The 140,162-nt window shown below is 39.6% G+C and overlaps 3 protein-coding genes across 4 annotated transcripts; 2 read left to right on the top strand and 1 right to left on the bottom strand.

Annotated features, from left to right (window-relative positions):
- Positions 1–21,745: 21,745 nt before the first annotated feature.
- Positions 21,746–46,747, top strand: CREBRF (CREB3 regulatory factor). The gene is made up of 8 exons (XM_044664448.1): positions 21,746–21,818; positions 31,791–31,916; positions 33,387–34,473; positions 40,324–40,518; positions 41,234–41,423; positions 42,099–42,172; positions 44,257–44,379; positions 46,632–46,747. The coding sequence occupies exons 1-8, from the start codon at positions 21,810–21,812 to the stop codon at positions 46,745–46,747; spliced, it is 1,920 nt and encodes a 639-aa protein (XP_044520383.1). The 5' UTR covers positions 21,746–21,809.
- An 18,455-nt stretch (positions 46,748–65,202) lies between these two features.
- Positions 65,203–79,279, top strand: BNIP1 (BCL2 interacting protein 1). Of its 2 annotated transcripts, XM_044661678.1 has the most exons (6): positions 65,203–65,286; positions 72,517–72,609; positions 74,548–74,639; positions 76,147–76,245; positions 76,689–76,807; positions 79,002–79,279. In XM_044661678.1, the coding sequence occupies exons 1-6, from the start codon at positions 65,203–65,205 to the stop codon at positions 79,196–79,198; spliced, it is 684 nt and encodes a 227-aa protein (XP_044517613.1). In that variant the 3' UTR covers positions 79,199–79,279. The 2 variants fall into 2 exon arrangements, with proteins under 2 accessions (XP_044517613.1, XP_044517614.1); XM_044661679.1 differs by lacking the exon at positions 76,147–76,245.
- Positions 79,280–132,229: 52,950 nt separating this feature from the next.
- NKX2-5 (NK2 homeobox 5) lies at positions 132,230–136,077 on the bottom strand. The gene is made up of 2 exons (XM_044661677.1): positions 135,726–136,077; positions 132,230–132,837 (listed from the first exon to the last, which is right to left on the bottom strand). The coding sequence occupies exons 1-2, from the start codon at positions 136,075–136,077 to the stop codon at positions 132,230–132,232; spliced, it is 960 nt and encodes a 319-aa protein (XP_044517612.1).
- Between the last annotated feature and the right edge of the window lie 4,085 nt (positions 136,078–140,162).

Here is a 140,162-nt window from a genome sequence, read left to right as displayed (position 1 = left end):
GGGGCGGGGCGTGGGGGGGCCGGGGCCAGGAGGCTACCCCGGAAGGGGGGGCGTAAAGGGGCGGGCCAGGCCGGGCGGGGGAAGCCTGCAGGCACCGACTCTCCTTATGGGGTAGGGAGGAAGTTTAAGTCGAGTTTCTTAGGGGTTGATGGACTCTCCACTGGAAAGGAGTAAGGGAGAGGCGGTGGCCTGGAGGGCCTTTCTCCGGGGATTTGTTTATGTGTCGCCTCAAGGCAGCTTGAAATGCCCCTGAGGCGGGGTCCGGGTACCTTAGTGGCAGGGACACTTGTCCAATCACTGTCCAGGACTGGGGTTGGACGGAGTGAGTTCGACCAATAAGCGTAGAGGAGGCGGTGCCGGCTCCAGTTGATTAGGCTGTACCGAGGGTGGGTTGGGAGGGGCAGCCATGTTGGATTGGAGGGGAGATATGTTAGTGGGTCATTGGGAGGAGGGGTGCATTGGCCGGGAACGATTGGGGAGAAGACCAGAGTTAGGGAGCTGTGCTAGAGTTAGGGTTTCAGAAGCAACTTAAACTCGGCTCGGAAAATAGCCTGCGTGCTACTAACCCATTCCTCCATGACGGAGTTAGCACTGAAGGTGTTCAAGGTTTTGGGGGGGATAGTTCCCCTAGTAAGAGAGATACCAGATTCTTGACCCTCTATCCCTCATTGGCTCTGCCTTTCCTTTTCTTATGTCCTTGATTGCTAGACTCTGGAACACTTTGCTTCAATTGAAGAAATCAAACCTTTCAGGGAATCTCTAAGAATAATATTGGGCATTAAAAGAACACCATTTCGAAGAGACATTAATAAAAAGTGGGCTCTCTTCTCTGTTAGGCCTCAGGGCTAGGCAGAGAGAAAAGTGGGGAGCATTCTGCTTTTCAGAATAATGAAAGAAACAGACCGGGAAACATTGGAAAATTAAGGCCTTGTTAATCAGACTCCTCTTTCCTTTCTGAGTTGTCCCAGAATATTTTCTCCTTAACACTAAAGTGTTAAAACTAAGAAAGAAGAAAGAGTTTTAAGCTTTTAGAATAGCATTTTTCCTTGTAAACTTTGTATGAGAGTGAGGAAATCTTTTTCCTTTTTTGCTTAAATTTTTTTTTTTTTTTGCTTTTTGCTTTGAAAAGGACAGAAAATAAGATCATTATATGTATTTTGTGGTGGTAGTCTGGTTATAATGGTAATCAGCATTACAGATTTATTTTTGTTTAATATCTTAATCTGAATTTAGTATTTTTTTCCTAAAAACCAAAAACCCCAAAAGTGTACTTAGTTCTTGAGTTTTCTGGGCCAGTGAAGGGAAACAGAAACATGGCAGAACTTCAAATTAGTTACTTTGCAATTTGTTACTTTTGTGTTTTGGCAGATATACTTTGCTGGAATATTTTACTAAAATTAGGTTGCTTTCTTTGAGTGTACAGTTAAGAATATTATTGCATAGGGCTGGTGTTTCTTGGGGTGGTTGAGCTAGAGAAGAAGAAACTAGTCCAGAATAAGAATTATCCCATTGGTTTGTAAAAAAGAGATATTTTGTATGTGAGGTAATTCTTTTCTTACATTATATTTACCTCCTTCAACCAATTGTAGAAAATTTTATATTGATAAATTTTTTTTTGATTTTGTTAAAATTTTTGAATCTGGTAAATTATACATTTAATAGGAATAAATGTATAAAATGCTCTGTCATGAATAATTCGTAATTCTATAGGTTTAAATGTAACTTTTTAATAGACAGGTCAGAAACACTTATAATTGGTTAATATTTTTATCCAAAAGATAGCCCTTTATAAATGTCAGTTATATACAAATGGAAAATGTAGGACCTTTGATGTTATCCTTAAATTTGGAATAAACTGATGTCTTACTTAGTATACTTTTATTATAGTCTGAGTTTCAATGCCAATCAATGAAGTCAGGATTCATTTACCACTTTAATGTATACAGATAGAAGAATGAACATTACCAGTCAATGAGGTCAATTATAATTTCTCACTGTAAGTTACAAAAATAGAAGAATGAAACATTCAGATGATGGCATGGGACAAACCAGATATGTCAAGGAAGGGAATGGGTGGGCATTTGGCACCTGCTAAATGCTTTACAAATATCATTCATGTGATTTTCATAACAACCCTGTGTAGTAGGTGTTGATATTATCCCCATTTTATAGTTGAAGAAACTGAAGCAGGCAGAGATTAAATGACATGTCCAAGTTCACTCAGCTATATTTGAACTCTGGCCTTCCTGACTCCAGGCTTAGTGGTCTGCTTGCTGTGCAACCTACTTTTTTGATTTTCTAAGTAGTATGGAGGAGGTTTGGAAACACTCAGAGAAAGATTTTTGCCATTTTAGCTCTCATGTGTTATACACAGTACTTTTGTATAACTAAGTGGCATTATTGTTCAAGTTAATACTGAGAAATGATAACTAACTTCATCAATCAGTGCTGAACCTACAGCCTGTGTAACAAGTATACTAATGTAGAACACTAGCTTATTATTTTAAATGTAAATGTAATTTCAAAACCACTGTGCTGTATGTGAGTATTGAATAGTGTGGTATGTGGATCTTAGATGAATGTGATGAGGCATAAGGGAATAACTATACATACATAGTCTTGTGTACCTTTTGGGGGTTAAATAATTCATAACAAAATATAGCATATTTACTCATGTATTAAGTATTTAAACAATAGGTCTTAACAGGACAAGAAAATGGAATATACTGCATCTGTTTTTTAGCACTTAGTCCAAGAGAGGGTCTAGGTTATTTGGGAGTGTTGATTGTTAGCACTTGAAGGAAATTCAGTTTCTTCAGTCTTGCACAATACCTGACATGTCTAAGGAAGAAGATAATCTAAAGAACTCATCCATAGCTTTCAGGCTGGATATAATATTTTTTTGTTGCTGCACTGCTATTTCATAACTATTCTAAGTCATAAGGAACCAATTTATTCTATTTAATTGGTTATCTTTTAATATGTAGATTTCCATTTTAGACCAGAAATAAACAGCTCTTTCCTTGTGGGTATTTGAATACTGACAGAATATATGTGACAGTTTCTGTTCATAGATCGTCTCCATTAGTATTTCAGAAAGTTGGTGTCAAAGGAAAAAACCTTCGTCTAAAGACATAATAGACTTAAAGATCCCAACATTCATTTCAAGGAGCATTGTGTCATTTAATTCTCCCAAATACTGAAGGAAAAATGAGTAAAATGGACTTCATTCTACATGATCTTTCTACTCCTTTTAAAAATCCATGTATTTAAATACTCTGAATAGTTAATGATTTGTTCACTTACTAAAGAACTTGAAGTTTAAGCCCTCTCACGTTGGTATGTGATTGCTTCCGGTATTTAGCAAAAATAAATCTCCACACCTCACAGACTATAAGTAATCCTTGATTTATAATTTTAAAAAAATCAAAGCTTTTGAGAGACATTGGGGTGTAATGGAAAGTATTGGAGTTTAAGTACTCTGCTTCGGTTTTATTCCTAGCTGACAGTATCTGAATGAGTAAGTCAATTAACAGGTCTTTCAACCTGTTTCCAAAATGAGGGATGATACTTAAGTATACTTAACTACATATCTCATTGTTCTGAGAAGTGTTTTGTCACAGTAAAGTGATATACAGATTTGAACTGCCATCATAATAAAGATTTGTTCTTTAATTGTAGTAACCTTCCCATCAGTTTATTTAACAAAATAATTGAGAATAAAGAAATTTCAGCTACATGACACCTCATTTAGAAAGTTATGACATGCAACTCCAGGAGAGGGGAGGGAGACAACATGAATCATGTAACCATGGAACGTTTTTAAAAATAAAATAAAAAAAAGAAAGTTATGACATGAATACAGCTAAGTGGCTCAGTGGATTGAGAGCCAGGCTTAGAGATGGGAAGTCCTAGGTTAAAATCTGACCTCAGACACTTCCTAGCTACATGACCCTGGGCAAGTCACTTAACCCCCATTGCCTTGCCCATACTACTCTTCTGCCTTGGAACCAATACACAGTATCGATTCAAAAACGGAAATTAAGGGTTTTTTAAAAAGAGGTTATGTGACCTGTTGATTGAACTATAGGAGTCTTCTATTCCATCGCAGACTAGTGAGAGGCAAAGCGCTGCAATGGAATGATTTGGAGTGAGAGGACCTGGATTCTAATCCTAACATTGCTACTTGCTACCTCAGTGATCCCAGACGAGTTACTTTGATGTTCTAGGATTTCAGTTCCTCGTGTGTGAAATGAAGAGCTTTGATGAAATGGACTCTAGGATCTTTTCTGTTACTAAATATATGACCAGTTGCTCTTTTTCAGTACCTTCCCCACCCCCTATTTAAGAGCAAAGTTTCTAGCACATAGGAAGTGCTTAATAAATGCTTGTTGACTGATACTAAGATGCAAAACCATCTTAAATGAACATTAAACATGTTTCATAGTGGGGAGCAGGGTGGCTCAGTGGATTGAGAGCCAGGCTCAGAGATGGGAGGTCCTGAGTTCAAATTTGGCCTCAGACACTTCCCAGCTATGTGACCCTGAAGAAATCACTTAACCCCAAATGCCTACCCTTACTACTCTTCTGCCTTGGAACCAATACCCAGAACTGATTCTAAGACAGAAGGTAAGGATTTTAATAAAAAACAAACAAACAAAATTGTTCCATAAAGCAACATATTTTAATAGGCTTTTATTTTCCATTTTGCTAATTTGGAGGATATAGATACATAAATGAGAAACTCCAGTTTGGGAAGGAGAACATATTAACCTGATTACACTGAGAAGCAGTAAAGGACTAGGAGTTCTTGTTTCTAGTTTTAAATATGCTACTAAGTTGCTCTGTAACCTTGGGCAAATCAATTAAATGTCTTTGGTTTATCCATTTGCAGAGGAGGAGTAATGGTGCCTTTCCTACCTATCCCAAACAGACCATATTAGTTTATTTGTTATGGAGAGTAAAGACTACCTAAAGTCAAAGAGGATATTAGTATTAGAGGTAATGAACTCTTCCAGGAAGGAAAGTAGATTTTTTTTTGAGTGAGGGAGTTAATCATCACCTTTTCATAGGTCTAGAACTTTCACTTGACACCTTTAATTCTGTCAGTTATTCCATCCCTAGCTTCCATTTTTAGAGAAGGTTGTTGAAATTTTGATCTTATCTGAATTCCCATTAATTCTTCCACTAATTTATTTTTGGAGTAACTGAAGTAGTTATAGTTGCTGATGACTTCTTCTGAGGCCTGTATATACAACAACAAAAAAAGTTTTTTCCTTTGTCCTTTTGAATTTTCCATTAGCATTTGGGATATTTGATAACTAAATGATTGGCAAGAATAAATGGAGTTGTGTTACAGGGAAGGCATTCTTATATCTCAGGGTAGACCAAATTAAGCTGGGGGGAAATGCTCATCCACACAGAGAACTTTTTCCAGTGGATATTTGTTATGTTATTACTTAAGTAATTCAGGATATAAGATTGTCTGGACAGCCACTAATTTAGGGTTTGGGGACTACATCATTATCATTACGACTAATTCCATTCCCCTTTGGGTAACTTTGGGTACTGATGCAAGTCTCTTTCCTTTTAAAAACTCTGTTCAATTCACCACTCTTAACAAAATTTTTCCTAATTAATTAACCCCAGGTACATCATATTGCTCCTCTGCTCTGTGTCCTTTCATATATTTTTCATTGTCTCAGACATCATTTTTCATTTTTTTTTTTGCAGACCTTTTACAGAGCCTTTGAATGCTCTCATGAGGAGAGTTCTCAATCCTTTTTTGATCCTGTTTGCTTTTACTTTTAGTAAACCTTCTTCTACCTCCATTTTCTATGAAAGGAAACAATTCTAGAATTTATATATGTATATAAGAAACAAAAGATCAATTTTTCATAAAGAAAACTTTGGTAAATGACCTTTTTCAGTATAAAGCTGTTAGATGTTTATAAGAAAACAAATCAATGAAACCTTTAATTCTGTTTCTTATTAATCAATAATTTTATTCTGGTTTTAGTTTTTTCTATCATGTTCTGTCTCCAGTTTGTTTCTTGCTTTGGATTTAATTAATAACAGGACTGAGAATCCCAATTCACAGAGATGAATTATTTTCAAAAAGGAATTAAAGCCTTGTAAGCACATTTAATAAGAATGAGATATGCTTCTTCTGGGGTATACCAACAATTTTATAATTTCCTTAATTAGAAATTAGTTCAGTATTTCTAATTGAGTATTAGTTCATCTTTCACTTTCTAGCTCCATCAGAAAAGTGTTTTCTTATAACCAAATGTCATTCATTTTGTTTTGGTCAATGGGAATTATTCTTTCAATTGTCCTTTTAACTTAAGCCTTTCTTCCCCTCCCCCCACTTTTAAACCCTTACCTTCTTAGTATCAATTCTGAGACAGAAGAGTGACAACGACTAGGCAACTGAGGTTAAATGATTTGGGTAGGGTCACATAGATAGGAAATGTCTGGGGTCATATTTGAATTCAGGTCCTGGTGCTCTATCAACTGTGCTACATAGCTGCCCCAACATAACCTGACACACATCCCTCCCCATCTTTAAAAAAAAACAATCCATACCTTTGTCTTAGAATCAACACTAAGTATAGGTTCCAAGGCAGAAGAATGGTAAGGGTTGCGCAATGGGGGTTAAATGACTTGGCTCAGGGTTACCCAGCTATGAAGTATCTGAGATTAGATTTGAACCCAGGACCTCCTGTTTCTAGGCCTGACTCTCGATACTCTGAGCTACCCTACCTGGCCCTTTAACTCCCTTTTAATATATGACTTAGTTCCCTCACCTACCTTTTCACTCTTCTTTCTACAATCCTTCAATTTTTTCACTAATAATATTGAATATTGTAATAAGATGGTATAGTTATTCTATCTATCCCTTTGACAAACCTCTCAGTACGTTCCACACTTCAGATTGGGATCCTCTGCATTATAAGAATTCTTTATGTTTAGTCCTTTCCCTTCAATCTTAGCCTTTAACAGACTCTCACTGGTAAAAGGCTCCTTTTCCCTTTTGTTCTATTTCCTTGTTTATCAGGTTTCTTCTTTTACCAATTTATTTCTTTAGATATTTTAGTCTTTTTTGCTTTTAATTGATGTACTTTGTTTCAATATAGTAATCAATTACTAATTAAGAAAACTACCCTTTTCCACTAATAAGTAAAAAAAAAGTTAAACAAAACCCTATAACATCAATAGAGTATACAAAATCTTCATAGTACTTTACTCCCCAAATAATGGATGATCTGTTCTGTACCTTCTTGCAAGTTGTATATGTTCTTTCATTGTTCAGTCATTTTCATCCATCTCTTTGTGACCTGATTTGGGGTTCTCTTAGCAGAGATCCTGGAGCGATTTGCTATTTCTTTCTCCAGTTTATTTTACATATGAATAAATTGAGGCAAGTGGGGTTGACTTGCTCAGGGTCACATAGCTAAGAAGTGTCTGTGGCCTGATATGAACTCATAAAGATGAGTCTTCCTGACCCCAGACTTCAGATTCTAACCATTGGGCCACGTAGCTGCCCCATGATTCTTTACTAACAAATTTTAATTTAATTATTAAAACAGTTATTTAAAACAAATTATTTCTGTCAAATAGACTTATAGAGATAGCATGGATTAGTGGTTCTAGAACCTACCTCAGAGGCAGGAAGAGTTTGAGTAAAGTCCAGCTTCTTCCTAAGGTGGTGACAGCTTGACTTTGGGCTAGATGCAACTTCACAAAGCCCTAGGACCAGCAGTTCTCTTCTAAAACTACAACTCAAGGGGAGTGCCCCATGAGAATAAAATTGCAGGTCCTGACCAAAAAAAGCAGGAGGAAAGACTCTTCCCTCAGTATAAAAAAGGTCAGCTTTCAAGAAATTGAGAAATGTAAGCTAGCAAATTTAGGTATTCTTTTAAGATCAATGATAATTTTTGACTTGCTTACTCCATCTGCCCCAATTATTTTTATATAGATTTCTTTTTTTAATATATATTTTTATTTGTATTCCCAGATGCCAGTGTTGATGGTATGACAATTTGGTATGTTAAAAATAAGTTTAAAATCAAAACATTTAAAACTGTTTTTACTGATGTTTTCTGCTTTTTTACATAGTATTTCTTTTCCCCCAAAGAAATGGAAAAATCAGTAAAACTGATTGATAGATTGGAAAAAGTCTAAAAACAAACAGTATTCAACACCTGTGGACCTCCCCTCCCTAGGGGATGAGTTGGAGGTATCATTTCATATTTCTTCTTTCTAGTCATGCTCAATCTATATAATTTTGTTATATACACTTTTGATTCTTGTGTTTTTTTCTTCTTCTATTTACATTGTTTGTAGTCATTGCGTATAGTTCTTGCTGTGTTTATTTCACTTTGAATCTTGTTCATATAGATCATTCCATGCATCTATGTATTCATCACATACATTATTTCTTACTGAGTCATTATATTCATGTATCACAGTTTGCTTAGACATTCCTTAATTGATTGACACCCCACTTTGTAATTCTTTGCTATCATAAGAAATACTGGAATAAATAGTTTGGTGTATATGGGGATTTTCTTCTTCCCTTTGTGGCATAACCTCAGAAAGGAGAGTCCATTTCAAAGAGTATGGACATTTTAGTCACTTTATTTACATAATTGCAAATTGCTTTCCAAATGGTTAGATAAAACCATTTCATAGCTCTACCCACAATGTATGAGTATGTTTGTCATTCTACAATTCCTTCAGACACATTGACTTGCCATTTTTTGCCATCTTTTTCAGTTTGCAGGATGTGAGATGAAACCTCTGGTGGTTTTGATTTGCATTTCTTTAATTACTAATGATTTAGAGAATTCTTTCATGTGGTTGTGAATAACTTTGCAGTTCTTTTTTTTTTTTTTTTTTTTTTTTTTGAGAACTCTTCAAATCCTTTGACCACTTAATGGAATTTTTGGACAATGGCTGATAGTAATTTACATATGTATATGTGTGTGTATAAAATTTTAAAATATCTTGGATTCCAAACATCTCAGAGAAATGATACAAGATTTTTTTTTCCCATTTGTCTGCTTCCCTTCTTCTCTTAGGTACATTAATTTTGTCTGTGCAGAAGTTTTTCAGTTCTTTATATAATCAAAGTTTTATCTTTTGCAATTGCTTCTATCTTTTGTTTGAGAATGTATCTCATACCTAAGAGGCTTTATCATCTGGTTCTCTTATAAATTTTTTATAGTGTGATCTTTCATATTCATTTAGAATGTGTTATAGAATATGTTATAAAGTATTGGGTAAGCCTAATTTCTGTCCGAATCTACAGTTTTCCTAACCGGTTTTTACCAAATAAGGAATTTTTTCCCAAGTAATTTGTTTTCTTCTTTATCAAACACTGGAGTTATTAAATTCTGTTCTCCCTTATCTCATCTGCTCCATTGATTTTTCTCTCCATTTTTACACAGTGTCAGATGGTTTTGATGATTCCTCATTTATATTAGAATTTGAGGTTTGGAAGTCCTATTCCTCCTTCATCTCGACCTCTTTTTGTCATTTCCCCGATATTCTAGATCTTTTTTTTCCAAATGAATTTTAAAATCATTTTATCAAGTATCCATACTATCTCCATGGTAATTTAATTGATATAGCATTAGAATAATGAATTAATCTTGGTAGAAGTGCTATTTTTATTATATTAATTCATCCCATATATGAACAATGACTATTTTTCTATTTAAAATGTTCTTTATTTCTTTAAGAAGTACTTTATAACTGAATCTGTTCAAGTCTTTTGTGTGCATGAGTAGGTTGATCCCTAGATATATATATATTTTTTTAAACCCTTAACCTCTGTGTATTGGATTTATAGGTGGAAGAGTGGTAAGGGTGGGCAATGGGGGTCAAGTGACTTGGCTCAGGGTCACACAGCTAGGAAGTTGTCTGAGGCCGGATTTGAACCTAGGACCTCCTGTCTCTAGGCCTGACTCTCAATCCACTGAGCTACCCAGCTGCCCCCTGATCCCTAGATATTTTATGCATTTTATAGTTATTTAGAATGGGACTGAGATTTCCCTTTCTATTATTGCTTCTTGGATTTTATTATTATTATATAGAAAGAAGTTGACTTTCAAAGATTTATTTTATAGACTGCAACTTTGCTGAAGGTATTAGTTGTCACAATTTTTATCTTTGTTGATTCCCTAGGATTTTCCAGGTATACCATTAGAGAATAGACTATCAGCGACTTTTTTTAAAAAATAGGAACATATCTTAAAGATACTTTAGTGTGTTAAGATGTGATACTTTAAAATGTATCATCCCTAAAACTTTTTCTATAGTTTTTGTTTGCAGTATGTAGAACCTAATGTACATATTAATTCTAAATCTATGTATTCTGTTCTTACTTATCCATTGAGTGGAATAGGAATCCAACCATGTAGTATGATTTGGGTAATTCCAGGCATGTAGGTGGTACAGTGGATAAAGAGTGGAGGGGAGTCAGGAAGTCTCATGTCAGGAGTCTCACTTCCTGGAATCAGGAAGGCTTATCTTTGTGAGTTCAAATTTGGTCTCAGATACAGCCAAGCTGTATGACTGGGCAAGTCACTTAACCTGTTTGCTTTAGTTTGCTCATCTGCAAAATGAACTGGAGAGGGAAATGGCAAACCATTTGCCAAAAAAAACCCCCAAGAATCAGACACAACTGGCAGGAAGAAACAGTTTATTTTTCCCTAGCCTTCCTTTGCCTCTGCCCTACCATGATTTCTTGAAATTCTAACAGTATTGGTTTGTTTCTTAATCATTCTTTTTGACTCTTTAGAAATGCAAATAATTCCAGTGAATTTATTAGATTCTCTTCCACCTTTCTCCCTCTATCTAAAGTCTGAAGATACTTGGTAGCTTTGAGAGAGTTCTAGATGCCTGAATTGGGGGTCTTGAAACATTATTCATCCCTGCCTCCACTCTCCCTCTCCTTCTCTAAACCCTTAACTTGTGTCCTAATAACAACTCTAAAACAGAAGGGCGAGGGCTAGGCAAATAGGGATAAGTGACTTGCCCAGGATCACACAACTAGGAAGTGTCTGAGGCCATATTTGAACCCATGTCCTTCCCACTCCAGGCCTTACCCTTCATCCCTTGTGCCACCTAGCTGTCTCCCAACCTTATTTATTCTCAATGAAATATTTTTCTCTAATTGAGCCACTGCACTCCTCATAGCTCCCCATCCTGCTAAAGTTATGCCACAGTTTTATATCCTTTTTTTTTCTCCCTTTATATTTGTAACAGTACTTGGCAGTTCCGTTCATAATCTTTAAGCAATGGGGGTGGCCATATCTTTGCTTTTTAAACTCATTTGCAGCTCTTTCAGTTTTGACTTCAGTCATTTTAGTTAACCCTTTAGCTGGTATGACAAACAAAATGGGCTGAAATTATAGTTTCCATTAATGCAAAAGTGGTAGGAGCCTTCTGCATAACTAACATACCAGGGAGATAGAGTAAGTGATTCATCCTTCTTCTTATGTTGGCCTTGAAACAGTTCATCCCATTTCCAAACAGCTAGCTCTCCATAGCACTTAAATGTGTTTTCTAGACAAACCAGGATTCCTGATTGGGGTATGCATCTTCAAGATGGCAGTACCTAAGAAGTAGCAAGTAATAGTCCTATCAAAAAGGAAATAATGGGATGTTACTTACTTAGCATATAGAAACACTTGGTTTTTCAAAACCAGGATGACTGCTAAACCTAGAGAATAGTCTATCTTTTCTAATGTAAGACTGAGAGTTGTTAATTAGGGCATCATAGTGTTTTGGGAAGTCTGCTAGAAGAATCAAATCACTCTTAGCGCAGTTCCCTCACCTGTAAAATAAGGGATTTGGAGAAAATGAACTTTAAGGTACCTTCCAAATCTAAGTAAATGAACCTATAATTTTCAGTGTGGATCTTCAAGAACTATATAGTCAGTGTCAAATATTTGTTGAAGAGTATTATTAAAGGAATATTCTCATATATGTTCAGGGTGATTGCTGAGAAAGTGACAGCCCTGTGGAAAGGATATGGATTGGGAAAACATGACCAAAAAACCCAAATTATCCAGTGGCCCTTAAAAAACATTTCTGTAGTATTGTCACTTGACATCCAGTGTGTGTCTAACAATACAATAAGGTTTCATTGTGCCTTGTGCCATGGTAAACAGTACTCAAAGGTGAAGGCGCGCTTCCTCTCTTCCAAAATGACAGTTTTCTTGGAAAAAAATTTTTTTTTCTACATCTAATGCTTTTGTCTTTTGGAGCAAAGCATGTTTCTCTTAATTGCTTTTTAAAGGTTGATATCCTATTATGGCTGAATTTCAGTGATGTGTTTCTTTGATTTTTTTTTTTTTTTTTTTTTTTTTTTTTGCTACAAAGTGGTACTGGTTATGGTTCTGGCTAAAGCCTGAGTTTGATCAATATTGCTATGACCTTGTGTTCTTACAAAATAATATGCCTTTAAATTTATCAAACCTTCTATAGATAAGTCTGTTCAAAGAATATGTTTTCTTACTACTTTTATTTATGAAGCAATTGCCATCCAATTATGTTTTTTGTAGATTTAGTAAGGAGACCCAGAAAATCAGACCCTTAGATGGAATTTTGATCTAATTATGAGTGTTCCTTCTAGTAGAGCAGTTGATATGATAGCCCCTCTCTATACCTTATAATCTTATGTGAAGTTACACATCCTTCTCATCAGTCAGCAAGCATTTATTAAGTGTCCTACAAAACCTAGTGCCATCCTGCCATTCCAGATTGCTGTCTTCCTCATTCTTTTCCTGTTGAATTCCTATCACATCTCCTCCATTTGTCATCATTTATGATCAAAAGTATGCATTTGTAAGATTGTTGCCTGAGCTTGGAAATGCAGTTACAGGATCTTGAGAATTTTTTTCTTTGTAAAGCTATAATGGGCACCATTCACACATTCTTTGACCAAGTTAGTTCACTTACAAGAGCTACATGAGAGCTGAATCTAATTTTTACTTTATTTTGACAACAGCTGTGGAAGGTAGATGCCATTATCTCCATTTTACAGATGAGGAAACTTGAGGCTTTCGGGAGATGTGGTGGCAAAAAGAAAAAAACTGTTAATTGGATTGCCCCTTTTTACAAAGGTTTTGTCAACTGAGGCAGTATTTGAACTGGGATTTACCAATTCCAAATTCTGTATTCTTTTCACTATATTATGTTGCTTCAGAAGTAGAAAAAAAAGTGCTGCATGAGATCCGAGGAAAAAGGTGGGATTTAGGAAGACTATGGGGAGGAGGTTTTGTTTGAAGTGGACTTTTAAGGATGATGAAAATTCAACAAGATAAGGTCATTCTAGGTATAGGGTATGGTGTGAAGAAAAACAGAGACAGGAGTGTGTAAGGGAAAAAATGAGAGGACAGGACTGAAGTATGATATTAGTGGAGAGCAATAATCTAGAAAGCCATGATGGCATTAGATTTTGGAAGATACTGGGCTAGGCAAGAGAACTTGAACTTGACTTGGTAGGCCCTATAAAGTCATTGGAGACTTTTGAGTAAGGGGAGCAATATGACCAGAGCTCTGCAACACAAAGAGTAGATTTTGATCTGGATTTCTTGGGAGACAAACTGAGAGAAGACTCTTCACTAGGACTCTAATATGAATATAGTTACTTTGACTTTTTATCTTTCTCAGGAACTGGTTTGCTAAATCAGATATCTTTGGCAACTCCTTATTTTACTGATGAGGAAACAAGGTCTAGGGCCCTAAACTGATTTGCCCAAGGTCAAACAGATAGTGACAATGGCATCTTCCTTAGATTGTATATGAAATAATGAAATCATATATGCAATAATACAAATAGAACAGTAAAACAAATGAAAACTATAGTAATAATAAAGCTTAATCTGTAGAAGAATTGAGAAACTGCACCTCTTTCATTGAAGAAGAGGAATGTGAATGTAGGCTCTCACACCTACTCTCAAACATATTCAATGTGCTGACTGGTTTTGAAGAAGGGGTAGCCGGGCAGTTAGGTGCCTCTGTGGATAGAGAGCCAGACCTGGAGATAGGAAGCCCTGGATTCAAATATGGCTCCAGGTACTTATTAGCATGTGATTTGGGCAAGTTTCTTAACTATAATTGTCTAGCCCTAGCCCATACTGCTCTTTTGCTTTGGAACTGATACTTTGTATCTGTTCTAAGGGAGAAAGTAAGGGTTTAAAAAAAACTGGTTTTTTTGGGGGAAAAAAGGATATTTGTTTCAAAAACTGAAGGATCATTGGGGAGGGGAGAGGAATATATTTGGAAATGAATAAATGGAAAAGCAAAGGGCATCCCCCAAATAAGAAAATATAGATCTTTCCTAGCTACTTAGTTCTGTAATAAATTCCTTACTATTTTGAGTATTTTCGTTTTTTAAAATGTTGTAGAGTTTGCTTCAATTTTTCTTACTCTGCTATTTTCCAAAATCTAAATTGGATCTAGAATGTTTGAGTAGAAAAAAAGTTAGCATTTATTATGTAGCATTTTAAGGTTTGCAAAATGCTTTAAAAATATCTCTTTTGATCCTCACAACAACCTTAAACAGGGAAATACTGTTATTCATATTTTACTGAGGCACACACAGAGTTTTCATAACTTGCCCAGAGTCATAAAGCTAGAAACATCTGAGACTGGATTTGAATTTAGGTCTGATAGAGTCCTGATCTAATTATGTATCTGCTGCACCAATTAGCTACTACCTAGGTGTGAAAAAGATATACTGTAATTCAACATAGGAAAGTCCAGAATAAAAGGGAAGTTAACCCAAGAGAACTCAATTTACTTGTTTATCTACAAATAATTGGAGTTCATCTTTCTAATTCATACCTATTCCCCAAAACAACTTTTAAAACCCACAATTGAGTAAAGATGAATTTTGGTTTTGGTTTTTATTTGAAGCAAGAAACTGAATAAAATATTTGAATTATATTTTTTATAGTATTTTGGCCCTTCTACAGTCAGGAACCAGGACCTGGTTTTTTTCCCTGAATCTAGCATATCTCCCATTCTCCTCAGTCCATTTTCTTTAAGAGGGAGATTCTGCTTTCATATCCGTTGTCTACTCCTTCACAAAAATACTGTCTTAGTCAATAAAAGGGGCTCTTATTATACAACTTGCAGTCTCACCTTTGTGTTTCCCCTCTTCCAAAATTTCCCCATTCCTCAGTACTACTAGCAATATTATTTCAATAAGATTGAAAATTAGAGTTCTTTCCCCATTTTCTGATGTGTTATATTATCAGAATCACTTTTTATATAGATATTCCATTAGACCTTTGGTTTTTTTTTTTTAAGTTGATTTCTGGTCTTCAGAGAATTCTTATTTTATAGTTTCAGAACTGACTTACTTGTAATTCTACATATAATATTTAGATTCAATTAAAAAGTGAACGTCAAGTTCTCATGATCATATGTATATTTCATAGTCAACTCTCTCTGCCTTTTCCTTTGAGGCATTTGGTTCTCTTAGCCTCCTTATAAATCTGGATTTTCATGGAGAAGTAGAGAACTGAATTAAAGAGCCTATACACGTAGTGCTTCTAGAAATCTCAGAAGGATGGGAATAAAGATGAATGGATGTGGGTAAAAAAGTGTAGAGGGGAGGGTCTTTACAAAATTTACTTAGAATACTTTCACAGAATGAATCTAGGGAATGAACTCAGAGAGGAATATCTCAATGTACATATTTTTTGAATAGCCTCTTTACACCCTTAAGAGAAGCTTCTTGGTGCAGTTTCAGTGGCAAAATGTTCCTACATCATTAGTAAGTTCCAGGAAGGAGATAGCATCTGTTTAAATAATATGATAGGACAGTTTTCACCCCCTTGAAGCTCTAGATTTATTCCTATTCTAAAGGAAATGTAAAAAAAAATAAAGGAAATGGGGGAAAATAACAGAAAATTAGCCTGAATTTATAAGAGTTAAACAAAGCTGAGAGTATTTATCCCTCCTCCATTTTAAAAAAAAATAAAGGTAGTATCTATCCAGTTGAAAGTGGGGTCACTCAAATACTGTTCCAGCTTTGCTGGGGGAAAGTAGATGTAGTAATAGGTGAACAATTTTTCTTTTCTTCTTTTTAAAAAGTTTATTTTTATTTTTTTAAACTTTCCCTTTTGTCTGGTTCCAAGGCAGAAGATTCCAAGGAAGAAGAGCAATAAGGACTAGGAAATGGGGGTCAAGTGACTTGCCCAGTGTCACATAGCTAGGAAGTGTCTGAGGCCAGATTTGAACCTAGGACTTCCTATCTCCAGGCCTAGCTCTCAATCCACTGAACCATCCAGCTGACCCCTTTCTCCTTTTTTTTTTTTAAACCCTTATCTTCTGCCTTAGAATCAATACTAAGCATTGGTTCCAAGGTAGAATCGTGGGAAGGACTAGGCAGTTGGAGTTAGAGTGGCTTGTCCAGTGTTCCACAACTAGGAAGTTCCTGAGGCCAAATTTGAACCCAAGACCTCCTGTCTCCAGGCCTGATTATCCATGGAGCCATCTAGATTCCTCAAACAGTTTTTCAATGTAGAAAAAGTGGATTTGCTCTGACATTGACATCTAATTGTGTGACTTTGGACAAGAAAATTTAGTCACTCAGCTTCTATTTCACCATCTGTTAAATGGGAATGATAATCAATATTTATTAAGCACTTTCTATAGAGCAGGAACTGTGCAAAGTGCCAGAAATAAAAAGAAAAGCAAAGACATTCCCTGCCTTTAAGGAACTTACATATCTTATACTATTGACTCCACAAACTTGTTGTGATAAAAGATCTACATGTGAGGTATAGTGAGAGTTGTTATTTTAACCAAGGTAATTGAATGGTGCATTGGATAGACCCTAGGTCTGGAATCAAAAAGTTGTTTAGTCATATCTGACTTTTTGTGACCCCATCTGGGATTTTCTTGGCAAAGATACGGAAGTAATCTGCCATTTCCTTCTCTAGCTCATTTTACAGATGAAGAAACTGATTAAACAGGGCCTAAGTGACTTGTCTGAGGTTGGATTTGAATTCAGGCCTTCCTGACTCCAGGCCTAACATTTTATCTACTGTGCCACCTCACTTTTTTGGAGTCTGAAAGAGCTGAATTTAAAAATCCAACCTCAGCCACTAGCTCTGAATCCTGGGCATACCAATTAGCCACTGTCTGCTTCATTTACACAACTGTAAAATCAGAATAATATCATATATTTGACAGGGTGGTTGTGAGGATTAAATATTTGTAAAGCACTTAGCACAGTGTCTGGTACAAAGTAGGAGCTACTAAATGTTAGTAATTACTATTATCAGTCTTTCTGGGTCTCAATTTCCACATCTATGAAATGTGAGGATTAGGTCTCAGAGGTCACTTCAAACTCTAGTCTAAAACTATGAACCTCTATCCTATTTTTAATAAGCATTTCAATATATTTATACTTTGCATATTATCAGTGTCCTAAATCAATATTTAATAAAAAAATGACCTTTAAAGTTCCCGAATGATACCTTGGGAATCAGTTCCCATTAGTATTTTAGAGGATTATTTGTCTTAAAAAAAAATCCTTAGGGGCAGCTGGGTAGCTCAGTGGAGTGAGAGTCAGGCCTAGAGACAGGAGGTCCTAGGTTCAAACCCGGCCTCAACCACTTCCCAGCTGTGTGACCCTGGGCAAGTCACTTGAGCCCCATTGCCCACCCTTACCACTCTTCCACCTATGAGTCAATATACTGAAGTACAAGGGTTTAAAAAAAAATCCTTTATCCATGACCCATGAAGATAAATATGAATGGCTTTCTTCTCTACCTTCAAAGGGCTGGCAGAAATTCCCTGATTCATTGGGAACATGCCTAGTGACCAAGCTGTTGAAAGGACCTTGGGATTTATGAGCATTGAAGGGGTAGGTGTATATTGTACAGATTCAGAAGAGTTGTACATTTGATGCTAGTTCCATATTGACAATTTGGTTCATTTTCTTAAAGTTGGTGCTCTCCTCACAAACTAGAATTGAGATACAGCACAATGTAATGAATGTACAGTAGAAAATCTAGGTTTGAGTTTTGGTTCAGCCACTTACTGCTCATTTCTGTGGTCTTGGGTAAGTCACTTTAATTTCTCTGGGTCTTAGTTTCCTTATCAATAAAATGAGAAGGTTGGACTAAATGATCTCAAAACTCTTTCTAGTAATTTTCCCCGGTCAACTATTTTTACCTTTCCACTGCTTGGAACACCTATTTATCTATCTGAAGGCTATCCTCTTGTGGTTAGGATATGTCAGTGCAACCTCTGCTTTACCAGCCAAAACAAAGGACAGGTAGAAAGAACAAATTACATCTGAAGCGATATCTGGAGGAACTGCAAAGAACTGGAAAGAATCAGTGATAAAAATTAGTATATTGGGCTATTATTGTTGGATTTCTTTCCTAATTAGTTATAATATGCTTTCATGTTAAAGTACTCATTATATGTGGTAGCATTTTCAAAGAGCAGCTTGTTTTAACTCCCTTCTCATTGTGGACTTGAGTATCAGTAAAGAAAGCTTTTCTACACATGTTCTTCATTTAAAAATATTAGTATGGGGGTGGCTGGGTAACTCAGTGAATTGAGAGTCAGGCCTAGAGATGGGAGGTCCTAGGTTCAAATCTGGCCTCAGACACTTCCCAGCTTTGTGACCCTGGGCAAGTCACTTGACCCCCATTGCCCACCCTTACCACTCTTCTGCCTTAGAGCCAATACACGATATTGACTCCAAGACGGAAGATAAGGGTTTAAAAAAATTAAAAAAAAATGTAAAAATATTAGTATATATTGGCTCTGTGTATAGCTTTTCCTCTTCATTCAGTTCAACAAATGTGTTAAGCACCCATGCAAGGTACCATGCTAGGTCCTGGGGATATACTAAGCCAAAAGTGGAGCAGTCCTGCCCTCAGAAAACTTAAGATCCTGCATTTGTTGAGTTGTCATATTAAAAGTTATGTATCTTTCAGAAGGTACCCAATTTTATAGCTAAAGCATAAAGATTTTTATCAAGCCTCTCTGAAAAAAATAAATGTAAATGTAAGGAATGCAATATAGGTTGTGGGGGACTTGGCATTTGGGGAAACGGGAAATAAACAACATTCTGCTGGAGTCCATTGTGCCCTGCACAGGAGGCACCCACTGTATTATATATAGAACTATTCTTATTCCCATTCTGTCTCATCAAAAGAAGCAGGGTACCTAGGAAGCCAAGAGGAACAACTTGATTCCTCAGCGCTTGGGAGAGGAGAGTCACAGCAACAAAATGTTATGGAAATTTTGAAAAGATCTTTAAATTTGGAGGCTTTATTGGAAGGTAGGAAATTTAAAGGGCACTGACAGCACTTCTGATTTTTTTGAAACCCTTACTTTCTGGCTTAGTAACAACTCTGAGAAAGAATACTAGACAGTTGGGGTTAAGTGACTTGCCCAGGGTCACATAGGCAGGAAATATCTGAGGTCACATTTGAACCCATGTCCTTCTGACTCCAGGCTTAGCATTCTGACTACTAAGCTACCTTAGAACCCCTACTTTGTGATTAAAAAGGATGAAGAAGAGCTAGGATGGGATAGGGACTAGGGTTCAGGAGTAGCTCCTTTGCGGGGAGCATACATGGAGTGCTTTGGTTCCAGCTGTTTCATGGGGTTCTTCACGTAATGGGTCATTTAGGGTCAAGGCCATGGCTAAAGGGACCTGAGCTCCCAACTAGCTGACTAGCAAGTGAAGAGACACAACAGCAACAACCTAGGTTCCTAAAGAGGAACTAGTAACACTAGGGGTGCCTGGGTTACAGCAATCAATCACTACTCCTACCCTGTGGTATGTTGAGGCAGCCCTAGGCCTCTAGTCCTACCAAAAGAGGCTTCTGGGCTGTCTTCTCTGGAGTAAGTGAGCTTGGGGACCAGAGTGTACTTAAGAGGGATCTTAGGCTCTCCTTTCTCTTTCTTCTGCTTTTCCTTGCTCTTAAAACAGATTGCTGCTCTGGAAGAGTTCTTTGAACTTTGGCCATATTTCAGATGACCAAATTCAACAACCTGGATGAAAGGGCTCTGGATTCAGAATCCTAAAACTTGGGAAATTGCCACTCTTACATTAAATCAGGGCCTCTGTTTCCTGCAGTAGAAAGTGAGGAGGAGGTTGAACGGGGGTGGTCTCCAAGGTCCCTTTCTAGGTGTAACAGCCCCTAAGTCTTTGAGATTTGGGCACAATTTGTCTCTACCTTAGCACAGCCTCAATTTAAACAGGAGCTGAATAAGTCTTTGTGACTTCTGGCAAATAATTTCCTTTCCTTTGGGGCCTTAGTTTCTTCCTCTGTAAAATGAAAGTGTGATAGTAGAATTTTGGGGACAGAGGGGGGAGGTCTTGGAAGGTGAAGATGTTCTCTAGCAGCACGAACAGTAGCAGCAGCCTTATGGTGTTTTGGCGTCTACTTGTACCCTCTGGGGCTTTGGTTATGATAGTTACTCAATTTAGTGGTTTATATTATTTAGTTATATAGTCTTTTGTGTTCTGCTTACTTTATTCTGTATTACTTCATACAAATCTACCTGTGTTCCTCTAAGTTCTTCATGCTTGTCATTTTTACTGTACAAAAATATCCCATTACTCTGATGTACCGCAATTTGTTCCTTTAATTGATGAGTACTTATTTAGTTTGAAATTTTTTGTTAACCACAATAACAAAATACTATTTTGAATATTTTGCCATTATAGTATCTTTCTGCCTTTGCCTTCATTATAAGAATATGCCCAATAGTTTTATTGAAGTGTCAAAGCGGGGTGGTGGTGGTGTATAAATTGTGACTGTAGTCACTTGTGTATAATTCTAGATTATTTTCCAGAAAAATTGAACTCCTCCAAAAGGATGTTAGTTTATCTTCCTATAGTCCTTCTGATACTCATTATTTTTTCATCTTTGCTAATTTGATAGGTGTGAGACAAAATTTCATTGTTTTGATTTTGATCTCTGATTACTTGTGAGGTGAAACAGTTTTTTCATATGTTCATTTATAATTTTCAATTCTTTTGAAAACTGTTCATACCCTTTTACCATTTTTTGGAAGGGGGGAATGTTGGTCTTATTTGTGACATTCTCCTATATATTGTGGGTATTAGACTTTTAGTTGTAATATTTGATACAGAGATTTTTTTCCCACTTAGTGTTCTCTTTTCTTATGCCATACAAATTTTTTTCCTACAAAGTTTTAAAATTTTTATGTAATTGTATTTTGATTTTATCTTTTATAATCATCTCTGTCCCTCGTTTGGTTAAAAATTCTCCTTCAACCATTAATGTAAAAGGTGTTTCCTTTTGATATCCTATTTTTTAAATGAAGTTACTTATTATTCTTAATATATCCATTTAGAACTTATTGTAATACATGGTATATGATACTGTTCTAAATCAAATTTCTGTTAAATTGTTTTCCCAGCAGTTCTTTTCAGACAGGAAGCCCTTACTTTAGTAAGGGTTTTATCAAATACTGTGATACTGTTTTAATTTGTTTCTGCTTTTTTGCTCCTACTCTGTTCTGTTAATGTGATTTTGATTATTTTTGAAAGGTTAACTTTTTTTAGAGTTCAGTAAAGTTACTTTTTTTTTAATTATTAGTTTCATGCAGAACTACTTAATGAAAACAGAGGTCCAAGCGATTGAACTGAAGGTATTCCGGTGAAAACCTGCCACTTATTATATAAATTATTTTTTATCGTGAATTTAAAGCTGGAAAGGAATCTACAAGCAAGAAAAAAAAGTTTGGAATTAGACTCTCAGGATCTGGGCTTGGAAATGCCTCAGGTAAATTTTACTGAGTGTGAGTAGTCTTTTTTTAATATTTTAGTTAAGCAGAGTTCAGTGCCATTGGTGCTATAAGTTCATACATCCCTGGTAAATCTTACTGTGAGTAGTTTTTATATTTGAGCTCAGCAGAAGTTAGTAAAAATTAGTTCCTGTAACCTGTAGCAGAAGGCTTCCCTATGTTTTTAGGCCTCACACAGACCAGGTCTAAGGGGTTAACCTAAAAGGATAATTTTCTCTTTTTTGGCATGTTGTCCCACTTGGAGTTTGCACTGGGAAAATCTCCCAATATAACTTGGTCTCTTTCCACAAATGTGAGTTTACAGGACCCCTTAGCTCCCATACATCAAGGTAAAATGCATATGAATGGAGAGTAGTTTGGAGGATGCTAAGGGCTTACAAAACCCACAAAGAGACAGACAATTCCTAAGGTACTTGTAGTATCCTTTTTGAAATGAACTAAATTTGACATTGCCAGTAAGACAATCATTTATTATAATTAAATTCTCTTTCCTAGAGTCTTATTCTGTACCCCTTTGAAATTCAGATTTCCTTCAGAAAGCAAACATACTTTGGGAATGCTAGATGAACAAACACTTTTCTGTAAGACCTACAATGTCTGAAGAACACATGGAATAATTGGAGTACCAAAGGCCAAATCTCTTATCCCTATAGCATGTTTTTTAATCTGTAGTAACAGAAGTTTTGCCAGTGCCTTCATTCTCCCAGAAGCACCTGCTCAGCAATACTAATTCATTCTAGAAGAGTAGGTCTCTGAACTCTCAAACTTGATATTACACACAAGGCAACCTCCAAGACTAGCACTGCTTAGTATATCTCCTTTTTCTGACTAGAAGCCTAGATTACAGGATTATATTACCTAGCAAATCAAAATTCTCTCTTTTCTACCCAGGAGGTTGATAGGATCAGGAGCATTATTGATGAACTTCCCTCCTAAGCTCAGGGGGCAAGCACATGTCAGCTTCTGCCATGTATTTCTGCAAGAACTCTATAATTTCCTTAGCTTCTCTCATCTTTTGGTCTGGGGAAGTCCATTATCAGATCTTTGTCTCTGACTTGTGCCCAGGAGGTGCTATGGTTTCCATGCCATTTTCAATTTCTGGTGGAGGGGAGTCTACACAGGCCTTCTTTTATTCCCTATGCCCAAACATTGGTTTACTGTATTGCATTCTGGTCTGTCTTCTAAACAGGGAAGAGTGCTGGCTATTGGATCATTTTTATAGGCCTTTGAAAAGGGTAGCTTCTATGACAAGGTACATTCCTCTTGAGCCCTAATCAGGCAGTCATCTTTGGGTTTCAGGGATTGGGATTGTCCAAATCAGGGACCATCCCATATCCTTTTTAACAGGGCAATAATGAACATACCTCATTACTGGTATTAGATTCAAAAAGAGATGGTTCCCTGCAGGCAGCTAATTGATTTAGAAAACCACTAATTAACATTATCTATGTTGTATTTTTATTCTTATTTATTTTTAAACCCTTGCCTTCCATCTTAGAATCAATTCTGTGTATTAGTTCCAAGACAGAAGAGCAGAAAGGGCTAGGCAATGGGGCTTAAGTGACTTGCCCAGTCACTTAGCTAGGAAGTGTATGAGGCCATATTTGAACCTAGGACCTCCCGTCTCTAGGCCTGGCTCTTAATCCACTGAGCCACCCAGTTGCCCCCTGTATTTTTATTTTTAAAAAACTTTTTCCAGTTACATTTTAATCTGGTTTGAGTTTGATACCTCTGACCTACACTGTAGAGTAGGAGTAGTATTTACATATCAAATTAATCAGATTAATTAAATTGATTAAACTCTTTCCTCTTACATTCCTTTTTTGTTTTTAAACCCTTTACCTTCCGTCTTAGAATCAATACTATGTATAGGTTCCAAGTGTAAAGTTGCCCTGAGCCAACATGGAAATGTTTAAAGTCCTATATTACACAAGGAAGAAGAGTGGTAAGGGCTAGGCAATGGGGGTTAAGTGACTTGTCCAGGATCTCACAGCCAGGAAATAAATGCCTGTGGTCAGATTTGAACCTAGGACCTCCTGTCTCTAGGCCTGACTCTCAATCCACTGAGCTACCCATCTGCCCCCTCCTCTTATATTCCTAATTCCCTGTACTAAATTCTCAATTTCTTTTTAACATCCATTCATTTCTGATCATTCCCTTCATTCTGCTATCAACTGATCCCAGTCCAGCCTTTGAGTCTGTATCTTAACTGACATTTGCTCCTTGTTTCCTCTTGGCAGTAGCTCAAGAACTCAACACTAAGCAACAAATAATATGTTCAAGTTGAAGACTGAGATGGTAATGAGAGTTGCTGGCTTTGCACTGGTAGTGGGGCTGCTATAGGTCTAGTACAGAATGAGTACTTCCTTATACCTGCTTTCAGTCTTCAAACTGCTACAACAGTCTCATCTCTACCCCAATATCCCACTTCCTCTATATTCTCCTTCACTTATGCCACTTAAATCGTGGAGTGGTTGCAAGGAGATGGTGATGAGAGACCAAAAGAAAAGCATTCTTTTCTTTTTGACCTTTCTACCCTTTCCTTACTTAGTCCATCATCTTGATATATTTCATATCCTAACAAGGAGAAAACATTCTCTTGTCAATTAATTTTCCCCTTACTTCTTAACTTTTAAAACAACCCCCAAACTACTTCCTTTTTCAGGTCCTCTTTGTACTTTCCCACTCTGTGCGCCATCCCCACCAGAGCTTTTTTTTTTTTTTCTTTTAACTCTAACCCACTGCTTTTTCTTCCCTCCTTGTTTGTTCCTTTTTCCATGCCATTTATCCACACCTCCTATCTGGCTTCTTCTTTCTAACCATTTTTCATTTCATCTCATCCTTACCAAATTACCTCCATATCTATTTCCCAGAAGGATTTAAAATACAGATATATCATTTCATGTAGAAGCCTTGAATTTGTAGTCAGCATTTTGACTATTCAGAATCATCATAGATTCAGAAGTTTGGAGCCTGAAAAAAGTGGAACATGGCCCTTTGAGTAGAATCTTTTTTTCTCTTTATAATCTCTCTCCCCATACTAGTCCAATGGTTGGGTAGAGATTACCTTTAGCTAAGCTAGCATATAGTAACATTGATGATTTGGGGATATAGGACTGGGTTGTACAAACAAAAGTATTTTCTTGTTGATAGGAGAGATTCCAAAGTTAGGGCTTCTATCCCTTTGCTTGGCCAATCTCTTTGGATTCTAGAAGATATTATCAAAGAATGAACATGAGTAGATTTTTGTTCACCTGAAAAAGAATTTTCCAGATTGGCTACAGTTCCCTCTGGCAGCTTCCAAACATATTTGACTTCCCTAATTAGTTCAATTTGTTTCTGAAAATTACTCCTTTTTGTAAATAGTAATATTACCTAGAGCTGGTAATTCACTTAGGTGGACATGATACTTCTAAAAGAAATTTAAAGAGTTTTGTTAAGGATTTATGAAGTCTTAAAGAAACTGAGAACCTCAGAGGCACAAGTACTATTTTTTTCACTAGTGCTAATCAAGGGCAAAGTCTTCATAAGAGGGGTAGATCTGAGAAGTGAATAGGTAGCTAAAAAAGATGATATTGTGAGAATAGGTCTGGATTTCTGGATCATAGCTTAAAATACAGGAATGATGGGCTCCTGGTAAGACATGGAGTGTACTTAATAAAAGTTGGTAAAAATTTTATCTGAATTCTTTTTTGCTTATCTAAAAATGTCTACCTACAATGGCCAAGGTAAATACCATATAGAGAAGAAGACTTAGCAGCAGAAATGCCCAGAAATTCATAGGATACCAAATCCAAGAAATGAAAGCCAGTTGCCTCAGATACCTATATATAAATGCAGGAAATATGTATAATCAAGGTGAACTAGAGATCTCATTCAAGAGAACCAATTTGACCCCATAAATGTCCCTGAGACTTAGTGAAATATGACTTCAGTCTCAAATATGGCCCTGGAAGGATATCCCTTATTCAGAAGGAGCAGGATAGGTAAAAAGTGGGTTGGGGTAGCCTCATAGATTAAGAAGATATGTTATCCATGTTTGAAAATTCAAAGTGTAGAAGAGGGGAAGCACAGTGGAAATCATTTGAGTGAAGATCTATGCAAACATAAACATAATAAATACTTTTATCTGATTTGACAGCAGACAATAACAGGAATGGGACAGCAACAGGAAGCAAATAGGGTTTGAGGAAACAAATTAAAACCCTGGAATAGAGTTATGTTATACTAGCGACAGAAGACTTAAATTATACAAGTATCTGCTGAATCATTGCCTGATTAGGCCAAAATCCGAGTAATCCATAATTTTTTTGACATGCCTTAAAGATAATCTCATCCTTCAAAAATTGAGGAACCAATTAAGTAAACTTTTCCTCTGACCTGATTCTGGGGTGCAAATTATGGGAAACTTGTAGAGAAAGTGACTTTTATTTGAGAATTTGTTATAGAGAAGAAGAAGAAAACTGGGCATGGTCTGACATACACTTTAGATTTGGGAACTATAATTTTGGACAGTTCACAGAAAGAATTGGTAAGATTCTGCAAGGGAAGTCAACATAAGAAAAGTAGAAAGCTATCAAGAATGAAATTTGAGGACACCAAGTTTTCTGATGAGGAGGAAAGGGGATTTATCTATAGACTGAGTAGATGCACAGGAAACTCACTGACCAACTTAGATTTTTTAAAGGTTTGTATAGAATCAAGGGATGAATATGAGAGCATAGCATGGTATTGTAAGAATAGTGTCAGGTAACTCTAAATGCAACTTTTTGCTTTCAAGTCAATACTATCTGCCTATACTGTTAGAGAGTTTCTGGTTGAGGAAATCACACATTCCTGTAAAGAAAGGTATTATGGTGGTTAAGATGGGTAAGGAGGAAAAGGTTAGGAAGTGAATATGGCAGAATAAACATTTTTAATGTGCCTGTAAATAAAATATCAAGTCAGGTGTTCTAAAACTGAGAATTATATGGGACTGGTAAAGAATCTTAAGAACATCAAAAAGAGGATGTTAACTGCAGTAGGGAAAAAGAGGAGGATCTAGAAGGTAGAGTTGTTCAGCTTTTAAATTACTTCTGTTCTTTCTGTCATTAAAGGAAGGATGGGGTTTAAAAACCCAAGGTATGTAGTAAAACAGCAAGAGAGCAGGTTAATCAGGTCCAAAGGAGCTACATCCCCTAGAACTAGAATAACTGAGAAATGAGTTTGCTAAACCATTGTTAATGAACTTTAAAGACTGTGGAAAACAGGGTAGGTGCTGACCTGAAGAAGGGCAAACATGGTCTCAGTTTTCAAAAAGTAGAGAAGACTGGGTTTTGTCAATGACAGGCTAATGAGTTTAATTCATTATTAAGGGATGGTCCTGGCAAAGGAATGATCACATAAAACCAACATGGTTTCATGTGAACAGGCTGTCAGAAAATCCAGGCAGCTGGATTAGATCATATATATACAGGAGATTAACATAACTGTGAGGGTGAAAAAGGAAAAGATATTCAAAGTATAAGGAAAAAACCTCAGACTTATTAATACAGAAAAAAGATGATTGAGAGAACATCAACAACCACTGACAGATATGCCTACTTTACCATCTGTATAAAAATTTTATGAGAACAAGCTACATTTACTTTGGAGACTCCTTGATGAAGTATTCATATGGAACAGGCAGAATTTCAAAAGTGATATTCCTCAGAAATCTGTTTTTACTATCACAAACTGACTGAAAGATACAGAGAATACAAGATTCCATATTCTTGTGGTTTGTTGATTATATGTATTTGACTTGGTAGAGCAAAATGCCACCTTAAAAGCTCTCTCCCAACAAGATGTATGCCAACCATACATCAGCATTATTCAAGATAACATTGTTCAGAAACCCTCCAATTAATAGCAGGCAGAGCTCAAAAGAGGGACACATCAAAGACGATTATCAGTTTCATAGAGGAGAGATCATTGCAGAGTCCCAAGTTGAAGAGTCATTCCTTATGCATGGTGAGATCCTCTAGATGCACATTTATGGATGTTATTGTGCCAGTTGTAGCAAGCCTTGGAGTATAGCTGAGCATTCTAGAAAAAGAGGCTTAAGGGGCGGCTGGGTAGCTCAGTGGATTGAGAATCAGGCCTAGAGACATGAGGTCCTAGGTTCAAAGTCAGCCTCAGACACTTCCTAGCTCTATGACCCTGGGCAAGTCACTTGACCCCCATTCCCTACCCTTACCACTCTTCTGCCTTGGAGCCAATACACAGAAGTTAAGGGTTTAAAAAAAAAGAAAAGAAAAGAAAAAGGCATAAGTGATCTAACCATCTATATCAGTGGTTCCCAAACTTTTTTGGCCTACCACCCCCTTTCCAGAAAAAATAATACTTATCCCCCTGGAAATTAAATTTTTAAAAATTTTAATAGCAATTAATAGGAAAGATAAATGCACCTGTGGCCATCACCGCTTCCCTGGATCGCTGCTGCACCCCCAGGGGGTGGTAGTGCCCACTTTGGGAATCACTGGTCTATATAGATAAACCAAATGAATGAAGAATGCCTGTTGTCCAGTCATAACAGATAATTCAATTGACCTATAGAGCTCATCCACCAGTATATCTTGGTCAAAGAGTGCAAATGGACAAGTTCTCTTGGACAGGATTGTGCAGGAAAAGAAATCAGAATTGCCTTCAGGAAGTTAAAATTTTTTTCTAATTATCACAAATCCTTCCAAAAATAAAGACCTATCTTTTAATTCCAATGTTTTACCTCTTATATGGGTACATATTGGGGAACATTACAGTCTCCAAAGCATTAAAACTAAGTATCACTTGAAAGGCAATTGGGAGAAGGCTTCAGTGAGTAACAAGGAAGTATAAGAAAGAACTACTAGAATAAATGATGTCATAAATGCATGACAAAATGGAAATGGGCTGTTTATGTGGCAAGAGAAAGAGATAACTAGTATACTGCTAATATTCTCCATTGGTATCTTTACAGTGTTAGAAAACATCAAAGATGATTTGCTCATTGGCATGAATCCCGTGGCAAACTTGTATTAAGACAAGGACAAGAGTTGCATAGGATGAGCAGACAAGGATGATTTGCACTTTGCATTATTGGAAGGAATATTCATATCAATGAGATTGCAAATTCATTTGAGCACATCAGACCAACTTTATTTCCTTTTTTGACTTAGCTATTAGACTGGTGTAGATATAATTTACCTACATTTTAGAAAAGCAGTTGACAAAATCTCTAATGTTCTTATATACAAAATTATCTCCACTTCCCCTGAGGGAGGTGGGGATGATATAATCTAGATGCCTAGGGTAAGTAGATTTTTGACTATGAATGGGCTAGAGTTAATTTCATTTACACAGTTTTAAGGTATATGCAGAACTGATTCAATGGCTGTATTCAGAATTGCCATTAAATGCCAGTTTAGGAGATTCCTAGTGGAGAGGCCTTATACTGTTTGATGTTTTTATCAGTAAATTAAATAACATGTTTATAATTGCAGGTCACACAACTAGGAGGAGAGATCAAATATGTTGAGAGTTAGGATCCTCAAAAGATCTCTGTAGCTTGAAATGAGGAGAAAAGTCTAAATAAATGGGAATTTAATAGAATGAAAAGCCTTACATTTAGGTTTTCAGAAAGCATTGTTCTGAGTCCAAGATGAGGGAAGAATACCTAGATAGTAGTTTGTCTGAAAAAAGATCTGAGAGTTTCAGTGGGCTTCAAATTTAACGAGTCAACAATTTGAAAGAATAGCTCAAAAAAAGCTAATGTTGATTTTAAACTACATTTAAGAGAGTCTAGGACTAAAAAGTTGATAATATTCTGCCCTAATCACACCACATCCAAAATATTACGTTCTAATCTGGGCACTATTTAAAAAGAATGTTGATAAACCTGGGAGAGTCCAGAGGAGAACAACTACAATGATAATGGATCTTTAAATTGTGCCAGATGAGGTTCAGCTGAAGGAATTGGGGATGTGTAGCCTGGAGAAGAGACTTGTGGAGGAGGTTTTATAGCTTTTTTGAAATGTTTAAAGTCCCACCTTGTGGAAGACATATTATACTTGTATTGGTTGTTCCCAGACAGAACTAAGTAACCATTGGTGGAAGATTCAGAGGTAAATTTAGGCTTGATGTAAGAAAAAATATTCATAACAATTAAGATTTTTACAAAGTGGAATGGATTGCATTGGTAGGTCATGGGACATTCCCTCAGATGATTTTTTTAAACCCTTATCTCTTGTCTTAGAATCATTACTAAGTATTGGGTCCAAGACAGAAGAGTGGTAAAGGCTAGACAATTTGGGTTAAATGACTTTCCCAGAATCACACATCAAAGAAATGTCTGAGGTCAGATTTGAATCCAGGATTTCCCCATCTCCAGGCCTGATCCTCATATTCACTGAGCCACCTAGCTGCTCTCTCAGTATAAGTTTTAAAACCAAGATTGAATGGCCACTTTGGGGAGTTTTAGAGGGGATTCTTGTTCAGGTTTAGATTGTACTAGCTACCCTGTGAAGTTCCTTTCCAGTGTTAAGATCATCACCTCAGAGTTAGCGCCTTTGATTCATTTCTCTTCACTAACTTTACTTACGTGCCGTGTGTATCCACATCTGCACATTCAGATAACCATCAACATAACATTGCATCATCTTTCAAAATAAAGGACAAATAAGAGAGGCTAGAGCTAACCTCAGTTAGTAGTAGATTATTTTACAGAGCACTAAGTTTAATACCTTCTGGTTCCTGGGGGGACCAAGGACAATGTTTTTCTCTTGCATTTGAAACAACTGGGAACCATCTTCCTTACTACTAGGTATATCATTTCAGTTCCCAAGAGACTATCTCAGAAAAGGGGTAATGAAAAGCAAAGGTTATAGATGATTTAAATAATTGGATTGGAATATCTTTTCAAGTTGTTGTCTGAAAAACATCACTTGGCTTTCTATTTTCTATGTAAAGCTATTTTTATGCATTTATTTTGCATACATTAAAAAAAAGACATAAAACATAGATAAAAGTGATTCTGCTTATCTGAGAAAAATGATAGGGATTGCCTTTGAACCAGTCAGTTTTGTTTTGGAGGGAACCATTGAACCAACTAATGGTACCCTGTGATGAAACCTCTTATTCCTATTCTGATAATTTAAATTACTAATGTGCTCCCTTTCTAATATTTTGCTTCTCTATTCACTTCTGGCATCAAACTCACTACACTATTCTTTTCTCTTAACCAGGAGAGACAGGCGACATAGGTATAATAACAGGATAGAAACCATAAGATGCTTTTTATGTAGAATCAGGGGAGGCACATTCCAAAGAATGATGAATTAATCCAGCTCTTATGCTTTTCTGGGACTCTGGGCAGTGACTCCAGTGATTTATTAGGTAGTACTAATATTGTGTGACACTAAAAAAGACCCAAGGTTCACTCCAAATATAAACTGTTAACAAATCTTCCTCCACCCAAATCACCATTTCCAAGACAAAGCCTTCTTGCTGTATTCACTTATGGAAACCTTGACTTTTGCTCCTCTATAGGGGCAAAATGAAAATTACTGCTACTAGAGATTTATAAATCTATTCATCCCCTCAGAAATGATAAGGAAATCCTCCCAAGGAAATCAGAACAGAAGAGGTCTCTTAGTAAAGTTTACAATGTTTTCATTGTACATAGTTGTATACTGAAATACCTGCTAAGTACTATACTTTGTGGTCCTCTTTGGTGGATAGTCTTCAGATGGTACAAGTTTAATGCATTGCAATTTCTGATACAATTCCTTGGTTTAATTATTCACCTGGTGTAAATTGAGTTAGTTGTTAGAAAGCACTTCAAAAAGGATGGATAAACTGCCTTGAACTGTAGATTTTCTTTAGAGGAGGATAATAAAAATAGGAATTCTTTAAGACTTCAGATTTTTAAATTAAATGAAATAATTTCATTGCAGCCTAGTGTAAGCGGAATGGACCCGCCTTTTGGGGATGCCTTTCGAAGCCACACGTTTTCAGAACAGACTCTGATGAGCACAGATCTCTTAGCAAACAGTTCAGATCCAGACTTCATGTATGAACTGGTAAGTGATACTTTCTTGGGCTCTATTTTAATTTAACATTTATGTATAGTTTGTTTGCTTTGTTTTAATTGAGAAGCTAGTAGGTGGAGAGCAAGAATGAATGTAAGCTCAATTTTGATTCTAAGAAACCTGATTGTAGTACTTTTTAGAACTATGTATATACCTTCTGCATTTAGAAAGGGAAGATATTTGTTGAAAAAAATCACATAAGGCTATTTTGCCATTAAGATCCAGCTAACAAATAAGGAAACAAAAGCGATAAAGCTAGAGTGTGGCATTTAAAAAATATTCAGGGGTATGAAGTTGAGTGTTAAAGAAAATAGCAGTTACAAGTAGTCTGAATAGGTTTGTCAATTTAAGTGAGCAAACTAGACACTTACATAAGAATAGTATTGTTATTAATATGTTTGAATCGTATAAGAATGTTCTATCTACATTTGTGCATGAGAATCAAGATTATGTCCTGGACCTCATTCCTGACTAGGTTTCAGCTATCTTTGATCCTATTTTTGCTGCTGTTAAAGTTCTCTCTTAACAGTACAACTTAGTTTTCCACAATATAACTGTGGTTGCTGCTGAAAAGATATCAAAATTTTCCAAACATAAAGGAGCAAGAAAAAACAACCTTTCAGTGGTGGTATTTATAGTATATCCACTGAAGTCTTTCAGTGGCTTATCGTGGCACAAAAGTAACCTTGATTATCAAAGGCTATGTCAGTATTATGTTGCATCTCTCAGGTCTTATCACACTGGAGAGGCTTTGAGTACAGTCCAACTGACAACCTGTGTGCTCATTGTCTGAGGACCAGCCTAGTCACGTGTAGAGAGGCTTGTCATCAAAAGGTTGGTCTCAGGTGATAAATATTTCTAGCCACAGAAATTCATGAAGACTGTCTGTGAAAGTATGGAAGGGCTATTTTTATGTACTCCAGTGGCAAAAATAGGTATATTTGTAGCATCACAGATCCCTCACATGAAGCGTTTATAGTTGAAAACAAAGGGCCCTTAATATTTGGGCCATACCCCAGACTTGAAGGAAGAACATTTTAAAAAATCTAATATCAAGAACCACTTAAATGACATGTTCCCTCATTTTTTTTTAAACCCTTGTACTTTTCGGTGTATTGTAACATAGGTGGAAGAGTAGTAAGGGTGGGCAATGGGGGTCAAGTGACTTGCCCAGGGTCACACAGCTGGGAAGTGGCTGAGGCCGGGTTTGAACCTAGGACCTCCTGTCTCTAGGCTTGACTCTCACTCCACTGAGCTACCCAGCTGCCCCCATGTTCCCTCATTTTTAAAAAATTCATGGAAGTAAAGAAATTATATATAACAAATAAGTGGCTTTGCTTTAAAGTAAAACAATGAAGTTAATATAGCAATTAAGTAAATAAGAGAAAGGAGAATGGGAAATTGTGAATATTTTTTTGTCCCTAAAATGTGTGCTATTTTTTGTCCCATTTTACTACTTAGGATAGAGAAATGAACTACCAACAGAATCCCAGAGACAACTTTCTTTCTTTGGAGGAGTGCAAAGACGTTGAAAATCTGGAGACTTTCACAGATGTCTTGGATAATGAGGCTGCTTTAACCTCAAACTGGGAACAGTGGGATACATACTGTGAAGACTTAACAAAGTATACTAAACTGACTAGCTGTGATATCTGGGGAACAAAAGAAGTGGATTACCTGGGTCTTGATGATTTTTCTAGTCCCTATCAAGATGAAGAGGTCATAAGTAAAACTCCAACTTTGGCCCAACTTAATAGTGAGGATTCTCAGCCAGTATCTGATTCCCTTTATTATCCTGACTTGCTTTTTAGTGTCAAACAGAACCCCTTGTCCTCTTCATTACCTGGGAAAAAGATAGCAAGCCGAGCAGCTGCCCCAGTGTGCTCATCTAAGACTGTTCAGGCTGAGGTTCCTTTGTCAGACTGTGTCCAAAAGGCAAGCAAACCCACATCAAGCACACAAATCATGGTGAAGACCAATTTGTATCATAATGAAAAGGTGAATTTTCATGTTGAATGTAAAGACTATGTTAAAAAGGCAAAGGTAAAGATCAATCCAGTTCAGCAGACTCGGCCCTTGTTGAGCCAGGTTCATGCTGATGCAGCAAAGGAAAATACCTGTTACTGTGGAGCTGTAGCAAAGAGACAAGAAAAAAAAGGAATGGATACACTTCAGAGTCATATAGCTCCTACTTTGCCTTTTAAAGAGACCCAGGAACTACTTCTCAGTCCTCCTTCCCAGGAGGTTACAGGGTTAATTGTGTCAGGAGAGAGCAGCAGCCTTTCTGCCAGCACATCAGTCTCAGATCCATCCCAGAAGAAAGAAGAGCACAATTATTCTCTTTTTGTTTCTGATAACCTGGGTGAGCAACAAGCCAAATGCAACCCTGAAGAGGATGAAGAAGATGAAGATGATGTTGATGATGAGGACCATGATGAAGGGTTTGGTAGTGAACATGAGCTATCTGAAAATGAGGAGGAAGAAGAGGAGGAAGAAGATTATGAAGATGACAAGGATGATGATATTAGTGACACTTTCTCTGAACCAGGTATTGAAAAATAGTAGACTAGCAGAGCTTTTTAAAAGTTACTTGAAAGAGGAAGCTTTTGGGGGGTGATTTCTTTACCTTTTGGTTTGGGGACTAGAAGGATTCAGTGGCATAGCATTTTTTTGTTAACCCTTTAACTTCTGTGTATTGGCTCCTAGGTGGAAGAGTAGTAAGGGTGGGCAATGGAGGTCAAGTGACTTGCCCAGGGTCACACAGCTGGGAAGTGTCTGAGGCCGGCTTTGAACCTAGGACCTCCTGTCTCTAGGCCTGACTCTCAATCCACTGAGCTACCCAGCTGCCCCCATAGCATTTTGATTATAAGTAGCTTCAGAGTAGTTATCAGCTTGTGTAGCATAGCTATTGCTTTGAGAGCAGTTTTTAGTTTATCTTGCATCAAGTGTTCTAGTATGTCCCCTTGTTCATTACCTCTGCTGAGAGGTCAAGAATCCATTGGCATGAAAGTAATTTCATTTCTGGATGTGTCCCTCCATTATAGATGAGATATAAATTAAGAGTCCCTAAATTGATTTGGTGTCAGTTTCAACTACTCATCCCTCTGTGGCTCTCATTTATGAAAAAAAATAAATAAATAAAGAGAATTTTCCTTTGCAGGCTGGGGTGGTGCATTTCTGCTACAGTCTGCATTTGCAGAATATTTTTCTTGAATGAGAATACACAAATAGAGGGGAAGGGTTAAGGTAATGAATAACCTCCTTTTAGGGGCAGGTTAAAAAAAAAACAACTTATTTATATGCATTACCTGGGCATGAAAGGGGAAAAAGAAGAAAAGTTAGCCAAGAAAAGTTCTGTGCTATGTGTATGAAAATGTGCATGAAAATAACACAGCTGAAAGGCATAATTAAAAATTGCAGAAAGGAATGAGAATCTTCCAGATGCCTCATTTTTTATTTTTGCCATAAATATATATAATTTGCCATATATATATATAATATAATAAATAAATATAATTGTTTCATATAAATTTAAAATAGTAGTTCTGCATAAGACATAACAATCAATTCTAAGGAAAACAAAGGATACTATTATATTTACAGTCTTAATTTTTGGAACAAAAATTTCTGGAATTTTAGTTAGTATAAACAGTGGTATTCAGTATTTTGGGTGTATGGTGTTTTTTTTCTTTTGATTACTTGGTTAGAAGCGGTTTCTTTTACCCACGTTTTACCTTGTATCAGATAGAGCCAACCAAATTGTTTTGCCTAGGAACTTCAAATTTAGATATGAAAGAATAAGGATTATGGCCACCTTTTTTTTTTTTTAAAACCCTTACCTTCCATGTTGGAATCAATACTGTGTATTGGTTCCAAGGCAGAAGAGCACAGGGTTAGGCAATGGGGGTTAAGTGACTTGCCCAAGGTCACACAGCTGGGAAGTGTCTGAGGCCAGATTTGAACTCAGGACCTCTTATCTCTAGGCCTGGCTCTCAGTCCACTGAGCTACCTAGCTGCCCCGAAGGCTACCTTCTTTATTGATTTTCAGACCCTTGTGTTTTAGGGATGGAAAATAGTGGTTCTTTTTTTAATTGTCAGTGTGAAAAATTTGCAAGGTTCTCCCTAATAATTTTGATTTTTGTCATGATTCATGAGAATTCCTAGTTTGGAAACTAATTTTGAGTGCCAGTGAGGACTGGCCAGATGGAGCTCTAGCTGAGAATGATGGCTCTAAACCCTGTGTGTTGGGGAACATTAATATTCCCATTTTACTGATGATGAAAATGAGGCTTAGAAAGGTTAAATGAATTGCCCTTGGTTACTCAGCTATGTCAGATAGAGTTGAGATTTAAATCCTGGTCTTCCTGACTCTAATTCCAGCATCTTATCCCTTATGCAGTATTGCCCCTCTTAAAAAGAGTAAAAAAAAGACAAAACAACCCTATTGCTCATTTACTTATTAAATTCCATGTAATTTCCAAGTAATAAATCCCAAGTAAATTCCATGATCTTCAGAACAAATCCAGTAGGACTTCCCTTCTTTGCTTCAGTATATACTTTTCACTGAGGCTGTGTTTTCTTTCTTTTTTCAACACTGTCCTTAGTGTTCTTTATTTCCCTTGTTAAAAGACATTTGGGAAAGAGGAAGAAGGGATTTTTGCTTTGCCCTTGAGCCTTTTCACGCATCTCAGGGATGGCTATGGGTCCTAAATAAGGACAGCCATGCTACTTAGGTTCCTTCAAAAGAGTATGTATTTTTAACTGTCTGACCAGAGGTGGTCTCCATCCAACCCCCTCTTCACTGAACCCTTCAGTAACCAGCAACATTTTGTTTGTGGAGTAATTGGTTAAGTTTAGACAAGCGGGCTATGAATATGGAACAGAATAGAGGTTAAATGGCATACGTGGGGATCAAATTTTCATCTTGTCCTTGTTAACACAATGCTAAATGTTAAAGGGGCATTTAATTCTCGTATTTCCAGTTGACTTGGTTTGTATTATGTATACATTTCTCACCCTTGCTAATGTACAATTTACTTGGGCAGTAAAAAGACAAAATTGTGGTAATATTTGGGCTTTTGAAAATATGAGTAATGAAAATTTAAAAATACCTTCTACTTATACAGAAGAACTAAACAAGTAACTTCAGGAACCCCAAAGTAAAATACTGGAGAAGAGACAGAAGGAAATACTTTGAAACAGAAGTGTGCCAATTTGGGTGGGTTGATTGGTTTAATTTGTGGTGTTCTTGACCAATTTACAAAGGCTCTTTTGTGACCAGGTCACTTGATGCTGTTTCTTGGCTGATGGCAACACTAGCTCATGAGCCTAAAATCTTAAGGGGTGGAGGGGGGCATGGGGCTTAGAATAGAGTTTCAGTCCCTGTTCTGGACCTGCTCCCAAGATTACATAGAGCTCATTCAGTAGCCAGCCCACAACTGGAATCATGAGTCCAAGCATGTTGCCTTGGGTTGGGTACCAAATGAAACTTTGCTTTGTAATCATTATTTACTGGCTTCTTAAGGCATTTCATATTTCCCCTTTGCCCTCAAATATTACTCCTTGTAAATTATTCCTATAAAAAACAACTTAAGGATCTGTTTTTGGAATTATGTTGAAAAACTTAGTATACCAATTGGTCTTCTGATTTGCTTTTACTGACCATGTCAGATAAACATGTGTTCCCCATATATTATTTTCTATGATTCTAGCGGTGTGATATTTTTTAACTTGATAGATGCAAGATACCAGAATAATATTTTGCCAGAAAGCAAGGTCAAATGAAGAGTGTTAAAGTTAGTGGCTAACATAAAGTGGAGTGGCCCAGTAATAAGTAAAGTGTGATCATAGATTGACTTGTGTGGAGAGAATAGTTCTTCTGAGGTACTCTTTGGCCTTGGTTTGGGCCAAGGCAAATCTGACTGTGAAACATTAGATTTTCAAGCTGTCCCAAGTTTCTAGGATGTTGGCTAAGTAGTTCCTCCCAATCTTCCCACATGGTCCCCAACCCAGTTTTGATTCCTTACATCTTAGTGCAGCATCATGAGCCTTTCTGTTCTTCCATAAGCCTAGCAGTAGTTGGTAAGGGGAGGAAGTGACATCTACATTTGGCTTTTAAAAATAAAAGTGAAGAAGGGAAGAGGAAAGGCATTTTAGGCCTGGGGACAGTGTGAGCCAAAGCACAGGTGTGTTGAGACCCTGTGACACAGACTTGGGCTATTTAGTTTGTCTGTAGCATAAAGTATATAAGGGGCAGTTAAGTGAAGTAAAGCTGAAAAAATATAAAGGTTCTTATATGCCAGCAATAGGAATTTGAACTTCATTTACTCATTTGGGCAGTTAGGAAGAAACTGACTATTTGAGTATTTTTGTTTTCTTTTAAAACTTGTTTTATTAATGCTCTTTAAAAAATAAAGCATCATTGTTATTTCCCTATGAATCCCTCTTCCCCAACAGAATCTACTTTCCCTTGTAACAAATAAGTTAAGCCAAACAAATTAGCACTTTGGGCTATTATATTTCTTATTCTTCACCTGCTACCTGCCACTTCTGAGCTCCTAATCAGAGGATATGTTTCACCATCAAGACCTATAAAGTCAATAGTATGGATCAAAATTTGGAAGTCTTTCAGTGTCGTTTTCTTTTACATTATTGTGGTCATCATGCAATTTTTTCTTCTAGTTCTACTTACTTCACTATACATCAGTTTATACAAGTCATACCAAGTTTTTCTAAATTCTTCATATTAATAATTTCTTATGGCACAGTAATATTTGATATACCACATATGTTCAGCCATTCCCCAGTTCCAACTCTTTGCTTTTAGAAAAAATGTTCCTTGTCTGTGGAACTTTTTAGGTCTTGAATGTCCTTGGGGACATATATGTAGTAGTGGTATTGTTGGGTGAAAAGCTATATATCAATTGAATGATTTTTCTATTGATGAATCTGAGCAAGACTGTGATAAAACCAGATATACTAGTAGTAGTCTTGTTGGGTAAAAGGGTGTGTATGTGCATATGTGTATATGCACACACATGTATACACCCAATTGAATTACTTTTTTCCAAAGAAAATTTTGAGGAAGTATGATACAATTAGCTCTTTGGAAGATTACTTTAGGAGTGTATTAAGAATGTATAATATAGGGGGCAGCTGGGTAGCTCAGTGGATTGAGAGCCAGGCCTAGAGACAGAAGGTCGTAGGGTTCAAATCTGGCCTCAGACACTTCCCAGCTGTGTGACCCTGGGCAAGTCACTCCACCCCCATTGCCTACCCTTGCCACTCTTCTGCCTTGGAGCCAATACATAGTATTGATTCCAAAATGGAATGTAAGGGTTTTATTTTTTTTTTAAAGAAATGTATAATATAGAAAGAATGTATAATATAGAAAGCAGAATGGAAAAAGCTACAAGGAGGCTCTTGTTAACAGTCCATATATGGGCACTATAATAGGAGATTACAACTAGAATAATAACAGCAGGAACAGAGAAAGAAGGGCTGGATATGTAGAGGTAGAATAGGTAAAAAAAAAAAAAGTCTGATCAGCCCAGAAGTTTTGGGAATGGTATCAGTGCTCTAATTTTGTTTTGTTTTGTTTGTGAAATACCTAGATTGAACAATAAAGAAGAAATCCCTTTTTGGAGTTGATTTACTAGAGAAGGTTGCATTCAGTTAAAACAAGCAAGTAGGGTGGGCAATTTAACTTTTATCTGGTTGCCTATGATGTCATAGATACTTTCTGAACTTTTCTAGAAGGAGGTGAGGAGAGAACAATAGTGTTACCCACTGAAACTCTTCATAGCAATCTGTCATCAAGGAAATTTACCCAATCCTGCTATCAGTGAACTTCAGCAAACTTTTTATTATGTTTCAAGTCAGGAAAATAGTGGAATTCACCATAGATTGTTCTTTTTGAGAAATTCTAATTATTTTGACATTCTTGACACTGGCTTACCTTTAGTCTCTTGCTTCAAGTGTATATGTTTAATTGGAGTTTGGAAGAGTAATTCTTTTAAAAAAATACCTTAGAGAAGCCCAGATATCTCAGAACAGTATGATTATTTTGTTTTTTATTAATTACCGCAGTTTTAGAAAGCTGTAGTTTTCCAGATTAAATTTTACCATACATGCTTAACATCTTTAGCTTAGATATCTAGTAGGATATAAGTTCTTTGAGAGCAGTGAATGTTTCAGTTTTTTGTATACCTTCTATGGAGTTAGCACAATGCCTCTTTTCAAACTAAAGAGAACTCAATAGCAAGTTACAAATACAATAATAGTTTATATTACATTAAAGAAACAAACTTCCTGACTAATAGTTTCCCAAAATTTTGTGGGTTTTTCCCAAAGTTAATTAGTGCTATTCATATTTTGAGATTTTGGTTTTTCCCCAAAGGTTATGAAAATGACTCAGTCGAAGACTTAAAGGAGATGACTTCAGTATCTTCGAGGAAGAGAGGCAAGAGAAGGTACTTCTGGGAGTATAGTGAACAACTAACACCATCACAACAAGAGAGGATGCTAAGGCCATCTGAATGGAACAGAGACACTTTGCCAAGTAATATGTATCAAAAAAATGGCTTGCATCATGGTAAGAGGGGATTGTTGTCAAATAATTAGTACTGCTAGTTCTGGAGCATTGTCTTGAGTATAGGTGTTAAATTGTAATGCTCCTTTGGCAAATCCAGAGTTTTGAACAAGAGAGATAAGGGGGAATAGAGCAGATGTGGCAGCAAAACTAGTCTGCTCACAAGTGGAAGCCCTGAGGCTTTACTGTCTCCCTTCCCCTCCCCCTTTTCTTCATCTCCATTCTGACCTTGGAACCTAAGGATGGTGAAATGATAACAAGACATTGCAACAGATCATCAGAGGTTAGGGGTGGGTAAAGAGATATGAGCTGTAGATGTACATCTCACTTATGGAGGAGAGGAGGAGAAAAAGAGTTGAATTGGAAGTGTTTGAGTTCATCATCCTAATGTAGCCACGTGTAGTTAAATAGCCCTTACAGATGTGGATGGAAGTAAAGAAGATAGCAGTAGGTTGGGATTGCTAAGGGGAGAGCTATGATGTAGTTCTTCCATTCATTGCATGATGGGTGTGTGTATGGGGGGGGAGATGCCTGCCATTTACTAGCACTTCAGGGATGAGTAGGTGTCCTTTGTTTGAATGACTAACCCTTATTTACACACCATACTTTTTAATCCTTAGTAAAAATGGGCTTCAGAATAGCGGCTTTGTGAAAATGTATTTTCTTCTGCTGAAGAGACTTGTTTAAGGACAGTAGAGTGGCTTTTTTTTCTTAATAGGAAAATATGCAGTAAAGAAGTCACGGAGAACTGATGTTGAAGACCTGACTCCAAATCCCAAAAAACTGCTTCAGATTGGCAATGAACTAAGGAAATTGAATAAGGTGATTAGTGATCTGACACCAGTCAGTGAACTTCCCTTAACTGCCAGACCCAGGTCAAGGAAAGAAAAGAACAAGCTAGCTTCCAGGTAAGTTTTGATGATTTCTGCCTCTGTAGATGAATTATTTGAATTAGGATTATTCTTTTAGTGAGCTGTACAGAAGAGACATCTTCAAACTATGTAGAAAAATGCTATGCTTTGTACCCTTTGGAAACATTTTAAGGTCAGTGTGGAATTTTTCTTTTTACTAGGAAAAGATGGTTACATATTAGGTTATTCAGTTTTTACAAGATATCAGAACATTAGATTGTAGTTTTTAGTCTGGTATATTTGAAGAATCGGAATCTCTTTGAATTATAAACAAGTTTGTGTACATCAAAACCATAACTAGTAAATTTTGCATGGGGGCAAGTGGCAGTGGGGACAACAAGCTTAGCGTGTGGGAAGTGCCGCCGGGCTGTAGCCAAAGGTGAGGCAGGCAAGGGAGGAAACACTCTGGGACCATGCTGTCAGAGATGCCTGCCCTGCCATTAAGCACCGATCACTTTGCTTTAGTTACAGCTCTGATGGAGTTATGCTTTTTGGCAGTAACAGTTTTCCTGGATATTAGCCTTTGGATCTCATAAACAATAGAAGGCATTATTTTTTATTCTCTTTAGAAAGCTTCTGATAGTTGGGAGAGTTTAAAGAAGCATTCTGAATATATTCTGAAAACTGATTAAAAAGCAAACAAAAGTTAACTAATTACTTTTTCCTTTGTAGGGCTTGCAGACTAAAGAAAAAAGCTCAGTATGAAGCTAATAAAGTGAAATTATGGGGTCTTAATACAGAATATGGTAATGTTTTAAGAAATTTACTAGCATTCTACAGAATTACTTTTATTTAATCCCTTTCCCACTTACCCACTCTTATCATCCTCTTTCTTGCCCAGCCTCCACCTTGTGCCACCTGCCTGTTTTTCCACCAACTCACCAAGCTGTTGTACTTTCTTCCCTTTCTGCCCACTGCCTCTTTGGAATGTATAAATATACTTGTATGTGTATCTGGTGTAGTTGGTCCTACACCAAATGTTACCTGTATTATTTTATTCATCTTGTGAAAATTCATGTTTAAAATTTTCATTCATAATCTATCTTTACAAATTTGATGCATGATTTGCATGTGTAATTCATTCCTGAAAATCACTCACATAATTTTTGTTGAGTGAACCATTGATATAAAATTTCACTTTCCTTTAATTTAAGAACAAACATTGGGGGTAGCTAGGTGGCTCAGTGGATTGAGATCTAGACCTAGAGATGCGAGATCATGGGTTCAAATTTGGCCTCAGACACTTCCTAGCTGTGTGATCTTGGGCAAGTTGCTTAACCCACCTTGCCTAGCCTTTACTACTCTTCTGCCTTGGAGTTAATACACAATATTGATTCTAAGACAAAAGATAAGGGCTTAAAATATATACATTTAGATGAAAAACATATTGGAATCTTGGCACAACATGGGCTACTTTGGTTAGACTAGCCAGTGGTATGGTGTTTTAGCTGCTGATTGAAGAGTTGGCCTTTGTACATAGCTAAAACTCCTATAGCCTGTCTAGTGTACCAGCCACAGGTGCATGTCATGCTTATCTGCTTCTAAATGTAGTCCCCTCCATGTGTAGTTACATATCTCATGGACAGGTTGTTTTATCTGTTACTTCTATGAAAATTCCTTGTATTATTGTTCTTGGGAAGAAAAAGAAGCCAAATTCACAAACTGTTCAGTTCTAAAAATTATGTTTTCTTTTAAAACTGCCAAAACTGAAGTCAGTTTCCTATAGTGATATAGGCCTATATGTATGTGGGGAGATATTTTTAACTAGGTAATAGTTGGAAAAAATCTGAGCCCCAGTTTTACTGTATTGCAAACATAATATATATAGGTCACCAGTTTGATGTGGCAGTGAAAGCAAACTTAATTTTGGACTTATATACAAAAAAGAATCCTGGTACTTAGAAAAATGTTATTTCCCACTGAAATCTGATCTCATCTGCACAGATCTAGAGTAATAGGCTTGGTTTGAACTGCCACATTTTCAAAAGAATATTCACAAACTAAAACATCCACGGGAAAGCATCTATGGTGGTAATGCACCTAGAGACCATAGCATACAAAGATCAGTTGGAGGAAATAGGCTGTTGAACCTAGAAAAAAAGAAAACTTAAGGGAAACATGGAGAGCTGTCTTTAACTATTAGCAGAGGGATCAGACTTGCTCTATTTAGCTCTATAAAACAGAAGTGAGTGGAAACCTTAGTAAGGTAGTTTGATGTGAGGAAAAACTTTATGCCTGAGTTGTCTAAAGGTAAAATCGGCTATTTTGGGAGATGGTGGCTAGATGACTACTTATCTGGAATGTTTTAGTAGAGATCTTTCATCAGGTACAGCTTGAACTGAATGTGAGGACCCTTTCAACTCTGATTCTATAATATGACTTGTCAAAAATAGATGAATGACTAGCTTTTCAAATATATAATGACTGATGAATCTGCCATTTATTTTTCCCTGCTGGTGAAGCCTTTTGGTCTTTATTTCTGATATATCTTTACAAGGCTTTTGCCAGATAACCATGGTCCAGAGGGACCTAGGATATTCTCAGTACACAACCAAGACAGTAGCAAAACCCATCCAGAAATTTAAGCCTATCCCTTTACCACCCAAGATTATTCAGTACTGACTGAAGAGACCTAAAGTGGTTTCAGAGCTTCCATAGTTACACCAGGAGACAGTGGTACCAGACCACTGACACATTTTGAAATTAGCTTATTTGGGAGGAAAAAAGCTTCTTTTAAATAGTGTTTTTCATATCTCTTACTTATTATAAACTCAATTCCAAATAGTTTTTTAATAGGTAATGTGTTCTATATATGCTTTCTGTTTTGCAGATAACTTGCTATTTGTAATCAACTCTATCAAGCAAGAGATTGTAAACCGAGTGCAGAATCCAAGAGAGGATAGAGGACCTAACATGGGACAGAAGCTTGACATACTTATTAAAGATACTCTTGGTAAGGATAATTCATGACTTACCTTCAAATAACAGGACACAACATGTGGAATGGAACTTAAAGAGGAAAAAAGCTCTTGTTTTCGTACAGATATTGTGTATAATACAAATGCTAATTAAATTTACTAAAGGCAAAGCTGTCTTATCATATTTGTTTTTTTTTAATATGATTTTTATTATATTGTTAGAATTTCCCTATAACTTTTCTCATCTAGAGATGATGCTTGGGTAATCTCAGTCATCTGGAACATAGCTGGGAACACAGAAACATAAAATTCTTCAACTTTTAGAAGTAAAAGAGACATGAGTAGCTGAAATAATTGCTTCAAAATCCGTAACTGTTGAGAAATTTCCATAGAAGAAATCTTCCTTCAGGGCCTATTATCTTAAGATTAGTATCCTCCTTTTGTACAGTTTTAACAGTATTCGTCATCTGGGTTCTTAGGTCAAAATAGAGTAGAAATAACAAAATAAATAGGGCAGGATAGGGTTCTGAAAGAAGCAGGTGCACCATTCAGAGAACTATGAGAAGGAACGGCTCATAACTATTACAGAAAGGGAAAAGACATAGAACCATTAAAAGCAATTAGTGGCCATCAATCATTAATGTTTGGACAAACAACTCCACACTTCTTAGTCCCTAAATTCAGAGCAACTACTTGATATGAGCAACTACTTTTGGGATGGGGGGAAAAAAACTGGTTCCATCCCTGAAGAAATTTCCAAACTAATAGAGGGAATGAAAGAAGTACAGAAATCATGATAAAAGATAGTTCTAAATTCATCAGAAAGGTCATAATGACCTGAATGATTCAAGGTGGAGAAAGCAGGTCTAATTGGAACCTTTAAGGAAGACTTCTTAGAGTGTGTGTCATTGAAACTAAACTAACTTTGATATGGAAGAATAGCAATAGGTAATTGCTATTATCCATTAATAGTAATAAGGGGAGATTTCTTCCAGGCATAGGGAGTCATCATCTACTAAAGATCATAGGATTAGAGATTTAGAGTTGGAAGGGGCCTTAGAGCTCTTTTAGTATATTTTTACTTACTGTACTTAATGAAGGAAAGCAATTTGTCCAAGGTTATGTGAATAAATAGGCTCAGAGGAAGGACAGGACTGGGGAACTGTGAATAAGTCAGTTTGACTAGAGTAGAGGGCTTAAAGAGGAATAGTGTGACTTGAGACTGAAAAAGTAATGAAGCTCTGATATCATTATGGTAGGATATGTAATAATTGCCTCTGAGTCATCAGGAAATGGTTACTATATCCTATTATATTTACTAGATTCTATTAAGAAAGTAGAGAAGGGTATAGTATATCTTAGAAAATGAAACAGTTAAAATAAAAAAACTAGAAAACATAAGATTGAGAATTCATAAATAACTTTAAAGCCTGATGTGAAAAAAGAAAAAAACTATAACTATTTTGTTAATCTTTTAAATTAAAATATTACTAATATAATCACCTAGCTAAGGTGATCCACTAAAAGTAATGGAACAAAGCCTGTTGAAAATACTGGAATCCCCCGTGAGTAGTGAGAAACTATGGGTTAAGAAATGCTAAGAAACAGAAATATGTAAGGGGGGGGGAGTAGAGTCTCACTTTTTTCCCTTGTATACGACACAGTGCCAGCTGGGACTGAGTATTCATACATGTTCATGCTAGGATTAGACTAGGTTGTTAAGGGCAAAAGTTTTTCCATGAAGTACCATTGACCCTTAGAAAAAAGTCACTGAAAGGTTACATTCAAAAAGTTACTTGATGTTTTCTTTCTTTTTTTTTTTTTAAGAGGCATAGAGACCATTAAACCCAGCTGCTTTTTAAAAGAAGAGTAAAACATTCAATAACCATAATTTTTCTTATGAGTTCTGACCTGTGAAATAATGAATAACCATTTTCCTCAGCTTTTACTGGTTCTTTTTCATATGACATCAGAGAGGCTATTCTAAATGAAATAAGTTAGATAATCACCTGGGACTGAGAGCAGTTATTCTCTGGCCTGAAGAAGTGATCAAACAATATTCTCATGGGGCAAAATCAAAGCAAAGGGTCACGTCTGATAGTTCCTAGCACTGGATTAAACAGTGAATTCCTTACTTTCACCATCCCAGTATTTAGAATCACTGCTATAGACTTTGAAGGGACCCCCTTGTTTTAAAGGTGAGGAACCTGAAGCCCAGGGAGACACTTGCTTGAAGGACACACAGGGAGTGTGAGCATCTGAATGTAGCTGTTCTTTCTTTCTTCAGGTCTACCAGTTGCTGGACAAACCTCAGAATTTGTGAACCAAGTGTTAGAGAAGACTGCAGAAGGCAACCCCACTGGGGGCCTAGTAGGACTAAGAATACCAACATCCAAAGTGTAATTGGCCTCATTTGACCACTACTCTCTGGTCAGAATTATGTCTGTGTTCAGTCAGGTTCTTCATTGTAAAATTTCATTCTGTTCTGCATGTCAGTTTAGCATTATGTAAACATTTACAATTAGGTTACATTGTTTTAATAACTAAGTAGTATAAGTGAAGCATGATCCAAAATACTTGATTATAGCATTTTTTCAGAGCATAAACCATAGTTAAAATTGCTTCTGGCATCAGTATGGAAACTTATATGTTTATAAGTGGCTGTTTAGGACCAGGATGCAAAATCTATAGAAGTCAAACTTGTTTCCGCAAGTGAAAATGTTAGCAAATGCCAAATGTTCTGGCAGGTTTATGCTCTGAATGCAACACAAAATTAAGAGGAAGCATTTTTTTAAACTGTCAGTTTAGATTGTTTTTAGAATTATTGCTTTGTGTTCTAATTTTTTTCCCACACCCATTAATCTCACTTGTATATAGCACATGTAGCATTCATGCTACGTGTGCCATATTAGATTTTAATTTTCAGAGCTCAATATGATATATATATATATGTCCGTGCAAGAAAAAAAAAGCATATTCTTTGTGCCTTGTATTTGGGGGAAAACTGTAGCTATAAACTGGTAATGTTTTGTATGATAACCCTAATGAGGAAAAACAAGATGTATAGATGGTAAAATTATGGGGTTTAAATGTTTTTGTTCCAACTCTTAAAATTTTTTTGAATGTATATAGGACTATGTTGAAATGTAGATATATGCCACAGAGTCTGTGTATTGTAAAAAAAAAAAAAAGATGGCTCTAGAAAACTCAATTTCGGTACTTGGCCGGAAGAAGACAAATACTTGCACATTAATGCGATTGTTTTATTTTTTGTACCAAAGACAAATGCAACTGATATGGCGAACTGCCAGTCTAAGTAAAGTTTTGCACAGCTTACATGATACTGTACTGAATGTATGAAAAAAAAAAGGAAAAAAAAGAAAAAATCTAAAGGTCAGGGTTAGGGATCTTACTGAACTGTGAATTTTATTTCTGTTTGGGTCCAATTATCTACAGAAGGAGCATTCATACATACAAATATTATTTTGCTGTTCCTCTAGTTCGCTTCCATAGTAGATAAGTTGGTGGCCATTTAGGAGTTTGTAAATCTTTTTTTCTGCACTTATTGTAGGAAATTTTAATATATTTGCATTTTAGTAAGCTATTGGTAAAATAGTTTTCGATTTTGAGGATTTAAAAAGTTTATTTAGCTTGTTGTAGTATACTTCCACCAAACAACCAAAATACAGATTATTTTTATTGTACTGTGTATATATATATGTAAAGAAAGAAAAAGCTACAAATATCTAATTCTTTAGTTGCCACTTTTCCAATTGATGTATTATTGTGCATGTAATATTTCCAAGGATCAACACAAGCTTAAAACAAAAAAAATTTATAGATTTTTATATTTTTGTACAGGTATTTCCAAACTAGCTTCTTCAAACTTACATGTGACTTATTCTTGTTAATTCTAGTTTCTATGATTGAGAGATATTAACACATTTAGTTTTTAGGTGCTCTTTTGCTCATATAAAAGTCAGCTTCATTAGTCAGTGTTTAAACTGTGTTAAAGCTTTACCTAAGAGGTATGAGAAATTCCTTATGTCAAGGCAGCATCATTCTCTGGGTTTGTGGACCTTCCCCCTGGGCTATACCTAGTCTTTCCTTCCTCTTATTATTCACTCTCAAATTTTGTTTGAGCTATTATAGGTGGTAGTGATGGTGACAAAAAAAAAAAATTAAAAAACCCACAACCACGTTAAATAGCTTGCTCAACCAGAATAAAAGTACCAAAAGTTTCAAACTTAGGTTCTGGGACTGTACATTTTAAAGTCATATAGGCCTCCCATTTCCCCCTTGGAGAATTTATTCTTTAGTACAATTTATTTTGTATAGTGTGTTTTCTTTTCTTCATTCAATCAGATGGTTTTTTTCGAATTTGAATTTTTTTTTTCGCTTTAGAGTATGAAGGTTTAAGTCTGAAACACCTAGTAATGTGTGAACATATTGTGTCTTGTTCCCAGAGTGCATGCACAGTATCATGAAACTATAGAAACTCCAAGGGGGGAAGTCATCCACACTTGCTTGCACTAAAACTGTGATGCACATGTTTTTCCTATACATTTGAGAGAAACATCCCTTATGAGTTCAAGCTCATTCTAGAGTAAATAGATATCAAAACAAACAAAAAATGGTTTTGAAATTTTTGTTAGTTCTTTTTTGGTGGGGGAAGGAAGACAAAATACAAGTTTGTAACTTGGGAAGATACAGAGAATGTGTCTGGTAAATTTAAAAGTATTGTCAACACCACAGTTTTATAATCAGGTGAAGATCACTTCCATGATAGAGATTCAACTGATAAGATTTAGAAAATGACCCCATTTTAGTGGCTCTATTTTGATCACTTTTTTTTTCTGTCTACAAACCAGAATATGATTTTGGTCTCACATTTCAAAAGAAAAAAAGGAAAAAAAAGAAAAAAAATTATAAATCCATCTAGCGGATTACCCTACTCTCTCATTTCAGTGTTTTATATGTACAACTTAAGTTAAATAGTTCAAAGCTTTTAAATAGTTGAGCTTTTTAATGTTGACACTTTATTTTGTACCTATTTATATATGTATGTATATCTTAGAAAAGCACTTTGTTAAAAAAAAAAGATTGCGTTTTATATGATTCCTGCCATTTGCTGCTAAATCTGGGCTGGTCAGAATGCTGCAGCGATACTTGATCTAAATAAAACCTGGCAGTAAAATGTAGAGTAAAGTTAAACCACCTTTCGGTTGTTTTAACTTTACTGTAAAGATGACATAGGCAAGCTGTGCAGCTTTACATTTTAACCAGGGGACTCTGTGGCATTTAAAACCGTCTAGAAATGGTTGTACTTTAATGCCAGTAATAATCTGCTTCCTCTATTGTCATTAAAATATATACATTTAGTGTATACTTATCACACAAACAAATCTTATAAGGGTTAACAAAAACCCCCAACAACTGTACATGTTCTGTTTTTGGAAATTGTGGCATGTATTTTTGGATGAAGATCATTAGAGAAGAGTTCTCTAAAGGTTTTCAGTGTTCATACATGGTATGCAGATCATAATGAAGTCCTGGATTTTATTTTAAGTGGAGGCATTGTGAATATTCACTTCAAATAATCCCATCATTCAAAAGCAATTTATACACTTCAATTCTAGTACTACTATGATTTAAAATACAAAAACAAAAAAAAAACAAAAACAAAAAAACCTTCTTTGTTTCAGATACACTGGATTCTTTATAGAGTTTGTTTCCATATTACAGCATGCTGTCCAACTGCTCTTGTTAAGACCTTGTCAAAGTTTTGAATTGGGTGCCACACTTTTTCAATCGATATGATTGCTTGTTCTACCGTACCATGTATGATTCTTGTCCTTTCCTATATCCTTCATGACAGATTATGATGTGGCTTTATATTGTGCCTTACTTGTACCTTTAGAACTAAATGTCTTCATCCCCTTCCACTCCCTAAGTCTTTTAACTCTTTGACCTTTTTGGAAAGAGAATCAGAACTATAATAAAAAGCATCATGAAGGATTTCAGATGGGTCTGGTTTCAAATTCCCCTCTCTCTTTGTAGTTATTTTATATTTGTATGGAAGACCAATTTTGAATGGTCTTTTGAGTATGAGGGGAGAGGGTTAACAATAATTCCACTACGTCCTTTTTCTCTGACTTTCATGAATTTATCATACAACTTCTTTCTGATGCTTGACTTTTTTTGCTTATTAGCAAATAGTCTGCATTTAAAGAAAGGTATGTTCAACTCATCAGCCTGAAATTTACTTTCATTTTTCCACAAATTTTTTTAGGAGAAGAGTACCAGTTTCTGTTTGTTTCTAAACAGATGACAAGTCTCTTTTAAAGAAACAGAAGTATAGTACTTTTGAAATACAATGCTGTCAGTTTGGATTTCTTTTTTATATATATATATATATATAATATTCATACAATTATCTGATGTTTGCCTTCATTAATAAAGCTGTTAGTTTATTCACCAAAATGGCAAGACGGATGTGCTTTTCTTTATTCCATAAATCTTTTTAACATGAAGATTTTAGCTGCTTTGAGTTAACTTTCTGAAATGAATTCAAGTGGCCTTCAGCAGGAACTAACAAAGTAATATTATGTTCCCATTCTTGTTAATAGTCTTCCTCAAGTTCTGTTGAAGCATTGCCTAATTATGTAACACAAATGTTAGTATCACTTCTAGTCTTGAAACTTGAATTTTGAGAATTAATTGAATTATGCCTTCAGTGTTAAAGGAAATGGTTTCAGTTATCCCCTTAATAGAATTTTTGTCAAAAAAAATACTGTTTAATGGGGAACTGAGGTCATTTTCATAACTTTGCACAGAAATGCAGTTTGCTACTTTTGTTCTTCCCGAGGATCATGACAAATAGTTTCAAACACAGTGCCACAACAATTGTGGATTCTTTGTAATCTTACTAAGGGCATTATGATTTTGAGAAGACTCCATCCTTTTTTAATATCTTAAATATGTAATGATATGTAACTATGAATGTCAACTACAGGAATGTCAATTCATTTGAAAGGAAAAAAAGTGTGGGATAAAGACGGCGAAAATGTACTACTGAATGTCACAGTTTTCCAAGGAGCAAATGGTGATTGTGTTGAAACAGTCTCCCACTGCTCAAACTGACTAGAATTACAGAAAGACTTATGAATTATAAATTGAATTATCATGCCAAATTTCCACTTTTATTGAGAGGACAGGTAGCTCTTTAAAACTACTTCTAATTGGTATTGTAGGGTCAGAGTATTGATAACTAATTGAGAACGTTCAAGTTGAGTATCTTGATGTGCCAAGTTTGGGTAAACCGAGTTTGCCTCTTCCATAACAGTGTAACAGTGTGAAACACACAGGAGGAATGACTTCTGGGTTGGGTGGCAGTGTGACTGATGATCTCATCTGGTCCCTCCTTCTCTAACCACTGTTTTTTGAAGAACCAAAAAGCATAGATGTGTATATATGTGTGTACTGTATCTGCTTTTGGAAAACATTCTTATGGCACTGTATTCCACTGCCTGCTTTCTGATTCTTCTTCCCTAGGATGGTGGCTCCCACTATAACAGAGTTGTCCTGTAGGTTAGGATTTGTGGTCAACAGTGAACTCTAATTCTGACAGAACCTAACAGCCAAGTGGGGGGAGGGAGAAGGAAAAGAATTCCGAGCATTTGTTCATACACTGTGGCCATCTATTTTGCATAGTTGCTTGGAGTCCTGTTTGTAATGTTGTCAAATATTCTGTAGTTTTTTTCCAACTGGAGCTAAGAAACTTTTTATTGGAATCAGTCTTGTCTCTCTTGTTTAGAAAGAATTTTACCTTGTTAACGCATGAGCTGTTTTAAAAGTTACTCTATTTAAATGTTGGTTAATAGTTGTGTAGTTTTTTCTCTTAAGAAAAAAACACAACTCAAATTTTGACTTTGTTTACTGTCACTTTCCAGCCCCTCTGCACTTCTAGTCAGATACAGACTCGTCAGTGTATGCAACGTCCTTTGTAATTTAAAATAAAAAAGATGGAAAGAAAAGGTTTTGAACTGAGTTTGCCTCATGTGTGTTTCCTTCCCTTTCCACCTCTCTCCCTTCCCTTCCATGCCACTTTTCTTCTGTTTTTACTGACACATCTCTAAGACAATATGGATACAATTATTTTTTGTATTTATGTACGGAGTAAAGTTACCAGGGCCTAAAAACTCACCATTTGGGTCAGCCCAAGAATCAGATTCTCCAAACTTGACTGGACTGGTGTTCAGGCAGCAAATATAGTCTACTTCTGGTTCCATACTTGAAACTTTTATAGATTGGTAGACTCTACCCCAGAGTTTACAGTCTGTTGCCATAGCCATAAGACCCAAGCTCGCCTTCATGCTACAGTAAATCACTGAAAGAGGACTTTGGTGCAAGAACCCAAGTACTGATCACTGTGCCCCTCTCGTGACAATGTCTGATTTCTTCAGCCTTCAGTTAGAAAACGAGGGTAAGGAGAGAGAATATAGAATCCACATATGCACACTAATATATGTATACACAGTTTTTAAAATGGAAAACAATTTTATCCTAGTTTATAATACTATATAATATATATATATATATATAATATATAACACTGTACTTAATTTTTCTTCCATGAATCTTTATGCTAGCTTTTTAGGACTCATAGAATTTTAGCATTGAGGAGGGACTTTGGTAGTCATCTAGTGTCAGCTTTATCTTGAGTAGGAATACCCTTTACAATAGAATTGACATATCATTATTCAGCCTCTGAAGAAATCCCGTGGTAGAGACCTTTCTGCTTTCTACCCAGAGCCCATTTTATTTTTATTCAGCTCTGATTATTGATACATTTTTTCCATCTCTCCAGATGAAATCTTTCTCTAAGTTGCCTGGTTCTTCTCTATGGGAACAGGCAAAACCAGTGTAATCCCTCTTTAGTTGACAACCTTCCTTCAGACAGTTGGAGATGACCCTTTCCCTTTCCATCCTACCCCTCCAGTCTTCTCTTCTGTAGGTCAAGCATCCCCAGTTCCTTCAACTGATCCTTGTATAACATGGTTTCTAATCCTGGCACCATCCTGATTGCCCTTGTGATTTAAGTGTTGTTCTGTTTTTTTGGTTGCTGTTGTTTATTTTTTCCCTAAGTTGTCAGTCTGGTTTTTGAGTACAGGCATAAATGTTCCTTTTTTCATATCATGGCACTTGAAAGGCACTGCAGTCATAGAGTATATATTATTGTATATTTGAGAATTGAGGAGCATCACATCTGACCACTGTAAATCCCTGAGATATTTGTGAAGAAGGGTTTGATTTTGGTCTGGGCACCACCAGGAAGTTCAGAAAGCAAAGTGGCTGTAGTCTGGAGCCATTCCAGGACTGAACTTAATAGGAATACTACAAATAGAAGGGTACCTAATAGCTCCAACCTTCTAGGGGTTTTAACAGAATTCATCAATGAGCATTTATTAAGCATTTCCTATGTGCCAAATATGCCATTTTAGGAATCTGGGACACCAGAGCTGTATATTCTTTGAAATATATATACTCCATGCAACACCCTGTTAGCTGAGCTATTGTGGCTATCCATTTGCTTTGAATATATACTGCAGATTTTAACTGTACTTTTTCCCCCCCTTTAAACCCATATCTTCCATCTTAGAATCAATACTATATATTGGTTCCAAGGAAAAAGAATAGTAACTGCTAGGCAATGGGGGTTAAGTGACTTGCCCAGGGTCACAAAGCTAGGAAGTATCTGAGGCCAGATTTGAATCCAGGACCTCCCATCTCTAGGCCTGGCTCCCAATCCACTGAGCTATCCAGCTGCCCCCTAACTGTAATTTTCATTTGTAATTCACAGTATAACAATCAAAGAGATTAGGGTTAAAAAAAAAAGACAAACTGAGTTTGGAGAATACCATATTTTTTTAAGCCTTCCATTTTAGAATAAATACTATGTATTGGTTCTAAGGCAGAAGAGCAGTAAGGGCTAGACAATTGGGGTTAAGTGACTTGCTCCAGGGTCACGCAACTAGAAGTGTCTGAGGCCAGATTTGAGCCTAGGACCTCCCGTCTCTAGACTTGGCATAATACCATATTCTTCAGAGCCATGAGATAAGACAGTACCTTGTTGATTTTACACAGAAAATAGGTAAAAACAAAAGTTATATATAAAAGGCATTTGTTTTCAGGAAGAAAGCTCTAGTAATGACCAAACCAGGGAACAGTTTCTGGTAAAGAACAAAGTCTAAGAATCTGGGTATTGGAGCAATGTGTGACTTTACTATGTATGATGTAAGACTTAATGAATGACAAAAATAAATGACTTTAGTTTTACTAGGTAAATCTAGGTGAGGGGCAGATCACAAGTTTATAAGGTAAGATCTAATCTAGAAGGAACTGTCATTTGGGCCAAGGTTTATTAAGTTTTAAAAAAATTATATGAATTCTCATTGGCAGTTTCATGAAGCCTCTAGACCCCTTTTTTAGAATAATTTTTATGTGTAAATTAAGATATATTAGTTTTCAAAGGAAACCAATTCTATTGAAACAGTTTTAAAAATATTTTTTTAAAAAGTGCAAGACCATTCTGAAGTGCTTTTATGGTGAAAAATGCTATTTTTCCACTTACCAGTTTTCAGTTCTATCTTATGGGTTGTTTCTCCCCGTTAGCATGTAAGCTCCTTGAGGGCAGGGGCTGTCTTTCTGTTGGCTTATATTTTTATTCCCAGTGCTTAGTATAGTGCCTGACACATAAGAAGTGCTTCATAAATGGTTTAGTTATATTTTTTTTCACTTTTTACAAATATTTTGTTTATTTTAATAGAGATGGTACAGATAATGTCCATTTGAAACCCAGATCCCAGGCCAAAAAGTACATTAAAGTTAAAAGATAGCAGTTATCTGCTACATACATTTCTGCATCAAAACCTTTATTAATTGCTTTATTGCTTGCAACTCCCCAACTCTTCAGATCCTTTTTTCTTTCTTTCTTTTTAAAATTTATTTTGAAGCTCTTCTTCCACTTTTAAAAGGAACAGTTCATTATTCCTGAAATCAGGAGAATAGGCATCCTTTGAGCCCCTTCATCTTTTCTCATAGGTGGGAGCCTAGACTACACTTTGTGTTTGGATAACAGTTACTTGTCTCAGACAGAACGACAAACATTCTATTTTATTTATTTAGTCTATTCTATCAGATCTATATTGCTGCAAAACTCTCTATTGTCCCTGCCCTCTGGAAGCAAGATCCTAAGTCTTTTTCTTTATAGTGGTTCTTGTGGCAAACTTACCTGATAAATTCAACCTTCTCATTTTTTCAGATGAAAAAAACTGAGGCCCAGGAAGTTGAAAGGACTTACCCATGATCCAGATGTAGTAGCACAACCTGTAGTCAAGTCTAGGGCTTCTAACTCTAAGTCCAGAACTTTTTTCCTAATTAAACCAAGGGGGCCACTTTTAGACCATTCTCTTGGAACAGTTGGAACAGTTGGAATAATAGTTAGTAGGAGGGGCCTTTAAAACAGATAGATTCCCCATCTAAAGTCAGCCAATAAACATTTATTAAGCACCTATTATGTGCTAGGAATTTTGTCAAGTGCTAAAAATGAGATCTCTTTGGCAATTTTTATTGGGACCTGTGACAATGAAGATCAGTGCTACTGCAATTTTAGTCTTAAGAGAATTCTCAGAGGTACTGAAAAGTTAAGTGGCTTAACCACAGGCACAAAGACACAGGCAGGACCTGAATTCAAGTCTTTATGATCTCATGCCAGCTCCTTATTCATTATCCCATGCTGTATCTTGTCTTAACAAATATATTGCATTAATTAGAGTGTATCCTCATTTTGTGGTTTCTCCTTGAGGATCAAAGCTACTACTCTTTTTTGTTTTAGAAACTCTAGGGTTTCTCAAAAAATAGACATCAGAAAGTCATGTGGGTATAAACCATGGTATATAAATTCTGCAAAAAAGTTCTATATATTCTGGATCATATCACAGATCCCATTCCTTTGGCTTTCAGCAAGTTACTGAACTTCAATCATTGTTGAAGGAAGGACAATGTTTGTAACCCTGGAATGGAAATTTTATTAACTGATATTAATTGTTCAATTAGATTAAATTTAATTTAGTAATTTATTAAATATCCATCAGGTGCAAAGTCCTGTGCTAAATATGTTGATGATGGACAAAAACAAAGCCAACCCGGCTCTCAAGGAGCTTACAATCTAATGGGAGAATGCATTATGTACACAGTAAAATATAGACAATGTAATTTTAAGAGGAGAAAAAAGCACTTGCCTTAGTGATGGGAAGAATACTACTGATATGTTACTGTTGCGATAATCTCAGCTTCATGAAACACCTCTAAAAGGAAAAAAAAAGGCATTTTGTTATTTAACCCAGATTCCTATCCTCTAGGTGCAGGACGAGTTATTTTGGATGATCTTGGTTATACCAATATATAGCTCAATTCTCTCAATTATCAATAGATCAGGAGCTTTAAATCAAATAGCAGAGCTTTTAATGAAGACATATAATAGCAAAGTAAATAAAGGAAAGTTTCTGCGGCTTTCCTTCCCCTAAAAGGAACAGTATCCCACGAGCTGCTATGCTATTGGTGGAAAAGAGAATGCTAGAAGGAAAATTCATAGTCCTAGGGCTGAATCCTACTGCAGCAACCTGTTCCTAGTTTCTTGAGTTTCTTTCTCAAAAGGGGTATTTATTACTCTTTTGTAGCACTGACCACACCTATGGCTACTTCAACTCTTGTTAGGCTTACAGTAACACTCAGCAGCCCAGAAAAGAGCCACTTGGGTCACAATTCTTTCTCAACCTCCTTATACCCTTTCAGCAGAAATTCCCACTGACCTATTTTAGGTTAGAGGTGTCTAAATTTCTTTCAATTCTCTTCATATACTTAGTAACTATACCAGGGCTACACAAACTACCTTGAAATTTCCAACACTCTAACTGGCAACCTTTGTCCTGTAATCCTATAAACTACACCTGGATTATTGTTCCCCTTACATTTACTTTGAAGAAGATTACAACTCAATATCTAAAATGCTATTCTAAACCTTAAAACATTTTCTTCACAACACTTTTGAAGTATGCCTTGTAAATATTATTGCCCCCATTTTGTAGATGAGAAAACCATGATTCAGAGAAATTAAATGAGTAGGCTGCCTGGTATACTGGATTTAGAGGTAGAGACTCTGATTTCAAATTTCATCTATTATTTATTATCCAGGTGACTTGGGGGAAGAAATTCCCAAGGCTTGGACTCAGTTTACCCATCTATTAAATGAAGGCTAAACTTGATTATCTGTACAATCCCTCCCGGCTCTAATTCTATAACTTTCCTGATATTTCACAGCTAATAAAAGTCTTCAGGGTTCTTGACTCTAAGGAATTGATTCCAAGAAACGGAGGAAAGAATGTTAGAGGTAATTACATTTGACTCCTATTTGGCCAAGGTCACAGTGCCCAAACTAGGATTTAAACCTAGGACCTCCTGACTCCAAGCCTGAACTAAGCCCTGCCCTCTACAGTATGTGTACCCAAATATTCCTGTGCCTGTTTTCAAACTTTTCACATTGATTAATGTTTAAAACATTCTTTATATCCCATTATTTGTCAGCTCTCTGAAGAACCCAATAGTACATGTTTCAAATTCTGTTTTGGACATCTATTTGCTATGTGACTTTAGGGAATTTCTGAGACTTTTTTTCTCTGTAAAATGCAGATTCCTGTAGCAAGTAACTCTAAAGTTTGTGAGGATCAAATGAGATATATCAGACATTTTCCAAACCTTCAGAAACTGTAAAAATGAACATCATTATTAGCTCCATGCTCCTTACTTCATGCCAACGTAATTGAAAAGAGCCCAGGTTTCCATCATTATAAGCTTATATCTCCCATATCATTTAAAAAACATTTGACTTGACCCTGCCAGCCTGTCAAGCTATTGTCTAGCAATTCTTCCTAGAAGAAGGTTATTTGCACTCTTTCCCTTAATATCCTCACCTCCCACCAATTTCTTAATCCTTTAATCCTTAGCTCCTAACCCCACCATTAAACTCAAAATGCCACCTCCATGGTAACCAATGACTCAAATGCTAATTCCAGTGGCCTTTTCCCAGTCTTTCTTCTATTTGTTTACTGCTGCTTTTGACACTATGTCTTCTTGCATTTTCTTCACTAGGCTTCCATGACACTGCTCCAACTCAGTTTTCTTCCTGTCTGAATATTTCTTCTTAAGTCTCCTTTGCTGGATCATCATTGTCTTCTGTTCCACCAATCATAGGCATCCCCATTCTGAGGTTCTGTCCTGGCCCTCTTCCCTCGAAAAATTGCCTCTTTTGGTTCAGGACTCATGGGTTCATAATCTTTGTATAGATTACTCTCAAATCTCATGTCTAGTCCTCATTTCTTACCTAAAATCCAGTCCGTATTATCAACTGCTTGCTGGACATCTTAAAGCCTGGATGTCCCATATATGTCTCATTCAAACTATCCAAAATGGGATTAATTTTTCCACAGAACCCATTCTAACTCAAAATTTTATTTCTTTTGAAAGTACCACCATCCTCCCAATCACTCAAGTTCACAATCTTGAAGCCAACTTTAGCTCTTCACTCTCCCTCAATTTTCTATACATCCAATCAGTTGTTATTCTTGCTACATCTCTCCTATCCATTCCAGTCCTTGCTCTCTGCTCACATAGCCTCTACCCTAGTTTAGATGTGGCAATTAGTAGCTCATTGGATAGATCACTGGGCCTGGAGTGAGAAAGACTTGAGTTAAAAATTCAGTTTCAGATAAGTGTGACCCTAGACAAATCACTTGTTTGCCTCTGTTTCCTAAACTGTAAAATGGGGATGGCACCGCATACCCTCAGGGATGTTGTGAGAATCAAATCTGTAAAGCACTTGGCACACTGTAGTTGATACATAAATGCTTATTCCTTGGGCTCAACTAGTTTAGGCCCTAGGCTTCTTCCTTGTACTTTGGCAGTAGCCTCCTAACTACTCTCCCTGCCTCTGGTCTCTTCCTTCTTTAAGCCATTCTTCGAATAACTGATAAAAATTATATTCCTTAATGTTGGTAAGACCATGACGCCTCTGTACTCAGAAATCTTCAGTTGTTCCCCCATTGCTTCCAGTTTTATCTCTATATTGGATAAAATGTAAATTCCTCACCCTAGCATTTAAAGTCCACCACACTCTGTTTCCTACAGTGTTTCCAGGCTTACTTCATATTGCTCCATGAACTAATCCCAGTCAAACTGGCCTGCTAGTTGTGGTTCCCTGTTTTTCATATTCCAATCCCCTTCTTTCTACTCCTTGGCATAGGAGGTCCCCAATATCTGCTCTCCTTTCTCACTTCTCTCTCTTGAAATCCCTGGCTTTCTTCAAGGCACATTTCAGATGTCACCTCCTACAAGAAGCCTTTCCTGATCCCTCCTAGAAGTTAGTCTTCTCCAACTCTCCAAACTGTTTTAGATTACTTTGTATTCACTTACTTGGGTACATGTTAACCCTATTGCAGAAGTAAGCTCGTGAGGGCAAGGATTGTTTCCCTTTTGCCTTTGTATACCCCAGCGCCTGGAGCAGAGCCAGGCACATAGTAGGCGCTTAATAAATGCCTGTTGTTGAACTGGATTGATTTAAAGCTATTAGATACGGGTTCTTGGCTTCGAATGGCAGCTCTGCTACGTACTACGTGCATGGCCCTCAGCTTCCTCATCTGAAAAGATAGTGAGTGGGGCTCCGGAGTATCAAAGGTCCCTCCTAGCTCTAATAGCCCTCTGTGTCTTCAGTATCCTGTCTGTAGATGGCACTGCAACAGCGCCCGGAGAACGGGTAAATAAGGAAACGCAATTTGGGTTGGCCTCTACGACGGCCCGTAGCCGATCCTCAAGATGGCGACTACCCTGGACGGCCACGTCCGGATCTGTAACCAAGAGATTGTCATATTCGACTTGGAGGTTAAAGCGTTTATCCAGGTAGTGGAACCCTGCTCGAGCACCACTTCCTCTCCCCGCGTCTCATGTCCGATCTTCAAGAACCTCGGACCCTCGGGCCCTGAGCATACTCTCCCTTCCCACTCAGGGAAAGGCAGACAGAACCGAGTCCCTTCATCCCGGCGCCCCCCTCGGGCCCCCCACTTTTTCTCCCACCTTGGTTCTGGGCCTCTCGCCCCCCGCCCCGCTCCGCCCCCCGCATCCCCTTTGGCACCCCACCTCACCCCCACTCCCATTTTCCTCCTCCCTGTTTCCGTTTGTTTCCGTGTGCATCCCTCACCTTCGTTTCTATTGGTCCCTCGTGCCCCATCCCCACTTTCATTGGTCCATTTCCTCCTCCTTCCCTTTTCTATTTCTCCTCCTTCGTTTCCATTGGTCCTCTGCGGCCTTCTTCCCCTTTCCATTGGTCCCTCGCCCTATTCCTCTTCCCTACGTTTCTATTGGTCTCTGAGACCTCCCGCCCCCCATTTCACCTCATTCTTCCCACGAAACTCTTCCTTCTAATTTAAATGTAATCTTCATTCTCTGGTGTCCGGAGATAGAACCGGGGGTGGGGGAGGGGGGAGCAGGCGGAGACAGTCGGCGGTCCTCTGTCCTCGGGCCGGGTCCTGAGAGAGCATCTCGTTCAATCCCTTCGTTTTACAATTGACCCCAAAGAAGCTAAGTGTCCTATCCATAGTCACTCACCTAGCGTGGCGAGGATTCTGACCCAGATCTGGTGCTCTGTCTTGGCTTGGGAGCCGTTTGGTGCATTTCGCTCAACCACAAATGTTAATTCACACCTCTCCAAGTGCCCTGCGTTGTGCCAGGCAGAAAAGCTACAAAGACAAAAATCAAGTCAGTGAATAAGCAAGCATTTATTACGTGCTTACCTGCTGAGCTGTGCTAATTTATGGGAATCAAAAGGAAAGCATACTAATTGGGAAGACTATGTAAGTAGGTAGCCACCAGACTCTTACAGAAAAAGAGAAGTAACCTTTTTGGGGAAGGTTTTAATGGCTACAGCCTCTCTGCCAAGTGCTCTGTAAAGGTTGCTTTTCAGCTGCATCTTGAAAGAAGTAAGGGATGTCAAAAGGTACAGGTGAGGAAGAAGAACATTCTAGACATGAGAAATAGTCAGTGCTAAGGTATGGAGCCAGAAAATAAGTATATTGTGGGAGGACCAGCAAGTAGTTTGGTGCAGTTAGATTATAGAATGCACGGAGAAAACAAAACTGGAAAGTTTTCTTCACAAACTGAAGTTCCTGAAGAGTCTTACATGCCTTATATTAGATCCTGGTGGTAATAGGGAGCCACTGAAGATTATTGAGGAATAGGGATGTGGTCAAGCTAGCACTTGGAGAAAATCACTTTGGTAGCTGTATAGAGGGATAAATTATATTTAAAAGAGACACGAGGCCTTGAAACTTAATTAGGAGACCATTACAGTTCAAATGGAAAATGATAAGAACCTGAACTAGAATGTGAAGGTAGAAACAAGATTTGTTAACTGATTGGATATATGAGTCTGGGGAGAGGGACCCTGAAATAATTAACTTGCAAGATTAGTGGTTCACTTGACAGTGATGGGAAAATGAAATAATCTGTCTTACAAGTCAAGAAACATTTATTAAGTGACAGCCATGTGCCAGACATTTTGCTAAGTCTGGAGGTACAAAGAAAGGGTAAAAACAGTTTTTGCTTTTACAAGTTCATGATCTAATGGGGATGGTAGCATATAAGTGACTATGAATAAACTATATACAAGATAAACTGAAGATAATCTCAGAAGGAAGGTACAAAGATTGAGATGGATTAGTAATGACTTCTTTCTCAAGGTGGGATATTAGCTGAGACTCAAAAGAAGCCAGGAGACAGAAATGAGAATAGAGTGAATTATAGGCCTTGGGGGACAGCCACTGAAGATGCTTCAAGTTAGGAGATGAGTGTTTTGTTCATAGAAGAGCAAAAACGCTGATATTATTGGATGTAGATATATGTGTACAGTATATAAATGGGAATATGTTGTAAAACAGCTAGATTGTGCAATGGATGGAGTATTGGACCTGGAGTCAAGAAGACTCAATTTTCAATTTCCTAAGGTGGAATCTGGCCTCAGACACTAGCTGTGTGACTCTGAGCAAGTCACTAAACCCTGTTTGTCTCAATTTCCTCATCTGTCAGATGAGCTGGAGCAGGAAATGGCAAACCACTCTAGTATCTTTGCCAAGAAAACCCCAAATGGGGTCACAAAGAGTTGGACATGTCCAAAAAAACAATTGACTGAAAGTTGTAAAAAAAATGTAAAAATAGGAAAGAGACAGGCTATTTGACATTTGGTCATAGGTAACTACCAGAGTTTGTTGAATGCAGATGATATGGTCAAACCTATTAAGACAATTTTGACAGCCGAGTGCAAGCTAGCCTGGAGTGAGTAGAGGTTTGGGGCAGAGAGACCAGTCTGAAAGCCCAACTAAGCAAGAGGAGAAAAGGGCCTGCATCAGAGTGGTGGTAGTGTCAGAGGAGAGAAGGAGACAATAGAGAGATGATGCAGATGTAGAATTGAAAGGACTTTACAACAGATTGGATGTGTGGTGGATGGGAATAAGTGAGGAGTTGAGAATGACATCTAGTTGTCAAGCTTGAGGACCTGGGAAGATGGTGGTACCCTTGACAGTAATATATAAGAAGTCTGAAAACTGGGTAAATTTGGAGGAAAAAATGAGTTCAATTTCAGATATGTAAAATTTAAGATGCCTTTAGAACACAGGAAGCTAGGTAGCACAGTGGAAAGAGCCAGGCCAGGAGTTGGGGGGACCTGGGTTCAAATGTGGCCTCAGACACTTCCAAAATATGTGACTCTGGACAAGTCACTTAACTCCCTTCTCTCCCATTTTCCAGCCCTTACTTCTCTTCTGTCTTGGAATTGATACTAAGACAGAAGGTAAAGACTTAAAAAAAAAGATGCTTTTGGAACACCCAATTTATTCAATAGACAGAAATGCAAGCTCTAGAGCAGTGGTTCCCAAACTTTTTTGGCCTACCGCCCCCTTTCCAGAAAAAATATTACTTAGCCCCCTGGAAATTAAATTTTTTTAATTTAATAGCAATTAATAGGAAAGATAAATGCACCTATGGCCATCACCGCCCTCCTGGATCACTGCAGCACCCACCAGAGGCCATCACTGCTCTAGAGGTTAGGAGAGAGGTCAGGGCTGGATAAATAGATCTGAGAATCATCAGCATAGAGATGATCATTGAATCCACAGAAGCTGGTGAGATCCAAATGAAATAAGAGAAGAGGCCCCAGGACCATCTTGGGAGATACTCTGTTAATGAGAATGAACTAGGTGAAGATTCTGCAAAAGAGACTGAAAAAGGAAGGAAGAACCTGGAAAGGGTAGTGCCATGAAAATCTGGAGAGAAGGTAGTATCCTGAGAAGGGGCAATTGAAGTGTCAAAGGCTTCAGAGAGGTTTAAAAAGAATGAGAATTGAGAAAAGGCCCTTAGATTTGGCAGTTAAGAGATTTTTGGTAACTTTGGAGAGTTTAATGAGGAAATTGAAAGCAAGGCTACAAAGAAGGTGAGAAGACACTCACTTAGTGTAGGCCTGTGATGGCAAACCTATGGCACCTCTTTGGCATACATTCCACCCCTGGAAAAGTTAGTTGCTAGAAAGGCAGAGGGACTGCAGCGGAGCTGCTCCCTTCTCCCTCTCTACAACCTCTCCCTACCCCTCTGTGCTTACTTCCTCCCCTGAGCAGAGAGCTCAGGCCACTCCTTTCCCTTTCTCTCCACTGTCTGGGGTTGGGGAGTAAGAGCACTTGGTCTTTGGGGGGGTGGAGGGGTGGAACACGACACATGGTCTCTAAAAGGGACACCATCACTGATGTAGACAGTCTTTTCAAGGACTTTAACCACAAAAGAGAGAAGAGATCTAGGGTGATAGCTAACAGAGATGGATGGATCAATGAGGGATTTTTGAGAATGGTGAAGACATGAGTGTGTGTGGACAGTAGGAAAATAGCCAGGATACAGAGAGAGATTGATAATAAGTAAGAAAAGTAAGGATGATTAAAGGGGCAATCTGCTAGAGAAGACAGGAGGAACTAAGATCACTTGTGCATTTAGAGACATTTGCTTTTCTTTCTATCCTTAGTGCTTAGTTCCTAGCACATAGTAAAGATAAAATTCTTGTTGACTGACTGACTNAACTGGCCTGCTAGTTGTGGTTCCCTGTTTTTCATATTCCAATCCCCTTCTTTCTACTCCTTGGCATAGGAGGTCCCCAATATCTGCTCTCCTTTCTCACTTCTCTCTCTTGAAATCCCTGGCTTTCTTCAAGGCACATTTCAGATGTCACCTCCTACAAGAAGCCTTTCCTGATCCCTCCTAGAAGTTAGTCTTCTCCAACTCTCCAAACTGTTTTAGATTACTTTGTATTCACTTACTTGGGTACATGTTAACCCTATTGCAGAAGTAAGCTCGTGAGGGCAAGGATTGTTTCCCTTTTGCCTTTGTATACCCCAGCGCCTGGAGCAGAGCCAGGCACATAGTAGGCGCTTAATAAATGCCTGTTGTTGAACTGGATTGATTTAAAGCTATTAGATACGGGTTCTTGGCTTCGAATGGCAGCTCTGCTACGTACTACGTGCATGGCCCTCAGCTTCCTCATCTGAAAAGATAGTGAGTGGGGCTCCGGAGTATCAAAGGTCCCTCCTAGCTCTAATAGCCCTCTGTGTCTTCAGTATCCTGTCTGTAGATGGCACTGCAACAGCGCCCGGAGAACGGGTAAATAAGGAAACGCAATTTGGGTTGGCCTCTACGACGGCCCGTAGCCGATCCTCAAGATGGCGACTACCCTGGACGGCCACGTCCGGATCTGTAACCAAGAGATTGTCATATTCGACTTGGAGGTTAAAGCGTTTATCCAGGTAGTGGAACCCTGCTCGAGCACCACTTCCTCTCCCCGCGTCTCATGTCCGATCTTCAAGAACCTCGGACCCTCGGGCCCTGAGCATACTCTCCCTTCCCACTCAGGGAAAGGCAGACAGAACCGAGTCCCTTCATCCCGGCGCCCCCCTCGGGCCCCCCACTTTTTCTCCCACCTTGGTTCTGGGCCTCTCGCCCCCCGCCCCGCTCCGCCCCCCGCATCCCCTTTGGCACCCCACCTCACCCCCACTCCCATTTTCCTCCTCCCTGTTTCCGTTTGTTTCCGTGTGCATCCCTCACCTTCGTTTCTATTGGTCCCTCGTGCCCCATCCCCACTTTCATTGGTCCATTTCCTCCTCCTTCCCTTTTCTATTTCTCCTCCTTCGTTTCCATTGGTCCTCTGCGGCCTTCTTCCCCTTTCCATTGGTCCCTCGCCCTATTCCTCTTCCCTACGTTTCTATTGGTCTCTGAGACCTCCCGCCCCCCATTTCACCTCATTCTTCCCACGAAACTCTTCCTTCTAATTTAAATGTAATCTTCATTCTCTGGTGTCCGGAGATAGAACCGGGGGTGGGGGAGGGGGGAGCAGGCGGAGACAGTCGGCGGTCCTCTGTCCTCGGGCCGGGTCCTGAGAGAGCATCTCGTTCAATCCCTTCGTTTTACAATTGACCCCAAAGAAGCTAAGTGTCCTATCCATAGTCACTCACCTAGCGTGGCGAGGATTCTGACCCAGATCTGGTGCTCTGTCTTGGCTTGGGAGCCGTTTGGTGCATTTCGCTCAACCACAAATGTTAATTCACACCTCTCCAAGTGCCCTGCGTTGTGCCAGGCAGAAAAGCTACAAAGACAAAAATCAAGTCAGTGAATAAGCAAGCATTTATTACGTGCTTACCTGCTGAGCTGTGCTAATTTATGGGAATCAAAAGGAAAGCATACTAATTGGGAAGACTATGTAAGTAGGTAGCCACCAGACTCTTACAGAAAAAGAGAAGTAACCTTTTTGGGGAAGGTTTTAATGGCTACAGCCTCTCTGCCAAGTGCTCTGTAAAGGTTGCTTTTCAGCTGCATCTTGAAAGAAGTAAGGGATGTCAAAAGGTACAGGTGAGGAAGAAGAACATTCTAGACATGAGAAATAGTCAGTGCTAAGGTATGGAGCCAGAAAATAAGTATATTGTGGGAGGACCAGCAAGTAGTTTGGTGCAGTTAGATTATAGAATGCACGGAGAAAACAAAACTGGAAAGTTTTCTTCACAAACTGAAGTTCCTGAAGAGTCTTACATGCCTTATATTAGATCCTGGTGGTAATAGGGAGCCACTGAAGATTATTGAGGAATAGGGATGTGGTCAAGCTAGCACTTGGAGAAAATCACTTTGGTAGCTGTATAGAGGGATAAATTATATTTAAAAGAGACACGAGGCCTTGAAACTTAATTAGGAGACCATTACAGTTCAAATGGAAAATGATAAGAACCTGAACTAGAATGTGAAGGTAGAAACAAGATTTGTTAACTGATTGGATATATGAGTCTGGGGAGAGGGACCCTGAAATAATTAACTTGCAAGATTAGTGGTTCACTTGACAGTGATGGGAAAATGAAATAATCTGTCTTACAAGTCAAGAAACATTTATTAAGTGACAGCCATGTGCCAGACATTTTGCTAAGTCTGGAGGTACAAAGAAAGGGTAAAAACAGTTTTTGCTTTTACAAGTTCATGATCTAATGGGGATGGTAGCATATAAGTGACTATGAATAAACTATATACAAGATAAACTGAAGATAATCTCAGAAGGAAGGTACAAAGATTGAGATGGATTAGTAATGACTTCTTTCTCAAGGTGGGATATTAGCTGAGACTCAAAAGAAGCCAGGAGACAGAAATGAGAATAGAGTGAATTATAGGCCTTGGGGGACAGCCACTGAAGATGCTTCAAGTTAGGAGATGAGTGTTTTGTTCATAGAAGAGCAAAAACGCTGATATTATTGGATGTAGATATATGTGTACAGTATATAAATGGGAATATGTTGTAAAACAGCTAGATTGTGCAATGGATGGAGTATTGGACCTGGAGTCAAGAAGACTCAATTTTCAATTTCCTAAGGTGGAATCTGGCCTCAGACACTAGCTGTGTGACTCTGAGCAAGTCACTAAACCCTGTTTGTCTCAATTTCCTCATCTGTCAGATGAGCTGGAGCAGGAAATGGCAAACCACTCTAGTATCTTTGCCAAGAAAACCCCAAATGGGGTCACAAAGAGTTGGACATGTCCAAAAAAACAATTGACTGAAAGTTGTAAAAAAAATGTAAAAATAGGAAAGAGACAGGCTATTTGACATTTGGTCATAGGTAACTACCAGAGTTTGTTGAATGCAGATGATATGGTCAAACCTATTAAGACAATTTTGACAGCCGAGTGCAAGCTAGCCTGGAGTGAGTAGAGGTTTGGGGCAGAGAGACCAGTCTGAAAGCCCAACTAAGCAAGAGGAGAAAAGGGCCTGCATCAGAGTGGTGGTAGTGTCAGAGGAGAGAAGGAGACAATAGAGAGATGATGCAGATGTAGAATTGAAAGGACTTTACAACAGATTGGATGTGTGGTGGATGGGAATAAGTGAGGAGTTGAGAATGACATCTAGTTGTCAAGCTTGAGGACCTGGGAAGATGGTGGTACCCTTGACAGTAATATATAAGAAGTCTGAAAACTGGGTAAATTTGGAGGAAAAAATGAGTTCAATTTCAGATATGTAAAATTTAAGATGCCTTTAGAACACAGGAAGCTAGGTAGCACAGTGGAAAGAGCCAGGCCAGGAGTTGGGGGGACCTGGGTTCAAATGTGGCCTCAGACACTTCCAAAATATGTGACTCTGGACAAGTCACTTAACTCCCTTCTCTCCCATTTTCCAGCCCTTACTTCTCTTCTGTCTTGGAATTGATACTAAGACAGAAGGTAAAGACTTAAAAAAAAAGATGCTTTTGGAACACCCAATTTATTCAATAGACAGAAATGCAAGCTCTAGAGCAGTGGTTCCCAAACTTTTTTGGCCTACCGCCCCCTTTCCAGAAAAAATATTACTTAGCCCCCTGGAAATTAAATTTTTTTAATTTAATAGCAATTAATAGGAAAGATAAATGCACCTATGGCCATCACCGCCCTCCTGGATCACTGCAGCACCCACCAGAGGCCATCACTGCTCTAGAGGTTAGGAGAGAGGTCAGGGCTGGATAAATAGATCTGAGAATCATCAGCATAGAGATGATCATTGAATCCACAGAAGCTGGTGAGATCCAAATGAAATAAGAGAAGAGGCCCCAGGACCATCTTGGGAGATACTCTGTTAATGAGAATGAACTAGGTGAAGATTCTGCAAAAGAGACTGAAAAAGGAAGGAAGAACCTGGAAAGGGTAGTGCCATGAAAATCTGGAGAGAAGGTAGTATCCTGAGAAGGGGCAATTGAAGTGTCAAAGGCTTCAGAGAGGTTTAAAAAGAATGAGAATTGAGAAAAGGCCCTTAGATTTGGCAGTTAAGAGATTTTTGGTAACTTTGGAGAGTTTAATGAGGAAATTGAAAGCAAGGCTACAAAGAAGGTGAGAAGACACTCACTTAGTGTAGGCCTGTGATGGCAAACCTATGGCACCTCTTTGGCATACATTCCACCCCTGGAAAAGTTAGTTGCTAGAAAGGCAGAGGGACTGCAGCGGAGCTGCTCCCTTCTCCCTCTCTACAACCTCTCCCTACCCCTCTGTGCTTACTTCCTCCCCTGAGCAGAGAGCTCAGGCCACTCCTTTCCCTTTCTCTCCACTGTCTGGGGTTGGGGAGTAAGAGCACTTGGTCTTTGGGGGGGTGGAGGGGTGGAACACGACACATGGTCTCTAAAAGGGACACCATCACTGATGTAGACAGTCTTTTCAAGGACTTTAACCACAAAAGAGAGAAGAGATCTAGGGTGATAGCTAACAGAGATGGATGGATCAATGAGGGATTTTTGAGAATGGTGAAGACATGAGTGTGTGTGGACAGTAGGAAAATAGCCAGGATACAGAGAGAGATTGATAATAAGTAAGAAAAGTAAGGATGATTAAAGGGGCAATCTGCTAGAGAAGACAGGAGGAACTAAGATCACTTGTGCATTTAGAGACATTTGCTTTTCTTTCTATCCTTAGTGCTTAGTTCCTAGCACATAGTAAAGATAAAATTCTTGTTGACTGACTGACTGAGCAGTGCAGCATTGAAGCTCTCCATCTATCTGTTTATTTCTTGCTCTTATTATTTTACAATTCTATGCCTCTTTACAGATTTACATGTACTGGGTGTTGTTTTTTTATACCATTTTTTGCTTGCAGTTCACATTGGTTAAAGCTACAGTTTGTTTCAGTAGTGCAGTGGATATAGCTTTGGGCCTGAATTCAAGAAGATCTAAGTTCAAATTTGGCCTCAGATTCTTAATAACTGTGTGCCCTTGGGCAAGTTAATTAAACTCTTATCTCCTTCAGTTTCCTCATCTGTCAGATTTAATAGTAGCACCTACCTCCTGTCATGGTTGTAAAGATCAAATGAATATTTGTAAGAATTTGAATTTCATTTGAAATTTGAAATAATATTTGTAAAGTACTTTGCACAGTAGCTGGCACATAGTAAATGTTATATAAATGCTAGCTATTATTAATTATTATATTTGCTGTATGTCTGTTATCCTCAAAATGATTTTGATTTTTTTAAAGGAGACATTTTCTTTTTTTTTATTTTAAAAATATTTTTCCATGTTTACATTTGTTTTTCTTTCCCTTCCCTCTTCTCTCCCCGCTCCCGGATCCAGTAAGCACTGACATTGATTATATAAATGTTATCATTTATTTCTATTTCCACAGTATTCATTTTTGCAATAGAGCAGTCTTTTAAAACAAAAACTTCAAATCATATATCCATATAAAAAATGATAAGTCATTTGTTTTTCTTCTGTGTTTCTACTTCCACAGTTCTTTCTCTCAATGTGGATAGCATTTAAAGAAGCATTTTCTAATACAGTAATAGACTTTATTTTTGATGTCCTAATAAGTAGGTCAGTAAACTAAAAAAATGAAGAAAGTAAAAGTTTTTTGTTATTGCTGTTTACCTCTAGCTATTTTATACCTCATTTTTTTTTTTTAACTTTTTTTTTTTTTAAACCCTTGTACTTCGGTGTATTGTCTCATAGGTGGAAGATCGGTAAGGGTGGGCAATGGGGGTCAAATGACTTGCCCAGGGTCACACAGCTGGGAAGTGGCTGAGGCCAGGTTTGAACCTAGGACCTCCTGTCTCTAGGCCTGACTCTCACTCCACTGAGCTACCCAGCTGCCCCTTATACCTCAGTTTTAATGTTTATAAACTATAAGAATGATGACTTTGTTTTCTAAACAAAAATTAGCATATATGACTGGCAAGATTTTTTTTTCTCAATTTTTGAATGAGAAGATACTTAAGGTCAGGACTGTGATTCAAAATCAGAGAGGTATGATTGTCTTAACTCTATTTGGCAGTGCTTCTGACCATTACTGTATTTATGCTAGAAAAAATAAGTCTAGTGTTAATTCAGATAAAGTTGCATCCCACTCTCAATAATATGGATTAGTTAATAAATTTCATTAATGGTACTATGGCTCTTCATAAATGCTAATGAATAGCAAAGTGCTTTAAGTCTATAGGCCAAATCAAACCAAGCCAAGTTGAGTCAACAATCCAGAAGCTGTCAAATAAATTTGAAATACAGCCTTTGAAGGCCTCTGTAAAACATTGCAATATTTGTTCTAAAGTTTTTGGTTTCTTTCCTCCTTTTTTGGGGAGCGGGTTATATGCAGAGACGGAATGAAGTAAAAGAATTGAGAGTTAGAGTGAGATTAGCATTAGAATTAAAAAAAAAAAAAAAGATCATTGAAGTAGAAGTGAACATAAAGTGAGCCAGCAAAAATCACAGACAAGCAGGACAGATTTGAAAGTTATATGTTGAAGTTATTATATAATCAAGGGAAGAGCAAACTGTACTTAATAGAGACAGTTTCTTGAGTAAAATCTTCTCTCTTCTATTTTATGTTTAAATTTACATCTATTTTATATATATGGAAATGTTTGTTTTATTTGGAAGTGATTAGTATTAGAATAAAAATTAAAACACTGAAATTCATTCTATACAATTAATGAAGGAAATTATTCTATATGTTCTAATAAGTTACTGTTTTAGTATTTTATACTACCATTGAAGGGAATTTTAATTTTCATTTTTTAAATACCTATTTCTTTGTTATTTGTAGTCTATTACTTTCCAACCAATTGCTTTCACTGTCTCTAAAATTTAAGATTCTCAGACCTGTAGTGGAAAAGGTCCTGGACTTGGGGTTGAAAGCCCTGGCTAGGTTCAAGTCCCAGTTGTGAAATCCATTAGCTGTGTTTTCCAGGGCAAGTCACTTTACATCTCTGAGCCTTGAGTTTCGGGATCCTCATTTGAAAAATAGAGGCAATAATAATTATTTTTCCCCCTTTTTCCTGCCCCTGACTTGCTTATTTCTCAGCATTTATTTGAAGGAGAGCAGAAGAAAGTCATTAGTTTGGAAGGAAACCACTCTGAGCCAGCATTATATGAACTCATTGAAATACTTGGGAAATTGATCAAGAAAAATCCTATATAGAGTTGTGAAGAAAGTGTTTGTAAAGCTAGAGGCACTTGTATTTTTGTTATTATGTTAACTGGATTGTGTTTAATAAATATTAGGGGCTAATAGCTATGTTAAGCCAGAGTAATTTGTTGCTTTATGTTCTTTTACCCAAAATACTAAACTTTGAGAACAACCGACATGACATTTTGAATTATCTTGCTTCAGAGAGGGAAATAAAACCAGTTAGACATCCAAGTCTAGAGGCATAGAATCATAGCATGTTTGAGGTCTCTCTGGTCAGTACTTTTACTTTTTTGGTCTCAGGACTTCTTTTCATTCAGAAAAATTATTGAGGATCCTCTCCCCCAAAATGCTCTTATGTGGATTTTATTTAATTATACTTATTATATTAGAAATCAAAACTTCTTAGTATTATTATGAAAATAGTCTTGACCTCAAAGACCCTCCTGAAAGGGTCTGGGGAACCTCTAGGGATATTTGGACCACTGAGATAGGCCAGCCTGCTCATTTTACAAATGAAGAAACAGAAAAAATGCTTCATTTCATTGCGTGGAGAAGAAAGCACTCATATCTCACCTGTTTTTTCCTAGGATATCAGGGATTGCTCAGGACCATTGAGCACTCTTACAGAACTAAATGCCAAAGTGAAGGAGAAGTTTCACCACTTACGACTCAGAATACAGGTGAGCAGCCACTGAACCAAGGGCTTGTTGGTGTGTTATTATAATGAAGGTGGTTGTTTTCTGGACACCAGCTGGGACAAGGCTGAATGTTTAAATACATTAGCCAAAGTCTCAGTGATTGCAATTCTATATCAATTTACTATAAAAATAAGATAAAAAACCCCAGCCATCTGAAGCCTTCCTGTTGTTCCTAAACCAAGTTGGACATTCTCATTCCTTATATTTTGTACTGCTAATTCCCAGTTGTCACTCTCCTGGTTTTGGCTAGAGTTATCATATAACACAGATTGGAGGCTTATTTATTGGTTGTTGAGTATATTATATATCAAGTCAAGTGTTTTACTTCCTTTCTTCCCTCCAAAAGATAAGTGCTGCCTAGATTATCCTGGCAACCAAGATTCTTAAAGTAGTTGGAAAAATAAAACCCTTGAGTTACTGTGATTAGGGCTTCCTTCCCATGTCCTACAGCATTCTGTGCATAGTAAATGTTGTTGATCTGTTGTGTGTATGAGAATCTGTATGCTAGTTCTCAGCTTGGACTGTAAGAGTTGCCTTCCTTCTCTTCCCTAAACTACCACAAGTTCTTTGATACTGTTCCCATGTAAAAGGGATCCTACTTGGCTCATGTTTTTTGTTGGCTTGATGTAGCAATAGCCCTTTTAATCATAGCAGATTAAGTTTGACTATCATTCTGGGGTCCAGAGAGCTTATATGACCAGCTTTGTGAGAATGCATGTTGACTTGTTTTAAGTCAGATAGTTTATATCTATTTTTATGCTATTCTCCTTTCCATATTTTTCCCATCAGTTTTTAGGGTAAAGGCTCCCCAACTCCCAATAGCTTACTTTTTTCCTCTTTTTATTGCCCCTGACTTACTTAGTTCTCAGCACTTATTTGAAGGAGAGCAGGAGACAATCATTAGTTTGGATGGAATCCACTCAGAGCCAGTGCCATATCATCAACCCATTGAAATACGTGGGACATTGATCAAGGAAAGTCCTACACATCATTAACAGATAAACTGACATGATAAAAAACATTATAGGTTACATGAATTCTGTTTCCTGACTCTTCTGCCAACTTCTTCTATAACTGTGGGCAAATTACTTCCTTTCTATGGGCCTCAGTTTCTTCATTTATATAATGGAGGGGTTAGACTAGATTGATCTCCAGGGTCCCCTTTTGTTTCTATAGAGTGGTACAATGGTGACTTCCATAGTTACAGTGAAGTAGAAACTTGTTTGTTCCAGGAAATAAGAGAGAAGCCTGGTGACCTAAGAAGTGAGTATGGCAACAGAGAGATATATTTTTCCTTGTATTTTTTATAAGCATTTATCTATGCAGACTTTCTCTAGACTAGGTATTCCCTGCAGTGGTTTGTGGTGTTCTCATAGGGATCAGGATAGAGTCTGGATCTGTGATTTTGGGAACTTGAAGATAACGAAACTCTTATTCTAATGTGAAATGACACTGTCCAGAATTCTCTAAGAAGCTAAGTGACTTTCTTAAGGGCCCACAGCCAGGATGTTAGAAGGATAGGCTAATAGCTTGGGACTTAAACCCAGGTCTTTTTGACTCTGTAGCCAGCTCTCTGTCCAGTAAGCCAAGCTGTCAATTAAATTTTATTTGTAAAGTGACTATTTGTCATACACCAATTTAGGAGGGAGATATTAAAGAAACAATGGTAAGTTAACATTTCCACCTTTGGGGATAACATGAAATAGAATAAAATTATAGACTTTATATGTCATCGATTATCTTTTATAGTTAGTTGATTGTTATTCATTAAGTGTTTTATCTGCTTCTAACTTAAGGAGTACCAGAAGTTTCCAGTAATTTTTGGAATCAATTATTTTCTACAGCTAGAATAGGTTTTATGTGTTTTTCAAGAATCAATAACTTTACATTATTTTTACATATAATTATTTTCATCTAAAGGAGCTTGAGCAGATGGCTAAAGAACAGGATAAAGAATCTGAGAAACAAGCTTTGCTTCAGGAAGTTGAGAATCACAAAAAGCAGATGCTCAGGTAGGTGAAATCATTACCATCATCTGTCATAGTCATACTGTGGATTAAAAATTCCATTGGATTAACTTTTTGATAAGCTTTGTCCAAATGCTGGGGTAGCTAGGTGACATAGTGGATAGACTTGGGAACACCTGATTTCTTTCTTCCATTCCTTCTTTTCTTCCTTCTCTCTCTCTCTCCCACCTCCCTCCTTCCCTCCCTCCCTTCCTTCCATCTCAAGAATCAGTGCTGTGTATTAGATCCAAGGCAGAAGACTAGTAAGAACTACGCAATTGGGGTTAAGTGACTTGCCCCAGGTCATATAACTAGCAAGTGTTTGAGACCAGATTTGAACCCAGGACCTCACATTTTCAGGGTGACTATTCACTGAGCTACCTAGTTGCCCCAGAACCTGATTTCAAATTCTACTTCAGATACTAACTAGTTGTGTGGCCTTGGGAAAGTCACTTAACTGATATTTGTTTCAGTTTCTCCATTTGTCAAATGAGGATAACAATAAAACATATCTTTCAAGGTTGTTCTGAAGATAAATGAGATAATAATTATAAAATACTTAGCATGGTATCTGATACATAATAAGCTCTATGTAAATATTACTTATTATTATTAGGTGATGATTTAATGTTTCTGTATCACATGAGTTCTTTCCCTCCCCATTCTGAAAGGAAATTCCCTTACTGTACAAATGTAATTGGGTAAATTATAGAAAAAGGAAAAGAACAAGGTATCAGTGGAGCAATTGCTTTATTAGAATATATACTGATCCATCAGTAGTCACATTAACCTATGATGTTTTCTAGCCATAATGTTTATTTATGAACACTTAAATTTAAATTTTTATAAAATTATAATGGTTAGTCCAGTTGGTTTGAGCAGGCTACTTATGAAACCAGAGTCACAGCTATAATTCCCAAATGAGGCATTTCATTTTTCTAATATTTCATGGTCAAAGGCTGTAGCCTTAACTTAGGGAATTCTTTTGTAGCTTTAGACTCTTGGTCAGAAAGGGGTTTGGATGAGAGAATATGGATAAACCTTTTCAAATTCACTCCATTATCTGAAAAAAAAAGCCAAACCCAACTCTTATCATATGCCCTCTGAACTGGAATCCTCTACTCTAAAATGAAGTGATTAGACTCTGTGATCTCTGGTCTTTTCCAATTCCAGATCCTATGATCTTGTTCTCTGTTGATGCTGTTCACAGTAGCATGAGTTTTGCATGAAACTGAGTGTCATGCAACATGAAGAGGGATAGATCTTTGGGGTTTTTTCCTCTTTTATTCTTTTTCTATGTCAGGCAATATAATAAAAGAACCAACTTTCAGTTACTGATTTTGTGCTATTCTCTGCTATGGTGCAGAGTGATCTTATGTGGACAGACTTAGAGGGAGGGGAGGGCAGGGAGGCCAACCTGCTTCCACCACTGCTTTGCATTAATTGCTTTTGCTTTCTGAGAGATTTGGCAACTTATTATCACTGAAGAGTGCATATATCTTTTTAATTCCAGCAATCAGACTGCATGGAGGAAAGCAAATCTTGCTTGTAAAATTGCAATTGACAATTTAGAAAAAGCAGAACTTCTTCAGGGAGGTGACATGAGGCAGAGGTAATAATCCCTTTTATCCTTTTATGTATGGTTCTTATTGTACTGTTTTAGTGGTTTAGATCAGAAGTAGTTTGCTTACAGGGGCTACAAGACCCTAAAAACTAGATTTCCACCAGAACTAGATTAAAATGGAATTGGAAAGTGTTAACAAAAAATGCAATACAGCATATATAGTTACTTCGTGATTTTCTAAATCAGTATGCTGCCTGCAGGGATCTGTTTTATCTTTGAGTTTGACACCACCAGCTTAGAGACCTGAAAACCATTGTTATTCAGAGAGAGACATAGTATGTAAGCAAATGTGCTCCTTGCTAATTTGTTCATTGAAACACAAAGTTTAGATAAGACATAATCCCTGTCTTGGAGCTTTTGGATCTCAAACCCTACCTTTAGGAATCCAGTTTCTCTTGACAACATATTTCATCCTTCATTTTACTTTTTAGAAAAACTACTAAGGAGACCCTGGCCCAGACTTCCAGCAGCATCACAGAAAGCTTGATGGGCATCAGCAGAATGATGTCCCAGCAGGTTCGCCAGAGTGAGGAAGCCATGCAGATTTTAGGTAAGACCAGAACCAGGATTAGAAGACTTGTTCCTTCTGAGGATCTCAATTATATGAAGTCAGCTTGAGATTGTGATTGATGTGAGGCTCTTTTTTTCTTTTTTAAACCCTTACCTTCTGTCTCAGAAGCAAGTATTGCTTCTGAGACAGAAGAGCAATAAGGGCTAGGCAGTGGAGGTTAAGTGTCTTGCTCACGGTCACACAGCTAGAAAGTGTTTGAGGCTAGCTTTGAACCTAGGATATCCCATCTCCAGGTCTGGCTCTCTACTGAGCCACATAGCTCCCCTCAGAGGCTCTTAAATACATTTTCATCTAACTTCTAATGATGCCTGTGGTTCATAAAATTTAAAAGTGATTTTTATAACTTTGTCATATTTGAGGTGTTTTTAAAAAGTCGAAAGAAGTCATACTATAGGTATTATAAGCTACTAACTAGACTGTTGTGCCTTCTGCTTTGGATTTCCTTAGGGAATTCTTTTTAAGTAAGAAAATCAGAAACTCTGAGGTGGGGGTAGTATTAAACACCACTTTGTTGATTTTCAATGTAGATTGGCAACAGATTTTTAATGCCAGGACAATTATAAAAGGAAAGTCTTTTCATTCTTTTAAGTTCTGTTTTTTTCCCAGTTCATCATTTAAATAGGCAGACTTGCAGTTTGTCCCCAGAATCACTCTGAGATTATAAATCCCATACCAGACAGTGTATCACTCTTAGTGTGAATCCTATATTGAATACTATAATAGAACACTACAGAAAGATGCAAAGTGAACAAAAGACATGAGCCTTATGCCTTTGAGAAGTTTATGATATAATGGGGAAGACGGGACAAACAAATGGAAGTACATTGATCAAAAACACATACATTTCTGGGGCAGTTGGGTAGCTCAGTGGATTGAGAGCCAGGCCTAGGAGTGGGAGGTCCTGGGTTCAAATCTGGCCTCAGACACTTCCCAGCTGTGTGACCCTGGGCAAGCCACTTAATCCCCATTGCCTACCCTTACCACTCTTCTGCCTTGGAGCCAATACACAGTATTGATTCTAAGGCAGAAGGTAAGGATTAAAAAAAACAAACAAACAAAAAACCATATATATTTCTAATCAGAACAGTGTGTAAAATCTAATGGATTCTTGGAGTGAATGGATTACCTGTAACCAACAGTTAGCCTTGGAAGAGCTTTGGAAGGAACTTTTTTCTTTTCTTTTTTTTTTTTTAAACCTTTACCCTCTGTCTCAGTAGCAGTTCTAAGACAGAAGAGCACTAAGGACTTGACAATCTGGGTTAAGTGACTTGCCCAGGGTCATATAGCTAGGAAGTGTCTGAGGCCAAATTTGAACCCAAGTTCTCTGGACTCAGGGTATTCTATCCACTGAGCTATCTAAATGCCCCTGAAGTAGCTTTTTTAAAGGGAGCACTGAAACAGTTCTTGTTCTCCCTCCCTTTACCCCCTACCAGGCCTAATTGTATTTTTCAGTCAATAATAATTTCCTACTTTACAATAGGTCTCCTTGAAATGATACTACAAAAGGTGGGGAAAGAGTATTCTTTCATCTATGTCCTTTTCAGAATGTAGGGTTTGATGATCTTTGTTCTCTCTGATTGTCTTACGTGTTTAGGAGCAATTTTGATCAACTCAAGCTTCCAAAAATGGACTAGATACTCATATTGATGGTTTCAAACTCAAATTCAAATAATGACTAATGGAGGTGGTGGTGGCAGTAAAAATGACCACCTCCTCAAAAACTGCCATCATGGAAGAGAAACAGCATGGGCTCATCTATCCTTATGCTCTCTTTTAAAAAAAAATCTTTACTTACCTTCCTGTCTTAGAATCAATACTGTGTATTGGCTCCAAGGCAGAAGAGTAGTAAGGGCAAGGCAATGGGGGTCAAGTGACTTGCCCAGGGTCACACAGGTAGGAAGTGTCTGAGATCAGATTTGAACCTAGGACCTCCCTTTTCTAGGCCTGGCTCTCAATTCACTGAGCCACCCAGCTGCCCCCATACTCATACTCTTATACGAAGTACATTTATTTAGTTACGAATAGCAAAATGAGACAGCACAGATGCAGATTGCTTTTAGGTGAGAGCAGGTGCTCAAATGCATCGCTGCTTTCAGCAGCCTATCCAACAGAAACAGGGCCTCGGTTCATTTTCAGGACGTCCACTGAGCATAGCTTTCTGCTTTTGTTTCAGCAAATTCTTCTCGAACTATCCTGGATGCAAACGAAGAATTTAAGTCTATGTCAGGAACTATCCAGTTGGGACGAAAGCTCATCACAAAATACAACCGCAGAGAACTGACAGACAAGCTGCTTATTTTTCTTGCTCTTGCTCTTTTCCTGGCTACTGTACTTTATATTCTAAAAAAGAGGCTTTTTCCATTTTTGTAAGATTTATAAGACCATCTTTTCTTTTGACAACCAGTTATGAATCCTCTGTTCCTCTGAGTTCAGCCAGTGCTTGCCAGCTCAAACTATAAGTATGTCAGGTTTATTTATTCAAATTGTTCAATGTCTCAAATGGAAATGCCCTGAGGTTTGCCAGCATTCTTTCATAAGGGGTAGGGAGAAGATTTGAAGGGAAGCATTTGTTTGGGAAGCTTACAAAGACATTGAAATTCTGAGATCCCCAGGCCCAGCATCTGTTCTGCCTAAACAGTTTATGATATTCTGAGGCTGCCTTTGTGTATCTGGTAGACGTTTCTCATTTCTTCTCTCCCTTTCTCTCTTCCTCCCTTTCTCCCACCTAGAATGCCTTGAGTTCTAGGTTGAAGGGACCTAAAAGGAAAGACAATGAGAGGGAAAGAAAGATCATAAATTTTTATCCATTATTACTTAACAAATTTGATCATTATTATGAGAACAAAATGCAATCTGAGTTTATACAATGCCACCATGAGAATATGCAAACATATATCTTTATTTTTGCTAGCTTCTTGAACTTTTAGAAACATTCCTTAAAGTTGTCATGATGAGTGGTATACCAGACTACGCTAGGCCAGCAGAATACAGAACAGATTAATAGTCTGATCTCCTCTATCAAACTCATCATCCGAAAGGGCCAAAGCTAAGTATGACCAACAAGAGCAAGATGGGGCTAGGCGGACACCAACTATTCAAGTCCTTCCTGGTCCTGAGTTCCATAAAGAGCCAGTGGAGTAGGAACTGGGTGAGAGCAGGCCTGAAGGTGACAAAACCTTGTTCTACAGATCTGGCTGGCCTTTCATTCCCCAGCTTTCTCAGTACCAGTCTTCCCGACTATTTATAGCCTCCCAAGGCTGAGGAGGGAGGCTGAAGGGAGCCTGCACACAACCCCCCCATTCCACTGCCGCCATCACTAGGGCCGCCTGGCACCTGTAGCATCTCAAATTAAAAATAGCCAAGGGGGCTCAGGAGCAGGCAAGGCCAAAGCAGTGGGAGCATCGTTTAATAAGTCTGTGAAGAAAATCCAACACAACACAGTTTTGGCACTGGTAGCTAGAAGGCATGGTTTGAAGAAGCCCTGGGGAGGTGGTGTGTGTGGAGTCCTGCACTGACACCAGGGAGAGGTATGAACTGGGAGCCATTGGACCCGGCCTCAAACCTTGGGCAGCTTCTGGGGTAATGCCATCTTCTGGCTCCATCCATTATAAGGGTTACTGTGTTGTGATTATTCATTATTATAGTCTAGAGAACACAGGCATATGCTGCTAATACATGAACTCTCGGTCTCTCTGTCTCTCCCTCTCTCTGTCTGTCTCTGTCTCTCTCTGCCTGTCTCTGTCTCTGTCCCTCTCTCTGTCTCTGTCTCTCCCTTTCTCTCCCACTCTGTCTCTCCCTCTCTCTGTCTGTCTCTGTCTGTCTCTGTCTCTGTCTTTCTGTCTGTCTCTGTCTCTCTGTCTCTCTCTGTCTTTCTGTCTGTCTCTTTCTCTCTCTCCCACTCTCTGTCCCTGTCTCTTTTGTCTGTCTCTTTTTCTCTCTCTCTCTCTGTCTCTCCCTCTTTCTGTCTTTCCCTCTCTCTGTCTCTGTCTCTCTGTCTCTCTCTCTCTCTGTCTCTCCCTCTCTCTTTCTTTCTCTGTGTGTGTGTCTCTCCCTCCCTCCCTCCTTAGAACGGAGGATGCCCAGGTAGTTGTTGGAAGGAAAAAGTTGCCTTTTTAGATCTTATAAAAATGAGGAAAAGGTATTTGTGTAAACCTGCCTAATAGGTTATTTTTATATGTATGTACACATTTATGTATGTATACATACATGTATGTGTAGGTTTAGACATACCTTTTATACTTTACACTATAGACATAATTAGTTTGTACATATTAGTAATTAAAAATTTTTGAATAAGATATCATACTTAATCCTCCATAGTATGTCTTGATGTATATATGTGTATATAGCATATATATTATATTCACATATAATATATTTTCAGATATAGTCTCCACTAAAATTCTGCTGTCTCATCTTGGCATGGAGTGATCTGGGCCATGTCAGGGGAACACAAGTTTTCCTACCAAACTGAGTATGGCTCTGAGGCTTTGAGTATGGGTCCAACCTCACTAAATCCAAAGACACATCACTAGGAGGTTAACCAAGAGACGGTGAATTTTCCTTCCAGCCACAGCAACTCCTTAAAATCTTTTGCTGAGCCATGGAGGGCTTGTGATGCATGTGTATTGCTGAATACTGATGAAGTCAAAGATTCCTTGGAAAACTCACTTAAGCTTTTTGAGCCTGTGTCTTCATCTGTAAAATGAGAATGATTACATTTCTACTTCCTACCTCACTACAGGATAGCTAGGAGAAATGAGCACTACCTTCAAACCCTATGAGAGCAGTGATTCTTAAAGCTATATATGTACATATTTGTATGTTTGGGTTTTGTTTTTCTTGTTTTAAAAGCAGTTGAGGATGGGGTACTCCAAGAGATACTCCCACCAGTATTATGAAGGATTCTAGATTATAATCTTCTTGCCTTAAAAAGTCTTTTATTATCTAAAAAAAATGAAAAAGAAGGTGAGATGGGAAGAAAATGAATACTTTTAACTGAAATGGAATGTATACTTAATTTAAACACATAATATACACATGTAATTTTAAGCTTAGAATTGAAGTATAGATAGAAAATTCTCAGTCTGACTCCTGTCATAAATATAGAAGAAAGACTTCAAATAAGGATTTTGTATTCTTAAAAGTTTTCTTCCCTATTTAACTGTTGTTAATATGCTAGAAATCTTTGTATCTTACATTTCCTATTCTTATTTTTAATTTGTAGATAAGGTGACATTTAGCTTCTCTGAGGACCATAATCAAATCTAATTTTTATTAAACATCACTGATGTCATTATAACTTACACTTTGCACTCAGGTTGAGTCAGAATACCAAATTTGAAATGTTTCCCAAATCCAGGCAGTGCTAACCCGATTCCATATAAATCCAGGAGAGGGCAGTGTTTCACCCCCACTTACCCTACAAGACCATGTAAAGTGAGCTGTATCAGAATCAAGACTTGAGAACTGAAAAGGTATTTAGGGATCAGCCATACTAACCTTTTCATTTTACAGATTATATTGAATGAAGATTAATATTTGATGGAATATATTATTGTACTTTAAGATATGATGAATACAGAGAAGCATGAAAAGACTTCTATGAACTGATGCAAAGTATAGTAAGCAGAGTAAGAAAACAATACACAATGATCACAAGACAATTAAAAATGTTGCAAAAAAGGGGGAAAGTAGGGGCATAAAGTATGTAAACAGATTAAAAACGAATATTAATAAATGTCTAATAAAAAAATGTTGCAAAATTACAAATGACAAACTTGGTTCCAAAGAAGATATATAAGATGATATCTCCCCCTCTTTTTCAATGAGGAAGGAAGGTTGCAAATGTGGAATATTGTATGTAATGTCAGATTTTTTCAATGCATTTATCAGTTTATTTCTCCTATTTTAAAGGAATTCTTTGTTATAAGGGATGGCTCCCTGGGAGTGGAGATCAGGAGGGATATAAGGGGAAATGTAAGTAATAAAAACAAAATATATCAATAAAAAACTAATGGGCTCTACCCAAGGCTAGACATGGGAAAATAGATTATCAAAGAAATGCTTGATATCTAATGTGACAAGAGTATGAAAATGTCAAGAATGTTTCAACCACTTGTTTACTCAGATCCAAATTGTATAAAATAATTTATTACAAAAGGATGTATGGCATACTAAAGGTGTAAAAATATTGTGAGCATTCAACTTTATATATATATATATATATATATATTTCATGAATGTATACAGCTCTGTTTTCATCCTTGAGATTAGATGTCTTTAAAATTATTTTGCTTTTGATAATTGGACCATGTAATGCAATCACAGAATTTAGTAAATGGTCGTAGAATTAAATGTCTGGAAGGTATCTCGGGGTTTTGCACTGCATTTTTCTGTTGCCAGAACTACCTACCTTTGTGATCTAGGGCAAATCACTTAACCTCTTGGAGCCTCAGTTTTCTCATCTATGAAATGTGGAGGTTGAATTAGATGATCTCTGAAATCTGTTCCAGCTTTATGATCCTAAATCTTCCACGCTGATGAAGTATCAAGGGTGTTTTCAAGTCTCTTTTCTAGAGATTTTCTAATATTCAGGAAGCCATTCTTTTTCATTTTTATCTTAATTAGGAGCCTACTAGATGTTAAGGCAATGTGTCAGATATATACAAAAATAAATACTGAGTTTCTTCCCTCAAGAGTCTGATTATTTTATTGTGGAGATGAACCATAAGGCAAGAGATGAACCCATCTTCAACAAAATGGAAACCTCATCCCTGTTTTCACCTGCCTCACAAGGATGTTTTTAAAGATAATTGGTTTCCATGCAAGATATGTTGATTCCTGATAACCAAATGAGTAGGCTCTTTAGGGAAAGGTTCCCTTTGTGATTAGTAAGAGAGTTATTTTCCTGATTCCCAGTGTCTTGGGAGATGCAGATAGTTGTATCTTCACACTAGAGCCTGCATGGGGTTTTACACAGAACTGTTGCTCCTGGGTTTCCTCCCTTAATGTAAGGGCAGGGTAAAAATAGCTGAGTGCTAATCTAAGAGATACTGGGAGCAGAAGCCCCGGCAGTGCTCTAAGGAATGACTGAGTGCAAACTGTCTTCCATTCGGACTCTCAGTGGCTTATCTCTGGGTTGCCCTTTTAGCTCAGAATGAAAATGTATCATACCTAACGAGTTTTGTTTTTTTTTTAATCTGTGAAGTATTGGCATATTCAACAACTTTTAAAAATCCGTTCATTCTAAACCTGCTGAAATGATAACCTGACCTCTTGGTGGAACTAAATCAGTGATGGCCAACCTATAACACACAGGTCAGCACTGACACACGTAGCCATTTTCAATGATACGCAGCCACATGTGGCCGCCTACAGAGAAGCATGCCGAGGATGAAACATTTGCTGTAGTGTAGTGTAGACACTCTGTGCACTATAGATGACAATTCTACCTATGTTAATTTACCTATTTTGGTTTATTAAATACAGTTATGTATTACAAGTACATGTTTTTGTTATTTAAACTATAAATATTGCAAAATTATGTTTTTTTTCTCCAAGTGACACACCACCTGAGTAATGCTAGGTTTTTTGGTGAATTTTGACACACCGAGCTCAAAAGGTTGCCCATCATTGTGATCTCTCTTTTCTGGTTTGTATCTTGTGGTTGTGGGTTGGAAAATTCCTCAAGGCTAACCTTCATCCTTCTGAATAGAGGAGAAGAGAGAAAAAGAGCACAAAGCAGAGGAGGAAGTAGACAGCATAATGGAGAGAGGGCCAAGCCTGGAGTCAGGAAGACCTGAATTCAAATTTGACCTCAAACACTAGCTGTGTGACCCTGGGCAAGTCATTTAACATTTGCCTCAGTTCGTCCATGAATCTGGAGAAGGAAATGGCAAACCAGTATCCTTGCCAAGAAAATTCATGACACTCAATGGTGTCATGGGACAGCTAGATGGCCTGGTAGAGAGAGCCAGTCCTGGAATCAAAAGGACTTGGGTTCAAATTTGACCTCAGACACTTCCTAGCTGTGTAACCCTGGGCAAGTCACTTAATCCCAGTAGCTTAGCCCTTAAATTACCTCTTCTGCCTTGGAACCAATACTTAGTATCAATTCTAAGACAGAAGAACAGGGTTTAAAAAGTGATATAATAATTCAGATCACAGAGCTGGAAAGCACCCCCTAGAGATCAGTTAGTCTAATCCCTTTATTTTACAGAGAAGAAAACGGAGGCCCACACACTAGTTGTGATTTGCACAACTAGTTAGTAGAGGTAAAACTGGTAGCCGGGTCCAGGTCTCTTTCCAACAAACCATAATGATTCCCTTCTGTGTTATAGAAGCTGTCATCTGTTTCCCAGGCCTTGGAGAATAAACACGTGTTCACCTTAATGTGTTCCACCTTCGTGAGCTTGGTAATGAGCATTACAAAGAATCAGTGACTATTAATTTAGGTGGAGATCTATTGTATTTTTAAGGGCAGTCAGGCAGTGCAGCAAATAGATCGCCAGGCCCGAGTCAGGAAGATATGAATTCAAATTGGACTTCGAACATGAGCTGTGTGACCCTGGACAAGTCACTTAACTCTGCCTCAGTTTCCTCATCTGTAAAATAAGCTGGAGAAGGAAGTGACAAACCACTCCAGTATCTCTGCCAAGAAAACCCCAAAGGAGATCCAAAGAATCCAACACAACTGAAAATAAATTATACTTGAGCTCAGTGTTGGGATTTCTCGAGTACTGGGCATATGGAGATGCGATTAATAGTCCTAGAGAATTGCCTAGGGGTCACTACTGGCTATCATGGTTCAGAGGCAGGATTTAACTGGGTCTTCCTGACTGTCTCCATCCTCTTTATACCAGGCTGCATCTCACCTAGAGATTTCTCTGGTTGTAACATTGCTGCAGGGAATCAAAATTAGTGGTAGAGGAAGAAAAGTTGGAAGGAAGCAAAGATAGGCTTTATCAAGTCCCTTTGGCCAGGAAAGAGTGGTATGCTGGTCAGTGTTTTAACTGCCATCTCTTGGGGAGGGGGAATTGGCTGAGATATGCTTTTAATCTACATTATTAACATTTTCTCCACTTTTAAAGTCCAGAGTTTGGACAGCCAATAATATAAGAAATCAAGCCCTGATTGGTTGAAATCAAGTGGCAAAAATTTTCAAACCGAAAATGGAAAAGTTAGCTCTCAGGAGCCAATCTGAGTGCCCACAAGCACCCTCCTCACCGGACATAGCCTTGGTGCCTTGTGAATCCAAGGACTGGGCAAACGGCAGGTTCGAGGAATATAAAGATACATTACCATCCCTACTGAAGAGAAACAGGGAAACTATAGGCAGCCATCAAGAAACTTACATGGTCAACTAAAGGAAGCCGGGATCATGAATTTCTTTGCTTCTGCAATTTCTATGGAATGGCAATTTTACAGTTCAGTGATGGACTTTGCAATGGCAGAACAAGAACAAACCATAAAAATGGATAAATGTGAAGGATACAAGCCCAAAAGGACTAATAGGAAAAATTGTAAAGAAAGAACTAGAACAAGATGTGGAATCATTTCAATTCTATAACTAACAATAATGATGATAATAATAACAAGAAAAGAGAATAGCTGGAATTACAATACCGAATGGTATATATATATATGATATATATGTATCATACATATATATATATATACATATATATATACACACACACACATATAGTAATCCCAAGGTCTTCACAAAGATTTGCATGCTACCTCTGAGACGAAGGACCAAGTGCAAGGTGGATTCTTTCTGGATGATCCCCTTTTCTTCTGTTATTATTAGTATTATTGTTGTTGTTAGTTATAGAATTGAAATGATTCTGCATCTTGTTCATATATACATACATATGTTTGCATGCATATATATATATATATATATTTTTAACTTTAGCCTTCTTTCTAGGAATGGATACCAAGACAGAAGAGCAATAAAGACTAGGTAAACTGTTAAGTGACTTGCCCAGGGTCACACAGCTAGGAAGTAGCTGAGGTCAGATTTGAACCCAAGTCCTCCTCATTCCATGCCTGTCTCTCTATCCCCCGAGTCACCTAGCTGCCCCACCACATGAGACTTTAAGTGAATGTATCTATTTTTAAAATTGCAAATAAGCAATACTTTTATATGTGATCTTTTGTTTATTCCAGTGTTTTTGTTAATGACTAGTTTTAAATTTTAAATATTTTAAATAGGGGGAAAGTGTGACTATAAGTAAAGGGAAACGAGTTTTTAAATATTGGAGAAAAGTAGAGGCATCCATTAAGTTGTCCTTGGTCTCATAACTAGCATTTCCAGATTGACAAGTGGCATTGGGAGTACATGGAAAATTCCTAAAATGGTCTTGCAAAATATATTTACTTCTGTCACATGCCAAAAGGATTGTCCAGTCAATGTCAGTCAACAAGTATTCTATTATATAGCATTGTCCAGAGAGGGAAGGACAAGGCCAGCGATCCGTGCTGGACTCGCTGGATCAGACACACAGAGCCAGGAATTTGCCGGCCATGAAACTGTGCAGGATGTGCGTGCATGCTTGTCTGCGGCTCTGTCAGACTCTTCATGGGGAAGGAAGGGCAGACGGGTCTGTCATCTGGGATCCGGGCTTCTCCGGCCCAGGAGACCCGTCATCTGAAACTGGCTGTTCTGGATCCTGTCAGAGACGTTAGTGAATAGCAGCGGGATCACCCGCTAAGCACGGGCATGGCATGGGGTTTGGGGGAAAGAGGAGAGGAAAGTCCCCAAGATGGGACAGGTTTTATTTGTCTGGGGACGTGATTCCTTCCATCCAGTCTCGTCCCCAGTGTGTGTGTGTGGGAGGGACAGAGAACAGAAACATGAATGAAATTCAGCAATAATGGAAGGGGAGATTATTAAATCCGATTCCCCAGCATGATTTTGGCACACTTAAAGCCTGCATCAAAAGTCTTATAGATTCTATGATCCCATGCCAACATGTTTTAAATTTAAATTTTTGTTTGCATGATTGTTTGTTTTTTTAGGTCACATTCCTTCCCCCCAAAAATATTCCCAGGGCCCTGGCCCCTGGGAGTACAGAGATAATGTAATATAGGATTAGTAACTTTGCTAGGTTATAGGATTATTACAATAGGTAGGGCGTAAGCCCTGCTTTCCAAAAGCTTACTCTTAAACGAAGTTAAGAACAAGTGCGAAACTAACTTTTAGAGGGCAGCTGGGTGGCTCAGTGGATTGAGAGCCAGGCCTAGAGACAGGAGGTCCTGGGTTCAAATCCGGCCCCAGACACTTCCCAGCTGAGTGACCCTGGGCAAGTCACTAGACCCCCATTGCCTACCCTTACCACTCTTCTGCCTTGGAGCCAATACACAGCACTTATTCTAAGATGGAAGGTAGGGGGTTAAAAAAATTTTTTTTAACTCTTTTACAAAGATGAGGCAAAGTCCCGGACAGACTGAGTGGGGGAAAGATCACCGTCACCAGGGGTGAGGCCCATCTTTAAAATGGGGATAATAATAGAATCCACCTCCCGGTGTGGGTGTGAGCATGGAAAGAGAACGTTTGCATTTGTAACAAGTACTCAGTAGCGGGCGACCCCATCGTCATGCTTTGGGAAAGCGGCGTAGGCAGCCCCGTAGGAGGTGGATTTGAAGATGAGCGAGGGGACTTGGTGACCAGAGGTGAGAGTCTGAATTTCAGGGTTGGCGGCGGGAGCAGGGGAGGCACTAGCCCGGATTGTGGGGCGAAGGAGAGACAAGCGGCCGAGAGGGCTTCAAGTTTATGAGCCTGGGGGGCTGAAGACATAGACATAGACACGTTTTGGGGGGGAGAAGTATGAAGGAGAAAAGTCACAGAATCCCAAAATGGAACCATCGAAAGTTACGTCGGTAGCCATGAACGTCGTCCAGTCGTGAAGGAATCCCCGTTCTGCGGTACCCAAGAAGGAGCCGAGAGAGCTCCCCTGGAAGGCCTTACAGAGTGGGGAGCCACCCTCACCGGAGGCAGCCCCTCCGTTCTGGGGCGTTCTCCATCGCTACGTTTTCCTGCACGGCGAGGCTAGGCTTCCCTCTTTGCAGCTTGCTTATGTTGCTCCTAATTCTAAACAAACCTTCCCACGACAGCCTTTCTGGTAGGTGAATCCCGCCCTCGGGGGGCCTCTCTTCTCCAGGCTAAGCAGCCCCTCTTCCGTCAGCCTGTCCTCATGCGATATGGACGCAAAGCCCTTCGCCTATGCCTACGTGGTTGTCGTCCTCTGGCCATTCTCTAGTTCAAGAGAGTCCCCGACCTGGAGAGAGAGATTCATGGACCCTCTTGTTTTTTCTTTTTAAAAACGCTTTGCCTTCCGAACCAGGAGAACATTGTACAAAGTAACTGCAATATTGTGGAATGATAAAATGTGAGAAATAAAATTAATATAGAGTGATAAAATTAAAAATATCATGGTTTCAAAGGGTTTATTGAAAGCCATTTAGAAAAATGAAGCCACATGCCTGTTGAGTTAGTTCAAAATATGCAAACCCTGTTACCTCTTCCTCCCATCCTGGGTCTTCTCCAAATCACCAAAAAAAAGAGGAAGTATCAATGCCATCCTCAGTCTTTATACTCCTGATTATGTAATTACACTTCCTGCCCACCTGATTACACAAGAGGAATCATGGGAAATGTAGTTTGAAAGAGATCTAAATATCCACAGGAAGTTTAGATCAGGAACCTCAAAATTAGTTCAAGGACTCCCAAATTTCCAATACCACACAAATGTGATAGACTGAGCTACTCTCAGCGATACAATGATCCAGGACAATTCTGAGGGACTTAAGACAGAGGATGCTACCCACCTCCAGAGAAAGAACTGTGGGAGTAGGAATGCAGATGAAAGTATATGATTTTTCACTTGTTTATTTGGGTATATGTTTTGGGGTTTAGGTTTCACCTCTCCTCCCATATGAGAAGTTCGGAGGTTGGATCTTCAAGGGCTTCTCTGGCATCTTGGGGTGTTAGTGCTCTCAGACTCTCTGCTCTAGGATATCCTCATCTAAGCACTAGTCATGGTGGAGGCCTACTGCCGCCCCTACTGCCTCTCCTAGGGCTTCCAAGCTCTCTCCCTTGGACTCTCTGACCACTCAGAGACATTCTCTGAGCGTCCCTCCACTCTTGCGGCCTGTGGACACAAAGCCACAAAGGCTTCGTGTGTTGGTCTCTGGTCACAATGACACTTGATTTGCCAGAGAGGCTCCTTTTCCTATTGCTTTTAGGCTTCTGGCTGGCAATGCAGTTCTGGGGTGGAAGCTTTTACTTACTGTCATTTCCTCTTGGCTACTGAGAACTTTGGGGCAGCACAGTGCATACATAGGGTGCTGGGTCTAGAATAAAAAAGACCTGAGTCCAGATCCAGCCTCAGATACTTACTTACAGTGTGACTCTGGGCACATCACTTAAGCTCTATTTGCCTCAGTTTTCAAATCTGTAAAATGAGGATAATAATAGCATCCACCTCTTAGGGTTATTGTGAAGACCAAATGAGATAATTGCAAGTACCATATGAATGTTTGCCATTATTTATTATTATTATTATTAAGCAGGGGTAGGTGAGGGTAGCCTGTCTCTGTTCTAGAAGTCATCTTGGCAGGAGGCATTCCTCTTTCTTTTTCTTCTTCTTTTTTTATTTCCCTCACTTCTCTCTCTAGTCAACAAGCGTTTTAATTACCCACATCACACGTGGGACCCCAAAATAGCTAGTCCAGGTTCAAGGTACCTTGTGGTTCCATATCTGCTCAAAATCATAGCTCAGGGACTCCCACGGATGTGTTTTCTTTTCTTCTGCTCAGCCACAGGTTCCAATTAGTTCAAAGACACTTAATGAAGTGGTGTAGCAATAAAATCTGAAAGAGAACATTCCCTTCACAACGCAGGGATATTCTCTTAAGCATGCATCATCAGTGGTCAGAATGAGTATGTATCAAGATGAGAGAGTCCTAGGTTCAAATCCAGCCTTAGACACTTCCTAGCTGTGTGACCCTGGGCAAGTCACTTGACCCCCATTGCCCACCCTTAACACTCTTCCACCTAGGAGCCAATACACAGAAGTTAAGGGTTAAAAAAAATTAAAAAAAAAAAAAAAAGATAATGAGAGAAACACACCTAGGAATTCATGTGGCCAGAGTGGGGGATAGCTTATATTTTAAACCTTAACTGTCTGTCTTAGAATCATGTTGGTTCCAAGGCAGAAGAGCAATAAGGTCTAGGTAACAGGGGTTAAGTGACTTGCCCAAGGTCACACAGCTAGCAAGTGTCTGAAGCCAAATTTGAGCCTAGGACCTCCCATCTCTAGGCCTGGCCATCAACCCACTGAGCCACCTTGCTGTCCCCGGCAGTTTATATTGCATTATAAAATACCAACATTACAGAATACTTCATGAATTAAAACAATTTTTTTTATACTCCATCTCATTTGGTCTTCATGAAACATGATTTAAAAAAACAACACTTTGTCACTTTGCTTCATGAAAAATGCCTCTTGGAAGCATTTTGAATACTTTCTGGATGTTCAGAGCTAACAAGGTTGAACAAGCCGAAAGCTTGGTATGGGTAATAGGACGAATCTGCAAGCAGAGAGCTGAGCCCTGCCAGCCACATGCTTTGGAGCTCCCCAGTGGAGACTTTCCCCCAGACAAAGAGCCTCTTCTGCAGTGCTTTGGACATCTCTGGAATGCCTGCTGGTCCCAGATGAAGGGGAGGGAGGAAGATGAGATTGAAGACACCTTCAATGGGTTAGAAAAGAATCTTTTATAGGAAGGTAGACTTTTAGCCTCATATTTACATATTTCTTTCAGCCATGCTGCTCGTGTTACACAGGGTAACACTACCTTCAAATACATTTGCTCAGAAATAGTAGGAGTTACAGTAAACTAACCTTGGAATAAATGTGTTTATGTAATTCCAGGTACTACAAAGAATGTGGGTTAAGGCTAGCAAGTGAAACTGAATCATTAAAGAGCTTTTCTAAATTAAAACCTGGGAAGGAAAAACAAACCATAATAGGAATGAACTTTCGAACGATAAAGCTCATTTTTTTGCTCCACAGACCATAACCTCTGCAAAAGAACTTGCCTTGGATTCAGCCCCCCCAAAGGTCCAACAGCCCTTCAAGTAGCCCTCTTATCTCCTTACTCGTTTTAGCTAACAGAATAAGTAACTAACACTAATATAGCACTTCAAAGTTTGCAAAGCACTTTATATATTATCTTACTTGATCCTCACAGCAGCCCTGGGAGGCCGTGCTACAATGATCTCCATTTTGTAGATGAAGAAGCTGAGACAGACAGAGGTTAAGTGTCTTGCTCGGGGTAATAATGCAGCTAGCAAGTGTCTATAGCTGGACTTAAACTTAAGTCTTCAGGACTCTATTTGCTTTGTCACCTCCCTGGAAGTGGAGAATTGGAAGGACCTCAGAGGCTGTCTAGTCGAATATCTACCAGAAAAGAATCCTCTCTACAATTTCCTCTACAAATGGGCATCTACAGCCATTGCTTGATATTCTCTAGTGCAATGATGGCGAACTTTTTAGAGGGGTGAGTGATGTGAGAAATGTCCTCAGGTGAAGGAGAGGGGAGCAGCCCGGCCCCACATCCCTCTGGCTCTCTAGTAACAAACTCTGGCAAACTCTGTGCTGGGTCAATAGCGTGTGTGCCCGCAGAGAGGGCTCTGAGTGCCCTCCCTGGCACGTGTGCCATAGGTTCGCCACCATGACTCTAGTACAACTAAACCATGGGTTTGCTGGAACTAGCCAGAAGAGAATTGTTAAATTTTTAGTGAGAGCATTTATACCCCCCAAATCAACAAATGCTACAAATATGGGGTAGATTTTTGCTTTTTTTTTTTTTTTCTGATTGTCTAGATTTAAGAGAAGTGACAGAGGAAATGTTAATCATGCAGATTAAACTCAAAAGTGTGTCCTGTTCTTTTTTGGAGGACTGGTTGTTAAACATTTGCCAGCACACCTGCCATATAACTCTAATTAATTATTAGCAGTTAGGAAATTTCTGTCCATCAAGCTTAAATCTTTCTCTCTGTCACTTCTATCCATCATTCCTATTTCTGCCCTTTGGAATCAAGCAGAACAGGTCTAATCCATTGTCCTCATGCTAACTCTTTAAATACACGAAGAAGAAAATCATCTATTTATCTCATCCCCATAAGTCTTTTCATCTCCAGCTTAAGTATTCCTGATTTCTTCAACTAATTCTTGTCTTGAGACCTTTTATCTGCTTGCCCTCTTCTGGACACTCCTCAACTAGTACACGTGCTTAAAATTGAGCAACCAGAATTGAATATAATAAAGAAAAAGGGGAAAAGACCCTTCTTCTACGGTTGTGGGAGGTTTAAGGATGAGACAACTTTTCTTTTAGGTACTCAGTAAATTATAAAATGGGTTGTCCTCTTCCAATAAGTCTATCCTGCTGAGCCTTGGTTAACCAATCATCAAGAGACAAGCCTCTGGGGGCAGTTGGATAGCTCAGTGGATTGAGAGTCAGGCCTAGAGACAGGAGGTCCTAGGTTCAAATCCGGCCTCAGACACTTCCCAGCTTTGTGACCCTGTGCAAGTCACTTGACCCCCATTGCCCACCCTTACCACTCTTCCACCTATAAAAGTCAATACATAGAAGTTAAGGGTTTAAAAATGTAAAAAAAAAAAGCGAGCGAGAGAGAGAGAAGCCTCTGTAAAACACAAAAATGCCTCACTGAGGATCTGCATCTGAAACGAGAAGAAACTTAGGTTTGGCTTTCTCAGACCTATGTATAGGAGCCAGATTGTTCAAGATCCCCATTCCTTGATGGAAGACAAGTGGCTTCTGATTTCAGATCTTTATTTGCCTTTTGGTTGATTATTCATTGGCAATGGGCAGAAAGGGCAGGAAGTGGGGTCTTTGAGGGAGAGGGGCGAGGGCATGTTATCCGGGTTTTCCTCTAGGTATCAATATGAAACCTTTGTCCCTCACAAAGAATATCGTCCACAGAATGAGTTTCCTGTCTCAAGAAAGCACAGCAGAACTCCCTTTTTGGCTTCCAGAGACAGCTCTTTCAACTGAAAAAGACAAACTACAGCTGTTCCTACACACAAGTTCAGAATTATTCATTTGTGCATGAATGGCACTTAATCACAATAAGCATCCAAGTTCTATACTTAAGGGCATACAATTCTTCCTACTTTGAAGCCACAGCTGGGGCATTTGTTAAGCTTCCTAATAGAAGAAATATCAGGAACAAGAGACACTTGGAGCAGAGTAATTAGCCTGGGACAAAGGAAACAGCTAATATTCTTCAAACCTGAACCTCTGGGTTTGTCCATCAATTCACTCACTCAACAGGCATTTAGGCTCATAGGCCTTAGAGCCAGGAAGAAGTTGGGAAGTCCTCTAGCCCAAATCCCCTCATTTTATAGATGTGGAAACTGAAGCTCAGAGGGAAGAGCAGTGACTTGCCCAAGGCCACCTGGCAAATAGCAGAGTAGGGATTGGAACCCAGCTCCTCTGACTTCAGATCCAGTATTCAGTATTTCAGCTCATTACAAAGCCTCTCTTGACTCAGAGGGATTGCTTTCTGGAGTGAGTTGATGTTTGAGCTGGGTCTTGAAGGAGAGCTGAATTGTAGTCATTTTAGCTAGGGAGACAAATAGCAGAGAGTTGAGAGTGGGGACTGCTGGGAGCCCTAGAAATCTTGGAGCAGCAGGAGAGGGTAATTTTATGGCACTGATGAGAGAGGAAGAGGCATGGTGAGAACCATCCCATTTTAAAAAAGAAAAGGGAAAGACGAAGTATTTATTAATGACCTACTATGTGCCTGGCACCACACTAAGAAACTGTGCTATTTGAACCCACTCTCCCCAGAGACTGAGGTGGCATAGGGGAGAGTATGTCCCTAAAGTCCTGGGAAGACAGTGGAATTGTGCGTCGGCTAAAGGGGAATAGGGGGGCTTGGGGAGAGGGAAAGAACATGAAACATGTAAATATGGGAAAATATTCAAAATGAAAAATAAAAATGAAAAAAAAATAAAGTACTGGGAAGAAATATTTGTACTTCTGTTCTTTATCTTCTAAGTATCTGTTTGTAAAAGCTAGTTGATATGGATGGTTAAATGGAATTGGGGTGGCTAAGAGGTAGGAGTGGCCTGGAGGAGAGGGAAATATACTTGGAATAGGGGTTCAACCTAATAATGTTAGAGATTAACCATCCAAACTCCTCAGGGGACTTAGACCTCTGAGAGGAAAATATAGTAGTCTGACTATGAGATAGTGGGACAAAGACTATTCTTTATAAATAAATTAATTTAAAAAGTTAAAGTAAATTAAATTAAAATATATGAGGGTTACCCACTGAGCTACCCAGCTGCCCCCCCCCCCAAATCATAGGTTTTGATCTTCATTCTTACTCCAACAGTTATTTCTTTGGAGGTGGATATCATTCTTTGTCAAAAGTCCCTCAGAATTGTCCTGGATCATCGTATTGCCAATAATAGCTAAGTCTGTCACATTTGATTGTTCCACAATATTGCTGTTACTGAAGGTCTTTCCATGTTTGCTAGTTTCTGGTTTATGCTTGGAAAAGCAAACAATAGACAGAGTAAAGTGGCCAGGACTGGAAGCGCCAGGAACTCCCCTCTCAGGCTCTTAGCAAGCACAAGCCCTCGCTAAGTGCTTCTGCAAGGCACCATTTTCTGCTCCTACTGATCTTGTAAGGGTAGAAGGTAGACTAGGATGGAAAGGAAAAAAACTTCCTTTCTCCATCTCCTCCCTTCTTGCCTCACTGTGGTCTCTAAAAGCAAAGAAGAGGAAGAGTGGGGGAGAAAGGGATAAAACCAAAGGGGAAAGGAATGAACTCATAGGTCACTGAGGGTTGGCGTCTCCCAATAAGAACTATCTTCTGAGCCTCAGTTCACCACTTATTGAGAGACAAGCCCCTATTTAAGAAAGAAAACTAGCCACATTCAGAGGAAGAACTGTGGGAGGAGAAACACAGAAGAAAAACAACTGCCTGATCACATGGGCTGATGGGGATATTATTGGGGATGTAGACACTAAGAGATAACTCCAGTCCAACTATCAATAATATGGAATTAGGTCTTGATCAATGATACATGTAAAACCCAATGGAATTGTGCGTTGGCTAAGGGGGGGTTAGTGGGGTTTGGGGGAGAGGGAAAGAACATGAAACATGTAACTATGGGAAATATTCAAAATAAAAATTAAAAAAAGAGAGAGACAAACACCTATAAAACAACCAGGAGAGAATGTTGTAAAGTCACAAAGAATAACTATGGCTCCAAAGAATAGAAATTAAAAGATATCCTCAATCTGTTCCTCTGCAGAGACGGGAGGTCTACAAATTGGTACATTGTACATATTTTCAGACTTTTTTCAATGTTTTGGTCAGTTTAGCAGATTTCCCCTCCTCTTTTTCCCTTAAAAATATTATTTGTTCTGTGGAATGGCTATTTGAGGGGGGGGATGGGAAGGAATCCTGGAAGAAAGTGTGTTGATGGGGGAAAAAAACCTCAATAAAATTTTGTTTATTTTTCTATCTTTACAAAGAGGAAATCTCATCCCTGTGGACCAATCGGAGGTATCCTCTCAGCAAGGAACTAGGCTACATGTCTGTTTCCATAGGAAGTGGGCCTTCCAACATAGGTCTACACCCTGTCATCTCATTGAGTTAACTGATAGGGTTGTTCAGTCATTTTAGTAAGTCATATACTATTCTTTGTGACCCTATTTGGGATTTTCTTGGCAAAGATACTGGAGGGGTTGGCTATGTCTTCCACTAGGTAATTTGACAGATGAGGAAATTGAAGCCAACAGGGTTAAGTGACTTATCCAGAGTCACACAGCTAGTAAGTGTCTTAGGCCAGATTTGAACTGAAGAAGATGAGACTTGCTGACTCCAGGCCTCGTGTTCTATCCACTGTGCCACCTTGCTATTCCCTAATTGGCAGAGGGAACTCACCAAAATGATCTGAGGCTCTCTCGATCAACTCCGATTATAAGGACACTACATTTTTGGCAGTCATTTGGTAACTTACTCAAAGGACAGCAGAAGGCCTCTGTTCTGATCTCTACTGTGCTGCTATCTGAATGCTGGGCAAGTTACTTCCACTTTGGGGCCTTCAGTTTTTTCCTCTCTACAATGAGGGAGTCGGATGAATTGATCTTTAAGGTCTCATCCAGCCCTGATATTTATTAATTCTATTATTACTTTTTTTAAAAAATAGGTAGCTCAGTGGATTGAGAGCCAGGCCTAGAGACGGGAGGTCCTAGGTTCAAATCTGGCCTTGGACACTTCCCAGCTGTGTGACCCTGGGCAAGTCACTTGACCCCCATTGCCTACCCTCACCACTCTTCCACCAAGGAACTAATGCACAGAAGTTAAGGGTTTAAAAATATAAAAAATAAAAAAATAAAAATGTTTAATTACACGTTATATCTGTTAGATTTTCTCAAGTGGCATGAAGTCTCATTAGAGGCAACACTTGACAAAAATAATACAGTTTTAAATCTAACTCTCTCCTCTTCTGAAATGATGCCCTCAATTACTCTTGGCCCAGCTACATTCCTTTTTTCTTTTTTTAAAGTTTATTTATTTAATTAAATAATTTAGAATATTTTTCCATGGTTACATGATTCATACTCTTTCCCTCCCCTTCTCCGGCCCCCCCTCCCATAGCCAACATGCAATTCTACTGTGTTTTACATGTATCATGGATCAAGACCTATTTCCATATTATTAATTTTTGCACTAGATTGTTTAGAGGCTACATCCCCGATCACCCAATCAAGTCCCCATTGACCCATGTGATCAAGCAGTTGTTTTTCTACTACTCCCACAGTTCTTCCTCTGGATAGCATCTTTCTCATAAGCCCCTCAGAGTTGTCCTGGATCCTTGCATTGCTGCTAGTCGAGAAATCCATTACATTTGATTGTGCCACAGTGTATCAGTCTCTGTGTATAATGTTCTCCTGGTTCTGCTCCTTTCACTCTGCATCAATTCCTGGAGTTTGTTCCAGTTCACATGGAATTCCTCCAGTTTATTATTCCTTTGAGCACAATAGTATTCCATCACCAACAGATACCATAATTTGATCAGCCATTCCCCAATAGAAGGGCATCACCTCATTTTCCAGTTTTTTGCCACCACAAAGAGCGCAGCTATATTTTTGTAAAAGTCTTTTTCCTTCTTATGTCTTTGGAGTATAAACCCAGCAGTGCTTTGGCTGGATCAAAAGGCAGATAGTCTTTTAATGCCCTTTGGGTATAGTTCCAAATTGCCTTCCAGAATAGTTGGATCAGTTCACAACTCCACCAGCAGTGCATTAATGTCCCTATTTTGCCACAACCCCTCCAACATGTATTACTTTCCTCTGCTATCATTTTAGCCATTCTGCTAGGTGTGAGGTGATACCTCAGAGTTGTTTTGATTTGCATTTCTCTAATTATTAGAGATTTAGAACACTTTCTCATGTGCTTATTGATAGTTTTGATTTCTTTATCTGAAAATTGCCTATTCATGTCCCTTGCCCAATTATCAATTGGGGAACAGCTTAATTTTTTTGAACAATTGATTTAGCTCCTTGTAAATTTGAGCAATTAGACCTTTGTCAGAGGTTTTTGTTATTAAGATTTTTCCCATCTTTTATTACTTTTTGTGGACAAAGAAAACCCGTTTGTCTATCTCACTGAAAAATGGCTAAAGGTAATTTCTATAAGCAAAGAGACAGTATTAGAAAGAACAAACTACTGAGGCTTGGGTTCTCAGGACTTCAGTTTGTGCATTTCTTACTAGGATCAAAGATAAATTACTTTGTTGGGCATTTAAAGTCCTTCCTGATCCAGCTCCACTTTACATTTCTGGATTAATTTTATGTTAAACCAATTGACTCCATGGTCCAGCCAAATGGGTCCATTTGCCGTTTCTGCCACACGAAATTCCATCTCCTGCCTCCATGCTTCAATCCACCTTATTCTCCCATGCCTAGTAAGCTTTTTTTCTTTTCTATGTCCTTTATAATTCCCAGATCCTTTTATAGCTCAATTTAAGAGCCATTTTGTACTCCAACCTTTTTTTTTTTTTAATTCTCTCAGTTGTTAGTATTCCAACCCCTCTCCATGGCTTTGCATTGAATTTGTACTGATGTTGTATTTACTTATCTGTGTAGAATGCGTGCTACTTGAGGCTGGGAATATTTTTGTTACAATTGGCATAAAGACATTGATTTGATTCTATAAATGGGAATGATACTCTTAATACCTCCCACTGTAGTAGTTGTGAGTCCTTTGAAAATCCTTAAATGCTGTAGAAATGAAGTTATTATGAATAGGGGTAGGTGATTTGCCTGGGGTGGCACAGTTAGTAAGCATCTTGAGGCTGGACTTGAACCCAGATCTTCCCGATTCCAGGTATTTGTGTGCCACCTAGCTGCCTTTGTTAATAATTATTCCACCATGCTTGCTTTGGCAGCACATTTACTAAAAATGGAATGATACAGAGAAGAATAGCCTGACCTCTGCTAAGACCTTCTGTCTTAGTATCAATATCATGTATCGAAGTGCAGTAAAGACTAGGCAATGGGTGTTAAGTGACTTGCTTAGGGTCACTCAGCTAGAAAATGTCTGAGGTCAAATTTGAGCCCAGAACTGCCTGTCTCCAGGCTTGACTCTATCTACCTGGCTGCCCCCACAATATTCTATATTAAAAAAAAATGATTAATTCCTTCATGGTGACAATACGCAGGTATGTAATGCTCTAGGCTAGAAGATTCTTTGTGCTTTCATAAATCAGAATTAACATTTGAGTTAAATGTATTATTTTGATTCTACTAGGAATTGTAACTTTTTTATGGTGGTTCTATGGGGACTAAACTCATCAATTCCGCTCCCATTTCTGATTCTATTCGATTTCTTCTCCTAACATATAATGTAAAGTACAAAGGAATGAGCTTTGGGAAGCGAGGCCCAATCTTCGTCTTTGAGACAAAGCCGGTCAGAGATGTTGTCTGGCAGGCGCTGTTTCTGAATTTCTGCATTTGGATTTGTCACCAGCTTCAGCCCCAAAGGAGACTAGCACTTGGCTCTTGTGAGCTTTGCCTAGTGATAAAGTCTCCTGTGTCCCTGTCTCCCCATGATAAGCACCCAGCGGACACACTGAGAGAAGGGGCTTTGCCAATATCAGCCCACACCCAGTCCTATAGATAGGACAGTATATATAGACCAACATGAAAGCTTTCCACATGGTTGGGTTTTTCCCCCCTTCGACAAAGTGATGTGAAAATATCACATAAAGGGATGCTTTTTAACCTGACCCTTCCCCAGCCATATCTCTTTCTCTATAAGCCTTTCATTTCACACAGACTGAAAAGGAGTGAGGGACTGAGGCAGGCAGAGGATGATAATGGAAAGACTGCATATACCTGATAACTTTATCAGGTATACAGTTGTGGTCTGAACTCGTTGGGATTTGTGCTTAAACTTTATGGAGGGGTAACTCAGAGAAGGAAAAAAGAGCATAGGATTTGGAAGCAGAAAGTCCAGCTCAGGCATTTCTTTTCTTTTCCTTCCTTCCTTCCTTCCTTCCTTCCTTCCTTCCTTCCTTCCTTCCTTCCTTCCTCTTCTCTTTGAAATTCTCTTTTCCCAGTTTCCTTTCTAGGTTTCTCCTAGCTTTCTTCTACCCATCTGATCACTTTTTCTCCATCTTTTTAGCTAGATCTTCATTCAGGACATACCCACTAACTGATGATACCCTCTAAGGTTCTATCCTGGGGCTGCCTTCTATTTTCGCTTAGTATTGTCTCTCTTGGGGATCTCGTGAACTCCCACAGGTTATTATCATTTCTATGCAGATGATTTCTAAGTCCGCATAACCAATCCTAACTTTTTTCCTAAGCTCTAATCTTGAAAAACCTAAATATTTCTTAGACATCTCAAAATGGATATCTTAAAATCATCTTAAATTCAACATGTCTAAACCAAACTCCTGTTTTTCCCAAATCTTCCCCCCTCCCTTCCCCTCCTCTCTTTCTTTCTTTTTTAAGACAAAAGGTCAAGGGCTAGATAAATGGAGTTAAGTGACTTGCCCAGGGTCACAGAGCTAGGAGTGTCTAAGGCAAGATTTGAACCCAGGTCCTCCCCACTCCAGACCTGATGTTCTATCCACTGAGCCACCTAGCTGCCTCTCTTTCCTATTACTTTCTTTCTTTTCTTTTTTAACCTTTACCTTCCATCTTAGAATTAATACTGTGTATTGGTTTTAAGGCAGAAGAGTGGTAAGGGCTAGGCAATGGGGGCTAAGTGACTTGCCCAGGGACATACAGCTAGGAAGTATCTGAGATCAGATTTAAACTCATGACCTCCCATCTCTAGGTCTAGCTCTCAATCCACTGAGCCACCTCAATTTCTCTTTCCCTATGACTTTCAATGATAGCACAATCCTCCAAGTCATTCTCCACTTTTCTTACATTCAATCTACTGTTACACTGTTGATCCTCCTGTCACAACATCTTTCTTGTCTGTCTTCTTCTCTCTTCTGACACTGCCAGCTTCTGATGCAGGCCTTCCTCACCCCATGCCTGGAATATCACAATGGCCTTTTGGGTTGTCTCCTCAGGTTTGTCTCAATTCCAACCCATTCTCTCCTCAGCGGCCAAAGTGATTTTCCTGTGTAGAAGCTTGATGTGTCACCACCACTCCCAACTCAGTAAACCTCAGTGGTCCTTCATTCCCTCCAGGATCAAATATTGAATCCTTTGTCCCTTCACAACTTTACCTCTTCCTATGTTTCTAATCTTATTCTTTACTCTCATTCATTCTACAATCTAAGAACACTAACCTCATTATATATATATATATATGGAATAAGGATTATTCCTTGCGATGTGCATAGTGGACATTTAATGAAATCTGGTTAACTGACTAGCAGATTAGGCTCTGGGAAATGATGGATTCTCTGGGTGAGAAAAGTAGCTAAAGCTGAAACTGGGTGTGTGAGGGCCTGTCTCCCCAAAAGAGAAGATGCTTAGGAAGTCAGCTGGGTGGCTCAGTGGATTGAAAGCCAGACCTGGAGATGGGAAGTTCTAGGTTCAAATCTGGCCTCAGACACTTCCTAGTTGTGTGACCCTGGGCAAGTCACTTAACCCCCATTGCCTAGCTCTTACCATCTTTTGCCTTGGAGCCAATACACAGTATTGATTTTAAGAAGTAGTTTAGTATTTAAGAGAGAGAAAGAGAGAGAGAGAGAGCAGATGCTTGGGTCTCTGGTTTCTAAATTTAAAAAGTGATGGCCAACTCACCCCTCCTTCTTCTTATGAGTCAAAGCCAAGATGTATATACATAGGAAAGGTGAGGAATGCTTTCAGGTAGGCAGACAAATAATAGAATTGTGGCATTGATGGAAGGAATTAATAAAGGTTATGCTTTGGAATTGAACCATTTTTATGGAACATGGTGATACAATGGAAAGAGCCCTGGGTTTGGAGTGAATGAATGGTCCTGGGTTCAAATCTTGATTCTGCCACTTCCTGCCCTGTGTGACCTTAGGCGAGTTGCCTCACTTTCTTGAGGTGATCAGAAGAAATCATTCTAAGTCTTAAGGAAGTCTTAAGGAAGACTAAAGTCTAGTGAATTTTACTTTTTAACTCTTCTTGCTGGACTTTGCTGGGCATATATAGAAATGCTGATGATTTATGTGGATTTATTTTGTATCCTGCAACTTTACTAAAATTAATAATTATTTTTCCTATTTTTTCCCATTTAATAATTTTTATTTTTTAGAAAAGTTAACATGGTTAAATGATCCATGCTCTTACTTTCCCCTTCACCCCCGACTCCCCCCCCTTTTCCTAGTTTTTTAGTTGATTCTCTAAGTATATCCTCATATCATTTGCAGAGAGATAGTTTGCTTTCCTCATTGCCTACTTTATTTCCATCAATTTCTTTTTCTTTTCTTGTTGCTAAAGCTGACATTTCTAATCCAATACTAAACAATAGAAGTAATTCTGGGCATCCTTGCATCACCCCTGATCTTACTGGGAAGGCTTCTAACTTATCCCCCCTTGCAGATGATCCTTGCTGATGGTTTTAGGTAGATACTCCATATCATTTTAAGGAATGAACCATTTATTCCTATACTTCTTAGTGTTTTCTTTTTTTTAACATTTAATAATATTTATTTTTTAGAAAAGTTAACAAAGTTACATGGTTCATGTTCTTACTTTCCCCTTTACCCCCCTCTCCCGATCCCCCCCACCCCCCGCCATAGCCGATGCGCATTTCCACTGGTTTTAACATGTGTCATTGATCAAGACCTATTTTCAAATTGTTGATAGTTGCATTGGTGTGGTAGTTTCGAGTCTACATCCCCAATCATGTCCGCCTCAACCCATGTGTTCAACAGTTGTTTTTCTTCTGTTTCCACTCCTGCAGTTCTTACTCTGAATGTGGGTAATGTTCTTTTCCATAAATCTCTCAGAATTATCCTGGGTCACTGCACTGCTGCTAGTACAGAAGTCCATTACATTTGATTTTACCACAGCGTATTGGTCACTGTGTACAATGTTCTTCTGGCTCTGCTCCTTTCGCTCTGCATCAATTCCTGAAGGTCTTTCCAGTTCACATGGAATTCCTCCACTTTATTATTCCTTTGAGCACAATAGTATTCCATCACCAGCATATACCACAATTTGTTCAGAAGGGCATACCCTCATTTTCCAGTTTTTTGCCACCACAAAAAGCGTGGCTATAAATATTTTTGTACAAGTCTGTTTATCTATGATCTCTTTGAGGTACAAACCCAACAATGGTATGGCTGGATCAAAGGGCAGGCATTCTTTTATAGCCCTTTGAGTGTAGATCCAAATTGCCTTCCAGAATAGTTGGATCAGTTCACAACTCCACCAGCAATGCATTAATGTCCCAATTTTGCCACATCCCCTCCAGCATTCCTTACTCTCCCCTTCTTTCATTTTAGCCAATCTGCTAGGTGTGAGGAGATATCTCAGAGTTGTTTTGATTTGCATTTCTCTAATTATTAGAGATTTAGAACACTTTCTCATGTGTTTATTGATACTTTTGATTTCTTTATCTGAAAATTTCCTATTCATCTCCCTTGCCCATTTATCAATTGGGGAATGGCTTGATTTTTTTATACAATTGATTTAACTCCTTGTATATTTGAGTAATTAGACCCCTGTCAGAGTTTTTTGTTATAAAGATTTTTTCCTAATTTGTTGCTTCCCTTCTGATTTTGGCTGCATTGTTTTTGTTTGTACAAAAGCTTTTTAGTTTGATATAATCGAAATAATTTATTTTACATTTTGTAATTTTCTCTAACTCTTGCTTGGTTTTAAAATCTTTCTTTTCCCAGAGATCTGACAAGTATACTATTCTGTGTTCACTTAATTTATTTATAGTTTCCCGCTTTATATTCAAGTCATTCACCCATTCTGAATTTATCTTGGTGTAGGGGAGGGGTCGGCAATGTATAGCTCTTTCTGCAGGAGCCATAAAGTCAATTTTTTTTTCAGGCACTGTTACAGGAGCGTGTACTGTGAGCACTGTATGGCTCTCATGAAATTGCATTTTAAAAAATGTGGTATTTATGGCTCTCACGGCCAAAAAGGTTGCCGACCCCTGGTGTAGGGTGTGAGATGTTGATCTAAACCTAATCTCTCCCATATTGTTTTCCAAATTTCTCAGCAGATTTTCTCAAATAGTGGGTTTTTGTCCAAAAAGTTGGGCTCTTTGGGTTTATCATACACTGTTTTGCTGATGTCACTTACCCCAAATCTATTCCACTGATCCTTCCTTCTGTCTCTTAGCGAGTACCATACCGTTTTGATGGTTGCTGCTTTATAGCTTAATATCTGGTACTGCTAGGCCACCTTCCTTTCACATTTTTTTCATTATTTCCCTTGATATTCTTGATCTTTTGTTATTCCAAATGAACTTTGTTATAGTTTTTTCTAATTCAGTAAAGAAGTTTTTTGGTAGCTTGATAGGTATGGCGCTAAATAGGTAAATTAATTTGGGTAGAATGGTCATTTTTATTATGTTAGCTTGTCCTACCCATGAGCAATCAATGTTTTTCCAATTGTTTAGATCTAGTTTTAATTGTTTGGAAAGTGTTTTGTAGGTGTTGTCGTATAATTGTTGTGTTTGTTTTGGTAGATAGATTCCTAAGTATTTTATATTGTCTAGGGTGATTTTAAATGGTGTTTCTCTTTCTACTTCTTGCTGCTGTGATGTGTTGGAAATATATAGAAATGCTGATGATTTATGAGCATTTATTTTGTATCCTGCAACTTTGCTAAAGTTGTTAATTATTTCTACAAGCTTCTTAGTTGATTCTCTAGGATTTTTTAAGTAGACCATCATATCATCTGCAAAGAGTGATAGCTTAGTCTCCTCCTTGCCCACTTTGATACCTTCAATTTCTTTTTCTTCTCTAATTGCTACTGCTAGTGTTTCTAGTACAATGTTAAATAATAGAGGTGATAATGGCCATCCTTGTTTCACTCCTGATCTTATGGGGAAGGCTTCTAATTTATCCCCATTGCAGATGATGCTTGTTGATAGTTTAAGGTATATATACTGCTTATTATCTTTAGGAAAGGTACTTCTATTCCTATACTTTCCAGTGTTTTCAATAGGAATGGATGCTGTATTTTGTCAAAGGCTATTTCTGCATCTATGGAGATAATTGTGTGATTTCTGTTAGTTTAGTTACTGATGTGATCAATTATGTGGATGGTTTTCCTAATATGAAGCCAGCCCTGCATTCCTGGTATAAATCCCACCTGGTGATAGTGAATAATCCTTGTGATATATAGCTATAGTCTAGTGAATTTTAAAGAAAGACATACTGTTGTCTCACATTCTTTTACAAATATTTCTTCTCCCCTCTCCAATGGATCATCATCCTTTGTAACAAAGTCAGAGAAACAGACAAAAGCAGAAAAATAGAGACAGACAGACAGAGACACACAGAGAGATAGAAAGACAGAGAGACATAGAGACTATGGCTGACACCGCCTAATTCAAGGTCACAAGCCAAAGAGATAAAAAGTTAATTGGTATGACTAAGTTTAACCTGGTGCCTTGCTGGGGGCAGCATTTGGTCTTGGGTTCTTGTTTGGAGTGTTAATTGAAAATGACAAAATGGATAAGAGCGCCTTCATGCTGCAGATAGCTTGGAGTAGTTGCTTCACTCTTTCTAACTTTGTAAGCTACTGCACGTGTTCTCCCTTGGGGTCATGTTCCCCACTAGAGCCAGCAAGCAACTGCGCCCACGGTAGGCTGGAGTCTAGCATGATGTTACCTATTATTCAAAGACTAGGTCTTATGTCCAAGATCTCAGGCTTATCATCTTTGATATATCGATTCTTTCCAGTGACGCAGATCACATCCTATTCATATCTTTTAATCTTGTCTGACTGTTTTATCTGTGTTCTATAAGACAGACACTCTAGCCCACGTGCTGGAGACCTTCCTTTAGTTTACCTTTAATGGATACCAGGGTAGTGCTGCTGTCCACTGGTTATCTTGGACTCTCACTACATTACAGGGTCACCTCTTCTTTTTCCTGACATAATCTTCTCCCTCTCTCATCCCAATGCCACACCTGAGCATTTGGGTACTTCCTACTCCTCTTCTTGCAAAAATGGTCATCTTTGGAAATGTGCTACAGCTCTTGGGGGGCAGAGTTGGTAGTTGGCCACAGCGATGCCAAAAAAAGAAGAAAAGAAAGATAAGCATATTGATGAAACAGTTTTTAAAATACATGGAAGGGAACCAAGATAAGTGGGGTGCATTTTTTTAAAAAGACACCCAAACTGTATATAACAAAAGTTCATAGTTCCACATACAATCCTTTAGTGTTTGGGGGCAAGATCTGAACCCGGTTTCTTTCCTGTTCTTTGCATTTTGAAATATTCGTGTTTTCTAAGTTTATTCAATTCAATTAAGTAAACATTTATTAAGTGCCTACTAGGTATCTGGCACTGTACTTAGCCCTAGGGATACAAAAAGAGGCAAAAGACAATCAATCCCAGCCTTCAAGGAGCTTAAAATCTAATGAAGGAGACAACATGCAAATAAATATATATACAAAGCAAGCTATATATAAGCTATGTTAAAAGCATGAAAGCTCTGGAATTAAAAAGGGTTACGGAAGGCTTCCCAAAAAAAGAAAAAATACATTATCTAACTTCTATCTATCTATCCATCCATCCACCCATCCATCTCCCTCCCTCTCTCTCATTCTCTTCCTCCATTGTCCTTTGGATCATGTGAAAGTTTGATTCTTTGGTTGGAGAATTAGAGGAGCTGTTCAGTGAACTTGAAAAGACCCTCCAACCAAACCAATATATGTAGTGTGTTGAAATCAATAATGTGCTGTACTTGGGGTCAGGAACCTTTGGATTCAAATCCTGTCTCTGATACTTACTAGTAGTGTGATTCTGAGTAAGTCACCCCACCTCCCTTGAGCTCAGTCTCCTGATCTGTAAACTGAGGAGGTCAGATGAGGTGATTTCTAGGGGCCTTGCTGGCTCTAACCCTTTAAATCATAAATTAAATCTATGACTCTTTGCTTTGATAGTAAGTGACTTCAGTGTGAAGCAGGACAGAGGAGAGAATGGTGGAGAATATGTTGGAAAATATGATGTGGGTTTGAAAAAGGAAAAGGCCTGAAGGTTGGTAGATTATTTAGAAGCCTCTGGCTTTAGATGCCATGAATTCTTCTCTCCAGAGAAAAGCCTGTCATCACTGGACATTTATCTAACCAAGCAAGATATCTCACAAAATCATGCATAGAGGGGAAGGAGGGAGGGAGAGAGAGAGAGAGAGAGAGAGAGAGAGAGAGAGAGAGAGAGAGAGAGAGAGAGAGAGAGAGAATTGGCAATTACCTCTTCTTTTGGTACTTTTTACATCTAGGGAAATTATAGTTAAAGAACAAAATATTTCTCAATACCACATAGTTTGTATTGACGTAACACCACATGTTTATTACTGTGCCTTTTATTTTTGTGGTTTGGAATTCCTTACTTCCTCCCTCTCTCTCAGATATTTCTTAAGGTCCACTTCATATATGCCATGAAGACCTCGCTGATGGCTCCACTTCTCACTGATTCCATCCTTCTGTATGCTCTTTTTGCACATATCCAAAGTTGGAGCAATGTAAAGGGTGCCAGTTTTTGGTGTTGGGAGACCTCAGTTCAAATCCTGGCCCCAGACTTACCAAGACACTTCCCAGACATTTTTCAAGCTTGACACCCTGACATTTACCCTCCCCTAACCCAGCCCTTCAAAAGCCAATTCCAGGGGGGCAGCTGGGTAGCTCAGTGGATTAAGAACCAGGCCTAGAGACGGGAGGTCCTAGGTTCAAATCTGGCCTCAGACACTTCCCAGCTGTGTGACCCTGAGCAAGTCACTTGACCCCCATTGCCTACCCTTACCACTCTTCTGCCTTGGAGCTAATACACAGCATTGACTCCAAGATGTAAGGTAAGGGTTTAAAAGAAAAAAAGCCAATTCCAGCTCTGAAAACAGTAATCAAAGCTACCATTCCAGTAAAGAATAGGTAAATAAATTACCCTCTGAGTCCAATCATTCCCTCTGACTCTCCTATTCAAAACTCTCTTTCCTATCTTCTCCTAAAACAAGGTAATCTCCTTGAGGACCTTATTTGATTGCATTTGTATCCCCAGAACTTAACACATAGTAAGTGGCTAACAAAAGTTTTTTCATTTTTTAATCTTACATTCAGTCCTACATCCATTAATTTATTTATTCATTCATTCATCATTTATTCACAGGGCTATGTGCACAAGAGACTCTTGTTAAAGTTTGTTGGCTTAAATTAATCAATTAATTAACAGCTTTGCAAATTGTCTTGGACTCCTAGAATGTTAAAGCTTAAAGGGCCCTCAGATGTCATCTAGGCCAGCCCCTTCATTTTACAGGAAAGCAAAAGCCATGGCCTAGAAATGGGGAATGCCTTCCGCCTGGTCCCACAGAAAGCTAGTGACAGAATGGGGGCTAGAATTCCAGCCTCTTAACTCCCAGGCTTCACTCCTTCCCCATTGTGCTAGGCTGTCTAAAAAGTAGCATGTAAATATGAATCGTGATTAATGTTCTCATTACCATACACTTTGGCGTTCCCATACTTTCATTGCTTCATGGAGGTGCATCTTATCTCTCTGGAAAGACTATAGGATCAGGGATGATTGAAAACCTATTTTCTACTATTTTTGTGTCCGTTCCCAAGACACATACCAACCTGGACACATGGTAGGTGTTCAACAAATGCTTCTTGGATGGCTGCAAAAAATGCTTGTGACATCAACGGAAGCAACATGATGCAGTGCATGGAGGGTTGAGCTTTTGGTCATAGGGCCTAAGTCTGAATCCAGGCTGTGATGCTTAGTTGCCTTTATGACACTTCCTGGGCCTCATCTGTCAAAGAAGCTGGAGAAGGCAATGGCAAACCACTCCAGTATCTCTGCCAAGAAAACTCCAAATGGAATCACAAAGAATCAGATATGACTGAAAATGACTGAACAGCATGGGTCAGGCACGGCATTATTAGTTAATCTTCCTGGGTCCTAATTTCCTTATCTGTAAAATGAGGGATTATAATTAACTGTTCTTTCCAGCCTGAAATCTGTGATCGTGGGACTTTGAGCTTCTACTGGAAGGCCTCTCACGTCTTCCCCAGTGTCTGCAAGGTTTTTCTCCACTCCTGTGCTGGAGATGCTAGTTAATCCCAGCCATCAGCATGAACACACACTGCTAAGGATATTCAGTTTTCTTGAGCAGCCAGATGGTTGTTGGGACTTTGATACGACAACGATGGGAGCCGGAGGGCTGGGAATGGTCTCTGAGGGGATCTTGGAGTCGACAATACCTGACTTCTTAATGCACTCTTCAGAGGAGGATGTCCTTCAAAAGGTAGAGGACACAATCTGGAAAACTTCTGTTTTAAAGCTTGGGAACATGAAAAGGGCCATATCGGAATAAGTGGGAGCTAATTGCTTGGGCAGGCCCGCCAGGCACAGCACCTGTGGCCCAACCTCTGCTTGACTCCTGTCGTTTTTTGCCAGGGCCACAAGCCCCACTGGCTTCTGCATGAAAGAGCCGAACACAGAACGAATTCCAACATCTTGATTTCAGCCACAGATTGGAACAGCTGCACGGAATGGGCTGGCTTGCTCCAAGAGTGAAAGCCTGACCATCTGGATCTGGGGGAAATGATTAGCTTTTGGGGAAAAAAATGCTATACTTATACCAGGTTCTTTGGCTTTGAAGATAATTCCTGAAGGACCAAAGAGTTAATTTCCTTGAGGGGAAACACTTTCAGGTTTTAAAAGCCAGCGGCGGAGGGAAAGGGCTACTATCTCCAGCCTTCTTTATAAACATTATTAAGGATGGACCTGGCTTCGTTTTGAACAGGTTGTTCCTGTCCCTGAGCTTTATAAAAGCTTAGCATGGTTGAAAATGCCAAGTTAAACAGATGTCAGAACATTTTACTTTATTATCAATATAAATAAAGTTAATCAAGGTCAGGGTGTCAGGAGCAAGTCTCCCATATACAAAGAATAGGATGTCAAAGGCTCTGGGAGGGACCTCATTTTCTAGAGAAGAGAACCGAGCCCCAGAAAAGGGAACTGACTAACTATATAATAAATTAATGAGTGATTTGGGACTGGAATAGGTCTCCTGATTCCTGGGCCAGTCCTCTTTTCACTGGCTCATGTGAAAACAGAACTCAGGAAAGTAGTGACTCAAGGATGAAATGGAGTGATGAGGATTGAGTCGAGTGAGGGGAGAAGAGTTGGAGCCAATAGAACTAGAGAAAAAAAGGAGCAGACATCCCAAAGATGAACAAAGACATAAATCAAGCATTTTAGGTTTTAGTTGATGTTGCTATTATAGTTTGCAAGAAATGGAGGCTTGACTTGCCACCATCCTAGTACAGGATTTTATCCCTCTCCATTCACTTTGTATATGTCCCCATCACCACTTCTCTGGATGATTACAAACCTCTTCTGATGTATCTTTCTGACTCCTCTCTCTCCACCTTCCAACCTGTTCTTCCTGCACTGAGAGACATTATTACATGTAGACTTGGACATACACTCTGGTTTTTTTTTTAAACCCTTGTACTTCGGTGTATTGTCTCATAGGTGGAAGATTGGCAAGGGTGGGCAATGGGGGTCAAGTGACTTGCCCAGGGTCACACAGCTGGGAAGTGGCTGGGGCTGGGTTTGAACCTAGGACCTCCTGTCTCTAGGCCTGACTCTCACTCCACTGAGCTACCCAGCTGCCCCCTCTGGTTTTTTTTTTTTTTTAGTTTATTTAAAACATTTTTCCATGGCTACATGATTCATGATTTTTCCCAGCCCCTTCCCTTCCCCTCCCCCAAAAACTGACAAGTAGTTCCACTGTGTTATCCATGTATCATTGTTCAAAAGCTATGTCCATGTTATTCATATTTGCAGTAGAGTGATCTTTAAACACCAAAACCCCAATCATATCCCCATCGAACCACGCAATTGATCATATGTTTTTCTTCTGTGTTTCTGCTCCCACAGTTCTTTCTCTGGATGTGGATAGCATCTTTCTCATAAGTCTTTCAGGATTGTCCTGGATCCTTGCATTGCTGCTAGTAGAGAAGTCCATTATATTCGACTATGCCATAGTGTATCAGTCTCTGTGTACAATGTTCTCCTGGTTCTGCTCCTTTTGCTCTGCATCAGTTCCTGGAGGTCTTTCCAGTTCACATGGAATTCCTCCAGTTCATCATTCCTTTCAGAACAAAACATATACTCTGTTAAAAACGAAAGCATTCCTAGCTGTGTGACCCTGGGCAAGTCACTTAACTGCCATTATCCAACCCTTACCATTTTTTCTGCTTTAGAACCAATACACAGTATTGATTCCAAAATGGAAGGTAAGGTGTTTTTTTTTAAAAAACAACAAAACAAACTTCAGGGACTCCCTATCTACCACTAAATGAATGCTGATCTTTCATCCTGATATTTCATGTTCTCCATAACCTAGATCTGGGCAGTGAGGTAGCACAGATAATGTACTGGGAGTGGGATCAGGCAAGACTCATCTTCCTAAATTCAAATCCACTCCCAGATACTCACTAGTTGTATGGCCCTGGGTGAGTCACTTAAAGCTGTTTGCCTTGGTTTCTTTGTCTGTAAAATGATCTGGAGAAAGAAATGCCAAATCACTCCAGGATCTTTGCCAAGAAAACTCTAAAAAGGGTCATGATGATATGACTGAAAATGACTAAACAACAAGAATAAGCTGGGGCCAACTTAACTTTCCTGTCTTAGTTTGCTTCTCTGCATAACCTCCAGCCAAACTCAACTATTTTTTCTTTATTGAAACACAACTGACTTCTTTACACCTTCTAGACTTTGCTTGTGCTGTTCCCTATTCCTAAAACGTCCTCCTCACCTCTTTCTGCTAAATTCCTGACCAGCCATTGAAAACCCAGGAAATGCCACCTCCTCTGGAAAGTCTTACTTGGTTCAATCCAGGGATATTGTGAGGATCAAATGAGATAATGAATGCAGCAAAGCACTTTGCAAACCTTAAATCAACTCTACAAAGGCCAATTATTATTATTAACCTTCAGTCACTCGGATCTCCAGCCTGGCGATGACTTCATTTCTTGAGCCTCCTGCTGCACTCCTAGTGAGCTCAAGAAATGTCTACAGAACCCTACAGGGGTGTGCTGAACACCTAATGACTTCTGGGAGTTTTAAATTTAGTCTGCATTATCAACACTTTCTTAAATTTAAACAATCAACAAAACAACTGGAGCAATTGCAAGTTTCTGACATGTAAATGCTCACACCGAAAATGTAGCAATCAGCTCCCAAGGTGGGGTTCTGAGAACTGATTCCAGAACACCCGGGTTCCACTTCACCAATCCTGCTCAGTAATGACCGGCTCTAAACTCAGATAAATAGATGTGGAGTGCAGGAAACACAGGTAGGAAAATGAGACAGACAGACAGAGAGAGAGAGAGAATGAGAGACAGAACGAGAGAGACTTAGGTAGAGGTAGAGACAGAGATTGAGGGTAGAGACAGAGACTGAGAGAGAGGTAGAGGCAGAGACAGAGGGCAGAGAGACAGAGTTAGAGGGCAGAGAGATAGAGATAGACTGAGAGACAGAGGTAGAGACAGAGAGAGAATGAGAGACAGAGAAATGAGAGACAGAATGAGACTTAGAGACCGTGGCAGAGAGAGACAGAGGGCAGAGTCAGAGACAGAGACAAACTGAGAGACAGAGGTAGAGACAGAAACAGACAGAGAGAAGGTATTTATTAAGACTTTACTGTGTTCCAGGCACACAAGATCTTAATAGTTATCTGTTAGTGTCTTATACCCTCTACTAGACTATAAACTATAAGAGTAGAGACTGTGGCTTATTTAAATCTTAGGTCTCCTGTTAAATTGGAGGCGAACTGGAGGGATAGAAAAGAAAACCTTGTTCATTAAAAAAAATAGAATAAAATTAAAAACAAGTAAGTGTTCAGTCTCTAGTTCAGAGTAGGGCATCATATATTATACACCGTAGGCTCATAATAAGTGAACCTACTCTTTGAATGAAAGAGCAGGGAAGAAAATGACTGTATTTCTTCATGCATTTATTTGAACACCATAGATGATAAGTGCTTAAGTTACAGTCTATGTTATAGATTCAATATATCCTCAGAAAATTTACACAACATGCAATTAGCATTATTTAGTTTCTTTCTGCTAATCACATTACTGTAGTGAGAAATCTACACATTGACACAGGCACCCTGGACTTATGACTCAATAGGACCTGGGCTGGTTGTTATGGGGCAGCCAGGTAGCTCAGTGGATAGAGCACCAAGCCTGGAGTTGGGAGGACCTGGGTTCAAATATGACCTCAGACATTTCCTAGCTTTGTGAGTGTGGTCAAGTCATTTAACCCCATTTGTAAGTAAGTTAAGTAGTTTTTTTTTTTTAATATGATCTGAGTCCCAGCTCTCCTAATTATTAGCTGTATAATCACATCCAAGTGACTTGCTCTCTCTGACCCTCAGTTTCTCATCTATAAAATGGGAATAATAAAACTTGAACTGTTTACATCAAAGAGGTAGTTTTGAGGAAAGTGATTTGTAAATCATAGGGATAGACACTGGACCTGAGACTTCACTGCTGTAGAGATTTCCCAAATGAGGAAACTACCCCTACCAATACAGATACTCATCTTCTCTGAAATTTGTTTCTATTCTTAGAGAATTGTCTGAGGGCCTTGAGAGGTTAAGTGACAACTCCCATGTGGTCAGTATCTGTTGGAGGCAGGACTTGAACCCAATCCTTCTTGACTCTCATGTATGTATACCCCTGCTGCCTCTGCCTCCCTGCGTACACTTTAAAACATTACGTATATGGGAACTGTTATCAGAGTAGGTAGAATCCAAGTGCAATAATGGCAACTGGCCAGAAGAGGAGAGATTGAACGAATGGACCAGAAGATATCTTTGTGTCTTTCTTTAGACAGATTCCTGGAGTAGCTGAACCTCGTACATAGAAGATTTTTAAAAAACATTTATTAATATTTATTTTTTAGAAAAGTTAACATGGTTACCTGATTCATGTTCTTACTTTCCCCTTCACCCCCCCCCCCCGAGATCCCACCCCACCATGGCTGATGCGTATTTCCACTGGTTTTAACATGTGTCATTGATAGTTACATTGGTGTGGTAGTTTCGAGTCTACATCCCCAATCATGTCCGCCTCAATCCATGTGTTCAAGCGGTTGTTTTTCTTCTGTGTTTCCTCTCCTGCAATTCTTCCTCTGAATGTGGGTAGCATCTTTACCATAAATCCCTCAGAATTGTCCTGGGTCATTGCTCTGCTGCTAGTACAGAAGTCCATTACATTCTATTTTACCACAGTGCATTGGTCTCTGTATACAATGTTCTCCTGGTTCTGCTCCTTTCGCTCTGCATCAGTTCCTGGAGGTCATTCCAGTTCACCTGGAATTCCTCCAGTTCATTATTCCTTTTAGCACAATAGTATTCCATCACCAGCATATACCACAATTTGTTCAGCCATTCCCCAATTGAAGGACATACCCTCATTTTCCAGTTTTTTGCCACCACAAAGAGCGCAACTATAAATATTTTCGTACAAGTCTGTTTATCTATGATCTCTTTGGGATACAAACCCAACAATGATATGGCTGGATCAAAGGGTAGGCATTCTTTTATAGCCCTTTGAGCATAGATCCAAATTGCCAGCCAGAATGGCTGGATCAGTTCACAACTCCACCAGCAATGCATTAATGTCCCAGTTTTGCCACATCCCCTCCAGCATTCATTACTCTCCCCTTCTATCATTTTAGCCAATCTGCTAGGTGTGAGGTGATACTTCAGAGTTGTTTTGATTTGCATTTCTCTAATTATTAGAGATTTAGAACACTTTCTCATGTGTTTATTGATACTTTTGATTTCTTTATCTGAAAATTTCCTATTCATTTCCCTTGCGCATTTATCAATTGGGGAATGGCTTGATTTTTTTATACAATAGGTTTAACTCCTTGTATATCTGAGTAATTAGACCCCTGTCAGAGTTTTTTATTATAAAGATTTTTTTCCCAATTTGTTGTTTCCCTTCTGATTTTGGCTACATTGTTTTTGTTTGTACAAAAGCTTTTTAGTTTGATATAATCGAAATCATTTATTTTACATTTTGTAATTTTCTCTAACTCTTGCTTGGTTTTAAAATCTTTCTTTTCCCAGAGATCTGACAAGTAAGTTATTCTATGTTCACTTAACTTATTTCGTACATAGAAGATTTAAGTGAAGAAAGGAATGCTGCATACTGGAAGAGAAAGAATTCTCTTTGCACATGGTGCTAAAGGAGAGGGAAATCCAAAAGAAAGTCTGTTTTACTGGAATGAAAGGTTTGGTCTGGGCTAAAGTGGAGCCAATTGGTAGAGAATTGTAAGCAGTGGGTCAGAAGTTGACATTGTTTGACTCTAGTGAATCATAGGAAGGACACGTGGCCAAAGTAAAACGAAATGGAAAATGGCTTTTTTGATGGAGGTGGAATGTGGAGGTGGAGGCACCATTAAAGAAGTTACAGAAACCCTCTGGTGAGATAACTAGCGTGAAAATATTTGAGCGTAGGGTAGGTAGGCTGATATTGAGGTCTGGGGAAGCAATTGTGATTCTTGGTGAAGAGGAGAAAGAAAGAGAGAGACAGAGGCAGAGGGAGAGAGAGTCCACAATAGAGAGACAGAGGCAGCATGTGGGGGTCAGCTAGGTTGTTCTGTGGATTGAAAGCCAGGCCCAGAGATGGAAGATTCTGAGTTCAGATGTGGCCTCTGACATTTCCTAGTAGTGTGACCCTAGGCAAGTCACTTAACCCCCATTGCCTAGCTTTTACCAAACTTCTGCTTTGGAAACAATACATAGTATTAATTCTAAGATGGAAGGCAAGGGTTTAAAAAACCAACAACACTTGCTATGTGCCATGAAGAGTAAGATATGTCTAAAATGTTTGAAGAAGCACAACATGTGCCAGACACTATGCTACATTTTGACAGATAAAAATACAAGTATCATAGTTGGGGATAAAAATACAAGTACTCAAGACAGCTTCTGTCCTCAAAGAGCTTACTAAAATTCTCCTAAATTTTATAAATAAAATAAATAAATAAAGGGGAACTGAAAACATTTGGTGGTAGTACCCGCATTGGGGCATGGCAATAAGGTTCATGCTGTGGAGGATGGTTGGTCTGGTCCCTTCCTCAAAATAGAGGTTTGGTAAGAATTTGCCAATAGAGAAGGAACTAGGTGGCACAGTGGATAGAGCTCCAGTCTTGGAATCAGGAGTTCAAATTTGATCTCAGATGCTTTCTAGCTGCGCCATCCTGGGCAAGTCACTTAACTCCATTTGCCTAGTTCTCACTCTTCTGTCTTAGAATTGTTGCTACGACAGAAAATAAGAGTTTTAAAGACAAAAACAAACATCAGTCAGAGAAAAGTAGTATTCTTCAGGAGTGGAGGAAGTAAGGAAGCTGAGGCATGATGGTTGTCTGAAGAATAGAGGTGGACAAGACATAGCCTGTCAGCACCTCAAGCATCTCTCTAAATCTGTAAGTATCTGCACTGGTGAATGGAATTCCCTCTACCAGGAGGAACATACTGACTAAATCAGCAGTCTTCCCATTGCCTCCAAAAAACTGATATAGAAGAAAGAGCCTTGGACTGGAGCCAGAAGACCCAGGTTCAAATTCTGTGTGACCTAGTGCCTTGGCTTGGACCTGGGTTCAAATTCAGGCTCTGGCACTTACTTGATCCATGATCTTCGACAATTCACTTCAGTTCTCCAGCGTTCTGTTTCCTTATCTGTAAAATGAGGGAATCTGACAAGATATCCTTTAAGATCCTTTCCAACTCTAAAGCTATAGTCCTCTGCTGGTCTCTAAGGCCCCTTAGAGACTGCTCTTCTTCATAAACAGTTTTTGCTATTTAATCCACACAACACCTCCTTATCATGCGTGTAATGGGGACACCATGGGGAAGCCCATAGTGAAAACATTAGACACCAGACAAACACTTTGCCCTAGATTCAAAAATCTGGCTGGGATGTTATTTTTTAATTAGTCAACTACTTAATTAAAAATATTTTTCCATGTTTACATGATTCGTTTTCTTTCCCTCCCCTCTTCTCTCCCTCGTCCCAGAGCCGACAAACAATTCCACTGGGTTGTACAAATGTTATCACTTGACACCTATTTCCATATTATTCATTTTTACTATAGAGCAGTTTTTTAAAGCCTAAACCCCCAGATCACATACCCATATATACAAGTGATCATTGATAGGTCATATGCTTTTCTTTTGTACAGTGCTTCACTTTCTGTGTACGATGTTCTCTTGGTTCTGCTCCTTTCACTCTGAATCAGTTCTGCGGTTCTTTTAGTTCATATAGACATCTTCCATTTCATCAGTCCTTACAGCACAATAGAATTCCATCACCATCAGATACCACAATTTGTTCAGCCATTCCCCAATCGAGGGACACCCCCTCATTTTCCAATTTTTTGGCACCACAAAGAACGTGGCTATGAATATTTTTGTACAAATATTTTTCCTTATTATCTCTTTTGGGTAGAAACCCAGCAGTGGTATTGCTGGATCAAAGAGCAGGCAATCTTTTAAAACCCTTTGGGCATAATTCCAAATTTCTGACTGGATGTTTTACCCACAAGGTAATGTCACCTCTCGGGTTGGGGCCGGAGGGAGCTCCATTGGCTGGGCTGAATTTCCAATGGACTCCAGACTATGTAATCTGGTTCCTGCCTGCCAAAAGCTATCCGTCATCTCCTGCTCTGACCTTGGAGCACTGCCTGTTCCAGGCGAGGCTGGCAATTAGCATGTAGGGTAATGAAGACAGGCAAGTATCTAACGGGCTTTTCATTAGCAGATCAAAGGATAGAGAGGAGTGCTGGACACATAGTGGGCACAACCGGTACCCAGACTTGTCTTGAAATAGAACCATGAGTGTGTGTTCGCACTTTTTAAAAAGTGTTCACAGCAACAGTATATGGAACAGTCTTCATTCCTCCCCTGAAATGTAGCGATCATCATGGGCAGAAGCTCAACTGGGTCACTGATTCTCACACAACTTAAAAGGTTTTGAGGGGTTTTAGCTAAAAACCATTTGGAAAATGTGCCTTGTTTAGACCAGTCATGGATTTGTCTTCACTGTCTTTTCTGCTTCTCTTCCTGCAGTAGTGAGAACAACTCTGCAAAGAAGGGACCTTGGAAATGATTTAATCTACCTGCCTGCTCCATTTTGTGGATGATAAAACTGAGGTCCAGAGTAATGACTTGTCCAGAGTCATAGAGTTGGAGAACAAAGGCCAGGCATTCAGACCTAGGCTGGCTCTCTGCTTCCAGATCCAATGTTCCTTCCACTCTACCATACTGTCCCTGATCTCTCAGTCAGCTGATATCCCCAGACACTCAACATTTCCTTCTGGGATATTCTGTTATTGGGTATTAATTTCTTTTTTTTCAGGAAGTTTTCCCTACATGAAGCATACATTTTCCTCTTTACTCCTAATCCTGCTTTCTGGGACTAACATGAATGAGGCAAATTCTTCTGTGGACAGCCTTTGAAATCTGTCTTCATGTGCACCCTGATTTGCACTCTCCCCCATTTCCTCCCTCACCTCCAATTTTCCTCACAGAGTCATACAGACATGTAGACACGTAAGAGATCTGGCATCGGGAATGGGATCCTGAAAAGCACAGAAGGGATTTCAGCCAGGATTTTTGCCCACAAAGTTTGGTTCCTAGGCATAAGCCCTTAGCCCCATAATTACTGAATTCTCTACTTCCTGCTTTGAGCTTGGTGACTTTAGCTTTTATTTATCTTCCTCAGAACGAATCCTTGTATTCAACCACTAAACCTCATGGGGTTACTGATTCTCAAACTTCAGCTCTGTCTCTAAGCCATAAGTCTCTAAGTAAGGTTTCTTCAACCAGAATATCCATTAAGATGAATCCTAAATGGGCGTATAAAACAACCAGGATATTAGGGTAAATGTGATACAATTATAGCAGACCACTAAGTGGATAGAATGCTGGGCCTGGAGTAAGAAAGACCTAAGTTCAAATATGACCTCAGACATATCCTAGCTGTGTGACCCTGGGCGAGTCACTTGACTTCTGATGGTCTGACAAAAGGACCCATTGAATTCACCAGAAAAGAAATGGCAAATCACTCCAGTGTCCTTGCCAAGAAAACCTCATGGATAGTTATGGCCATGAAAAGTCAGACACTCCAGAACTACCAAAGGTGATACAAGTTCCCTTTGTATAGAGTGTCATGGCAGTTAAACAAAAAAGGAAATAGAAAGAAGAGACTATCTGATCCCCAAATCACAGAATTTCAGGGTGGATGGTAGCTCAGTGACCACCTAGTCTGATCCATGGCTGAGAAAAGCATCCCTCTTACCAGGTAGCCAGTGCTTGGTCACTTAGCCTTTGCTCGAGTTCTTTAGTAAGGCAAAAATGAATGCCTCCAGGTTCAGTCCATGACGCTTTAGAGCAGTGGTTCCCAAACTTTTTTGGCTTACCGCCCCCTTTCCAGAAAAAAATATTACTTAGTCCCCTGGAAATTAATTTTTTTTAAATTTTAATAGCAATTAATAGGAAAGATAAATGCATCTGTGGCCATCACCACTGCAGCACCCACCAGGGGGTGGTAGCTCCCACTTTGGGAATCACTGCTTTAGATCATTGTCATCATCATCATCATCATCATCATCATCATCATCATCATCATCATCATTATTTTATTATGATTATATGCCAGCATTTTAGGGCTTGCAAAGCACTTTCTCTGTGCTATCTCTGTTGGTTCTCATAACAACCCTGTAAGAAGATAGGTGCTATCGTTATCACCATTTTACAGATCAGGAAACGGAGACTGAGAGGCAGCTTTGTGTCTCAGTGGACTGAGAAGCAGCTCTAGAGATGGGAGATCCGGGGTTCAAATTGGACTCAGATACTTCCTAACTAGGTGACCCTGGGCAAGTCACTTAACCCCCATTGCCTAGTCTCTTCTGCCTTAGAACCAATACACAGTATTGATTCTAAGACAGAAAGTAAGGTTTAAAAAAAAAAAGAAAGAAAGAAAAGAAAAAAACTGAGATTGAAATGAGTTAAGTGATTTGTCCAAAGTCATGCAACTAGTCAGTGTTTGAGCTAGAATCTGAACTTGGATCTTTTGGGGACCAAATCCAACAACGTATTTATTCACTGGGTTACCTAATTGACTTCCTTGTTAGGAAATTTTTCCATATGTGAAGCTTAAATTTACCTCTTTGTAAGTCTCACCAATTACCTTTAGTTCTGCCGTTTGGGGACAGGCAAAACAAACCTCATCTCTTTTCTACTAAGTCCCGGAAATGTCAGAGACAGATATCATATCTCCTTTCCACCCCACATCTCCCCCTTCCCTCTTATATCTATGTCTTCTTTTCTTTGGAATAAACATGCCCAATTTTTGCTCTCCCCTCCATGCTGCATGGTCTCAACTCTCCTTATTCTGCTTGCCCTCCTCAGCGTGCTCTCCACCCTATTAGTGAACCCTCCCTCCAGAAATAGGCTTCAGTCGAAAATAATTGTCCAGATGTGGTCTGACTAGGTCAGAGTGCAGTGCAATGATCACTTCTTTAGTACTGGACATTATGGCTCTCTTAATAAAGCCTCCCGATTGCATTAGCTTTCAGAGGAAGTTAGCTGGTTTAGTGGATAGAGAACCAGGACTGGAGACAGGAGGTTCTGGGTTCAAGTCTGGCTTCACTTTCTAGCTGCATGATCCTGGGCAAGTCACCAAGAGTCACCATTAACCCCAACTACCTAGCCCTTACCTCTCTTCTGCCTTAGGACCAATACTTAGTATTGATGCTAAGACAGAAGGTAAGGGTTTAAAAAACACACGCACACAGTAGGTTCTGAACGTTGTAATGGGGATAATTTGAGGAAAGGTGTTTGGGATAAGGGAATTGAAAGGAAGTTGTTAGAGACTTGCTAAAGGAGCAATCTAGGTTACAGGTAGGCTGGGATTAAGGAGATTCAGAATATAATAGGGCTGAAGTCAGGAGTATAACACAGAAGGGAAACAGAGATCTTCAGGGAGAGGAGAAATTAAACTAAACAGACAAACAGCAGGCTTTCAGACTGGGACTTAGACTCAAACACAGGCTGAGGGAAATAGACTAAACTGAAATTAACAACAGGCTTTAGTTAATTTCACAGGAAGGGACTTGTTTTGAAGTTACACCTTCCTCCAAGATGGATACCCGGCTTCCCTTCAAGCCCAGAGTATGTTGGTTCTTTCTCTCTTCTTCCCTCTCTTGATAACTAACAGACAAATTATACTAATAGGTCTGTTGAAACACAAAAGGGTTTATTATCTTTAAAGGATGATTTATCAGGAAGGTGGATCAAAGGAAAGCCCTAACAGTTGTCTCAGGAACCTCAGGTGGGGGAAGGGAGGCAAAGATGGAGTCTGAGTAAGGACCAGCCTTTTACTCAGCTTACAGATGCTATTGCTATCTAAAGGGAATAAATGATGATTGACTAGTTTCTCTATATCTAATACAGTCAAATAAACAATTAACCCTACACAGATTTTGAACTCCTCTCTAATCACTCTCCTTATTAACTTCACAGACATATAAGGTAAGGGAGGGAAGGTAGGAAATAATATTAGGGAAGGAAGATATAAAGGGTTTATCCAAAATAATAATTTCTTAAGTAAATATATCAAAGCTAGGCTAAATGTCAATACTATAGCTAGGTAATGAGGCAGCTCAGCTGATCAGACTCCCTCCCTCCACGGGAGACCCTCATCAACTGACTTTTCCTCAAGATTCCAAACCCTAACTGATTTAGAACTCAGCCAAAGCTAGAAAAAACTATATGACCCCCACTCTCTATATTACAACAATGATACATATATAATCCAGTGGAATTGCTTGTCAGCTCCAGGAGGGGAGAGGGAAAAGGAGGGGATCATCTAACCATGGAAAAATATTCTAAATAAAAAAAAATAAAACACACACACACACACACAAAATTCGCTTTCCAGGCCATTAAATCACTCTGTTGATTTATACTGAACTTCAATGCGAAAGGTCACAAAAACCTCCAGATCTTTCATATGAACTGATCTCTAGTTATGCCTTCCCTTTTGAATGCTTGTGGAGATGATTTTTTTTAACTCAAATGTAAGACTTTACATTTATTTCTATTAAATTTCATTTTCTTAGATATCTACACTGTTCTTGTGTGAGTGAGTGTGTGTGAGTGTGTGTGTGTGTGTGTGTGTGTGTGTGTGTGTGTGTGTGTAGCATCTTGGCTCTATTATCTAGTGTGTTAGCTATCTTTTGCAGCTTTGTGACTGGAACATTATGTGGCATCGCAGACCCCTGAGGGGGCACAGAGTTATTGAATCTATGCACGCCAAACATTGGCATTTGATTTCTATTACACCCCCCAAAATATGGATTATGATTCAATATAACAGACATTTCCTTTGTAGACCAAATTGATTTGTGATGGTGAACCTATGGCATGGGTGCCAAAGATGACACACAGAGACCTCTCTGTGGGCACACATGCTGTGGACTGCCAAAGCTAGTTATTAGAAAGGCAGAGGGACTAGGTGGAGCTGTTCCCTTCTCCCTCTCCACCATGACTCCCCGAAGTCCAAAGGAAACTCTTAGTCCCTCCCCTGAGTGGAGCATTTGGGTCGATCCCCTGTCTTTCTCCCTCCCTTGTCTGGGGTAAGGGGTGGTCTGGTGGGGCAGAGCATGGTACTCCATCTCTAAAAAGTTTGCCATCACTGGAATAGATGATGATATAACCCACATGAAAATATGTGGAAATGCTGTTGTGGGGATTAAATGCGCATTTATTCAAAAGCATTACTCCATTTATTAATTGCCTTTTGTCCTCATGGAGATTCTCATACAACAAACTAAAATTACAACTACTGTGAAGTGAAAAGAAATGAATTGATGTTAGAACAGAGTTCTCCCCTGCACAAAGGGCTGCAAGGGGAAATTCAGGTATTGCCCCTTGCTTATAATATGAGATTTCGTGCCCTGTGTATAAAGGGGAAATTAAGGCTCTAGAAGCTGTACCTTGTTCAAGTGGATATGTTGTGAAGTTTTGCTGAACTGCCTTTCAACCCTCTCTCTTTTTTTGGATGTTTTTTCAAAAGACAACAGGGCAAACAATAAGTGATGGTTTGCTGAGGAGGAGAAGAAAGGATATGTTCAAAAATAAAGGTGGCATGAAAAGAGAGCCAAAGGAATGCTCATGCTCGAAAAGTTTGGAACCCTCTGGGCTAACATTTATATCCATGCAAGATAAAAGAACACTGAGGCTTGTAAGCTTTGTGTTCTTGGCCAGTCACTTACTTTTCTGATTTTTGTCTCCACATTTGTAAAATAGTGACAACACTGACATTATCCCACATATGTATGTAGGTCGGAAATACCGAGAAAGATGGGTGTGAGGGTTAGAGACTTAGAAGCATATTTTCTTCAATGGGCAGGGAGCATGGCCAAAATCTTAGGTTAATGGGGATTGGCTGCTTTCTCTAGTACTTGGCATTACCCAGGGGGCCTATCTGTACCAACCCTTAAGTGGTGCTGGACCTCTTTCACTTTCTTAGGATCATAGGATTCAATGTTGGAAGAGTTCAGTTTCTTCATTTTACAGATAAGGAAACTGAGTCTGTAGTGTGTCTGTCCCTCTTTTTTTCCTTTCACTTTCCCTCAAATCTGTTATATCTGAAATGTTTTACCCTTTTGTTCCCTCTTCTTTTTAAAGTTCAATTTCTGAAGCTCTTCAAGGAAAGGGGGATTTAAATGACTGAGAAAGAAATAATAAATTAACATTCTTGGCAGTCAGTCCCTTGTGGGATGAAATTTCTCCTGATTCCCAGACCACAATCCAACAGGGATTTGCTTCAGGGGAGGCAAAGCAAAAGCACTTACTTAAGGGACTCTTTCTCCCTGTGGGACTGCCAGCCAGACTTTGTGTGGCCAGTTTGACTGGGAGAATCATTTGCTTGAGATGAGGGCCCATTAAAGATCCTAGGACCTGGGGAAGGAGTTAAAAGAAAATGAGTGGCATGAACCACCTCTGTCTAAAATCCTACTGTTGTTTGTAAAAAACAAATAAATTAAGGGGCATATAATGTGGTGGAACCATCTCTGGAGTCTTAAAGACCTGGTTTAAATTGTGCCTCTTGTACCTGCTATATGATTGTGGCACTTTATAGAAGAACCATCTCCATCCTTGGAGGGAGGGAGTATCTTCAACCAAAGCTCCCCATAGCAATGAAATCACAGATCTGTCATAACAAAAAGCAGATAAGAGTCAGAGAATAAAATAACATGAAATATTAGAACTGTACCTTGGAGACCATAAAGTCTAATCTTGTTTTTTAAAAACCCCTTACCTTAGGTCTTAGAATCATACTAAGTATTTGTTCCAACTCGGAAAAACAGAAAGGGCTAGGCAATTGGGGTTGAGTGACTTGCTGGGGGGTCATAGAGCTAGGAAGTGTCTGAGGCCGAATTTGAACCCAGGACCTTCCACCTTTAGGCCTGGCTATGGAGCCATTGAACTCTATCTACCTAGCTGCCCTTCTAATCTCATTTGCACATCCCAAATCACAATGAATAAATGACAGGACCAGAACTTGAACCAAAGTCTCTAGCCTCCAAATCTAAGAACTGAAAATAACTTCTTTCCTTTTCTTCTCCTTCCTTCAAATAAAATCCCCAAAGAAAATTTGACTGGAGAGCCTCACAAGGTTGGGTCATATATTCAGCCCAGAGAAAGACCAGTACTATTCTGAGCAGGAAATTCCAGTAGAAGAGGATGCTGGGGGCAGGGAGGGGCTACCAGAATAAGAGCCTTCAGAGATAGAAGGGTTAGCATCTCCAAATATTTCTCATCCTATTTTTCATCGATTTTCATCCTAAGGCACACTACTACTTTGGGACGGGGGTGGGGAGCAGAGAGCTGACAGACTCCTAAACAGATTCTCCTCTAGATTTAGAGGGTACCTAAAAGCTCCCAAGTGGAATATGTCACTGAGGGGTAAGAAAGGAAACTTGAATACTATTTAGGTCAGCTCTCTCATCTGGAATAGAGAAATCCAGGTTTTAGAAGCTGTGACTTATCCAAGGTCACCAAGGCAGTAAAGAGCAGTAGCAGGATTCCAAACCAGTTCTAATTCTAAATCCAGCCTCCCTCTATTTCTTTCTTTTTTTTTTTTTTTTTAAACCCTTACCTTCCGTCTTGGAGTCAATACTGTGTATTGGCTCCAAGGCAGAAGAGTGCTAAGGGTAGGCAATGGGGGTCAAGTGACTTGCCCAGGGTCACACAGATGGGAAGTGGCTGAGGCCGGATTTGAACCTAGGACCTCTCGTCTCTAGGCCTGGCTCTCAATCCACTGAGCTACCCAGCTGCCCACCACCTCCCTCTATTTCTCTGCCTCCCTTTTCTCTCTTGGTAGCAAGCTGCTTCCCTATAACGAGGACTCCGGCCCTGAGAGGGTGTGACCTCAATGCTACTCGGACCCTTAACCCTACGTCTGTCTGGTGGCTCTCCATTCCCTGTAGCCTCAGTGCCATTTGCAAGGGTTTATGAGGAAAGAAGTTGAGCTAAAAAATAAAATTAGTTCACTCTAGTTCCATTCTTCCCTGTGGCAGCTCAGGCGAACCCCAGTGGCTTGGCTCCGAGCTCCCTTCCTCCGGGCTGCCCACCTCGGAGGTCGTTGGGTTGCTGGAACCAGTAGAAAGTAGAGGCATAGGGCTGCTACTAGCGAAGGAGGCAGAGTGGTCTGGGCAGCACCCTCCATCCCGCTTACAGTCCAGGTCTCCCTGATTTCCGCTCCGGGGCCTGGGGCTGGATCGGGGCGTGACTTCGGCTGTCAGCCGGCAGAGAACGCTGGCCTTGGTACGGAGCAGATCTCGTGGGGACCTGGCGGGTTCTCCGCGGCGGACACTACTGTCTCCAAGCCTGACACCTTCCTCTAAATGGAACCTATCTTGGCAAGTGGGCTTCCCAGAATGACCTGGGACTTTAAACAAAAATCTCTTTTATTTAAATGCTGGTTGGCTGCCAGTCTATTTTCTATCTGTCTGGGTCCCAGGCCTGAGTTTCTGCGTCAGCCCCGTCACGCTAAAGCGTTCAATAGATATGATGCTTGGTCGATTATTAAGAAACGTCGTTACTCAGTGGAAAAAAGCACTAAAATGGGTCCTTACCCGAAGTGCTCTGGGAAAAAAAACCCAAAAACATATCGCGTGTGTGTGCGGCTAAATCAAGTATTGAGCTATAATATGTTTTATTTCTGGCAACGCTCTAAGGCTGGAAGTTACAGACCAGTTGCCGGCGACCAGAGTTAGTAGAGAGATTCCTACATTGCCAGGGAAATCACAGTTCCAAATTGATATACATTTGTGTACACACATGCGCACAGACAATTTCTATTTACCCCTACATTTGTATAGATGGCTAAGTATGCACAAATACATTCACACGCACACATAGCTGTCATGCTTGTACATTCTACATTTGTGATGTGGCACATATAAATACATATAATGTGATGTCTGGACCAATGATTTCACCTGTGTAGGAATCTTTCTAGGGAAGGTACTGCCTTTTCCCAACACGGATTGGGAAATGGTTTGTAATTTATAGCCTTAGATTGAGTGTTACCAGAAAAAAAAGTTTTATTTTCCTCTAATAAGTGTTTCCCCTTTCCTCTAAATCCTTTATGACCGTAAATCTTAATCCATTTATCCGCTTGCAATTTACTGTAGCTTATAGTGTAAAATCAGGATCTAATCTAATTTTTTGATATACTGCTATCCACTTTCCCCCAATAATTAAATTATTATTATTAAAGTTTCAAAAACTTTAATAATCATTAATTTCCCCCAGTGTTTTGCAGTGTCTGTTAAACTCAACACTAATCCACTGTGCACATTATGCTTCTCATTACCACCACCACCACCACCACCACCTTCCCCAACTTCTAGCACCAAGACAGGAGCCCGTTATATGTGAAAGCGCTTTGGAAAGAGTAATCTAGTCTCGATCCCGGCTCTTCTCATGATTCACTTTGTCACAGTCCAACACTACTCTCTGGATCTCTAAATGAAGGCCTCGGACTAAATCTCTGGGACGACTTAGAGATTTTAACTAAATCTAAAGCGCTCTGAGAATGTGAGAATGTAAGCCCATGTTCGAGGCCAGCGTAATAGTACGCAACTGTGGTGTTCCGTTGGTCAGTTGCCTACTAAGTGAACCTTCGAGCATCAGAGAGAGCTGAGAATCAGATCACTATAGAATTGGCCCTCCGACGTCGATCCTCCTACTGGCAAGACGCTTTGGAACTCCCATGTCCCTGAAAGTGTCGGAGGGCAGAGGCCAGTTCACCCACTATTGACTTTTAGATTGGAAGCGCTACTAGGGCTGCAGGCTATCTTGGGTTGAGGAGAGAGACAGTAGGAGATAGACGGAGAGACAGAAAAAGAGGGAAATAGAGGCAGAAGTTGATAGAGACACAGAGACAGACCGATACAGAGATTGGCAGACCCCGACAAAGACTGAGAGAAACTGAGGCGGGGATTGACAGCGACCCAGAGACAGATGGAAGCCGAGATTGACAAAGACGCACAGACAGACTGAGACAGAGACAGCAGAGATTGAGAGACTGAGGCAGAGGCAGAGACACACGCAGAGCGAGATACAGAGAGTCAGAGAAACAGATACAGAGAATAAAACGTCTGGTGTAATCCCTGAAGTTCTCAGGAAGTGGACTGCTCACGGAGTGTAATGTAGACCGGGTGGAAACCAGCCCAGGCTTGCGGCAGAAGTAAGAGGTTTGAGGGAAGTACATCGCACTCTTTCTCACTAGGGAGGAATCGCGTATTAATTCCCTTCTTGACCTCCAGGCAGTGTGGACGGTGGTCTAAAGATGAGTCAGATTCTGGCCCGAGCTTGGCCGTTGACTCTCGGGAGTAGGGGACACACTTTTTGCAACGCTTTCAAACCGGGAGTTTAGGGCTTCCCTGGAAACTAAGGCCTGTGCTATTCCGGTGATAAGCCGGCGGTGCAGTACCCAGGCTCCCGTGTCTTTTCTTTCCCCACCTGCCTGGTCTCAGTTTAGGGAGCTGGCGGCTCTCTGGCCATGTCCCAGAGCCCTAGCCGTCCAGTCTCCTCCTCTGTTTACTGATGGTCCAGATAGCTGAGGCAGAGGAGCGCGACCGCTCGCAGGCTAGTCCAAAGATCTGCCTTATCGCGGGCAGAGGCACCGGGAGGATGTTTTGACTGCTCTGAATTAAACTGTTTGTTGTTTCTCGCCCCAGTAATTGACAGTTGATAGGGGGGTTTCTGAGGAGCGGAGGACTACCAGTCTTCCGGAGCCGAGCTCTTGCTCTATTCTCCCCCACCCCACTCTCCTTCGCTTTCTTGGTCGCGCTCATTAGAACTCATCGGACCCGCTACCTTGCAATGGATCGGTTCTGCGGGGGGCGCAGCTCTATGAACTGCGAGATTTGTTCAAATCCACACAGTGCAAGAGATTCCAACCCCCCGGCTTAGCAAGACACAGAGTAACCCTAAATCTTCTTTTAGGACAAAACAAACTAAAAACTGAACCTTTCACCAAGCCTTAGAGGGTGGGTGGATGGACTGTTAGGCCTTAATTGCATTCGTGGATATTTCCAGAGCTTCAATTTCTCCAAGTAGAGTAATGATACACTGTGTGGTGGAGAGTGCAGGCCTTATATAGCTAGAAGGACTAATTCCAATTCCAATTGCGACATTTGCGAGAAAGTTATACGACTTGGGGCAAGTCACTTAATTGCCTCAATCCTCCTCTGTACAAGTGAAGGGGGAAATGCTCTACAAACCCGAACAGGTTGAATAAATGTAAGCTTTTATTGCACAGGAAGTCCTTGGCCTCACTTTCTCTCCATTAAAATGAGACCGTTGAACTAGAAGATCTCTCTCTAACGACCCCTCTAGCATTAAATTCGATGGTCTTGGTGCTTAGACATTGCGCAGCCGCTCAGCGTTTGGAGTCAACGGGAGCCGATCTCCAAGATCGGGGCGTGACCTGGAGCAGAGTAGAAAGATGAATTTGGCGAGCTGATTACGATCTCGGTACCTGGCTACAAAAGTGAATTTTGAGGTAGATAGCCAGGTGTTTTGGGGGCGAATTGAGTCACCTCTGAGTCAATTCGATAAACCTTTATTCATCCCCTAACTCAGCAGGAGTTCTTTGTGTTCGAGCCTTGCTTTTAGGCAGTTTGAGGGCCGAGATGGTTGGCATTAGTTAGTCTTTGTGGCCTCGGTATCTGGCGTTTAGCCAGAGCCCTAGAAAGGCTTGTTCGTTGAATGAGTTCTTAAACCAGATCGAACAGCCTCCTGAAGATTAAGGTTGGTCTCTTGACTACAGCGAGACAAATATATGTATTTGTAAGTGTTTATGGCTGTGTGGGATGGGGAGTAACCGTTTTAGTACTTAAGGAAGTACTGAGAGTTGAGGAGGAGAGGATGAGAAGAAAGTAGAGGTAGAGGCAGCTTTGGTGGCAGAAAGGTCCTTGGATTTGTTAAGACAAAACAAAACAAAACTTGGGTTCCAGTCTGTCTCTGCTAGGCCCTCCTTATACTCTCTGATTCTTGGTTTTCTTTCTAGGACTCCCCTGTAAAATGACATTTCCCCCTTGTTTATTCTTGTAAAAAATAGAACTATATTGGTAGAAAGTCGAAGTTAGCACCGGCCAGTCCAGTCCAAGATCTCTCCTGTTTGGAGTCTTTAAAGACACAGGGTAGAGTATCAGGACTGTAGGCCTAAAGAGCTTTGGAGGTCCCAGCTCCAAAGAGGATAGTCTCGGCCCTGGAAGAGTTGGGCTCAGGAATGAAACTTGAGAAAAGGGGAAGGGAGGCAATTCCCTATTTGTCCCATCGGAATTCTACCCGGCTTAGAGACGGCCATCTCTTGTTCTTTGTTACAAGGGATGGCTCACTGGATTAGGAGGAGAGAAGAGGCTATATATCCACCTGGGGAAAATGGTGTGAAACAAAAGTTATCAATAAAAAGAAGGGGGAGCAAATAGAATCCCCGTGGGATCACTCGGTGATCTCGAGCCTGGATTGTTGGCTGGTCAGTCAGCTTGGTCTTAAGAGCAGACGTCAGGGAGAATGCAGGGAGGCTGCTGGAGCCAAATGCGGGAGAAGATTAGTTGAGAAATAAAAATTGGTGAAGACGCTACACGATGTTGGGGTTGAGGCAGGATGAACAATGGTAGAGTGAAAACAGCTCCAGAGATAGAGCCAGAAAACGCTTTAGAATTTCAGCTGACACTTACTAGTTGTGTGACCTTGGGCAAGCTATCACACGGCTCTGGCTCTCAGCCTTTCTCTTCTATAAGATATATACTTGCACCACCTACCTCATTGGCTTGTTGTGACTCATACAGCTACAATGAAAAATATATTAAGAGATTTAAAAACTGGAATTATGCCATTACTGTACTTGTTAGATAGAGGACTAAGAGTTACTGTAGCTGCTGCTGATATCCGCAATTACCCATTTCTACTGAAGAAGGCCGTTGGGAGCTGAAAAAAGCAGATACGGGAGGGTTAGTTCACTCTCTTTAATGACAGGTCAGGGTAGGGTGGTTGGGGGTCTCGTTTCTTACAACAATGAGAAAACACTTAAATAGGGCCCGAAGCCTAACCAGCAAGGATGAGCTCAGATCTCCAACACAGCCGACCTCGGAGTTCAGGCGTTCTAGGCAGCTGCTCTGATTGGAGAAGGGTAGAGGGCAATGAGGAGTGGGGATGATGGTGAGCTAGCAAGGGCCAGATTTCCTGGGGACAGGTTCAGGGTATATATGCCACCTGGTATTCGGCAGAGTGACTCTCAGCTTAGAATACTCTGAATACCACCCCCAAGCCCAAGCCTGCATCTGGCTCCCTAAGAACCTGCTGGTTTTTTGATGGGAGCAGGAGGTCTGGCTCCCTTCAAATTCACTGATTGTGGTTTGAGGGGAAAGGACCCAGAGACCCCAGGATCGATGTCTGTAGGCTGGAGTGGGAGGTTACTGGCCATGGAATATGATCTTTCTGAATGGTGGTGTTGGTGGCCCGATGCCTTGGCCCCTGAGAGTTGAGTGAGCCTTGGAGGAGCTCGGAGGCAAGGGTTGAAAGGGTTTCGGGGGCTGCAGATGGATTTTGGGGAAGGTAATGGGTTCGTGTGCCTCTCTCTGGTGGGTGATTCTGGCTGCTGTGCACTGCAGAGGGTTTTTACTATCTCTCCATCGCAGATAGAAATCCTTCTGTCCAGTACCAGAACACTTTGTAACTTACAGGAACAACATCATTGACACAGCCACTCTCTGGGGGCACACGCTTTGTCTAGAGAGTCCCAGCTTGCTAATGTAGAGGGACAGTAGGATTTTCCTGAGACCTCTTTTCCTTTCCCCGCCCCTCCTGGTCCTCTTTTCTCCAGCAGTCCAGGTTAGTTGCAGCTCCCCGGGTTAGACAGAGAGGCTTCCCATTCCTCTCTGTCCAGATGCCCAGAACCTCCCTACCGTTCCAGTCAGATGGGTAATGGGGGAGGAATGGGGAGGAGAGGGGAGTCCGAGGTTGAGAGGGCTGGGAAACCCGCACTTGGACTCCTTCCCTCCCTTTATCCACTCCTGGTAAGCTGGAGACCTCTCTTCCTACCAGGCCCGGATCCCATGCAAAGTGGAGACCCCTGCGTTGCTCTGTGGAATTGGTGTTTGCACTGCATTCAAGTCCCCGACACTGAAGTTCACGAAGTTGTTGGCCGCTGCAGAGGGCTGCACGGCCTGCACTGAAGGATAACCGCAGTTGTAGTTTGGGTTGCACGCTGGGCCGCTGTAGTTGGCATAGGCCGGGTAGGCATTGTAGCTGTACGGGTTGATGCTGACGTTGTAGGGGGAGCTGTAGGGAGAAGAGTCCCCCAGGCAGGGTTTCCCATCTCTCACCAGTACTGGCACGGCTATCCTCCTGGGCGGGGGGAGGCCCACCATCTCCAGAGTCTGGTCCTGTCTCTGTCTTTTACATTTGTACCTTCTGTTCTGGAACCAGATTTTGACCTGCGTGGAGGTGAGCTTCAGCACGCTGGCCAAGTGGTCTCTTTCCGGAGCTGACAAATATTTCTGCTGTTTGAACCTTCTCTCCAGTTCATATACCTGGGCCTGAGAGAACAGAACCCGGGGTTTCCGCCTTTTCCTCTGCCTTGGGCGATCGGGGTCTTCTAAGTCCTTTTTCTCTAGCTCCAGGTTCTTCTGTAGAGAACAAAGATCTGCAAGAGACAAAAAGGGAAAGGCTCAATCAGGAGCAGTGGCAAAGAGGGTTAGATGGTGCAAGTAAGTGACTGAGGAAGATGTTAAAAAAGACTTTGCTTTTTTCCTTTAAATCGACTGATAGGGAGAGTTCTGACTAGAGGAAAGTTTGTTTGCTTTTCATTTGTTTTGTATTTTAAATGGCTAGCTCTCCATAAGAAAAACCTTACTTAGATCTGGGAGGAGACCCCAAACTGGAAACTAATCCAGTCCATGGACCAACAACTGTGGGCAGGAGACAGCATAGAATAGTAGGAGTTGTGGGTGAGTGCGGGAACAGTATAACTCAGTACTTTAATGCTAGGAAAGATTTTAGTGTCTTTTTAAAGCTGGGAAAAACCTTCCACTCCTTCAATTTTACAGTGGAGGAAACTGAGTTCACGAAATCAGAAAGCAACTTGTTCAGGCAAACAAGTTAATTAATGGGAGCACGAAAATTCAAGCCTAGGTCTTCAGCTAACTCTTGCGCTCTTTCCACTGTACAAAAAAGAAAGAAAAAAGAGAAAGAGAAAAAGAAAAAAAGCACGAAAAAAAGGAAGAGAAAAATTGGTCTTTTGAAGAATTTTTTTACTGGTAAAGAGTCAGAGAATTAGAGTTCGAATCCTGGCTCTATCATTTACTGAGATTTTGGCAAGAGAATCCCCCTCTCTAGGACTCTTTTTTCCTCAACTATTTTTTTTAAATGTAGGTTGGATAAGATGACTTTTGAGGTCTTTTTGCAGCTCTCTATCATCCTGTGAGCCTATGAAATAGGCAGGTTGTGAATGTAACAAGTTGAGAAAGTAAGTGGTCTGTACGCTTAATTTATCTTTTAGTAGAAACTAAGAGGACTGAAACTTCAGTCCTTTGAAAAGGAGTTTACCTTCTTGTAGTTGGATTTGATCTCAATTTTGCTCTTACTTAGACCAGTCTCGCTCACCATTTAGCTTTTTAGTCTCCCTGCCTCCTTGGCTGGGGACAAAATTAATAGCTCACTTACAAACTGGGTCAGATGATTGCAAACTGAAGTCGTTGTCTAATGAAACCTGCTATCCTCGGGATGGGTGATTTGCTCCCAATCTAAGGGTCTGTGCGTCTTTACGCACCTTTACTGTGGGGAAACCAAGGCTAGGGAATGCTTTCTGGAGCTAGCAAGCTCCCATTTGTTCTGAAGTTTCGACTACTTTACTCAGGATAAACCTGTAATGGTAGGTAATGCATATATTGTTATCCCCATTTTTGGACGAGAAAACTGAGTCTTATGGAGGGAATTCGAGTTGCCAAAGGTCTACAGGTAAATTAGTGCCCCAGCTTGGCGAGATTCATGACTATTGTCTCCAAAGACAATTGATTTTCTCCTACATCACTCTGAGGATGCAAAGCCTTCTGCCTCAGTTCTGCGAACCCGCTCTTTACGAAGAAACTAAGGACCTGGCCAGGGAGTTTTGAGTTTTTTGGCCTCAGGAGGCCAGAAGCCTGCGGGTAGCATTGCCTACCCTAAGTGGAAGATCTCTGGGCCTTGGGAGTTAGATTTGGCCAGGATGAGAGGGTGGTCACTTGGCTATCGGTGGCACTAAGAGTGCTGCCAGGCAAAGCGGCTCAACACCAGCCACATTTTGTGTCGCTTTATCAGTATTCCTCTTGGTACTGTGGACCAACCAAACCCGGGCAATGGTTTTTGTTTCTTTTTCTCAATCAACACTTTAGGGAAGGACAAAGGACTTTCCCCAAACATGGCAATTTAAACCTTGCAGTATAAAGGGCCTCCAGAGGTCACAGGGGGCCACCAGAGAATGGATACTTTCAAAAAACAAACCTTTAACGATTTTCCCCTGGCCCTTTTTCCATCACTGCTAATTGTCACTGCTATTCTTCCTCTGAGTCACAATATTAGATCTCACATTTATATATGCCTCAATTCATCGGGCACTTTTCAAACTTTATCTGATTTCATTCCTAAAACACAGGTCGGATGGAAGGAATACAAGTAACATTATCCCCGTTTTACTGCAGAGAAAACTGTGGCTTGCCCAGGTCACATGGCCAGTAGATACTAGAACTGTAACTGGAACCCAGGATCTGTGACTTCAGATCCAGCGGCTTCTCCCCACACCCCCACACCAATCAAACTACACTAAGGAGCGGTGCCCTACCTTGGGGAGATGATGCTTAGGGAGTGAAGTCCCTTTGGATAAAACGTTTTCTCTTATTTAGTATATGTCATATGATCACACAGCATCCACAAAGCTGTTTACATTGTGCGACAGGAGTTGGAAGGAAAAAGAGGGTGCCCTCTTGGATCTTATTTAGAAGATTTTAAGAAAAAGGATGCAAGGGAATAAAAGATGTGAGTGAGCGAACACTGACGATAAACGTAGGACCGAGAATTGCCCCAGGTTGATTACATTTTCGTCCTCCTCTTCCCCGAGTTCCACCACGTTCCCCGAAATCAGAGTAAAACCCAGCCTCTCTCCCAGGTCACAGGGAAACCTAGAGTCTTCCCTGGGGTCTCCAATTTCCGTCTTTCGTTCTTTTCTTATTTCTTTCTCGCTGTCTTTGGTTTTCTCCTGGCCTGGTTTTGCAGACCTTGGGGTTTCGAATTAAAATGGACCCCAAGCTGCGGAAGGGAGAGAGGATTTCTCTTTCTCCCTCCCCCTGGCAACTTGGAAGACAATAGATTATCCCTCTGTCCTCTTCTCCCCCCTCCCCCACCCTCTCTCTTCCCTCCCGGATTCTACTTGGGACGCTTCGCCCCGGCGCTGGCTGGCAGAAATGCCCAGTCGCAGTGAAGCCCCGGTGGGTTCAGGCGGCTCCAGCCTGCCTGGGGACTGGGGCTCTCTTTTCGCACCCCCGGCAGTGAGCTATTTACCTTTCTTGTCGGCTTTGGGCTCCTTGGCCGGTTCCATGTGCGCGTAGCTCTTTCCGTAGAAGGCAGCCGGGAAGGTCGGGCAGTGCTTGGCGGGGCCCAGCCCATCGGCCAGAGCCAGCTCCTGGAGGCCTGCCGTCTCGGGGCCGCCGTAAGCCTCTTGCTTGAAGGCGGCCAGCATGCAGGACGCAGGGGGCAGGCTGGCCTCTAGGCGCGTGGGCAGCTCCATGGCCGCCAGGCTCCGGCGCCTCCGCTCCTCCTCCTCCTGTTGCTGCTCCTGTCGCTGCTCCAGCTCCAGGTTGAGGATGTCCTTGACGGAGAACGGGGTGCTGGTGCCCGCAGGGCTGGCGAACATGGTGGGCGGCGCCCCACGGGCTCAGAGGGCCGCGTGGCCGCAGCCCGCCCACAGGAGAGGCACCCCTAGCCCTGCCCTAGGAGCCCACATCATTTCAGCCTTAGCCTTGACTTCAGATGGGCAGGGGGGGAGCAGGTAGGACAGACCATAAGGGAAAAGAAGGAGGGACTAGACCACTTTTTGGGTGACTTTAGCAGGCCATTGGTCAATCAGCCAGTGATGACATGACAGATGAGGAGTTTCTTGTCACCTAATATAGTAATACGGCTCCAAAAACATCCCAACTTTTTTAAAGGGGCCGCATCCCCTTTCTCTTCCCTCCCCCTGAAATGTAATCCAGAGCCTGATTCTTCAAAGTGAAAAAAATCAAACTCGAGGGAACCTCTTGCTCTGAAGAAGCAATTCACTGGGTTGTTCTGTTTTAGAAACTATCCGGGCACCATTTGTGCTCAAAATAGCGAAGCAGAGTTGGGGTGGGGGCTGGTAGTGCGGAGATGTGGAGCAGGTTGCTTTCAACGAGCCCCTTGACTTTTCAGTTAAAATTGTCAGGGGGAAAGAAAGAGAAGAGAGGGATGTCACCGACTTGAGGGGTATCAGAGCTGGAAAAGACTGTAGAAAATCGTGTAGTTTACCGAATATCACCTCCTCATTTTAAAGACGAGAAACACAGAGTCCCAGAGTCACACACGGAATAAATAGTAGTCAAGACTGGAACTTAAGTCTTTTGATTTCCAACCTGTGTTTTTTCTACTACACCAGGGGAAAAATATTTCCTTTTTGCTCTTTTTCTTGCTCTTGTTGGACTAGACAGGGAATCCAGTCACCATTTTTGAGTCCTCTTGTGTCACTGCTCCTTATACACCCCAGTTACCGAGTAGTGAGTCAAGAAACAGGGTACCAGCATAGATGGAATAGAAAGAGAAGTCAGATCTAGCCTCTTGGGTTTTAGTGGTCAGTGTTTGGAGTTGACCATTGAGGGCATTAGCATGGTAGTTCAGTGACTTTGTGAACTTCAACTAAGCTGCCCCGCCATTCATCTGTGGGATCTTTTTTCCTGCTAAGGATGACCAAGAAACCTGGGATGGGACCACCTTGTCCCAGAAAAAAAACAAAAAACAAAAAAAAAACGAGAGAGACTAAATATTGGTCAAGCAGGATGCAGGTGGATTAACTGAGAATAGGTCTTTACCGACCTGTAAGGGAAGAAGGGAAGGGAAGAAGAAAGGAAGAGAGGAAGTGAAAGACTCCCTATTGGCCAGCTAAAGGGTCTCCTGGCTTCTTTGTAAGCTGTTTATACCTTGGAGAAATAGGGGAACGCTGCCTGAGTGTCTACTGCTGAGAAAGAGAAAATGTGAGCTCATTCAAGTGATTGTATATAGGGTCTCTTGGCCGCAAATCAGTCGAAATCTACAAGCACTAATTGAGTGTCAACTATGCTAGGACTCTTTCCTAGGTAGAGGCTTTGGTATCTGTGCTCTGGGAGTTAGAAATGAAGGATAGGATTCTTCAGGCAGCAGCAGTGCTTCTCCCCTCCAAACCCCTCTCCCCATCACACAAATGAAGCAGGGGAAGAAAGGAATCTAGGTGGCCTTGTTTTGTGGCATTCTACTGGTGGTCGGGGGGAAGAGGGGTGCCAGGAAGAGGGAAGCAGCAGGCTTCTGAGTGCCAGGCAAGTTTTCCCATTTCCCATTCGGTCCTCAGTCTCAGAGGACCACTTAATGCTAACTTTGAAAAGATTTTTTTTTTTTTTACCTCACCAATTTCTTTATAAATGTGGGGTGGGGTGGGGTTTCTGGTGTGGAAACTTCCTCGACAGATGCTCTCTCTGCAGCAGTGACTACCGAAGAGTTTTCTTTGGACACTGAAAGGTTAGGTGACTTGCCTAATATCACACAGACCTTACAGATCAGAGGCAGGTTTTGGATCCAGGTCTGCTCTATCCACTGCACCAAGGAATCTTTCAGTGATAAATAATGACATAGTAACTCACATTTCTAAAGGTTTTGCAAAAGTTTCCTCTGGATACGCTAAGAGGTAAGAAGATATTCTCTAGTAGATCACTGGAAGCCTCAAAAAATCATTTTTTTAAAGTGGAAAATCTTGAAATTTATGTCAGTTGGCAATGCTGGTCCTAAAGGACCCATTAAGAATCATCAGCAGCTCTAATCTTGCCTCAAATGGACCTTGTAAATGAAGATATAGAAAATGGGAAGGAAGCATTGGACTTGGTGACCTGAAGTCTACTCCCTGTGTGACCTTATGCAAGTCATTCCTCCTTTTTGAGTCTGGATTTCTCTGTCTTAAGCAAAAGAAAGCTGGACTAAGTGATCTCTAAGAGCTTTTACTGTTCACACAGTCTGTGGGAATCTCTGATTGAAGACTTCCTGTTTTCAGAGCCTCAGATAAACTTGAGCTTGGGGGAAGAAAGTTCCTATCATTTCCCTGCTATTGCTGTTCCCCAACAGAAACCAAATCACTTTCAGGCCCAAATAAAGATGTTCTCCAAGACCACAACTATGATAATGTAGGGTCAAGGTAGCAATTTTTGGAGTTAATCCCCCTAGTTGATGTGGAAAACTGGCTTGAGTTGCTTTTTTCTCTCAGGATTGTTATTTAGGAAGTCCTTTCTCTAGAATATCCTAAAATGAAAGGCAAATAGCGTTCTGCCCATTTTACAGACTAAGCAACTGAAACTTAGAAAAGAGAAGTGGCCCCTTCAGGATCACCCCACTATAAGGATCTTTAAAATTGGGATTCAAAACTTATCGGGAGAGCTGAACCACCTGTGCAGTGGACAAGAAGATTGGTTTTTGTAGACAAAGCACTTGGGTGTGAATTTTAGCTCTTCTATTTACAAGATTCTGAATGTTGTTCGGACAAGTAATTTTGTGGCTCTCAAAAATTAGGAAGCTGTACTAAATTGTTTCTAAAATATAGATCGTAAATATAAATAAATACAAATCATATCCCATGAAACCACCATGTCTCCTGACTCCTAAACATCTTATGCTCTTGCCTGCAGCCAGTCTAGAACATCTTCTCTTGTCTTTCCCCATGGATCTTTGTTCTTTTAATCCAGCGTGAAACTTATAGGCAGTTGAAATCCCTTCTGCAAGAACTCACTATCACGTAGGACAGACTGCTTGAGAGATCCATTTTAAAAAAGGAAAAAAACAAACAAAAAGCTTTCTCGGCCTCCTTCTGTTGCCCCTGGTTTGATTCTACCCTCACTTCTCTCTTGCTTTTCAAGTGTGGCCTGATTGCCCAGTACAGTCCTAGCCTCCCTATAATTCACACCTACTAATTACTGCGTTTCTAAAGAATGAATTTTGCTCTTTATCCCTGTTCCTCATCGATCGCCAAGTCAGTGTGTGGAGATACAGGCATTGCAAACCCTGGCCTGCCTTCAGCTGTGTTAACCCCTTAAGGCCTGCCTCACCCTGAACTTCCTGACCTTTGTGGAGAGTGTTTTGGGGGAGAGAGGGAGGAGGGAAGTGTGTACGTCTCCGAGGCGCTGATTTCTGGCAGAAGAGCGATATCTGATTCAATTAAAACTCTTGCGGAAAAGGGCTGCGGAGCTGGGGTCCCTGGGATCGTTTGTGAAATGACTCGAACTCTTCGGCCAGGGCTCGCGATGACAGTTTGAAAGATTAGCGGGCGCAGACGCCTGAAATATTACCATTTAATGGGGGACAGACAGTGTGGCAGTCGAAGCTCGCGCATTCTGGATCCAGCGTTTCGGAATGAGTCTTCTCGGGGAAGGGTTTTCCCTTCCTCTCTGAAGGCCAACTCCATCGGGATTTAAAGCCTTTTAAGCTACGGTGCGTTTCTCTTGATTTGTTTAGAGTTTGTAGTTCTTAAAGAAAAAGAAACAACAATAACAAATCTTTCCAATTTCTTTGGCAAGTCTCTTAAATAAGGAACTCCCAGAGAACCAAGACTTCTTTAATCTTGCCACAGCAGGTAGAGAACTCGGCATTTTCTCCTCACGGAGGGGGAAGGGACAGGCTTTACCAATCACGTGGACTCCTCATCCAGTAGAAGCATAAATTCGGTGTACAGAAATGTCATGCACAGCTTTCATC

The sequence above is a fragment of the Gracilinanus agilis genome, chromosome 2 (genome assembly GCF_016433145.1).
Source record: "Gracilinanus agilis isolate LMUSP501 chromosome 2, AgileGrace, whole genome shotgun sequence".
NCBI lineage: Eukaryota > Metazoa > Chordata > Mammalia > Didelphimorphia > Didelphidae > Gracilinanus > Gracilinanus agilis.
The sequence above is the reverse complement of the archived record's forward strand: the minus strand, read 5'-3'. Positions and strand labels throughout refer to the sequence as shown.

What these genes read in the sequence shown, in the direction of transcription:
- NKX2-5 (XM_044661677.1), bottom strand. Translation starts at nt 136,077, where the DNA reads ATGTTCGCCAGCCCTGCGGGCACCAGCACCCCGTTCTCCGTCAAGGAC. An exon ending in GCCCAAAGCCGACAAGAAAG is followed by an intron (nt 132,838 to 135,725) that starts GTAAATAGCTCA and finishes TGTCTCTTGCAG; the next exon opens with ATCTTTGTTCTCTACAGAAG.
- BNIP1 (XM_044661678.1), top strand. Translation starts at nt 65,203, where the DNA reads ATGGCGACTACCCTGGACGGCCACGTCCGGATCTGTAACCAAGAGATT. An exon ending in CACAAAAAGCAGATGCTCAG is followed by an intron (nt 74,640 to 76,146) that starts GTAGGTGAAATC and finishes TTTTAATTCCAG; the next exon opens with CAATCAGACTGCATGGAGGA. An exon ending in GGAAGCCATGCAGATTTTAG is followed by an intron (nt 76,808 to 79,001) that starts GTAAGACCAGAA and finishes CTTTTGTTTCAG; the next exon opens with CAAATTCTTCTCGAACTATC.
- CREBRF (XM_044664448.1), top strand. An exon ending in GGGTCTTAATACAGAATATG is followed by an intron (nt 42,173 to 44,256) that starts GTAATGTTTTAA and finishes TCTGTTTTGCAG; the next exon opens with ATAACTTGCTATTTGTAATC. An exon ending in ACTTATTAAAGATACTCTTG is followed by an intron (nt 44,380 to 46,631) that starts GTAAGGATAATT and finishes TTCTTTCTTCAG; the next exon opens with GTCTACCAGTTGCTGGACAA.